The 144179-nt window shown below is 31.6% G+C and overlaps 3 protein-coding genes across 13 annotated transcripts; 1 reads left to right on the top strand and 2 right to left on the bottom strand.

Moving 5' to 3' along the window:
- Positions 1-1934: 1934 nt before the first annotated feature.
- Positions 1935-14827, bottom strand: LOC134692433 (uncharacterized). Its single transcript, XM_063552885.1, has 3 exons — positions 14779-14827; positions 2448-3726; positions 1935-2115 (listed from the first exon to the last, which is right to left on the bottom strand). The coding sequence occupies exons 1-3, from the start codon at positions 14825-14827 to the stop codon at positions 2109-2111; spliced, it is 1335 nt and encodes a 444-aa protein (XP_063408955.1). The 3' UTR covers positions 1935-2108.
- Positions 14828-31541: 16714 nt separating this feature from the next.
- On the top strand, positions 31542-93539 carry LOC134692032 (uncharacterized). Of its 11 annotated transcripts, none has more exons than XM_063552379.1 (6): positions 31542-31625; positions 70431-70544; positions 86864-86951; positions 89627-89820; positions 91458-91568; positions 92462-93539. In XM_063552379.1, the coding sequence occupies exons 3-6, from the start codon at positions 86885-86887 to the stop codon at positions 93110-93112; spliced, it is 1023 nt and encodes a 340-aa protein (XP_063408449.1). In that variant the 5' UTR covers positions 31542-31625; positions 70431-70544; positions 86864-86884; the 3' UTR covers positions 93113-93539. The 11 variants fall into 11 exon arrangements, with proteins under 11 accessions (XP_063408449.1, XP_063408456.1, XP_063408448.1 ...); XM_063552378.1 differs by lacking the exon at positions 31542-31625 and adding an exon at positions 47392-47501; XM_063552380.1 differs by lacking the exon at positions 31542-31625 and adding an exon at positions 57957-58080.
- Positions 62647-64183, bottom strand: LOC134693324 (uncharacterized). The gene has a single exon (XM_063554077.1). It carries the CDS (start codon positions 64109-64111, stop codon positions 62960-62962), a length of 1152 nt encoding a protein of 383 aa, XP_063410147.1. The 5' UTR covers positions 64112-64183; the 3' UTR covers positions 62647-62959.
- Positions 93540-144179: the final 50640 nt, after the last annotated feature.

Here is a 144179-nt window from a genome sequence, read left to right as displayed (position 1 = left end):
TTTATATTTCTTAACTAGGCCAAATCACTACTTACATGTAACATAAAGATTCAGCTTCCAAATTCTTTTAACATGTAATTTCATCTTCTTACTTAATATGTCATGCAATAAATGAAAAAAAAATTGGGAAAGTGTATGAAAAAAATGTACAAGTTATACACAGTTTACACTAGGAACTTTATTCAGAAAACTTAAACAAAGGACAATAACTACATGTCGTTGGACCTACTCACTGGTGGATCATAGATATTTCACTGACAATCAAACAACAAATATATAGTCATCTATAAATCGCATCACTTCAGTACTGACTCAAGAGAGATAATTCGGATGTTATCACTGTAATATTTACAAATAAATGTATTTGAGTTTGTGATTTTTTCCTGGACTAAAACACACTAATAAAGCAAAAAACAAAGAATCATCTAACTGATTCTCTGTCCTTAATCTGTTACCGATATATTGCAAGGGAGAGAATCTGCCTATTTGTCTCATGTAGAGATTGAACTAGACTTGCTACATGTCCCTTCCTAATTAGGTTTTTTCTTCTTTTTTTCAATTTTGCCCCTTTAATAGTTTTACTGCTATAACTAGGAGATTACAATTATACTGACATCTGCAGGAGGAAGCCTTTCTCCAAGGGCAATCAGTAGGCTGGCACTTATCAGTAAACATATAAATCAGTAAGAGAAAAATAATAGAAAGGAAATTGTAGCAAGTCTAAGGTTGAACCGTTCGATCCTTAGAATATACATATTTCATTTGTTAACATCTCATATGAAACTTCATGAACTTTACTGACTATTAAGTTATATTGGTTTCTTTTTATCTCACCTGACCCAAAGGGCCAAGTGACCTTTTCTCATCACTTGGTGTCAAGCGTCCGTCGTCCGTCGTCGTTAACTTTTACAAAAATCTTCTTCTCTTAAACTATTGGGCCAAATTTAACCAAACTTGGCCACAATCATCACTAGGGTATCTAGTTTTATAAATGTGTCCGGTGACCCGGTCAACCAGCCAAAAAGATGGCCTCCGTGGCTAAAAATTGGACATAGGAGTAAAATGTAGATTTTGGCTTATATCTCTGAAACTTAACCATTTAGAGCAAATCTGACATGACATAAAATTGTTTATCAGGTCAAGATCCATCTGCCCTCAAATTTTCAGACAAATCATACAACCAGTTGTTGGGTTGCTGCCCCTGAATTGGTAATTTTAAGAAAATTTTGCAGCTTTTGGTTATTATCGTGATTATTATTATAGTTAGAGATAAACTGTAAACAACAATAATGTAGAGCAAAGTAAGAACTACAGATAAGATATGACCAAAATGGTTTATTGACCCCTTAAGAAGTTATTGCCCTTTATAGTCAATTTTTGTTAGTTTTGTAAATTATTTTCAACTGTCACTTCTGGGCCAAATTAATCAGAAATAGAGATAATTGTTAGCAGCAAGAATGTCCAGTGAAGTAGGATCTTGAAACACATTACCAACACCAAAACACAATTTTGTCATGAATCCATCTGAGACCTTTGTTTAATATGCACAAAGACAAAGGTGAGCGACACAAGCTCTTTATAGCCTCTAGTTTAAAAAGCGTGTAACGTTACAACTGCATCGAATGATTTTGTTGAAAGAAACATTCGGTGTGTTTAGTGCAATAATAGAAGACAAATTCATTGTATTTAACAATAAAAGACAAATTAAGCGTTTTCAGTGTAATAATAAAAGGCAAATTTAATTTAAGAGTTATTAGTGCAATATTTCAGATACTAGAAACGTGCACTACAGATATTTCATATGAGTTGGATATGAATTAAACAGTCATCCAAAGACAACGAAACAGATCAACTTCTTAAGCACAAAAAGAACATGTTGTGAAATGAATAGAACAAGCTGTACACAATTGCAAACCATAAAAACAAAAACAAAAGAACATTAAATATATTTAATTTAAGATCTAACAGTGTGTAGCTGTTTCTGTAATGAGTACCGCAGCTAGCTGGAGTCCATGCGGTTCATTTGGTCCCATTACAAACCAACGTCTTAATAAAGATAACAATTATAAATCGTAACACAATACCTTTGTCGGTCTACCACTATTTCTTCAATACCTACAAAATAAAATAAACTTAAATAAAAATATCTCATATTGTCAGACCTCAAAAATATTTCATTTCCTGTTAGTATTTAAACCTTACAAAATAGGACGGATCTGTAACATGATTTAGCTCTGTAATCAATCTATATAATATATACTTTTCGAAGTTAAATTAACACATTCAAATAACAATACATTCACTTTAATTCCATTTTCAAGAATAAAGAAAAAAACATTCCTCTTAAAATGTGTACGTAGGAGATAGAGGTCTACAGTGAACTTAATTTTTCGTGAGTAAAATGCCCTCACCTTTATTAGATCTACTATTAATAACATATAACTTACCCTCCTTTTCCGCCAGAATTTGTTATCATGTAAACAGGACTGCTGTAACTAGCACTTCCTTTACCACCAGAAGATTCTTGGTATCCATAGCCATAGTTCTGTTGACTACCGCCACCAATGAATCCTCCTTTTCCTCTGCCTCCTCCGGCTGCTCTTCTTTTAGAATCCTCGTAACTAATTCCACTGTTACCACCGTAACCATTGTTGTTACCACCGCCAATGAAGACAACACTGTTTCCGGCATTTCCACTATTACCGCCACCATAACCATAGCTCTCGCCACCATAGTTATTGCCATCGTTCCCATAGCTATCTCCACCATAACCTCTGCTGACAGAAACACCACCACCATAGCCCATGCTAACTCCGCCGTTACTATAACCACCATAACCATAACTGTCTCCGCCATTACTGTATCCGCCATTACTTCCTTTACCTCCAATATTACCACCAGTATACCCCATGCCCATTCCAACTCCGCCGTTATCATAACCCCCATTGTTGTTACCACCGCCAATGACAACAAACCTGCTGCCGGAATTACTTCCTTTACCTCCAATGTTACCACCACCATATCCCATGCTAACTCCGCCGTTATTATAACCACCATAGCCATAACTATCTCCGCCATTATTCCCTTTACCGCCAGAATTACCACTACCATAACTAACGCTAACACCGCCGTTATTATAACCACCATGGCCATAACTATCTCCGCCATTACTTCCTTTACCGCCAGAATTACCACCACCATAACTAACGCTTACTCCGTCATAACTGTCTGTGTTGCCATAACTATCACCACCATATCCACCATTTCCACCTGTATATCCGTATCCGTCACTAGCATAACCGTTTCCAACGCCATTCTTTCCCTGGCCATATCCACCACTGTTTCCGTTATTCAAATAGCTATAAGTAGAACTGTCGCTGTATCCGGAACCGCCGCCATTCCCTGATCCATATGATCCATAACCGTAACCGGAACCGCCACCATTTCCTGATCCGTAGCCGTAGCTGGAACTGCCACCACTGTTACCATAACCACCATAGCCGTCTCCATTGTTACTCCCATAAACTTCGTCAAAACTTAGTCGTCGATAGTTTTTTCGTGCTGTAAATGGAAAGACCATCTTTGTATCATATCCAGAAACACGTGTTAGTGCTCCTGGTCCAAATAGACTGGGACAACAAAGTATTCCACCGCCATTCTTTTTGCTACAATGCGCTACTTTTTGTTCATCATGTTTACAACTATTTCTGCACTGGCAAGGTCTACCTAAAAATAATGAAATAACATATTAAAGCACTGGATAGTTTTTGCATTTTAAAACTCCTTAAATATGGTTTTGTGCTACCATTAAAACATACATGTAAGTTACACAAACGATAATTTCATATCTTTGACTTCATCAGTCCATTCTTAACAGTCCCACACTTTCTAAATGATATAAAGTGTGCCACATCAACAGCTTTCATTGGTGGCAAGTACATTAACAGTTATTACTAAACGTATAATAAAACTAAAAATACGGATTCAACAACCACAAAAACAAAGTTAAGAGTACAACATCTCATGACTTTTTTCCCCCTTTTAAATTAAGGTATTTTAGATGGAAACCAATATTACTGTACATCAAGTACATTAAAAGTATTACTAGTATTTCATTTCAATATTCTGATTGATGATCAGTTCATATTAGCACCAAATATTTTTTTTGCCAGTATATACATGTATTATATAAGCAAGATAATAGTGAATTATAAATAAATATTTGTTGAATGACCAATGACAATCATTGAGTCGTCCTAGTCTGAACATGCATAAAATATTTGTCACTGGGCGTTAAGCAACCATCAATCAATCAATTATTGAGATATATATAATAAAAAGACGATGTGGCATGATTGCCAATGAGACAACTATCCACAAAAGACCAAAAATGACACAAACATAAACAACTATAGGTTACCGTACGGCCTTCAACAATGAGCAAAGCCCATACCGCATAGTCAGCTATAAAAGGCCCCGAAATATGCATACTGAAAAATAGGTTTTTAAGCTTTCTTGGAAAAACATTACTAGAGGAAAGCATTTATTTGACATACTAGAAGAAAGCATTTATTTGACAAACTAGAAGACTGTTTTCTACAGAAAAATGAAATGTAACACAAAATGCCCATTGCACCAGCGCTAGCGCAAACTGCGCCTGTCTAATTATGTTTTAATGTCACGTACGTGCATTATGTGCACTACCAAGACAAAATTAAAAAAAATATCAATTAGATATATGCAGATGTGGTATGAGTCCCGATGAGTCAACTCTCCACCCAAGTCATAATTTGTAAAAGTAAACCATTATAGTCCAAAGTACGGTCTTCAACACGGAACCTTGGTTGACACCAAACAACAAGCTAGGGCTCCAAAAAATGACTAAATAACTATACATACTTGCGTTTACAACAACGACCCCTATGATAAGAACGGACAGTAAACGTATCAAGCAAGCCATGGTGATTGGTGGTGTGCACATATTTGACATTGCATTCTTTATATATGTTTTTAAAATGACCCAATATATTCGGTAATGACAGTCCGTAAAAGATGTATGTGTAATATATGAACTATATCAAAATGATTTAACACTGATTGTGCAGATCAATAATATAGACATACAAGTTAACGTATACTTCAAACGCAGACGACGTGATGATATATTTATTGTAATTAATAATCGTTTCATGCTATTTTCAACTTATGTTTTGATCTTATTAATTGAAGTATAATTTACTAATGGAAAAATAAGAAAAGTACGAAAAAAAGTTCATATCAAATATAATTCATCGAGATATAATGCCTACGTATAAAGATATATAGTCGTAAAGAGTGACTTGAACTTTTTTAAACCGAGTCTGTGTGTATTGATGTGTGTTTTTTTCCATGGCTAGAACCAAAGGGAGAGAGTTGGGATCTCACAAAACATGCTTAAGCACGCCGCATTTTTGTGTCCTAAGTCAGGAGCCTCTGGCCTTGTTAGTCTTGAATATATATTTTTTAATTTTAGTTCATTTATATGTTTCGGTGTTTAGTGTGACGTCAATTTTCACTGAATTAGTTCGCAATTTTATTTAGTGGCCAGATAAGGACACTCATACTCCGGCTGCAAGATTAAAATATTTTTTTGCAGCTTTGAAGACCTATAATTGATGACCTTCGGTTGATATCTGATCTTTGGTCGGGTTGTTGCCTCTTAGACATACATATTCCCCATTTCCATTCTCAATTGTATGATGGTTACATAGATTTGTTCGTATGCCAGGTACTATGTGTTTTCATGAACTCCAGATTTAAAGGCTTGTTTTTAGTTGACCAAGCAGTCTCGAGTCGCCTTAATATTTCTTTTTAGTCAAATGTATAAATGGTTTCATATATTTTATCACCTTCACACAAACAAATTGTTTTCTTCGATTGTCCCTCATGTCCAAATATTAGTCTTCAATGGAGTTGTGAATTTAAGACAATAAAACTATAATTGTTCGATTGCTGTTCGAGATAATGCATTATTTGTAGTTTTATTCGAAGTCACATTTATTCTAACACCCGTTCATGACATTATACGGGTTATGTTCTTCCCGTACAATTTAAGATGGCATCCAGACGGAGGGATTGTGATTGGTTTTTGATATGATAAAGACATAATCATCCGATCAATTTAGTTGAGGTCTGGAGATTGCATGTCAGTAACTGCTAGTAGTCCTTTGTTAACTTATAATTGTCATTTTACTTAGTTTTTTTCTGTTACCTTTTCTAACTAAACACCAGACTCGGACTACTGTAAAACTGAGCTTTTACTGTGCGTATTGATGTGTGTTTGTTTATGTTACATTTAATACAGTTATAGAGGAGGGTTGAGATCTCACAAAACATGTTTCACCCCATCGCATTTATGAGTACTAGTATGTCAGGAACCTCAAGTCTATGTTAGTCTCCTGTGTTAGTATATGTCCCTGAGCTAACTGTGGCATCCATTCCGCTAACTATTTTACATTATTGCTTAGAATCCAGTTGGAGTCCGCAAGCGGCATCCAGGTGTAGAATGTTCTCGATGCGTTAATAAATTGAAGACCTATTGTTGTCTTGTGCTGTTTTCCATTCAAAATTCCAAATCAGTGTTATGGTTTTATAAGAAGTTTGATCGACTTAAATTTAAGTTATGCTCTTGCAACATGATATTCGCCAGTACATAAAAATTTAGTAAATGGAAAAAAAAAAAACCAAAAAAACCCCACTCTCATAAATTCAACTGGAAATGTCTGACCTTATTCTATAAAAAGCTTTAACATTTTATCAAATAACGTAGTGGTTTAACACAATTAATACACATAAAAATAAATGTGTAGTGATTAGATTATTTTTTAGTTTAAAAACATTGAACATTATGATAACGTTTTAAACATTGAGTGCATCCGTATCATGTGTCTGGTTAACCTGCGCCGGGAACGCTCGTACCTAAAAACTAGAGACTCACCTGACTCTATTTGGGTTTTTGAATTCATATAAAAAAAGATAAAATTTGGCTACAAAGTAATAACACTTGGTCAGCACCAGATAAGAAGCATTCATGCTATGTTTGGTTTCATTCCATTCAGTGGTTCTCTAAAAGAAGTCATTTGTATGTATTTCCCATAGGGTTCTATGTTAAACTGAGTCCCCCGCTGGCGGCCATCTTGGAAAATGGATCGGCTACAAAGTAATAACACTTGGTCAGCACCTCATAAGAAACTTTCGTGCCATGTTTGGTTTCATTCCATTCAGTGGTTCTCTAAAAGAAGTCATTTGTATGCATTTCCCATAGGGTCCTATGTTAAACTAAGTCACCTGCTGGCGTCCATCTTAGATGATGGATCGGCTATAAAGTAACAACACTTGGTCAGCACCTCATAAGGAACATTCCTGTCATGTTTGGTTTCATTCCATTCAGTGGTTCTCTAAAAGAAGTCATTTGTATGCATTTCCCATAGGGTCCTATGTTAAACTAAGTCCCCCGCTGGCGGCCATCTTGGATGATGGATCGGCTACAAAGTAACAACACTTAGTCAGCACCTCATAAGGAACATTCATGCCATGTTTGGTTTCATTCCATTCAGTGGTTCTCTAGATGAAGTTCAAAATGTAAAATGTTAACGACGTCGACGACGACGGACGACGACGACGACGGACGACGGACGCCAAGTGATGAGAAAAGCTCACTTGGCTCTTCGGTCCAGGTGAGCTAAAAATGAATACCAAGGATGTTATATTATTCAAATGTTTAAAGCGCCTTTAATTTGACGACAAGGGTTCCACCTTATATGTGGTAGATCATGTTATGATCCTTTCGCAGGTTCACCTACGAAAACCTTGTTACGACTTTTACTTTCTCTAGGCGTTCAAGTTTGCGAGTCATCTAAATAAGTCTTTATCAACGGTTTATTTCAAAACAGTTTTATGTGTGCATCGAAGAACTGAATGCTGAGCAGATTAAACTCTCGGGAACAAGTAGTCCATCAATACGCGGTCAAGTAGCAGCAACTAAAGGATAAAACATTTTTGCATTTACTGTTTTCTAATTATTTCGCCGTGTAAAAACTACCAACATCTCACCAAATTGCCCCTTTTGACTCGTAAGCTTTATAATAATTTATTTATTGACTTGTATACTGTCATAAATCTACAATAACTGTTTGTAATAGCTTCTTTAAATGTTACAGATTGGTGAAAACGAAAACAGAAGCCCTTTTATTTTTCAATGCCAAAAAAAACGGAAATGTGATTACATGTAGCGAACACACTTCTTGTATGACAATCTATGTATTAGTTTTGAAGATTCAACTAATTTGAGACAATTTGATAAACATTATTCGTCGATTAAATGTGCTACTTGTATCTATAGAACTATGAATAATGGACGTACTTCAGTGCAGTTAGTTATTTACATATGTCACTGCATCTATTGTGAACGACTCATTGCAAGACATTTTTACAAGTTAAAAGTTTACATTTTGTATTTTCGATTTGTAGTTGAATTTTATGGAAAGCCAACGAGGTCAAAATTCTTAATTCGTAACTTGTCAATTCGTAACTTGTAACTGTGTAATTTCTAAATTGTTAATTCGTAAATTGTTAATTTGTAATTTGTTACTGTGAAATTCATAATGCTTAATTCGTAAATTGTCAATTTGTAAATTGCAACTTTGTAGTTTCAACATTCTCAATCGGTAAATTGTCAGTTTGTTACTTGTAACTGTGCAATTTCACAATCATGCTTCATTCGTAAATTGTCGATTTGTAACTTGTATCTTTGTATCAACATTCAACATTCTTCATTTGTTAATTGTCAATTTGTAACTAAGTCTTGTAGATTCAAAATTCTTATTTGGTAAATTGTATATTGATGTTTTGTAACTTGTAACATGTGACTTGTCGATTCGTGAATTGTCGATGTGTGAAATGTCGAAGTGTTAAATGTCGTCGTTGTATTATATATGCTAACGATCATTATGACGACAGATGGCGCTCGGGTTCTTCTTCGGTGTATATTAAGGCCGTGTCTGTTTTTTTCTTTGTTTTGCGTCAACTGATTCTGAGAAAACCTACCAGACAGCAAGGAAAAAAATCACACACAAAGAAAATAACACAAGAGTCTGCTTAAGTTCTGGACTGATTAACAGTGACTTTAGATCAATACTGTCATATATCTAAGTGAAATAGCAAACATGACAAACAGGAAATTTAGCAATGTACAAACTTGATATGACTATATTCTGAGAAATCATAAATGGCCTTGGTATTTCAAACATTTCCCATTTATACTGAAGCCTTTGAGAAGAGACATGTTTTGATCTGAGATGTGTCATGTTGTATTAAAACCTATGTATAATCAATAATTCCCTGTATCAAATCAATAATGCTTTAAGCATGAATTATCTCCCATTTGCAGAGTTATCTTCCTATAATTTAAATACTTTATGTAAACTTTTTGGCAATATATTAATATTTTGTTCTGCATACTTTTTTTTCAGAAAATAAACTAATGAAATTATGTTTTATATCTTAATATCTTGTGGAATTAAAAATTTTTCATTTAAAAAAGTATAAAAATTTATTTCAATTATAAAATAAGATAACTTTGCAAATGGGAGGTAACTCTTTCTTCAAGCAAGTAAGGAACGCCTACTGTAAGACCTGTACCAAGGAAGAACCATTACAGTGAAATTGGTTGATCTTTTCAATATCAAATTTAGTGAATCTTAATATTAAATAAAAGCTCTGATACATTCAAATGTTTTATTAATTGAAAACAATTCTTAAAACAAAATTTAAAACAAATAAATCAAAACTTAACATGAGAACTAAAGTATAAAGGTGTTTTTGAAGACATAAGCACATCAAAGGCACTCTTTTGTTGATTTGAATTAGTTTTTTCACAAAATTTGTCAGTCAGCTCAAAGCTTACATATGCACCAAACATTTTAACAGCATCTATAGCCTTGAGAGATGTATTCATTTCAATTTTGTCCCCGTTAGAGCTACAAAATGTAGATGAAACATAACATTTTATCAGAGTTTTATCCCCTATGGTGATAGGTTCATTGAATCTTATTTAACGTGTCTCTTATGCTGGCTACGTAAAGGCTCTCTAGGATCTGAGAAAAAGTTTCTGTGCCGGCGAGCGGAAAGGCATATGGAGCCAGAACGATCCTTTTATCTTTGGAAAGTGAAACACAAACGATCTCGCTCGCCGGCACATTTATACTGGCCATTTCTGCTGTCACATGGCAGTGAGACTTCTTTGTAAAAAAGCCTCAAAAGCTATATTTTGTATTAGAAAACTGTTATTTTCTGAAAATATCAATGTATTACCTCACTTAAAGCTTTTTGATGCTTGTGTTAAACCTATACTTCTTTATTGTAGCGAAGTTTGGTCTCTGTATATGATAAAAGATATTACAAATCTAGAATCAAAATATTGGTCATTGGCTACCATCAAAGTCCAAATTAAATTTGCAAAAACTTTAATTGGAGTAAATAAATCAGCTGTCAATTTAGCAGTACTAGCTGAACTTGGTATGTATCCAGTTTTTATAGAAGCTTTAAAACTGTCAATTGGCTTCTGGTTGCATGTCATAAAATCTGATAACAATTGTTTACTAAAAGATGTATATTGTTCCAACCTGCAATTAACCAATGGATTTGCTAAAAAGATTGAACAGTTACTTGCTACATTAAATTTTTCACATGTTTGGAAAAATCATGATACTATTTCAAAAAAGCGTTAATTGTATGCAATTCATACCAAACTTAATGATAGATATCTTAATTATTGGAAAGAAAATATATTTTGTGATAATAAATCAGTACATGGTAATAAGCTGAGAACATATAGACAGCTTAAAGAAAATTATAAATTGGAAACCTATTTATTGTTAAATATAGACAGAAAAGTAATAGGGAATTTTGCTAAAATTCGTATTAGTAATAGTGTTCTTAGAATTGAATAAGGGCGTCACACTAAAACCCCTGTAGAAGAAAGAATTTGTCCTTTGTGTCTCTTAGAAGTAGAAGATGAATTTCATTTCACTTTAAAATGTACAAAATTAAATATAATTAGAGACCAACTGTTTTCCAGAATTAGGGAAATAGTTCCCTCTTTTTTCAATATGACTAATGAAGCAAGATTTAAATTTTTGTATACGTGTGTTGAGACTGATATAATTAGAATTATTGTTAAATTTATAAGCGACATGTACATTTCTAGAAATGCTCTATTAAACACTAAATAACTTTGTGGTACCACCTCCTCATATAATGTTTATAAATTTGGTATGATATATATATATGTTTGTATGTTTGTGTATAACAAATTTGTATTGTCTTGGTATCAATCCTGTAATTTTGGATTTTAAACCAATAAAAATTACTTACTTACTTACTTACTTACTTACTTACTTACATGTATCGAAGTCAAGATCGCTTAAACGCTTTAAATAAGGAGCGTACTTGTTATTTAAAGCGCAAAATAGATTTGAGTATAAGAATACACAAAAACACGGCTGGAAAAAACCGGAAAATACGGATTTTCTACTGACGAACAAAAAAAAGTTTGTGTTTGTTTTTGACACAAATTGGCCGAAAACCTACCCGCACGCGGACGCAAAACAAATAAAAAAACAACTATGGCCTAAGCCTCCTGTAAGTAAGACCACCGCCATATGGAATATATACCAAAGGAGTTTCAATCACTTATGTACATGATGTACAGCGCATACATATAAAAGATAACAAATAAATTAATACATTGTTTGTTTTATATGGCATGTATAAAAGGGACTCGGTTTCATATTAAGGTAACCTCGTATAAACATGTTTGATTACTGTACTGGTCACCAAACCTGCCATGAGGTGTGTCACTTCCTTTATTAAGGTATATAGATGTGTCGCTGGAACGGGCTTCCTTATCAACTTCGCAAATATATTAAACATATAAAACTTCAGACATTTCTACATCTTTTGGTATCTTAGTCTATATTATAAAAATCGGTCGTACAGTTACATGGTAATATTTTTTTTGAAAAATATCGATTTTAGTTGAAATAATAGGACATTTTTTGAGTGAGAACTCTCTTTTGTCCAATGACTACTTTGCAAAACAAACTGAATAAAAAATATTTTAAATGAGTAACTTAGTTAATGTATACTATTATATATCAAAACTGTGTTGAATATGCACTATTTTGTAATAAAATCTTAAGGAACCAGAAAACTAATCTAGGCCCTAAAATTTATAATTAGATACTGTCAACCGGAATTGAAAAAAACGCATATATTTTAATGGGCAGGTCAATAATGGGATATCAACAATCATCAATAAGCCTGAAAGAATACAGCGACTACCTGGTAGATTTATAACAGGAAAGTACAAATCCAGACGGAAGTTGGTTGCGTCTCAAACACATTCACCAAACTGAAACTACAAGACATACAGACAAACACACAACAAAATTTCTTGATAATAAGGACATACTAAGTAGATTTGTATATCGACAAGACATTACAATTCAATTTTTTCTAGAAGTTACGCCCCTTTGAACTGATGTGCTTCGATATACCTTTGCAACAAATTATCGTCACAACTTCTCTGAAACCACACCACAGAATTTCATGAAACCTTGTAGATAATAAGGACATACTATGTAGATGTACAGATCGACAGGAAATTAGTATTCATTTTTTTCTTCAATTTTTTTTCTTTCTTACAGTTATTTTATTTCTCCAGTGACAATATGGGGACGTGGGGCATGTGAGCGCGCTCATTTGGGTTCTTTAATTTTATTTCTCCACGAAAGTATTTGCACATCATTTGGGGTTTGGCCAAAGGAGTATGTATTAGGTCATTTTTAGAGTAAAATGATAGCCTGGGATCCTGGCTGATTGCTCGACAGAAGATCCAGGCGGAATATAACCTGGTTTGTCAATAGGATATTTGGATTATATTGTTACGAATTCATTGCAAATTATTTTTTTATTTTATATTTGACATGCAAATTTAAATTAAAAATAAATTAGGTATATTGATTAACATCGTCAATCATTTCAGTTAATTAACGATTGAAAACAGGTTTGTATAGTAAGGTTGCCGGGCTATAAGAAGGTATGGCACCAGATGGGGTTCATATCGGGAGTACGGGGCATTCAGCATCTTTTGAGATCGAGGGACTCGTGAATATTTTGGTCTTTTTGGTTGTACATTTTTATTGTAGGAAATATGGTAGCGGCAATGTTTAAGCTTCTTGACCAGAAAAAAATCAATAGGCATTTATATTGATACATATATTTGAGAATGGAAATGGGGAATGAGTCAAAGAGACAACAACCCGACCATATAACCAACAACAGCAGAATATAATACATTTCTATATGTCAGCCCTTTCCTGTCAGAATAAAATGGTCCGATAATAGCATTTTATGATTAATAGAAATCGTCTATTGCTAGTACCTGAGGTTTTCAGTAATGATGTAGCCTTTTAAAGCCGGCTCATATGGATCTATGTTTTTAGTGTCATTGATGAAGGCCGTAGTATAGGTTGCCTATTATAAATAGATGCTTACATCGACTTTATTTGTACTTCGCGTTGGTGGATATTTGTCTCATTGGCAATCATACGGTTTATAACCACTGATCTCCTTATTGACCAACGACTATTTCATTAACCCCGTAATAAGAAGAGATCAATTACGTTGAGGGACTGAACTAGTCGGGATGGCTTTTTTTTTATATATGAGTTTCCGTTCTCGAACGAAAGTCCACGTCAGTTAACAAAATAAAACTGGGATCCTGTAAACATGCAATTTTTGTTTTGCTTTTTTTAGACGAATTTGCTGTAATTAATGGATTCAAATTACTTAGGTATATATTCCACATGGAGGTACTCCGACTTAAAGGAAGATTATACACCGAAGAAGAACCCGAGCGCCATCTGTCGTCATAATGATCGTTAGCATAATACAACGATGACATTTAACACTTCGACATTTCACACATCGACGGATTACGAATCGACATGTTACAAGTTACAAAACATCAATATACAAAAAGACAATTTACCAATAAAGAATTTGAAATCTACAAGTTACAAATTGACAATTAACAAATGAAGAATGTTGAATTTTGATACAAAGATACAAGTTACAAATCGACAATTTACGAATGAAGCATTATGAAATTGCACAGTTACAAGAAACAAACTGACAATTTACCGATTAAGAATGTTGAAACTACAAAGGTGCAAGTTACAAAATGACAATTTACGAATTATGCATTATAAATTTCACAGTAACAAGTTACAAATCGACAATTTACGAATTAACAATTTAGAAATTACACAGTTGCAAGTTACGAGTTGACAAGTTACGAATTAAGAATTTTGACCCCGTTGGCTTTCCATAAAATTTAGGGAAAACGGTACTATTTATTCTGCCATAGGCGACAATACTAACATTTTCTAAATTTACTAGTTTTTATAATAAAAACCTGGATAAAACAGTTATGTGCGGTGTTAGTACTTTATTGCTGTATTCTAAAAATTGAAGCCAAATAGTATTATGACCAATTTCCAACGGAGCTTGTTTATGTTATCCATGCTCACCGTCATTTTGCACCAAATTTATGAAATTTTGGATGCCTTTTCGAATAGTTCCCTAGAAAATATTTCAATAGGTTTTTAAATAATATTGTAAATTTACACACTGCAAGTATTCATAGATAAATATAAATACATATTGTACTCTTACATCCAATCACAGCGCTACTAAGTTTACTTCCTTCAAAGGCCAACCTCATGCTGGGAAAATGTAATACTATGTGACTTTAACGGAAACTTTTTCTAGATGCAGAGTGCCGAGAGTATTGATGCAATACGGAACGGTTAACTTATTTGACATAGATTGCTTTATCGTTTTCCGGCAATTCTTCTGCTAATTGTTAACCTTTAAAAATGTATTACTTTACTTTTAAATATCCGGCTGTTTCTTGAATATTTAAGCATCTGCACGATTTATCTATTATATACATGTATGTTCTTATGCATAAAAGATTGAGTTTGTCACTTTATTTTATTCTTGGTTTATATTTGCAATAAATACTTATTCATGATGCAAACCGTATCCCCATGAAATTTTCGTAGAAATCTATCCTATAGAAACTTAGGATGATGCGTAATAAAACAGAAATTGTACAACTATTAATTCGTGTTAAAATGGTCGTCAAAAACACTGCTCGGGCAAAATGGAAAAAGGTTATCATCTGAATGAGAATTCGAATAGAATTAGGCGAAAAAGAACATTACATTGAACAATCAGACTTTGAAACTCATAAAGAAAAGAGTTTGTTAGTATGGAATGTAAAAAAGTGGTTTAACTTTGTTATTTTGCCAAAAAACATCCCCTGTGTTCCAATAATAAACTCTGAAATTCATTGGTCTGTAGAGAGTGAATCCGATATAGTTTCTGAAACATTTATAAAATAAAGTGCTAGCTTTGTAATCTTGTAGACCAAATCTACACGGGACAGACAGCGAATTCTGAATGAGGTCTGAGAAAGTTAACGTAGACTGAGAAATACATGAGAACTTGATTTGGTAAAAATAAAATTAAAAACAATTCAGGTCCAGTTACAGTCTGATTAAAGACAGCCCCATGTATCCACTTGCGTTTATAAACGCAAGTTGATAGTCAGGACTGGCTCTTGTCAAACTGGTTCCGTTACAATTTTTTTCTCTCGAAACTTACAAGCAAACAACTGACTAACTTTTTATTCAAACGACAGAAAGAGACTTGTTTCGTAGTGAGAACAATTACATAATTTTTATAATTTTTTTTTTATTCTACGAATTACACCACAAGGGTGACTAGGGAAAAGAAATTATCACTTGGTCTTCTTTCGACCGGCAGTAAAATGCTTCGAAAGTGAGAAGTCTATCTGACTGTGCGAGATGTATCAAGTTCGCAGCCACATCCGGTCAGAATGGGGACATTAAATCCGATGTCTTGAATAAAGAAAGTGCTATGCTCTTTGAAAATCAAACACCTTTGCAACAACTCTTTGAGGGGTCCGTAGGTGGCCTGTTGCAAGATAAAATTTCTGTCCCTATCCAATATACCCTCATTTTCCAGTGTCATTCCAAATTTACTCGACCATAATCCCGGCACGCCTCTATTTCATAACCTACCAATTGTATTTATTGTTAACTTGTTCTCGCCCTTAACATGCATGATCTATTTGCCACTGGACGTAAAGCAAACATCAACTAATCCGACAATTTACAACCGTCACTTAAAACTTAAGTTGTTAAAATTCAAATCATTGCCTCTAATATTTCTAAGAAATCGACAAAGTTTACGAACATTTACGCAAAAAGAAATATCTACGTTACCGCTTGCTCATTATAGAAGTGGGGTAACATGAGACTAGTAAAAGTACAAGTAAAAATAGCGCAAACAATTATATGGATCATTTTATTTGTACAACAGTTGGCTGTTATAATGATAAATGGAGATATGGGATATGCAATTTATAAGAAAGCAACATCTGGAGCAAAGGCTCTGTGTTGAAGGCCGTACATTGACCTACAATGGTTTACTTTTTTAAATTGTAATTTGGATGGAGAGTTGTCTCATTGGCACTCACACCACATCTTCCTATATCTACCTAACGACATCAAAACCAAAGAAATTAAGCAAATTGTGACTGAAGCTAATTAGACGAGTATCTTTTTATTTCTAATTTGTAGTTTTAGTAAATGTTGGTCCCCTAGATTGGAAAGTTTTGATAAGTATAATTATCACAGTAACATTTCAAAAATACGTTTTGTCACCAAAATCCTAAAAGGCACGTATCATCATATTGTGTCACTTGTGTCCGTTCAACCGTCAATCCCGCACTTGCTATTTAGGGTGTATACGGCTAAATATTTAGCACTACAGTCTGTTTACTTCAAATTATGTACATGGTGTTTAAACTTATATTAAAGCTGCACATATCATCTGGATTTTCTTTAGTTTTTGTTCATGACAGGTTGCTAGATTAGGCATTTTGATAAAAAAAAAAAATGCACGCAGAGTACAGACTCCGGCTTACATCTCCTACATGTGGAATTTCAAGCTGGATCCTTTATACTTCGCAGTTTATTTTACTGATAAAGAATGCATACCTGATCTCAAGATTTTGTTTTGTAAATAATTTTCCACAAATAAGAGACTGTTGAATTTTGTGAAAGCTTGCGTACAGTTCGCAATGTTTGTCCGACTTGCTTAGCAACCAACTAACACATTTACACCACGCAGAGTACGCTATACTTATGTATGTAGCAAATCAAGAATGTGAGTTTTGAAATTTCCTTTGAGTTTTGTTATTTTATTTTTTAGAATGTGTATTTTATCAGGACAATTACTTTCACTCATAATTTTCACAACTAACAGAATGATCAACTTTTTTGACTGGTGCGTTAAATGTGTCTTTTATAAACCGCTGTTTTCATTATTTTATTGTATCATCCCGAACATGCATGAACTCTTTGCCACTGAACGTCAAACGACCACCAAAAACTTTGGCCGAGCAATCATAAAACTGTTAACTGGATTAAAGTACTCAATTTCTGCATAGATGAAGCGATGATACCATCTTTGTCTTAAAGGATGGAGATAAAAACTCAGTTATTCAAATCACACTTTAATTTTTTCATGTTATTTCCACGTGAACTTTATAAAAATTTGAAGATATTTTTCATGATTTTAATTAAATTTTAGAATTAAGATCTTTTATCTTTCCGGTGATTTATTCATTAACTATTATCATAAGATTCACTTTGAACCAACCAATTCAAGCAAATTTCAAGTATATATATAAAAAAAGAAGATGTGGTATGACTGCCAATGAGACAACACTCCACAAGAGACCTAAATGACACAGAAATTAACAACTATAGGTCACCATACGGCCTTTAATAAAAAGAAAAATATATACCGCATACTCAGCTATAACAGGCCCCGAAATGACAATGTAAAACAATTTTTAAAAACGAGAAAACTAACGGCCTTATTTATACAAAACAATGAACGAAAAACAAATATGTAACACATAGAATCATATTCAAAACAGTGTGGTCCTGGCCATTGACTGACGACCTAAATTATCCAATTGACTGGGACAGATTAGATGAACGTTTGTCGGTAACAATTACTTCTCACTATGTACTTGTCAAAAACACTGAATCTGTGGGGTCACCAAAGGTTTTCAACACCTAAATAAAGCAATTCGAAAAACGAATCCGGAATAATACGATGTTTTGATTTATATCAATAATGTAATTCAAAACATAAAGGTTATTCCTGAATAATTTTTCGAGTTATTTTATATTAAAGGCGTTAAGAACCTTTGGTTACCCCACAGTTTAAATTCTATAATAAGTAAGAAGTGAGCAATGGTCGTTACAACCGACCGTGCAAGGGCTGTATATCCAGTCAAGGTCGTTAAAAACTTCCATTTGTTGTTGGTCGTTACAGACAAACGTTCACCTAATCTTTCCCAGTCAATGGGATAATTTAGGTCGTCAATCAATGGCCAGGACCACACTGTTTTGAATATGATTCTAAACAAACAACAACCACTGAATTACAATATGCTCGTTTGGTGTGAAAATTAGACAAAATTAATGTTAATTCATTTGAGTGAAATTTCCATGTGCAGGACGAAATATTTCATATTGCATTACTAAGAAATTTACGACACCCGACAGAAGAAATGAAAAAAAATAAACACCATTCAGATTCCGACACATATTTTGTTTTCCATTTCTCTGAGTAGGAATAACGTTACATTCTGTAGTCAATAACGTCACACGTTTTCGGCCAAATTCGATGGGTATCAATACTTTGAAGCCATTTATCTCAAAAACAAGGATGGTGACATATCAGTTTTTATACGTGTATGGATTTAGAATGCAATCCTGGATATTATGTTAGTTTTTTGTTTTTCTCCGTATATGATAACATAGCCGTCCATTGGAAAATCTAAAAAGGCAAGCCGAAAAATAGGCATTTCCCCTATATACCCAAGTAAATATGTCGCCAAAATTGACGTTTTCTTATGAAAATACCAAGAAAACAAAAATGGTGACCCCCATTTTTTACTACATATTCCGATGTAACTTGATTCAAAGAACACGTGTGCCAAAAAGTTTGGAAATCGGGAGATATGCCATTCGGTATCGTGTTACCTCAGTCTGCAGTTGTATTAAAACACCTCTGACAAGACCTTCAACTGTTACAGTAACTTAACCCGAATTTCGGAAATCAAACGTCACTGTATGAAAAACATCTTTAAACAAATCTATCAAGTCTGACATACTTTAACTTGACCTTATTTTTCGAAATCAGACGTCGCGTGGTCTTTTATGTTATAGATACATATGTAATGATATATTTCAGTTAAATCACAATTTGTGTACTATCTGATCCTTATATGCGTAGTAAATAACATACATTTTATGTACTACATTTCAAGGTATACTATAATTTATGTTCTCCCTCGCTTTGCTCGTCCAAACATAAATTATTGCTGGTCTATTTAAAGAAACAACAAAGAATGATATGGGAGAAGAAAAACACCAAACAGTTTTAACTGGTAGAGTCAAATAACAAATCATGCAACAAGGAAACAAAAAGTGTCGATACATCAAATTTTACATGATCACTGCGCATTCAACGATCTACAAAAGAAAATGTGAAGAATTATAAATTATACAAGAAATTATATTCTATTATATTTGAAACAAAGTTGTTCAAGATTATGGTCAGTTGTGGTAAATCAAGATGAAATGAAAAGGGCGCGTAAAATAATTATAATTCTGAAAACCGATTTACTCATTTTAAAAATGTAAGAAATCTTAAATACATGTATAAACGTCCATGATCTGTAACATAAATGGGCGATGACATAAACTTAAATGTGTTTTTCATAAATTGACTGATATGTCATTCAAATAGTGGCGCTTTCCTGTGGCGCTTTCAATGACGAAATGTCTTTTTATCATAGTTTTTGAAATTGATTCTTGACTTCGTTTGCTTAAAGTTTTTGGAGCCATTTTTAATTCAAGTCTAGGTTTATAAATTTGATCTGTGTTAAACTTTATAAAGTCAAAACAACGTTTTCCCTATTTCGTCTTTTGACCTAATGTGTTGATACATTGTATGTACATGTAGATGTGTGTCACTATGCATTTTGCATTTTATTCAAATGTATTAGCAATATTATACTCATTGATTTAATTGGTTACGATACAAAGGAGACATAGCCAGACTGTGCAATATAACTTCTGAGCACTGTCTGATCTTAGCTCCTGCCATTTTTAGCTCACCTGGGGCCAAGTGAGTTTTTCCCATAACTTTGCGTTCGTCGTCCGTCGTCGTTAACTTTTACAAAAATCTTCTCTGAAACTACTGGGCCAAATTGAACCAAACTTGGCCACAATCATCATTGGGGTATCTAGTTTAAAAAAATGTGTCCGATGACCCGGCTAACCAACCAAAATGGCCGCCATGGCTAAAAATAGAACATAGGGATAAAATGCAATTTTTGGCTTATAACTCAAAATCCAAAGCATTGAGAGCAAATCTGACAAAGGTAAAGGGGTATAATCTATCTGCCCTGAAATTTTCAGATGAATCGGACAACCCGTTGTTGGGTTGCTGCCCCTGATTTGGTAATTTTAAGGAAATTTTGCTGTTCTTGGTTATTATCTTGAATATTATTATAGATAGAGATAAACTGTAAACAGCAATAATGTTCAACAAAGTAAAATTTACAAATAAGTCAACATGACCGAAATGGTCAGTTGACCCCTTTAGGAGTTATTGCCATTTATAGTCAATTTTTAACCATTTTTCGTAAATCTTAGTAATCTTTTACAAAAATATTATCCTCTGAAACTACTGGGCCAAATTAAACCAAACTTGGCCACAATCATCATTGGGGTATATAGTTAAAAAAAATGTGTGACGTGACCCGGCCAACCAACCAAGACGGCCGCCACAGCTAAAAATAGAACGTAAGGGTAAACTGCAGTTTTTGGCTTATAACTCAAAAACCAAAGCATTAAGTGCTAATCTAACATGAAAATTAAATTGTTTATCAGCTCTAGATCTATTTGCCCTGAAATTTTCAGATGAATCGGACAACCAGTTGTTGGGTTTCTGCCCCTGAATTGGTAATTTTAAAGAAATTTTGCTGTTTTTGGTTATTATCTTGAATATTATTATAGATAGAGATAAACTGAAAACAGCAGTAATGTTCAGCTATGTAAAATTTACAAATAAGTCAATATGATCTGAATTGGTCAGTTGACCCCTTTAGGAGTTATTGTCCTTTATATAGATATAGGAAGATGTGGTGTGAGTGCCAATGAGACAACTCTCCATCCAAATAACAATTTAAAAATTAAACCATTATAGGTTAAAGTACGGCCTTCAACACGGAGCCTTGGCTCACACCGAACAACAAGCTATAAAGGGCCCCAAAATTACTAGTGTAAAACCATTCAAACGGGAAAACCAACGGTCTAATCTATATAAACAAAACGAGAAACGAGAAACACGTATATATTACATAAACAAACGACAACTACTGTACATCAGATTCCTGACTTAGGACAGGTGCAAACATTTGCAGCGGGATTAAACGTTTTAATGGGCCCAAACCTTCTCCCTTTTTCTGAAACAATAGCATAACATCACAACATATAAAAACATACGATAAAATATCAATTAGCAGACTTAACTCAATCAAAAAACGTATGATTACACAAAGAACGAATAAATTTGATCTGCGATATCTGAATACAAATGCACAGTTAATTAAATATTAGAGACAAACAGTCATGACCAAAAGGCTATCAAATAAATTCAAGCACACTGAGAAATATTTAACCAATCAATGTTCACTTTAGAAAAAAACCGGTTTTTTATAATCTTGAAGTTTATACAAATGTTGTAAGAATAAGTGAAAAATTGAAGATATTACAAATAATCAAAGCTGGTATACAGCCAAGATCCATATAAATAAAAAATGACAAAAAAGCATTATAAACAGTATCAACAGGTCGAATTAACAAGAAAATACGATTTGAGAGTACTCGCAGTTACTGACAGCTAGTTAAAAGCCAAAACCAATTAATAGTAAAAAATCATGCATCAGAGACTAAAATCGACTAAAACACATCACAGGGATTTAGTATTTTAACGTCATTAATAGTCAAAGAAGACATGACTTGTGCAATGCCAAAAATAAATGTATCGACAGGTAGTAGTATAGTGAAGAGCGACTTCTATAGAAATAAAAGTTAACGTGGCTGTGTCCCCTATACATCTCGCCTCAAAAGATAATGAAATTTAGTTATGTTTTAATTTGCTAATGACAAAATCAATATTAGTGCCAATGTGAACTATATTCAGAGATCTAATTACAATATTGGTACGATAACCCTTACTTATAAGTTTGTTCAAAGGTTTGATGAGTTTACAAGGATCACATAGTGATTTCCTCGCTTTAAGTACAATATTACCATAAAATTTAGGATGAGAAATACCATTTTTAATAAGCTTTCTACAGGTATAGCCAAATTTACTAATCAAATCTTTGTATCTATGAAAGAATTTAGTAAAAGTTTTAAGTAATTTATGGTATCGAATTTTATCAATTTTTAAACAATTTTCGTAAATTTTAGTATTTTTTTACAAAAATCTTCTCCCCTGAAACTACGGGGCCAAATTAAACCAAACTTGGCCAAAATCATCATTTGGGTATCTGGTTTAAAAAATGTGTGGAGTGACCCATCCAACCAACCAAGATGGCCGCCACGGCTTAAAATAGAACATAGGGGTAAAATTCAGTTTTTGGCTTATAACTCAAAAACCAAAGCATTTAAAGCAAATCTGACCTTAGGTAAATTGTTTATCCGGTCAGGATCTATCTGCCTTGAAATTTACAGATGAGTCGGACAACCCATTTTATTTAGTTGACCCCTTTGGGAGTTATTGCCCTTTATAGTAAATTTTTAACCATTTTTCGTAAATGTTAGTAATCTTTTACAAATATCTTCTCTGAAATGTCTGAAACTACTAAGCAAAGTTCATTATAGTAAAGATAATTATAAGCAGCAAGAATGTTCAGGAAAGTAAGATGTACAAACACATCACCATCACCAAAACACAATTTTCTCATGAATCCATCTGCGTCCTTTTGTTTAATATTCACATAGACCAAGGTGAGCGACACTGGTTCTTTATAGCCTTTAGTTTGTTTTTCCTATGATAACAGTTAAAGACAAGATTGGAAAACGCAATAACTAAAAAAGAATTCAGTTAAGTTAACTGCACTTCTCTAAAAAAAAAATGGAAGATCAAAGGAAAAATTACATCAAACACTGTTGTATAAATAATATTTTATAATAAAAATCAATTCAATGAAAAATACGTAGCATGGTTTTGTAGTGGTAATCTTGTTACACACGGAGAAAGTAGGAATGCATCAAATATAATGTCACAGTACTAATCATGGCAAGTTACACGTGCGCCTCAGAAAAATGTGTTAAGCTAGCAACTTTCAGTATCATAGAAAGATTCAGGCGTAATTCCTACTGACATGTAAATTGTAGCAATAAAAAAAGTAGGAATTGTACATGATACATTTGTACATTGAAATACGCACAAAAAGTAAAACGCTTGAAGAAGTGGCATGATGGCTATAAAATTTTGAATTTCTATTTGTCTGGAAATTTTATGTTTACGAGGAGCATTTTCTAATTCAATTATTAACGGAACATTAGTGGAAAATCGATTAGATAACCTGGAAAAGAGGATTTATGTTTTTGAAAAAGAAATGGAAAATATGACTGATATTTTCACTAACTTTTTTTTACGTAAGTTAATATGCATGTAGCATATTTTTTTTCATTTTTACATCGAGATGACCGTGAGGTCCTTCCGATGTATTGCTATTGCCTAAATTTCCATTATGTAAATTAGTTTTGGGTTTTCAGCCGATCTATAAAAATTAAAGATCCGCGGACAGTATCTAGTGCAAAATAGCATTACTTATCGCTAGCCTTGTTTAAAAAAAAAAATCAATGGATACTCCTATAAACATTTTTGTTTAAACACAAATTAAATATATGAAAATGTTTTGTCGTTAGATATAATTATATCTAAACTGTAGTCGCCCTAAATATGTCCCCCTTGGGACGAAGTGGATTAAGTCAAGTAAGTCATAAAAAAGTGAAAAATCATTGATAATATCTATACCGAAAAATTGTGTGAAAGCTTGCGGAAGAATATCTCAAATTACAATAACGTTTTACGACACTCCCGGGAAGGACCGGTTACTCTGTAATTGTTTTTGCGGGAAAATATGAATGGCTTCTCATATCCAATCTTTTAGAAAAAAATCGTTTTTTTATGATATCCATGTTATCAATGATATAAGGATGAGGCCTGGAAACGGGGAAATGCGAGGTTACGCCGAGCTATTTCCCCGTTTCGGGCCGAATCCTTATATCGTTGATATGTCAAGTCAATGCACTATTATTGTCTTTATACTGCAATCTAAAAAGAAACATTTTTAACTATAATTGTTTAATGTGTTAATGTTGTTCATTTGATTTAAATAGTGGGAAAATCCCCCCTTTATAAGGCCTTATATCATACAAGCGGAGAAATATACAACACGATGAAAGGAGTAGGTCCAGTAAGAGCCATTTTTGGCCCCAAAATATAGCAGTTTTACAAAATTGATAAAATGTAAACTTTTATTTATTTTTTAAACAATAGAGTGCTTCTGCTACATAAATATGGGCTATTTTTGACTATACAATGAACATTTATCGGGTACTGGCACCTTAAAGTCATGTTAAATTACGGAATTCTTCACAATTCTAGCATTTTAGTTAAATTTTAGACGGTTTTCGTGTAAAACGAAAGTGGCCGCATTCGTGTTCATCCTTAATATTGAAATCGAAGTTGTATTTTATGATAATACATAACATATATAAAGGTTTAGGATGAACACGGATGCGGCCACTTTCATTTATGACAAAAAACACACAAAAAGTGACATTTTTCGGCATATTTGGTTGATTTTTCATATTTGAGCTTGAATCGGATCATTTTTTATGACTTAATCAGTTCAAATCTTTCACATAAACTCATTGATTCAAATGAAATAGACACTTAAGTGTTTAAAAAGTGGTCAAAATCTTTTGTCAGATGAACCTGAAATTTGGGGCCAAAATCGGTCCTTACCGGACCTACTCCTTTACATTAATTACCTGTTGAAACTCGCAATCGATGGTGAACGAATTCGTTTGAATATGGAATAAAAAATCAGCAATAAGCATAAATCAGAATGATTTATACAGGTCGAGAACTCTAGATTTTCTGACGTCAGAATATATTTGCATTGTAATTTCCAAAACACAAGGCCAATATGGCCTTGTAAAACTGACCAATCGATTCAATAAACTACAATGCATTGTCGGCTACTTCGAGTAAACTACTACTTAAAACACGTGGAATTAGTGGGGATAAAATGAGCAACATTAGTTGTGTTGCTCATTTTATCACAAAATATACTTCAGAGGTTGTTATCGTTCGGCTGCTGTCCTGTTGACATATGTAAAATATTTCCAAATGTTAAAAGTCTCTGGATCATAGTGGGTACCATATTACCTATTTTTTTTCTTTCTAAAACGTGCTTTGTATATAGAAATAAGAAGATGAGGTATGAGTGCCAAATGAGACATCTTTCCAACAAAGACATAATTTAGTAAAGTAAGCTATTAATGACCCAAACAATTACTTGTGTAAAACAATCCAAACAACAACAAAAAACAACAAAAAACGGCCAAATTAAATATATGAAAGGACAAGAAATTTATTCTATCAAAACAAATTATATTGTATAGGAGCCTGTATTTCATTGGTTGTCGTTTGTTTAAGTGTTAAATATTTGTTTTTCGTTCATTTTTTTTTATATAATTAAGGCCGTTAGTTTTCTCGTTTGAATTATTTTACATTGTCATATCGGGATCTTTTATAGCTGACTAGCCGGTTTGGGCTTTGCTCATTGTTGAAGGCCGTACGGTGGTCTATAAATGTTATTTTCTGTGTCATTTTGGTCTGTTGTAGACAGCTGTTTCATAGGCAATCATACCACATCTTCTTGTTTTATTATAGATCCAACGCTGCAATTTTCAAAAAAAACATATCAAATTTTCCATCTTGTCGCACACACATATGGATAAAATCATTACAGCTTATTTCCTAATGCATGTAGAGCAAAACTTGTGTTAGCTTGCTTACTTTGTTTGTATATTGTACAAAATATAAATCATACAAGTTAAACTATGCCTATATATATATTGTTTAAAGATGTTAATGTTATTTTGAAAGCTTATATAAACAACCATACAAACAAAGCAAGCAAGCCAATCAAAGTTTTACTTTGCAGGTATAAGAAATCAGCTGAAATGGTTTTATTCAGTTCGGCAAATGTCCGAGCCTGTTAAAAACGAACAAACTGAAACTACAGTTGCTGACTTCACTACCTTCAAAACAAAAGGAAGTTTGATAGTCCCATATACTGAAATGTTAAACACAAAAAAATACTTATAGATTTTGTTAACACTGCCATGTATGTAAATCTTTCTTCGCCTTTTTTACGAACACAAAATTCAAGGATCTTACATTTGCCTTTATTTATCTAATCGAACATTGCTGTACTCGTGAATAGCAGCACCGGTAGACTTGCTACATGTCCCTTCCTAATTATGTTTTTCTTTTTTTTTCTTTTCATTTTTGCCCCTTTAATAGTCTTACTGCTATAATTAGGAGATTACAATTATACTGACATGTGCAAGAGGAAGGGACTTGTAAAGTTTCTCCAAGGACAATCAATAGGCTGGCACTTATCAGTAAACGTGTAAATTAGTAAGAGAAAAATAATAGAAAGGGAATTGTAGCAAGTCTACAACAACAGCTGTTATCGACGGCTAACTTTATACTAGTAAGTTTGTCTCATGGGTAATTGTGTGTTTTCGCTGTTGTTTCGTTGCTGTCTGGTGGACAAATACATAAAATCTCTGTGCCATCATCAAACATGTTAATGACTATATATCGGGTAATTCAAACTCTTTTTTCTTCGCATAGACACAACTCTTCGTTAATCTGAGCATGGAAGTAATACTTTATATTACGAACTATAAATGAGGATACACAAAATGAAAAACTAAGCGAAATTGTGAATCCCGCACTGCACGAAAAAATGTGTTGTAATTCAGTAAATAACACGTGTTCTTGGTTGATTGTAAACACGTAGTAGTCCATCATGCATTGTGACTCATTTAGCGGATTGGTAAAAAACCTAGGTAAAAATAAATTGCGTCACATGTAAATAAACAATTACATGTGCGAGAACATAAGTATGCTAGTTTATGCATTTCCATTTAAGGTAGTGGTCCCGACCTGTTATAGGTTGAAAACAAAAAATATTAACAAGTTAAATATGTTTTTTCTAAAAATTGTAAAACAAACAAGTTTGAGTCGTTCCACGCGTCGTTGTATACATTAGAAACAAGAAAAGGTTGAAGAGGTAGTATGAATAATTAAATATATTTTTGGTTACTTCTATTTGAATATTCATGAGGAAAAGTGATATCGGGTCAGTGACTGTATATGACATAGAAATATACAGTCAACGCATTTTGACTGCTCAAATAGAACGAGTGCAGTATAAATTCGTATAATAGTCCAAGGTATACTGATTTGTATCACTATACAATAATAGTTATTACGGTGCGGTTGAATTTCCTGTAATCTATTCATCATCAACGCACACAGAGGCGTATTTAGGGGGGGGGGGGGCAGAGGACCAGGCCCTACCCTTTTTGGAAAAATGTGTGTGATTATATAGGGAATCACTTAAGTAGGCCCGGAACGAACCCCCTTTAGGCAGTCAATGGCCCCAAATTTATGAAAATTTCTGCATCCGCCACTGACACGAACTTGATTCAGAAAAAATATTTCTCTGTACATTAACCCCAGTTTCAGGTATAGAGATGTGATAATTTTCTGTGACATGTGCTTTTGACCATTCACAAGAACTTGCGGTCATCCGATGTTCAGTACTTTAGTACTTTGATTTATATATGTTGGGCTGTTCAGAATAGGCAGGAGAACTAAAAAAGGGCAATCAAATTTCGAATAAATTTAAGAAAAAATAACAACGACAAATCCGTGCTAAGGAAGGAAAGCACCATAAAAACAAACAATATAATTGCAACATACACAGTCAGTCATACTTTTACCACCCGATTTTTTTTATATTAATAAAAGGAAAACAGTATTAATGCTAAATCTCGTTTTTTGTGTGTGTCCTATTATAGAATGCAGTTATCTTTTCCTTCAAGATCCAGATCCGCACAGTCAACGTCTACTGTTCTATGTCGAGTTAACAGGAGATGTTACATTAAATAAAAATTCAATCGTCAAGTTCAATGTCAAACATGTTGATGTTGGAGACAATTTCAATACAGGCGACGGTACTTTCATTGCACCTCGGTCTGGAATATACATGTTTTCTTGGACTGTTAACTCGTACAATAGCAAAAATACTCACACAGAGCTAAGGGTAGATAATGTGATTAAGGGCAGACAACTTATGGCTTTAGGATCACCAGATATTAGTACTCTGGCAATAACAAGAAATGTATTAACACATGTTAATGGCGGCGATCATGTCTGGATCCAAACCGGCTCTCGCTATACTGACAACTATGTTGATCAAACTCAGAATGTTGTTTCCTCCTTCATGTGAATCTTTCTTTCTGAAAATTGAGGAAAGTAGATCTGTGTATTATAAATAGATAAACGAGTGCTGTCACCTTGTTTGATACCAACATGTACGCTCTGTATCGACCCGAGTTGAGACATATTTATCAGTCTATAGTATACATTATTGAAAAGATCAAATTATTAGGAATTGAAACTAAAATTGCTTGTTGTGCTTATGCAGATTTATATACATATATACTGTTTATGCTTGTATAGATTTATAAACGTGTTTATTATAACGAAAACAAAACTGATATTCTTTTGTTTCGCTAGCCTATGTCGTAAAAAAGGACAATAAGGGAACAACCATTTGACTTAAAAGGCTGGGAAATAGAATTGCTCGCGGTAAAATTTTACCTCCCAGATTTCGATATCATGTATTAAATATTTGCCAATAGACGTAGAACAGACAACAATATATTTATTAAGATGATCAGGTTGTTATGAATATTTGAAATACCATTAAATGAACTGTACACATTTTTTTGTATTTGTTATGATGTTGCTGATTGAACTTCTCTTTTATTCCCTTAAAAATCACCTTCTGATAGAATATATTTGATTTGTTAACTGAATCTTGTTTGAAACGACCTTCATGCTACTTTACGGTATCCTTTTAAATGACCTTGGACTTCATGCTTCTTTACGGCATCCTGTCAACAAGGAAGTGGGACATTTGATCATTACTAAAAAAATAGCAATTGCCGGAGAAAGAGATTTGCATGTTGTGTTTTGCATGGTTTGAGTCAAAGTCATTTAAGTACAAAATTAAATATTACGTCTAAACTAGGATATTAATAGCAAAATACTTCACAAATGTAACTTAAAACCAGGCATTCAGTATAAGAAATAAATGCTTTCAACTTCAACTTCATTAATCGTCAAAATCCATATTGGATATCTACTAACTAAAGGAGGACTTGTATGCATGTAAGTAGTGAGATATGCACACGCAATCCAATTATGTTTTCAATTGTAGCTCTGGTGATACATATAAGATCAACATGTTTCTATTTTTTAAACGTGATAAATTCCTGAGTTAGAAATTTAGCACCACGGAAATGAAAAATTACTACAAAGATAATTGCATTCGCTTGATTGGGACGACCAATAACGAAAGAGACCTGCATTTACTTGAAATATCAATATATGTAATTGCATACAACAAAATCCTCTGTCCTAAGTTATGGAAGAGTCGAGCGCTTGCAGGCATGTTTAACCCGGCTATGTGTGGGTCTGTCTTAAGTTTGGAGCCTATCTTCTGTTGCCAGGAATGGAAGTGTTCTTGACTGCTACATTTTTTACTTGTTGTTTGTCGCGTCGATCAATTAAGTCAAGCTCTTTTGAACTGATTTTTCTTCACATTTCGTAATTATAAATTGATAATACCCTATTCCTACATATCTACGGGAAGTATTAGTGACCATAACTATGTTTGACCAAACCACGTCATTACTGTGCTTGTCCATACCTCGAAGATTAATTCTGCGGTTGTCGTCGGTGGATGTCTTTCATTTTTTCTTTCCGTTTATTGTTTTGTACATAAATATCGGCTAACATGTATCTACTTTGAAGTAATTTATATGTTGTTATGAAGTGTGGGTAGCCTTAAATAGCTTACTATACAGTATAGTTCTGGCTCATTGTAGAAGATCGTATGTGACCTATAATTTTTTACAACTACGTTGTGTGGCGTCTGGTGAATACCGTTAGTTCACTAATTTGCGCTCACACCTCATTTTATCTTTATAATTTGGTTAAACGTCTTTAGGTAAAGTTTGCCATAGACTGTTGTTACATGTAGCTGTTCATATTTTGTTTATAACCATTTCCATAATTTAAATAATTATTATTTTGCACAAACACTTCGATCGAGGAGATGTGTAACAAATATTTTCAATTTTTATCAATTGCCTATGAATATATGTTAAGTAACTGCAAGCAAATTCCTTATGTTTCTTGACACTCATTATTTAAGTATGGAGCTCCATCCTTCATGGCTAACACAAAACGAAGTTTTTCTTTACGATTGTTTTGTGCATTCGTTACAGTTTTGAAAGCATGCGCATAAGTTTAAAGTCAAAAATGTCTCTTTTTAAGTCATTCACTATACAATTGAAATGTCAGGCGCACCCCCTTGAAAGTCGTGCGATGAGCTTCAATATCGTGTCCACGTTTTTTAAAGCTGGTTGGCATTAGTTTAAAAGGTGGATCAACTTTTTATGGCACTGAAAGGGCTCCTAACATTTTCCTGACTACCACGTCGGAATTCTACGCTGCAAAAGTGAAAGGCATGGTGAAAGGCAGTTTATATTAACTAAACTGGTTTACATTAGTTTGACATCTACCGCAAGCAAAATATATTTCCAAAGGCACTAAAGGGGCTCCGTAAATTTTACCTACTATCACATCGGATTTTTTATTAGTACACTGCATAAGTGAAAAGTATGGTCCAATGCGTGATGAAAAGCAGTATATAATAATTTGAAATCAACATGCCTATATCGCCATGAAATGTTATTAATCAATTTGGTAGCCTGACAAATGGCTATCCATTAAAGTAAAGAAATATAATTGTTATCTGTGTATTGACTTACACATTTGATTTGATGAGACCCCTTTATCAGTTCGACTAGGGTAACGGACTTAATTTTAAAGTGCGTTTTGACAACAATTCAATTTTATTTTCCCTTCAGGATTTGGTAAATTATATATTGAATATCGAATATGAATTTTTTTAAGGCTTTTTGTCTAGTACATTTTGTCGTATAAATATTATGGAAGGACTAATATTATTTACAAAATACAAAGTTTTTTAACGTTTTTGTAAAATCCGTAAAATTAATGTGGTAGCAGGTATCGAAACATCAGCGTATTATTACCGATCTAGATAAAAACAATTATACAAAATGTATAGCCATGTGTTTATATAACATATATTAATTTCAATATATGTTTGTGTTTATTCATTGCTATTTCTGGAAGTTTTGTTTTCTGTTGTTAAGATTTTTTTGTTTGTTTTTTGTTTTGATTATCTTATTTGCTTTATTTTGTTTAATGATAATTCCATCCGAGTGTAAAATAGTCTAAATAAGCTTGTCCGCTTTCAGCAGAAATTATCACATTGAAACAATAATTTTCTTCATTGCTAAAGCTAGAAATAGATAAGAAAAACATAGTCCTGAGTACCTGAAATCAACACCAGTTTTTGGAAGTTTCGTTCTGTCTTTTTTGTAGTATTTTGTGAACTTGTTAACTTGCACGGCATTTGGTCGCTGATGGAGAGTTGTTTCATTGACAATCATACAATCTTTCTTATTTTTATATTGGTTTAATTTTCGTTGACTTCTTCGGGGCTATGGCGATGTCGGTTTATTCAAACTTACGAGTTTGACTACCTAACGATGTTTGTGTCCGCTCTCTTACACAAGTCTGAATAAGAAATAAAAGAAGAAGAACATGTGTTTTCCTAATTACGAGTTACAAATGTAATTTCTACGCATAATTTTGCCAACAACTTTCAGATTTGCTCACTTGTGCATTTGCTCACGTGTCAGAACTGTCTATGTATACCATTTTCCTTGACTTAATGTGATACGGAAAGCTTTGTTGATAAAGTCTATAGTCTATTATGATATCAAACCGTCTATAGATATAATACGTTTTTCTCGAACAATTGCATCTTTATCCATGTTGTCAAAAAAAAATACGCATGTACTATACAAAGACATAGGTATACAATATTGCAACGAAGAATAATTACATTAGATGTATGTTTCATTATAATACGTTATTCTGATTGGCTACAGTTGTAACTGCACATCACATGTTATTCCGTAAGCAATTGCATTAGACAATAAAATGTATCATTCATGATGACAAGAAGTCCCACAATAAAGTGCACAGGTGAATTAAATAAAACTTGATAAAAATCGTGTTTTCATGATCCTAGCTAAAAAATGTAATTATAAGTATTGAATGCTTCTTTTTGTAACTTTATAGGGATGTAAAAGCGTTGACCGTGCGTACATTTTTAGAATGAAGCGCTTCCGCGTTTCATACAAAATGTACTTCGGTCAACGCTTTTACACCACAATTAATTTACAAAATGAAGCATTCAATTCTTAAAATGAACGATATTTTTATCAGTAAGAGTCGTAAATTACATTAACCCGCGAACTTTCTTACCGGTTAAAACAATTCAATCACAGAAACGGAATACTAAAACTCTCAACTGTATTAACAAGGTCCGGTTATTACAACCTAAAACCTTAACTGACAAACAATAATTCAAAAGTATACGAAACAGCGTATAGAGAAAAAGATCCAAAGTTACCAACAGATCAACTCGTAATCTTCAAGACGGTTTCAAAACGACCAACATACATGTTAACAACACAATTAATTAATCACACATAAATGTAAAAGGTGGGATAGACAACTCTAAAAATTGTAACTAAAGTATAAACAACTAAAATGTACTGTCTGACTTTGATGTAATATAATTCAATGTTGTCCACATCTTCCGGGTTACACATTATATAAACGGGAGTTTTTCTAGCTATAGGAACTCAAAGACGGAATGCCAATAGATTTCAACTTAAGTAGCAAAGTCCTGACAGTACCAGATTTAAAACATATACTAAATACCGTTTAGAAGTATATAAAAAAGTATTTATAGAAAAATATTTTTGCCAAACGAATTAATATGTAATTGTCAAGTTGGTTCAATTACGACAAACATACATAGAAACGTAATAGATTACACAGACGGGTTTAAAAATTGTCACTATAGCACATACACTATATTGTCTATATTATATAAATACTAGTAGCTAAAGTTGATTTATATCTCTTTCCAAAGCTGTCCATTTTCTGGGTTAAATAAAACCGGTAGTTTTTCCAGATAGAATATCGCAAAGAATACCAATTACTTTAAACTTGAATAGAAAAGTCCTGCCAGTAACAGTTTTAAAACATAAACTGCCTACTAAATAACATTCATAAGTACATAAGAAAAGGAAAAAGAATCTATCTCCAACAGATTAACGTATTATCGTCTATGTTGTTTCCAATACGACACACATTCTATGATGAGAAAGATTAGATAGCCGGGTTTACAAATTGTCACTTTAGAACATAAACTATATTGTCTTTAGCATGTTAAGTTGATTTATATTTTTTCAAAGCTGTCCATCTTCTGGGTTATATAAAAACGGTAGTTTTTCTAGATAGAATATCTCATCGAAAACCAATTACTTTAAACTTGAATAGAAAGGTCATTGCAGTAACAGTTTTAAAACATAAACTGCCTACTAAACAAGATTCTCACGTATATTAACACAGTATCTGTAGAAAAGGATTTATGTCCGACGGATTAACTTGAATGTTATCATTTAGGTGGTTTTCTATAATACAACCATGCATTCTACATGTAGCAATAAAATTAAATAATCACACAGAAATACAAAAGGTTACATAGACGGATTGACAAATGGTTTTTATAGCTTTTAAAATTTATTGTCGTAGTGCTTTATTCATAGTCCAAATCTTCCGGGTCATAAAAAAACGATATGATTGGTGTATTGATCTGACATCGTCCTTTTCGTATTTTTTTTCGTTACGACGAATATGAGCAAAGTCCTAACCCAAAAAGACATCTTGACTCCGATTATATTTGCACATAATTCATATGTTTTGGTTCAGCTTCTTTCTCATATCTGAACTGAAATAATTTCGAAAGTGAAGCAATTCGACGGTACAGAATCGAATGCTTACGGATGGGTAATACATGTACATTTATATAGTTATACTAGTATCAAACAGTTAATAATACATACATGTGTTTTTTTTTATATACTTAGTATTAATGTTTTGAAGTAATACCACCATTGATTTTCCCCTATTAGTCTTTGTTAGATATGCACTTTTCAAAATATTGTGCAGAATTTATCTGTGTTTCAAATAAAGAAATACTTGGCATGAGTAAAGTTTTATTCTGTCCAGTACTATAGAAAACATTTCACATAACATTTCATTGTATATATAAGAAATTAACCATCACTGGAAGTTAACCAATCAAATTACATCCCTTATTTAACCTGTGTACAGCTTAGTAACCATGTAACCTCAAGTTTATATAGTATTCTATAGAAACCCCAAATAAAATTTAAAAAAATATGGTGCTTTGAAATACTTAAAACATATGTTAATGAAACAGACATGTTTTACTGCAATAAAATGTAGGATTAAATACCTTCAACTGTCAAATTCAAGGGAGTATTTTTTTCGACCTATTTTCGCAAACAACCGGATGTGACTTACCATGATTCGGGGGTATTGCACCTTTTAAAAATGAAATCAAACCTTAAAAAATACTTAAAATTCCCTTATCTGCAGTCATTATCCTCTTATACCTATCAAAATTTGGTGACATATGCAAGCAAGGAGGTGCTGTATAAGTACAGCGAAAACCACACCCTGACTTACTCCCCTTAAATACTGTACACAATTCTATGCATTGTGACCTTATCAACAAATAAGAAATATACATATTCCCGTGTAAAAATACATGTTTCTTGAATAACCACTATCAAGATTACTTTATTGATTTTACATAACGATTCCCTAGAATGATAAAAAAAAGGAATTACCAAAACAAGTAAAAAACTAATCACTTAAAGATAAACCTTGCTTTTGTATTGAAAAGACTTTGTTTTTACCAATTTTATATTTCATAAACTGATACCAAAGCTTTCGACTGGCCTCTACGCATGCAATGCCCTATGTACTGCTACTAGTTTACATATGAAATCGATAAAGCTAAAATATATTAACAGTTTGTGTGTTTATATTAAACTTTCTAAAATCAGTTAATAATGAACACCGCGATTAAACGTATCAACACTATACAAACAAGATCTGTTATATGAATTCACAAAAAAAAAAACCAGATATGTTAACGGGTAAATTAAAATTTTGTGCTCGTTAAGCACATTTTTATTGTTATGTCGAGGCCTTTTTAAACTAACTATACAGTTTTTTTTTTATAAAGCTTATTGTATAAAGTGACATACAAGAAGTTATTGACAATCATGCCACATCTCTTTACTTTTTACATACTGTGTTTTTTTTAAGTGCAATTGAGTTAAGATTAAATTAATCATATCACTTACTGCTTTATAAAAAGGTTTTAACAGTTGAACCCGTATGTTTGCGACCTTATTATATAATAAGTTTGACCCTTAGCTCGCAATGGGTTAGGCTTATGTTTTGTGTGTTCATTTAAGCAAATAAAAAGAATGACAACATTGAAGTTTAAACAGACTAGACACTGGGACGTGCTATTAGGTTTAAGAAATCTGTAAAAAAAAAACATGTTATGTATGTGAAACAATGATTATTTTTTTCTTAATATATGACATGAAATCAAATATACCTAAAAAAAACGTTTTACTTCTCTCAAAATTTAAATTTGTATATATATTCATATTCATAGCTTCAATGTATAGGAAGATGTGGTACGAGTGCAGCAAATGAGATAACTCTTCATCCAAGTCATAATTTATAAAAGGAAACCATTAGAGGTCAAAGTACGGTCTTGAACATGGAGCCTTGGCTCACTTCGAACAGCAAGCTATAAAGGGCCACTAAAAATCAAATGTAAAACCATTCAAAGTTAACAATAAGTCATATGGCAATCGGGATTTTTCGGACATCATCTCAATGTTGAATAGACGGCGTATAGTCAAACAAATGCTCGAAACGCGGATACATTTAAACGATTAATAACTAGTTCATGCATTGCTAATTGATTCTGTTAGACATTTTGATTAGTAATTAATATAAACGTTATAGTATGTTATAAATCAAGTAGGAGAGTTAAGTCAAACTTGTAAACATATCGAGTTGACAGCTAATATCCCTTTAACTGTTTAATATACTTGAAATTATGATGGAGTATATAATGCCTTTTCGGAAGTAAAGTAGGCCAAAATTTAATTACTAGGTTGAAATTTATATACAATATGATTATCTTACAGCATAATCTGGAATAAGGTATAATAGATGGATCAAAGTACTATCAAGTAAAACGTTTGAATTTATTTAGAATTCCCTGACCAGTGCATCAACAAACGTTACATTTTTGAAAAAACAAGCAAGTTTTGTTGACATTTTCCTCTTTATGATAACCTCATGTTGTACTTATAAAGTAAGTATAAGAACACAGTTTTTGACTTGTATTCAATAAAAGAGGGACGAAAGATACCAAAGGGACAGTCCAACTCATAAATCGAAAACAGACTGACAACGCCATGGCTAAAAATGAAAAAGACAAACAGAAAAACAATAGTACACACGAAACAACATAGAAAACTAAAGAATAAACAACAGGAACCCCACCAAAAACTAGGGTGATCTCAAGTGCTCCGGAAGGGTAAGCAGATCCTGCTCCACATGTGGCACCCATCGTGTTGCTTATGTAATTACAAATCCGGTAAATAGTCTAATTCGGTAGGTCACATTCATGAAAGGGGATTGTAGTTACGACGTAAGGAACATATCCGATATCATTTGTGAAACGGTTAGTCCATAACGGTCAACCAACTCGTGATGGCGTCCGTAAAATTTACGAAGGGATGATTTCAACTTCACCATTTGGAACTCTTGGTTTAATAGCTTCCTTGTGAGCAGTAACCCTCTATCAAGAAAATCATGATAGGAAATGCCAGCACGGGAATATCGTATCAATTGGGAGCTATATACCCCGTATGCAGGTGCTGCTGGAATGTTGCTACTTAAAAATGGAAAGTTCACAATTGGAAAGCTGAAATTATCTCTTTTGTCGTAAAGTTTTGTCTTCAACCGACCCTCATTGTCAATTTCTAGATGTAAGTCAAGATATGAAGCCGACTTAACTGTATCTGTAGTATCGTTTATCTCCAATTCGATGGGTACCAAATTTTGAATTGTTTAGTGAAAGAACGTCATCTATATAGCGGAAAGTAGAGTTAAAGGATATTGCTAACTTCTTATCCTTCTTCCAAAGAAGTTCCTGCATGAAGTCAGCCTCATAATAATAAAGACACAAGTCGGCAAGTAGAGGGCCAAAGTTTGTTCCCATTGGGATGCCGACAGTCTGTTGAAAAAACACGTCCTCCAATTAACTTTCACTTGCGATGCAAACTTTAAAGTAAGGTAAGGGCATTATGACTACTATTTCATCAAATGTACGTACATTTGTACCAGAACATATATGAAATGATTTTCTCGTCACGTCCTTTTTTTGTCCGCCTTTTTGACACTGTTCGTACTTAGCTATAGTTACTAATATTTAGCAATTATACTTAGTTTCTTTAATTCTTACATCTCTTATGCAATTGTTGACCAAAGATGAGTTTTTAAAGAATATTTTCTTTTATAAAATACATAACATTAAGTAAATCAAATAAATAACGAACTCCAAGGAAAATTCAAAATGGAAAGTCCATAACCAAATAAATGGCAAAATCAAAATCTCAAACACATCAAACTAATAGAATGGATAATAACTGACATATTCCTCACTTTCTACATACATTTTCCTGGGTTTAAGGCTAACTGTTTCTTCAATATTTCAGACAGACATTAATGCACGTGAACATATATGACACACTATCGTGTCATGTTTTCGTAAGCAATATATAACTTATGCATTTGCGTAACAAAAATGTCTTGTTATAACTCTCGCAGACCTATACAAGTATTGTTTGGTGTTGTTGGCGCGCTTGTCTAAATCGTGTCAAACCATATCTTCCATTTATTTAGCCAAATAATATCAACGAAACTAAACCATCAACATACATTTTTAAAAAGGTCAACATAACGTAGTTTATCAAATTATAAGTGTCTCTATCAACCTATTAATCGACCACAGGATTGACAAGTGCATTAATTCTTAAAATTTCGTTTTATCTGGTTCATATTTTGTGTCTCATAGCAAATCAATATTGAATTCAAAAGTAGTTAACATAACACAACAAATTCTTTTTCTTGGCAGGCCGATGAACAAAACGTACCAATTGTTTGAATCTTTAAATTGCTTGTGCTTTTTTACAGGTTTTGAGTATATTTATGGTTTTCGTTGTAAATTCATCCGTACTCAGTCGAATAAACGGGAAATTACTTATCTCTCCGTTTTGAAGTAAGCATTGGTTCATTTTTTAAACATTTGATATAGAACTATTCACTATCACATTGCGTTAGGATATTACATTTGTCAGCCGTTCTTTCAACACATCTGATTGTTTTTGCCTGATTAGAATTTCAGTATATATAATATATTAATATAGCAAATGCGCGCTAGATATGACAAATTTTCGTTAGTGCAAATAGACTCTTCTCCATATTTGAAATATTGTCTAATTTTCTTATCGCAAGGAGAAATCAAAACCCAACCAAACATTACGAGTTATACCGTTTTGTATCATTGCATCTCTTTGCGAGTTATTTGTCGCCTAAACATCTTGATACTCTTCGACATCATTAGCCATTTTAGCTGTCACAAAATGTAAGAAAATTCGAAAACAAACAAATCTTATTTGAAGTCTTTGAAAACATACGTACAGTCGTTTTTCTAAAAAAGATTAAGACATCTCATTGTTTACAATAAAATATTGTTAAGTTTACCAATTCACTTGACCTTTTGAAAGATCCCTCAAGTTGAATTCTTGGGAATCTAGGAGAAAACTTCGTACGTTCGTTTTATCTAAGGACTATACATTGATTTTTAGATATAGAAATCAAATGTCATATTCGTCCTGATTTCGAAATACTTTTTCTGTATTAAGATAGTAAGTATGCCAAACACATCACATCTTCGTTTTATATATACATGTAAAGAATGAACATAATATATATTTGTAAGCTAAAGTAGCATTTAGAGCTATTTTGTAGGTAGATTAGGCGTCTTACAGTATAAAACACGTACGTTCTCGAATGCAGTTCACGGCCAAAAGTATTTGTCACATACATTTATTTCCTATAAATGCCATAAAAACACATTTTTTTCATTACATTAGTGTGTGGTAACTTCTAACACTACAAACTTCTCAGAGTCTGAATTGACCAGTTTTTGTGCTCGACCAGTAAAATCGAGCACACATTTTACTCGACTAGTCTCGACATTGTCTCGACTGGACTTAACTGTACTTAAGTGTACTCGACTAGGTCTCGACTTTACTTAATAAGTCTGAAATGGTCTTACCAAGGCTCGACCTGTCTCGACCTGTCTTGACTAGTCTCGACTCAGTCTGAACCAGTCTCGACCTGTCTCGACTAGTCTTGACCTTCAAATTTAGTTTTGACTGGTATAAAGAAGCCCATCTAACTAAATTAAATATTAATCTTACAAAATTCAAGCTAATTAGGTAGTTTGATTACTGGCTGTGAAATAAAAAAAAAAATTTTTTACAATAGGTAAAAATAAAAATTATTATATAAATTCAGATAGGCATCTTTAAATTTTCTAATAACTTTTTCAAATCAACTTGGATTTTCATCAAACTATGCACTTATCTAAGATATATATCAAGCTTACTGAATCCCATTTCATTTACTTTTTTGTTGTTTAGCTATGAAATTTAAGAATTAAAGTCATCTTGGTAAAAAAAGCTAGGATTTGCAATTTCGGACAAAATAGAGATAGGCATCTTTAATTTTTTTAATAACTTTTTCAAAATCACTTGGATTTTCATCAAACTATGCAGCTATCTTAAATATAAATCAAGCTTACTGAATCTCATTTCATTTCCTTTTTTGTTGTATTGCTGTAAAATTTAAGAATTAAAGTCATCTCGGTAAAAAAAAGCTAGGATGTGCAATTCAGACAAAATAGAGATAGGCATCTTTAATTTTTTTTATAACTTTTCCAAATCAACTTGGATTTTCATCAAACTATGCAGCTATCTTAGATATATATCAAGCTTACTGAATCCCATTTCATTTATTTTTTTGTTGTATAGCTATGAAATTTAAGAATTAAAGTCATCTCGGTAAAAAAAAGCTAGGATTTGCAATTCAGACAAAATAGAGATAGGCATCTTTAATTTTTTTAATAACTTTTTCAAATCAACTTGGATTTTCATCAAACTATGCAGCTATCTTAGATATATATCAAGCTTACTGAATCCCATTTCATTTACTTTTTTATTGTATTGCTGTAAAATTTAAGAATTAAAATAAAGTTGGTATAAAAGCTAGGATTTGCAATTTCGGACAAAATAGAGGTTCACTTTAAATTTTCTTATAACTTTTTCAAAATCACTTGGATTTTCATCAACCTATGCAGCTATCTTAGATATATATCAAGCTTACTGAATCTTATTTCATTTACTTTTTTATGGTATTGCTGTAAAATTTAAGAATTAAAGAAATGTTGGTAAAAAAAGCTAGGATTTGCAATTCGGACAAAATAGAGATAGTACACTTTAAATTTTCTAATAACTTTTTCAAATCAACTTGGATTTTCATCAAACTAAGCAGCTCTCTTAGATATATATCAAGCTTACTGAATCTCAGGTTATTTTGTTTTTTGTTGAATTGCTGTCAAATTTAAGAATTTAATTAATCTAGGTCAAGAAAGCTAGAATTTGCAGTTCAAACAAAATAAAGATATATAGTACACTTTAATTTTATTTAATATTTTTTTCAAGTCAACTTGGATTTATTCAAACTATATAGCTACCTTGGTGATGTATCAGTCTTACTGAAACGTAGGTTGTTATTTAGTTTGGTGTATATCTGTCAAATTTAAGAATTTAATTAGTCTACATGTAGGTCAAAAAGCTACAATATTAGATATATATCTTTCCTCATAATTTTGGGAAAAGTATATATAAATAAGTTATATAATTCCTTTAATGTTTTATTTTGATGTATATATCCTATAAATTAAATCAAAAAGCAAAGAAAAATTAAATAAATTATTCAAATAGTTCTTCTGATTTGTGGTGATTTATAAGGCAATACCTTCTGCTTGGGGCAAACTTATTAAAAAGATCACATCTACCAGAGAGTTTTAAATTCTAAATAACATTTATTCAAAGTTACAACATCCTGTTAAATCTAAATCGCAAGGCTTTTTTAATTCTCTTGATAAGTAATACACGAGTTTAAGAAAAGTAGGGCTTTCTTTTTACCTGTAAAACTCAGGTGTACTGATGTAATTAAATCATGTATAGTGTCATGTCATTAAATTTGACAAAAACTTTTTTAAGATTTGATTAAAATAAATTTTTACTGTAACTTTGGAACACATTTCTTTTTTTAAACGGTTTTCAAGGATTGTTATGAAAGTTCATGATATTAATTTTTTGTTTTACTACAAAAAAGGGGTTTATTTTGTTTAAGCTGATTTGAAAAAGATATGAAATCTTAAAAAAGACACCTTTTCTTGGTTAAAACAAATATTTAATATTTTTATTTAAAGAAAGATATATTTCTAATATCAAAGCTTTTTGACCAACATGTAGATTAATTAAATTCTTAAATTTGACAGAAATACACCTAACTAAAAAGCAACTTATGGTTTAGTAAGATATTTAGCAAGAATATTGCAAAGATAGTTATAAAGTTTGATGAAAATCTAAGTTGATTTCAAAAAGTTATGAACAAATTAAAGTGTACTATCTGTATTTTGTCAAAAACTGCAAATCCTAGCTTTTTTACCTAGAATCAGTGATTCTTAAATTTTACAGCAATACAACTAAAATCTAAATAAACCTGGATTCAAGAAGCTTGATATGTATCTAAAATAGCTGCCTAGTTTGTTCAAAATCCAAGTTGATTTGAAAAAGTTACTAAAAAAATTAAAGTGTACTATCTCTATTTTGTCCGAATTGCAAATTCTAGCTTTTTTTACCAACATTACTTTAATTCTTAAATTTTACAACAGTACAACAAAAAAGTAAATGAAATGGGATTCAGTAAGCTTGATATACATCTAAGATAGCTGCATAGTTTGATGACAATCCAAGTTGATTTGAAAAAGTTATTAAAAAAATTAAAGATGCCTATCTCTATTTTGTCTAAATCGCAAATCCTAGCTTTTTTTTACCGAGATGATATTAATTCTAAAATTTTACAGCAATACAACAAAAAGTAAATGAAATAGGATTCAGTAAGCTTGATATATATCTAAGATAGCTGCATAGTTTGATGAAAATCCAAGTTGATTTGAAAAAGAAGTTAATAAAATTAAAGATGCCTATCTCTTTTATGACTGAATTGCAAATCCTAGCTTTTTTTACTGAGATGACTTTAATTCTTAAATTTTACAGCAATACAACAAAAAAGTAAATGAAATGGGATTCAGTAAGCTTGATATATATTTAAGATAGCTGCATAGTTTGATGAAAATCCAAGTGATTTTGAAAAAGTTATTAAAAAAATTAAAGATGCCTATCGCTATTTTGTCCGAAATTGCAAATCCTAGCTTTTTTTACCAAGATGACTTTAATTCTTAAATTTCATAGCTATACAACAAAAAAGTAAATGAAATGGGATTCAGTAAGCTTGATATATATCTTAGATAAGTGCATAGTTTGATGAAAATCCAAGTTGATTTGAAAAAGTTATTAGAAAATTTAAAGATGCCTATCTGAATTTATATAATAATTTTTATTTTTACCTATTGTAAAAAATATTTTTTTTATTTCACAGCCAGTAATCAAACTACCTAATTAGCTTGAATTTTGTAAGATTAATATTTAATTTAGTTAGATGGGCTTCTTTATACCAGTCAAAACTAAATTTGAAGGTCAAGACTAGTCGAGACAGGTCGAGACTGGTTCAGACTGAGTCGAGACTAGTCGAGACAGGTCGAGACAGGTCGAGACTGGTTCAGACTGAGTCGAGACTAGTCAAGACAGGTCGAGACAGGTCGAGCCTTGGTCAAGACCATTTCATACTAATTAAGTAAAGTCGAGACCTTGTCGAGTACACTTAAGTACAGTTAAGTCCAGTCGAGACAATGTCGAGACTAGTCGAGTAAAATGTGTGCTCGATTTTACTGGTCGAGCACAAAAACTGGTCAATTCAGACTCTGAGCAGTTTGTAGTGTAATGGGCCAATAAAGATAGCATTTTAACAATTTTTGTTTGTGTATATTTAACAGGGTCGGGGTAGTTATGACGCGTTTGTATTTTGAGTTGATATAAACGGAAGTTTCATTTTTGATCAGTAATCTGATTTATATTTTAACAAAATTTAATTGTAGAATATTAAATTATTATACATGTTCACGTCAGAGGGAAAAAAATCAACCGACAAAACATACATGTCTTGAAAAAGCACATGTACTTCAAACAATTCTGCGTCGTGCAATACTTTTTTTTTTAATCCAACCAATCAAGCCTAACAAACAATTCATTGTAAAACGTAGATTTATTTTTGCGTATTGCAGTGCGTTTGTTTATTTACATTGGCAAGATGTATGTATAAAGTGAGTGTTGAGATCCCTCAAAACAAGTTTAACCTTTTAAAATGTTTGTACCTTTCACAAGTTTGGAGACTCTTGCCTTTGTTAGTGCGTATGTTTTTAAAATTTTGCTTCGTTTATATATTTTTCTTATATAGTGTAATGTCCATTGTTGCTGAACTAGTACACAGTTTTGTTAATGGGCCAACTGAAGATGGACTCCAGGAATTTCTAGCTATATTGAAGACCCCTTTATGATATTGGACCGTTTTTGTTGGGTTTTTTTGTCGCGTATTGTTGCTTTGACACATTGCCTATTTACTTTTCAATCTTCTCAACGCTATGCATGTTACCTTTATTTGAATATTCCTAAAAGGGTGTGTTTATACTTTGTTTATTTATATGACCAGGGATACATACATTAATCTACGATTATAGTTAATTTTGTCTCCTTTAAAGTTGGCCTTTGAAACTTTCACGAGGACAACATAATCCAAAGTGACGATACAAAAATAGTGTTGTTTGAGAAATATATTGAGTTATACCTTGAAAAATTTGTTTTTTGTTTTTTTGTTGTTGTTTTTTTTAAGTGAAACGCTTTTTAATAGGATTGACACTGCAATAGCTAAACGGTCAATTTGGTCTCGTTTTCTCGTCTTTCATAAACATGCAATGTTGTCTCATTGGCATTCATACCACATCTTCTTATATTTATTATTTATTAAGTGCAACGCTCTAAGTATTTATTTTTTTACACTGAAAGTGTACACATATAAAGTGATTGATTAGGTATGGTGCTTTGTAAATAAATCGATATATAATGTAAAGGTCAAATCATCGAACACTCAAAAACACAAGTTAGTAGAAACCATACCTCCTACTAAGTAAATATATGTTTAACATCTTAGCGTATCACTCTACAAAAATATCGGAAGTTTTTCTAAGAAAATGAACTATGTCAGAATTGGTAACAGCTTGTTTTTAATTTCTAAATTTACTTTTTGAAAGTATTTATTGGTTGGAAAGTGGTATAGTTTTCAAGTTTTGTTTCTGGTTTTGCCTTTTTTTTTGGTATTGTTTTTACAGAAGCATCTAAATAGTTCTATATGTAAAACCAATATGAGTTCCAATTACAGCGGGAAATCCCATTTTTATCAATTCATTTCAATTATTCAACCTAGACTAGTCCCCCTTGTTTGATACATACATGTACGATCGACCAGATGTGAGGCATAATTATCAGTTTATTATTTGACCCATGTGTTTACATCCGTTGTAACTTTTAAAGGGTATATGTACAATAAATTATTCTAAATGAATATATAAATGCTTTAACACGATTATATACAAAATGTATATAACACCGTCAGAAACATACACCTAAATCTTATACATGTTATATCCTGATGTTTATATGTTTAAAAGGTGGGAATTATACAATTTTAAGTGTATTTTTGTACTTTAATTATATAGCGTTTAATTATCACCTTCGTTTATCTGATGATATTTCGAAATGTTTAAATAAAAACTCATGACTATATAAGAGGGTCTAGATTAGGGGCTCCTTATTTTGTTACTTTTATAATTTGGAAGACCATTCTTTATTAAGATTTATAACGACCCTTTATACTCTCTAATTTCTATATTACAGAACCTTTTATTATTTTTGTTCTTTTTTCTATACCAAATACCAAACAAGGACTCTTCTACATGTTCTGCAAATTCTTATAAAACTTCCAAAGATATAGGCGTAAATATTGGGTAAATAAGATAAAACTAAGCCAGTCATATTATGTAAATTGCAGGATTCATATTTAGAATATTATAAAAAAATATGTAATTGCTATTAATTTTTTTTTGTCTACCACAAAGAGTTTTGTTTATTTTAAACAATATTATTTTCTTTAACTGCTAGTACTGTTTGCATGTACGCATAATTCATCTCTTAGATGCATGGTAAACCTTTTATTAAATATGCAAATAAGAATTTAAAATTTAGGTGCTTTCCTTAGCAGTAGTACTATATTCTTTAGTTTGGAGTTTTAATATCTAAACAGGAAAAATATATTTCTGCTCTGGTAATCTTCAAGGATAATGCTAACCGTGCATACAATTTATGGTGATCAGATTGGTCAAATGTGGCTAGATTTTTATAAGAGAAAAACAAATTCGTTGATCATGCAGTATACGCTGTGAATTCTAAATTGTGAGTAAGATCCATGTACCTTTAACAAAATCTCAACCATCTCTAACCACAGCTTTACCCGATTATACAATCATGATACAAATTCGTGTTTTGCATACATCTAAAACATATGCACTTCAATTTAAGCTAATGGGATCACCATTTTATGGTAAACTATACACCTCAAACCCAAATTTTCACCAAATATATAGAATAAAGATGGGCACACAGACCGGAAATATAATATTCCCTTCTATGGTAGGCGAGACATACGTGTAACATGGAAAAAATCAAATGTGTTCTGAACTTCAACTTTTGATAAGATGCCACATCAAGTTTTATGAAAGTCCTTATTTTGATAAGGAGCTCCATTCTTCATTTCTAACAGAAAACGAATATTTTCCTTTGCGATAATTTTGTGCATTTATGTGCGCCTGTTTTAAAAACCTGCGTACAAGTTATAAAGTTGTATCTGTCTCTTTTTGAGTCATGCGCTTTAATTTCCAAATGTCATCCACCCCCTTTGAAAGTCGTGCTGTAAGCGTTTCAATATAACGTCCGCATTTTTTTAAATGTTTGCCATCAATTTAAATGATCCGCCATTTTTCATGGCCCTGAAGGAGCTCCGTACATTTTCTCTACTACCACATCGGAACTTTAGTCATTACGCTGAATAAGTAAAAAGTATGGTGAAAGGCAGTATATGATAATTTCACATCAGCATGCCTGTATCACCATGAAATGTTATTAATCAATTTGGTAGCCTGACATTATGGCTATCTATTAAAGTAAATAAATAAATATATAATTGTTATCTGTGTATTGACTTACATATTTGATTTGATGAGACCCCTTTATCAGTTCGGCTAGGGTATCGGACTTAATTTTAAAGTACGTTTTGACAACAATTTGATTTCATTTTCCCTTTAGGATTTGGTAAGTTATATATTGAATATACTGAATTATTAATTTTAAGGCTATTTGTCTATTACTTTTTGTCGTATAAATATAATGAGAGAACTAACATTAATTCTCAAGTATATAGTTTTTTAACGTTTTTATAAAATCTATGAAATTAATGTGGTAGCAGATATCAATACATCTGCGTATTATTAACGGGACAAAAACAATACACAAAATGTATTTACATGTGTATAAAAAACATATTAATTTCAATATATGTTTGTATTTATTCATTGCTATTTCTGGAAGTTTTGTTTTCTATTTTGTTTTGTTAAGTTTAATTTTGTTTCGTTTTGTGTTGATTACATGTATCTTATTTGTGTTCTTTTGTTTAATGATAACCATCCGAGTTTTAGATAGTAGAATTAAGCTTGACCGCTTTCATCAGAAATGATCACATTGAAACAATGATTTTCTTCACTGCTAAAGCTGGAAATAAATAAGAGAAACATAGGAGTACCTGAAATCAACACTAAAGTTTTGGAAGTTTTGATCTGTCTTTTGTGTAGTATTTTGTGAACTTGTTAACTTGTACGGCATTTGGTTGCTGATGGAGAGTTGTTCCATTGACAAACACACCTTTTTTCTTATTTTTCTATTGGTTGTATTTTCGTTGACTTCTTCGGGGCTATGGCGATGTCAGTTTATTCAGACTTACGAGTTTGACTACCTAACGATGTATGTGAAAGAGAAGGAACATGTGTTTTCCTAGTTAAGAGTAAAACATGTAATATCTACGCATATTTTTGCCAACAACTTTCTGATTTGCTCATTTTCGTGTCTAAACTGACTGTGTATACCATTTCCCTTGAATTAGTGTGATACGGAAATTTGGTGATGAAGTCTATAGTCTGTTATGATATCAAACCGTTTATAGATATAATACGTTTTTTTTTCTCGAAAACATTGCATCTTTATTCATGTTATTAAAAAAATACGCATGTACTATACATAGAAATCAGTTTACAATATTGCAACGAAGAATTAACGATTTTTTTTATCACTAACAGTCGTAAATCACATTAAAAAATGTTAAAATAATCTGACGGAACAAGCCCCTCCTCCCGCCCCCTTTGTTTTGGAAGTTAAATGGTTGCTCTCCTCAGAATGATTTATCTGTAGGGTAATTCTATTTTTTATTTCGACTCCTTCACGTTCTTCCTCGTTATCAATAACTAACTCAACCATGTTACATGATGTGATACAACTCTTACAGGCACATATTGACAAGTATTGTTCAGTGTTGTCAAATTGCTGTATCAATCGTATTAACCAATATCGTTTATTATATCAACAAAACTAATCCACCAACAGACATTAAAAGGTCAACATAAGATAGTTTATCAATTGAAAAGTGACGTATATCAATCTCTTAATCGACCGCAGTATTGACAAGTGTTTAATATATTCTTTTTAATCTGGTTCATGTTTTGTGTCTTATACAATGTTATAGCAATTTACTATTAAAAGTACTTATTAATAATATTGCATCACTTACAAGACGATGATTATTTTCCTCGGCAGGCTAAAGACCAAAACGTATTTTTTTGGGATTCAAGGAAACTTTTATGAGTTTATTTACTACCACTGGGTCGATGCCACTGCTGGTGGTGATTTATTTCCCCCAGGGTATCACAAGCCCAGTAGTCAGCACTTATGTGCTGACATGAATTATCATTGATATGGTTAAATTTATAAATTACCTGCTTACAAAGTTTAGATTTTTTTAAATACTAGTACTAAGGCTTTTCTACCTCAGGCATATATCATCTTAGCTGTATTTAACAAAAACTTTTAGGATATTTGGTCCTCAATGCTCTTCAACTTCGTATTATATTTGGCGTTTTAAACATTTTTGGATTAGAGCGTCACTGATTAGTCTTTGTTAGACGAAACGCTCGACTGGCGTATATACTAAATTAAGTTCTTGTTTCTATGATGAGTTTATTTGCATGCAAGCATGCACATTGACTGTTTTCTATATTTGAGATATAGTCTTATGTTCAGGTCACTTTGAGAAACCAAGACTCTACCAAGACAAACAAATCGTGTTCAATGGACATGGTAAAGTATCCTTATTTTCAATTTTATTACGTCATGTGTTGCCTCCTAAACATATTATTACTTTTTGACATCATTAGCTAATATATTAGCTGTTACAAAGTGTAGGAAAATTCGAAAACAAATAAATTCAAATAGAAGTTTTTGAAAACTAACCGGTCGTTTATCTAAAATGATTAAGAAATCTCATTGTTTATAATAAAAGATTGTTAAGTTTACCAGTTCTCTTGACCTTTTATAAGACCAGTCAATGTTGAATTCTTGGGAATCTAGGAGAAAACTGTGTACATTCGTTTTATCTATACACCGTACATTGATTTTAAAATATAGAAATCAAATGTAAAATTCGCCATAATTTCGAAATACTTTTCTGTATTAGGGCATGATATAGTAAGTAGGCCAATTACACCTCATCTCCTTTTCATATATATTATGTATATATATGAACTGAAGATGCGTTTAAAGCTTTTTAAACTGGATTGACTTTTGACACTGAAATAGGTAATAGGTCAATTTGGTCTTGTTTTTTTTTCCTTCTAGTATATATAGTCATTAACATATATATGATATGATTTATCTTAATTGAACAACAGTTTGCTTCGAAATTATCATAACAGATTGTAAGATTGATTGTGTAGTACATTATTTTGTCATGTCTAAAGATAAATATTTAAAAGTGCAACCTACAACAATATTGACTTTTGACACTAAAAGTGTATACAGTAATGATATATTGATTGATCATGTATGATTATGTGATAAAAAATCAATTGGTAAAACACTCAAAAACAAGTATTAAACTTAAAAAAAACATAACTGAACCCCTCATTGAAATTAAATGGTGGTTCTCTAAGGAGTTGTACTAAACAATGTACACTGTCATAATGAAAGTTAGTCCTAAATTTTTATTTTTTTGAAATGTATATATTGGATTGATAGTGATGTACTTTTCCCTTTTTTATTGTTCTGTAGAAACATCTTAATATTGTCATTTATACAACCAATAGGAGTTCCAACTACCGCAGGAAACTCCACTCTTATTACCTCATTTCACTTATTTAACATAGATTGCTGTCCCCCCTGGCTTGATACTAACGAGACATAGTTATCTTATCATTATTTAACTCGTGTGTTAAAAGCCGTTGTAACTTTTAAAAGGGTACAATAAATACTTCTAAATAAATGCATGTTCATAAATATCTTTACATGAGTAAATAGGTATAATAACACCGTCAGAAAAAAAACCACCTAAATCTTATATCCTGTTGTTTATATGATTAAAAGGTGGGATTTATACAACTTTACGTTTATTATGTGTACTTAAATAAATAGTGTATTTATCAGTTTGATTTATCAGGAATGATATTGCGAAAGGTTTATCCAAACACCATTCCTTAAAGGGGCATCAACTGTCAAATTTATGTTCACCGATTTGACTCAAATATTCATATTTAAATTATAAAATACTAAAACGTGTATCCAAATTATAAAAAGACTAAAATAAACAGTAATAAGCATTGGCTTGACTATACATATCAGCTAATTATATATCGAGTTGAACCCCGAACACTACAGACGTTCATGATTCAGGATAAATGTACATGACACAATTTTCACAAGAGAAACATTACAAACAAGAGGGAAATGTGTTAAGGAAGTGTTTGTAAAGAAATACGACTTCAACAGTAGCTTGAAATATGACCAAATATTCAAACCGTACTTCGTGAAAGTGTTATAATTCTTTAAAAGGACAGCAGTAAGAGATAAGAGCAAAGACTGGAAGACTTGCAGTCTGAAAAATGTGTCCAGTTTATGTGAAATGTCTTCCCGTGCACCTAGAACTCATAAATGAAATATCAAGTCAATCTTCATTTTCGTAAAGTTTGAACTGAAACAAAGGTTAAACAAAATGGAAGTTAAATTTAAGAAAAGAAAGATTAAAGTACAACCTAGTTATTTTTCTTTAACAAGTTATAATACATGCAATGATAATTAAGCTCCTAAGGATACTGGCGTAGATATTGAGTAAATAAGACACATCCAAACCAGTCATTTTATGTAAAGTGCAGGTTTGATATTTAGAACATTATAAAAAATATTTAATTGCTATTAATTTAAATATCTTTGGTTTACCACAGAGTGTTTTGTTTATTTTAAATAATATTGTTTCCTTTAACTACTCGTGCTGTTTGCATGCACGCATAATGCATATCTCAGTTGCATGGTAAACCTTTTATTAGATATGCAAATAAGTGAATTAAATTGAAGTGATTTCATTAGCAGTAGTCATGTGTTCTTCGAATTGAAGTTTAAATATTTAAACATGAAGAATATTTCTGCTCTGGTAATCTTCAAAATTATGCTTACCGTGCATCAGATAGGTCAAATGTGGTTAATTTTTTTTAACATAAATACAAAGTCGTCACTCATGCAGTATATGCAACGAATCATAAATTCTAATTAAGATACTTGTACCTTTAACAAAAAATCAAACAGCTTAAGCTGATTACGCAATCACGAAATATGTATACAAATATGTATATGGCATACATTTAAGTCATATTAACTACAATTTAAGTTAATGTGATCATTGCGTCACGGTAAACTATTCACATAAAAATCAAACTGTCACCTTTAGAATGAGAAAAGACGGACACACGGACCGGACACATGATATTTCCTACTATCGAGACATACGTTTACCATGGGAAAAATCAGTTGCATGTGTTATGACCTACCACACAACTTTTGATAAACTACCACTTTAAGATTCATGACACTCGTTATTTTAATATGGAGCTCCATTCTTCAGTGCTCAAACAAAACGAATGTTTTCCTTTGCAATAGTTTTGTGCATTCATGTGCGCCTGTTTTTAAAATGTTTCATAAAAGTCATACTTTTGAAAGGTCATACGCACCAGTTTGAGTGTCGTTTGAAATAAACTCATCATAGATACCAGGACTAAATTTAGTAAATACGCCAGACGCGCGTTTCGTCTACATAAGACTCATCAGTGACGCTCGAATCCAAAAACCTTAAAAAGCCAAATAAATTACGAAGTTGAAGAGCATTGAGGACCAAAATTCCTAAAAGTTTTGCCAAATACAGCTAAGATAATCTATGCCTGATGTAGAAAAGCCTTAGTATTTCAAAAAATTCAAAAAATTGTAAACAGTAAATTTGTAATATAACCATATCAATGACAATTCATTGAAGTCGTTCCTGTCTTTTCTTTTAAGTCAGGTGCTATAATTTGAAAGGTCATGCACACCCGTTTGCGAAGAGTTTCAACATCGCGTCGACGTCTTTTAAGCTGGTTGGCATCAGTTAAAATGATAATCTAATTAGTAGCAGTTCTATGATCAGCTTTCATATAATTCAAAGCAGATTGTTCCAAACCTTTTGACACTTCGACTTGTTGAAGGCAACATTGAAATCATTGGTTAGATATTTACTGAATGGACCTTATATTGCAGAAAATCTGTCATGGATTTGGAAACTAGTAAATCCGCCAAGGATTAGAAAACTTAAAATACCATAGACTTAAATAGATATACCATTTCAACAACATTTTACCTACATGTAACCTTAATTATATTTTAAGTAAATGAAATATACATAGACTCAAACATTCCAGCAGTCAATGTATATTGTCATGTAAGGGGGTGCTCTTTTTTGTTTTGTTCTAAAACCTTGATGCAACAGTGGTGAACATTCTGGTGATAATGCTAGAACTAGTATACCGGTATATCATTCATGCCATTTGGTTCTTTATTTGAAATTATGTCGTGTACAATCAGATCATTAACTTACTTGATAGTATGCAAGCATTGTAGTATCAAACCGAAAAAACAACTAATACATTTTGTATTTAATTTCTTTCAGCATGCACTATTTTTTTAAATTTTACATAAACAACCTTCACTAACTAGTGAAATATTTAGTCATTCCTAAACATGCAATGTTATCTCATTTGGCACTCATACCACACCTTTTTATACAATGTATCTATTGATGTGAAGTGCAACGTTCTGAGTATTTACTTTTTAACACTGGATGTGTGCACGTTAATGATAAAGCGAATGATTAGGTATGGTGTTTGGTAAATAAATCAAGATATAATGTAAAGGTCAAATCGTAGAACAAAAACACAAGTCAGTAGAAACAAGACCTCCTCCTTAGTAAAAATATGTTTAACATCTAAGCGAATTACTTTACTAAAAACATAAGTAGTTGTTCTAACAAAATGAACTATGTCAGAATGGGTAACAGTTTGTTTTTAATTTTTTAAATTTAGTTTTTTGAAAGTATTTATTCGAAAAAAAAAGTTGTATCATTTTCAAGTTTGTTTTTGTTTTTGTTTTTGCTTTTTTTTGGGATTGTTTTTACAGAAGCATCTTAATAATTTGATATGAACAACCAATAGAAGTTCCAATTACCGCGGGAAATCCCATTCTTATCAATTCATTTCAATTATTCAACCTAGAGTGGATAGTGTTGTCTCCTTGCTTGATACATACGATCGACAGTCTATTATTTGACCCATGGGTTTACATCCGTTTTAACTTTTAAAGGGTATATGTACAATAAATAATTCTAAACGAATACATAAATGCTTTCACGCGATTATATAATATAACACCGACACAAAAAAAAAACCTAAATCTTATATCCTGATGTTTATATGTTTAAAAGGTGGCAATTATACAAATTTACGTTTATTATTTGTACTTAAGTTTGATAGTGTATACATATCACCTTCGTTTATTGAGATATTTATCAAAAAAATTATAACCTCAAATAATGATTAGCAAATGAGGGTTTGAATAAGGGGCCTTTCATTTCGTTACTTTTTTATTGTGTAGACGATTCTTTTTTTAGATTTATAACGACCTTTACTATGTATTCCACATATTTCAGAACCTATAAATTAATGTTTATTCTCCGTCTTTGCCTTTCATTGTCTAGTCTGAATACCCCACCAAAATCTCATATATGTTAAAAATGTAGGGAGAAAAGGGAAAGCAATCTAAGCCCAATTAAGACAAAAAGACCACGACATTAATTGCCGATATATTTTGTAAAAAGATGCATATTCATTTGCATATTTTGCTCTCTCTCTGGAAATATGCATTTGCAATGGTAATAAGAATAAAAAAAAGAGAAAAATTTTGAAATTAAAAGGACACCGGTGTTTTCGAAATGTTTGTTAGTTAATACGACTTAAACAGTAGCTTGAAATTTGCTTAGATATTATAATCATACTTAGTGCAAGGATTGTAATTCATTTGATCGGTAATTTGTGCATTTTTCCTTTGATGTGAACTCACTGTTATTGTCAGTATCTGTTGACTGGCCGTGATAGTAAAATTATTGGATCAGTTCGCAATTGACAAGCGCGAATGTACCACGTTAAGATCTACTTTCCCTTTCATACACAAAATCACACGTGATTTGTTTTTTTGCAATAACGCACGATTGTTTGGTGGATTAAAACCACTTGTTATTCTTTGAAACTTTCAACAAAAGTTTGTTTAGCCTTTTTAAACGATTGCATAAAAACTTCAACAGAAAATGTACGAAAAACCAAATAAACTTAATAATTGCGTTATCTGCGAAATTATTTACTTTTTACAAGGAGGTCGTACTAACTATTGTCCATGCTATGACAATCCGAGATTTTATTTATTCATTGTCGGTTGCTATTCCTGTTTGTTTTTTTTTTCTTCTGTTCCTTGAAAAGTATTTGTGTAACCTGTTCAGCCACTATAAAGCGTTATAATTCTGACATATTTAAACGCAACACATAAATAGTGACTAAAAAGGTTTCGCTATCGCACTAGGACCGTTAAAAATGGAGAAAAAACATTTCCGACAATTTTTTGAGACTATCTGACAAATGTTAAGAAGATGAGTGTGGTTTCCTTGTCAATTTATATACACCTCGAAATATATACATCTACAAAACGTTTGGAGTGGAACAGATACAGATAAAAAGTATATATTAACCATAAATATAGTCTTGGTAGCAGTTGAAATAATTTTAAGTCGACTGAAAATGAGCTTGATCAGATTCGTTGCCTCCTGCTAGTCCAAAGAATTATGAAGTCTATCAAGGCTGTTATAATTGATCGACGTCGTAGGATGGCGTCCCAGAATAAAAGCCTTGCCAGACGTCATAATTATTTGAGCTAGTATAATTTGTAAATAAATATCCGCTTACACGATGCTTTCCAAATATTATTTGAAATCAATGTGATCATTGTCAGGATGAACGCTGAGCGTATAATGTCAGACAAGATAAATTTTATCAATAAGCCAAAGATTTAATATTAACTTGAACTTCTAAATCAATAACAAATCTGCTGTTTCATATCGTATCATTCTGTGGTTTGTGAAAACTAAAACTAAAATGGCTTACTGATTTTTTTCGGAATTTTTAAAGTGTCCAAAGCAAAATTAATGACACGCGTGCAATATTTCATTTTCAATATTTTGTGCAAGAAAACACCAGGTTTACTGCACTGTGACACAATTTCAAATGACGTTATGCAGCGTGTGACGTCAAGTGTGATTCCCCGTGATTCGACGCGATAAAATAGTTCGTTTCGGGCTAACATTTCACAGTGACAAAATCAGTATCAAAACACAAAGTCCTTTAATCTATAAATACAGAGAAAGTTAAACTGAAACATAATTTGGAACCTCTCATAGGATAGCAGTATATCAGTGATGATATACACATGATACAGAAAAAGTTAAAAACAAAACAAAAAACGATAGGCAGTTTAAAAATTTAATTAATCATAAAACATAATAAATTGGAAAAACTGTTAAATTATTAAATGAAACAAAAATCATATTCAAAGCAAATATAATGATTTAAAATGTCTGACTAAATTGGAAACTGAAAAAAAACACTGTGTTAGTGAAAACAGGTCAAATTCATTTTGTGGAAAACTATGACAAAAGTCAGCACTTGATTTCTAAGATGAGAATTAAGTAATCAAATTCAAATTTTTGAGCAGACCGTGTTTAGGTTTAGAGTTTTATTTTCTAATATCAAGTTTGTTTGGTTTTTTGTTTGTTATTTTTTTTTTTGGGGGGGGGAAGAAAGTACGATTTTTGAAGTAACAAAAATTCCCAAATTTCTTTTCGTGTCAATGTCTTAAATCAAATATTTTGAGGATAAGTAAAACAAAATCACTTTGTGAATATATGACCAATTGGACAATTATAAGAATTGATACAGTGTCTCTAATTCAATTGTCCAACGAATAACACATTTTCTAAAGGCTTTGTATATACATGTTTCAACGACAGTAAGGGAACTGGTAAAAAACATTGCTAATAAAAAACATTCCACAGTACTTCTTTTAGTAGAGGGGAATATACAAGAACAACGGCACCAGGATTTTAAAGTCAGACTGAGTATTGATCTTCGTAAAGTATTTAATCAAACAAAAATTTAAAAATCGAAGTTAAGTTTGAGTAACAAAAATGTGTTCGTCAATCCATTACGTTGAAAGCAAGATTATAGTAGAACCTACAAACTGTGTCCTTAACAAGTTAAAATAATACATGCATATGATAATATAGCGACCAAGGATACAAGCGAAGATATTGAGTAAACAAAATATAACCAAGCTAATCATATTATGTAAAGTGCAGGGTTTCCTATTTAGAACACTATAAAAACTATTTTATTGCTTTTAATTTAAATATATTTGGTTTACCACAGAGTGTTTTGTTTGTTTAAAACATATTATTTCCTTTAACTTCTAGTACTGTTTGCATGCAAGCAATATTCATCTCTTAGTTGCATGGTAAACTTTTTATTAAATAATAATATGCAAATAAGTATGTAAAATTGAAGTGCTTTCATTGGCAGTAGTCATATATTCTTTAGTTTGAAGTTTTGATATTTTAACAGGATGAATGTTTCTGCTCTTATAATTGTCAATGATATGCTTTTCATGAATAACATAGTGATCAGTTGGGTTAATTGTGGTTTGAATTCATAAGTTAAATACAAATCCGTCGCTCATGTAGAATAAGCAATGAATCATAAATTGTTAGTAAGATCCATGTACCTTTAACGGAAATTCAACAATCTCAAACCACAGCTTAAACCCTACAACCACGAAAGTTGGCAGTGCTGGGGCTCCGTACATTTTTCATACTACCACTTCGGAATTGAGTAATTACGCTGCATAAGTGAAAAGGGTGGTCCAAGGCAGGGTAAAAGGAAGTATGTAATAAATTGAAATCAACATGCCTGTATCGCCATGAAATGTTATTAATCAATTTGGTAGCCTGACATTATGGCTATCTATTAAATGTAAATAAATATAATTGTTATCTGTGTATTGACTTACATATTTGATTTGATGAATCCCTTTTATCAGCTTGTCTAGGGTAACGGACTTACTTATTTACGGTAAAGTACGTTTTGACAACAATTTGATTTTATTTTCCCTTCAGGATTTGGTAAGTCATATATTGAATATCGATATAATTTGTAATACTATTTGCCAAGTATTTTTCTGGTAAAATTAATTAAAGAATCAAGTTTAAGGCAAAGCATAACAAACAAACAATTTATGTGGAATTAATGGCCACAGTTCACTTTGAATGACGAGGTCTGACATGATAACAGAATGACGACATGATTGTTTTAACTGACAAATCTGTGCACCATTGGTAGCAATGGATGCTCAAGTTCCTCCAGGTTAAATTCTAAAGAGAACGAGGGCCATGATCCCCAAATACGTCGGGTCTTATTCGCATCACCCCCTGGTTTCAGGGGAGTAAAGATTAACAATTTAACAATTTCTAGATCATAACACAGTTAAGCTCGAACTGGTACCAATTCAGAACCGGCCACTCATGGTATACATGAGATGGTCTCAACAGAACTTCCTGCGGTAGCGCAGGAAAGTAAAAAACTAATATGATCCGACGTACAATACAGGAACGGATCATGACCCCTTAATCTTGCCAGACCCCGCCAAACAACCTTATACTGTGACAAAACATTTTATTACCATATAATGAACAATTATACTATTATTTGAGATATAAACTCTGAAAGTTCATAACAAAATTTAAAGTTCTATGTGTGTTCCAGGTGGATAAACTAAAATCATACTGATTGTTCCAATCTCATTGCTGGTGGCTGTTTGTCCTGGTAAAACTGTATAACACTCACTCGAATTTAGAATACGAAGTTCTCAAAAGTTTGTTCGGCAAGCAGTTCCATCGGCTTAGTTTAGTCATCTTTATTTCGTCCAACAACGTAGTATGTGTTCAAACTGCTCTCTGAACAGCCTGAAAAATTAATAAAACAGCAGCAGACACAAGTAATTGTTGGTAGATTGTGAGGGGAGGTGGGTGGGTTTTGAAACTTTCACTTTCCTAGAGCGGCTAGTTCAATTGTGTGGCTGAGTCACGTGATGTTTATAAGCCGCAAGCAAAATGCGGATCGGAATGATACAAATGTCATTTACGGAAAATACATATATTAATCAAATCTCTTTCATTAAATTGGTTTATCTTAAAAGTGATAAACCTTATTAATTAAAGAATCAAGTTTAAGGCAAAGCATAACAAACAAACAATTTATGTGGAATTAATGGCCACAGTTCACTTTGAATGACGAGGTCTGACATGATAACAGAATGACGACATGATTGTTTTAACTGACAAATCTGTGCACCATTGGTAGCAATGGATGCTCAAGTTCCTCCAGGTTAAATTCTAAAGAGAACGAGGGCCATGATCCCCAAATACGTCGGGTCTTATTCGCATCACCCCCTGGTTTCAGGGGAGTAAAGATTAACAATTTAACAATTTCTAGATCATAACACAGTTAAGCTCGAACTGGTACCAATTCAGAACCGGCCACTCATGGTATACATGAGATGGTCTCAACAGAACTTCCCTCCCCCCCTTTTATTTCCTCTTAATCCCTTAAAAACCATAAGAAATGCTATTCCAAATTAGACCTCCGGGAAACGGCGAATTTTTGGAGATGACAGGAAAGTTTCAATACCCCCCTGTATGTTGTTCAAGTATATATTATAACCAATATCGGATAAGTGAGTTCCGTCATATCTATACAAGTTCAACTCTTGAGCTCGGATATTGGGATGCTGAATAACACAGTGCCCATCATTCAAGACATAATTGTTAATGGCCGAGTTTACTCGTTTGCGAGATCTTTCAATAGCTTTTCCATCTGTAGCACCGTGCCAATATCTTCGCATTAGCATTTCGCTCCATACGATGCGAGTGTTAGGTAGAAGTAAATGTAGACGCAAAATATCCCTTTCAATATTTTGGATAAGTTCCAAGGTTTTAACTTTTACCAGATCATTGGAACCAAGCTGAATGACTATCATGGCGGGAGGAGAAAATTTTTCAACTGCGTGTAATACTTTGGCATTAAAATCATTCCACAACATACCCCTTTTTCCAAACCAGCGTATGTACACCCCTCTGCTTTGAAGACCAATGTTTGGGCCCCCGTGTCTCGTTTTTGCATTTGTCTGTGCCCAATATACAATTGAAGATCCGACGAACCAAATAGCTTTTGAACCTAAAAGGATGTATATAATATGTATTATAATATTAAAACACTTCGTGAGCTGTAATGAAATTTAAAGACTCAGATACGAATATAGCGTAAATATGCAACGGAAGACCATCGGCCGCACTGCTTTATAATGTCGTCTTTAACACCATTTTTTGCCATATCAGTTGCTCGTCCTATCCGAAAAGAATGAGAACGAATGTGAAACGGTAGTTCACAGAAACCCTAACATTTTTGAAGCAGAGAACAAAATTGGTATTAAGTTAAGGCCAAACCATTAAAATGTGTATATAATTTATTTGACCCATTAACACCGGAGAAGCGAACCTGCAAGTAAGATTGTAATAGCCTAATAGGACAGATATTCGAATCGGCATGGCTCTGAATGATCAGAGTTATGGAATGTGCTTTTGATCGGTTTTTGAGCTGCATAATTTTACATGTAATTCGGTTTGGCCATTACTCTTATCAAAAGTGATATCATCACATTTTAAAGCATGTCCGCTTTCGTCAGTACGACTGTTTATAGCCAACTCACTTACTCGAAGCATGGCAAAATACGCAAGAGAAAAAGCGGAAGAAAACAATAAAGTTTCATATTGAGAATTGCAAACGCTGCGTAAACTGTGAATTAAACGTTTTAACAAGTCGAACGATATCGGTGTTCGAACATCTAGTTTTTGCGGATTTTTCCTACGCAATCCTTCAATCATTTTGCTGATGATGAATGATTTCGTGTTGTCTGTTAAATTGTTAATCTTGTGTGTGTGGGCCAATCCGGAGATGTAAGTAGAAACAGTAGACGCAGAGAAACCTTTGTACGACAGGTATGCTATGAATTGAGCTATTTCGTCGATAGGTACCGGCCAGATATCACGATAGTTATAAAAAAAGCGAAACTTTTTAAAACATTCTACAGCTGTTTTATAAGTTTTCCAGGAGTTCGAAGCCATTGAACATTTAAGTAATAGGTCTGCCTCGTCTTTTAAACTTTCCATAGATGGGCCGGAATCGTGTGTGGGTTTGCATCTGCTGTGGGGCATAGTTTCCGGAACTTCTGAAAATCACAACGAGAGAGGGAGTCAGCAAGAGAATTCAAATGACCTGGGATATGTTCGGCTTTAATCAATATGTTGCATTCCAGGCAGGCCAATACAAGTTTTCTGATTAGGGACATAACGCTTGTCGACTTTGAAGACTTTTTATTGATTATAGAGACTACACTCTGGTTATCTATGTGAAATAAAATTTTCTTGTTTTTTAACATGCCTCCCCAAATGTTCAAAGCAACTACTACTGGGAACAATTCTAGAAAGGTGATATCGGTTAAAATTCCAGAAATTATCCAATCGTGGGGCCAACTCGCCTGGGCCCATTTCCCTTCAAAATAAATACCAAAACCTTTTCCGACCCCACCTGCACTGTCAGTGAACAATTCGAGATCTGAGTTAGATGACCAGAATTTATCCAGAATTACGGTAGTACCGTTATAGTTGGATAGAAATAGTAACCAAATATTAAGGTCTTCTTTCATAGCCTTAGTTATTCTAGTTCTGTGATGGGGCCTACGCAAATTGCAAGTGGCGTCAATCAAACGACGACAGAACGCTCGACCCGGAACAATTACCTGACATGCAAAATTTAGTATACCAATCAAAGATTGTAAATCCCGAAGGGTGATTTTGGATCTACCTAAACAACAAGAAATTCTGGCTTTTAACTCAATAAGTTTGTCTTCGGGTAGACGCATTACCATGTTGATGGTGTCAAATTCTATACCAAGGAATATCAACACTTCCGTTGGCTCGACCGTTTTTTCCTCTGCTAACGGAACCCCCCAGATTTTACAAGAATCTTGAAAACACTTTAGAGTGTCGTGGCATTGTGAAGTTTGTGCCTCGCCTCCAAACAGAAAATCGTCCAAATAATGTAATATATTGTCGTTTTTTGACTGTTGCTGTACAACCCAATGCAAGGCGGTGGAAAAAGATTCAAATAGCGCCGAGCTAATACTGGCCCCCATTGGGAGGCATTTATCAAAGAAATACTGATTCTCAAATTTGAACCCCATCAGATCAAAATCACCCGGAGAGAGTCTTAGCAAACGAAAAGCCGATTTTACGTCGCACTTGGCCAAGAGTGTGTTCTTTTTCAATCTGTGAATCATATTGACAGCGTCGTCTATACTTGAGTATTTTACAGAACAGTACTGCTTGTCAATAAAGTCATTAACGGAGTGATTTATAGGAAAGGACAAATTGTGAATTAACCTGAATTCTGAACTAGATTTTTTAGGGATAACCGAGATCGGAGAAACCCGAAAGGTGGGGAATGGAGGATCTGAAAAAGGACCAGCTACCCTACCCAGGTTAATTTCTTTAAAAATTTTGTCCCTAGCTATGGTGGCTTTCTCCCCAGTCAGCTCTTTAGAATCAATATCCATAGGAAGTCTCGGACCGGAATATTTTAATTTAAACCCAGTTTCGAGACCTTGGATCAGGTCTCGCGCAACCTCTTGATACGGGTAGTTTTTGAGAGCTTTCTTTACTTCATCGACGTTTATTGGCGAATTACCTAGAGAATACAAATGTGTGTAACCTGCAAATTAAAACAAAAACAAACACAAATTAATTAACATGATAAACTATAGTAAATACAGTACAAGGAGAGATAACTCGCCCATTTCTAAAAAAACAAGTTCAGTTGTACTGAAAGAAATCTACATATAATTTCTTGGAAAAATAATATTTACAAAACAAGGTAAACAAAGCGGAATTAATTCCTGCAATCTAAATAGGGATGACTACCATTACATTTCGAGCATTTGTGCGTAAATTTGCAATTCTTGCCAAATCTACAAGTACCCTTGTTATTGAAATATCTGCATGTAAACACGCGGCGTTGTCCTACATTTTGACTCGACACCCCACTTGTTGATGAATTCCCACTATGTAATTGAAGGTTGTTGCCATTTGAAAGTCCTGTATTAAAAGAAGGACTAACGTTCGGAATAGATACACATAGCAACCACAATTCCATATCGACAACTCCCCATGAAGAAAAGGGGGAAAAAACTTTACGTAATCTAAACTGCTCATCGTAATGAACCCAGCCTCCAGTGTAACCTCTCGAGGCTGCCATTCTGACTGTTTGCATGTATTTGAAAAACTCCAGACCTTTGTTGGGCCATTTTTCGAGCAATACACTTCCATAAATCATGAAAGCGGAAGTCCAGACATGAATACTTGTTATGGGACTTTTCTTTTGGTTAACTAATGATAAAACCCCCCCTTTTAATACCAGATCACCCTCTAAATTTTGCTCGTTTACAAGGTCCCGAGTGGATCTAAGAAGAATGTTCAGGTCAATGAACTCACCGTTCCATATTTTTTCCTTAATTTTGACCGGAATGTGAGATGAAATGGGATCAAAAACACTTGAAATGTATGAAGGGGATTGGTCCACTTGTACATGTTGTAAACTAGTATCTAAAGACCCAGAACCCGACCCGTGAGTTACAAAATGATTTGAGACAGATAACATACCAAGGTTGTTGTTTGCTGGACTCATCCCGCTGGGGCCAGGTAGTGGATTGGGAGGTATCCAAGCTCCCCTTGGTCTGTCCAGTGCGTCTCCCGCGTTACCATTTGGACTTTCTGTATCCATTTCATCTTGAATCCTGAAAGGAACGAATGGGGGTTCCTGATGTGCGTCTGATACAATGCTGATAACTGGACCACTAGCAATTGCCAAATTAGAAGAATCGGTCGCTGTACTAGAAACTTGTACGGTTCTTGTCGTGTTCTGTGATTTTGAAAGTGCTCCTCGTGTGGACGGCACTTTGCCTTTTCTATATTTCTTTGCTGGACCTGCAGGCTGCTGTGAAACCTTTTTGGGAACATTACGAGGCCTCTTTGGTGGTTTCATAACTGATTTGAAATCTATAAGTTGCGGATGTCGAAGATTTCTTGACGATTGTCTTTTGAAACTTTCACTTTCCTAGAGCGGCTAGTTCAATTCACTTTCCTAGAGCGGCTAGTTCAATTGTGTGGCTGAGTCACGTGATGTTTATAAGCCGCAAGCAAAATGCGGATCGGAATGATACAAATGTCATTTACGGAAAATACATATATTAATCAAATCTCTTTCATTAAATTGGTTTATCTTAAAAGTGATAAACCTTAATATATGGATGCAAAACAAACAACAATTAAAAAAAATGTTTTAACGTTTTTATAAAATGCATGAAATAAATAAGGTTGCAGATATCCATGCATCTGGGTGTTGACACCAAGATACATCAAATTTATTTTTGTTTTTATTTGTTACTTGCTAATTCTGGAAGTTTCGTTTTCTGTTCTGCTGTGTTTTGTTTTTATTCGTTTTGTGTTGTTGTAATTATCTATTTTGTTTTGCTATGGTTAATGATAATTTACCTATTGTAAAATAGTTAAAATGAGTTTTAACCGTTTTCAGCAGAACATTTTAATGATTGCATTGAAACAGTGATTTTTGTCACTGCTATAGATAGAAATAAGAGTAAAGTAGGAGTCCTAAAATTAACTTGGTTTTTGATTAGTTGGTACAGTCTTTTTTGTAGTATTTTGTGAAATTGTGTATGTCTACATAATTTGGTCGCTGATGGAGAGTTTTTGCATTGACAGTCATACCAATTTTCATATTTTCAAATATTTATATTGGTTTTGTTTTCGACAACTCTTGCTATGGCGTTGTCGGTTTATCTAAACGTATGAGTTTGAATACCCAACGATATATGTGTCCGATCTCTTGCTAAAGTCTAGAACAGAAATAAAAGAGAAGGACCGTTTGAGTTAAAACCTACGCGTAATTTTGCCAACAACATTCAAATTGGCTCATTTTTTTGTTGTCTTTGTATACCATTTCCCTTGCATTCGTATGATACGGAAAGCTTTGTTGATGAAGTTATAATCTATTTTGATATCAAATCGTCCAAAGATAGTTTACCTATCTTTCTCGAACAGTTGCACCTATAACCCATTTATCAAAACAAAAATACGCATGTTATATACATAGAAGTTGAAGGTATTTTTTAATATACAATATTGCAACGAAGAATAAACGATTGTTTTGTTTGTTTGTCGCATAGAATCGTTAATCACATATAACCGCAAACTTGCTTACCGGCTTCAACAATTCATCTCAGAAACGGAATACTAAAACTCTTAACTTTATAAGCATGGTCCGGTTAGTTCAAAACCTAAAACCTTAAAGTCATAAGAAACCTCAAATCAAAAAAAAATTATTGCATATGATTTTTATAACTCAATGGATAGTTTTCATTATAAAACTTATGTACATATACTTTTTTCTGAAGAAAATTCTGAAATTTATTCATATTTAGAAGAAGTTTACTTTATTTGAATAGCTTCCTTCCAGCAAGCAATTCCCCCGACATATTTTCCGTATGCAAGGTGACTTCACGGTGACCACAATACGCATGGATGTCCTTAAAATAAACTATTATCTGAATTTACATGTTAAACACGTGCTCAATTTCCATGCTGTTTTGTTTATTTTTCGTCAATTGTTGACAAACAGGTGACAATCGTTAAACGTCGGCTTCAAAACACGAACTTTAATTACCTGCCATATTTTCACAACAACACTGACCGATTGAAAAAAAATTGACAATTATACAAAATTTACACGAAAAAAATGATAAATTCGAGCACAGAAGACTAACTTTATGATGTTTATATGCATTGGTTCAAGAATTGGAAGAATATTATTTTTCACCGGTCACTTGTTTCTTATGACTTTAACTGACAAAACATATTTCAAAAGTATACGAAACAGCGTATAGAGAAAAAGACCCGCCGTGCCCAACAGATCAACTCGTAATCTTCAAGACGGTGTCAAAATGACCAACATACATTTTAAGAACACAATCCATTAATCACACAGAAATGAAAAAGGTTAGATAGACATCTCTACAAATTGTCACTTTAAAGCAATTAGAACATGTAGAATATACTGTCAGAAGTTGATTTAATTCAATTCAATGTTGTCCACATCTTCCGGGTTACATAATTATGATATAAACGGGAGTTTTTCTAGCTATAGTAACTCAAAGATGGAATGCCAATACATTTAAACTTAAGTAACAAGGTCCCGACAGTACCTTATCTAAACATAAAGTAAATAACGTTTTAAAGTATACAAAAATGTATCTATAGAAAAGTTTTTTTTCCAAACGGATTAACATGTAATTGTCAAACTAGTTTTCAATACGACAAACATACATAGAAATGTAAAAGATTACACAGACGGGTTTAAAAACTGTCACTATAGCACATACACCTTATTACCTATATCTATGTACTAGTAGTTAAAGTTGATTTTTATTTATTTTAAAGCTGTCCATCTTCTGGCTTACATAAAAAAAAATGGAGTTTTTCCAGATAAAATATCTCAAAGATTACCAATTACTTTAAACTTAAATAGCGAGGTCCTGGCAGAAACAGTTTTAAAACATAAATTGCCTACTAAATAACATTCAAATGTCTATAAAACAGAATTAATTGAAATGGATAAGTATCCGACGGATTAACTTGTTATCGTCAATGTGGTTTCCAATACGACAAACGTACATAGACATGTAAAAGATTATATAGACGGGTTTTCAAATTGTCATTATAGCATATAAACTATATTGTCTTTAGCATGTTAAGTTGATTTATATTTTTTTTCAAAGCTGTCCATCTTGTGGTTTATATAAAACCGGTAGTTTTTCTAGATAGAATATCTCATTGAAAACCAATTACTTTTAGCATTAGTAGCAAGGTGCTGGCAGTAACAGACTTTAAACATAAACTGCCTACTAAATAAGATTCTTAAGTATATAAAAACAGTATCTATATAAAAAGGTTTTTTGTCAAACGAATAAACTTGTTATCGGTATTAAAGGTGGTTTCCAATACGACAAACATGCATTATACATGTAGCAATAAAATAATATAATCACATTGAAACACAGAAGGTGATACAGACGGATTGGAAAAATGTTTTAATAGCTCTTAACATCTGCATCTAACGTACCTTGTGACAGTCAGTGTCATCCTGAGTAAATGTGCAAAATAGGACTCATATAGACAATTAAGTTGATACTTAATTTTAATTGATAAAATAAAATTAAGAATGGAAATGGGGAATGTGCCAAAGAGACAACAACCTGACCATAGAGCAGACAAAAGCAGAAGGTCACCAACAGGTCTTCAATGCAACGAGAAATTCCGGCACCCGAATACTTCAGCTGGGCCTTAAATGTTCACTTATTGACTTTATTCATCTCATTGTAATGGAATTAATTAATAGTCAATAACAGATTTGTTCGCCTGAAATTAACCCATACTGATTCAAATACATTTATGATCCAGCTCGGAATAGACCGTACGAGAACACTCATACGGTCCACCGTACGCGTATGTTCTGACCGTACGAGAATAATCATATGGTCAAGAACATATATATATCCCCGTGCAAAAAATACGTTTTTCTTGGATAACCACTATCAAGATTACTTGAGATCAAATGTATGGAAGATAAATTGTATAGGAAGACAAAATTGCATAAAATTAATATAGAATAACAACAAATTGATCTACTCAAACAAGACATGTAGAAAAGGAGTAATCAAAATACAAATTTTGCGTTAGTATTGAGTAGACTTCGTTTTCCCAATTTTATACTGATACCAAAACTCTGGTTTCTGATCATGTTATACCCGAGTACTGATACTAGTTCACATATGTAATCAAAAAAGCTAAAATACGTAAACCGTCTGTGTTCAAACTATACTTTGAACATCACTTTATAATGAACGCCCCGCTTAAATGTATCGATACTATACAAACAAGATATCTTTTATGAACACACAAAAAAAACCTGTTATGTTAACAGGAACATTTAAATGGTCTGCTGGATAAGCTTAACTATTCTCATGTCGAAGCCTTTCAAACCTGACTATACTATATTGATAAAGTTTATTGTATAATGTGACCAAAGAAAGTTATTTTATTGACAATCATACCACATCTTCTAGTTTTTATATACTGAGTCTTTAATATGTTTTCTATATTCCAAGTGCAATTGAGTTAGGATCAAATTTATAATACCATTGACCAGTTTACAAATAGTTTGAATTAATATTAATGCGACCTCTAGCTTGACTTTACTTAGAGATTGCTTACGCATGTGTTTTGCATGAAACAATGATAAGCATATGTTCATAATTTATGACATGAAATCAAAAACGTGTTTGCTTGTCTGTGTGCATATATATTTTGGATTATGGACTTTCCGAATTGATTTTCCTCTGAGTTCAGTATTTTTGTGATTTTACTTTTTTCTATGCATGTTTACATTAAGTCATATGGCCATCGGGATTTTTCGGAGGTCATCTCGATGTTAATGTCAAAAACATAATAGAAACTTAGATACATTATAACGATATATAACAAGTCCATGCAATCATATTTGTTTTTTTCCCTACATTTTAATTAGTAATTTAGAAATACGTTTTAGTATGTTATTTTTAAAATGGGAGAATTTAAGTCAAACATGTGAAGATGTCGAATTGACAGCTAATGTCCCTTTCACTGTGTTATGCACTTGAAATTATGACGGAGTACATAATGCCTTTTCGGAAGTAAAGTAGATCATGAATCAATAATTATATTACTAGGTTGAAATTTAAATGCAATATATAAGAACACAATCTAGAATAAGGTCTAAAAGATGGGTCAAGGTACTATTAAGTTAGACGGTTTGAATTGAGTAAGCCTTTGACGTAGTATATGTGTAGGACTAAAATTTATGGTGTGTTCCAGATTTATGGCAAATATCTAATTGACATTAAATAATGTCATGGAAAAACTAATTTTATGTCCACGCTGCCACTAACGATGACAGTTTTATTAAATAGCAAAGCAGGTAGAGGCCATTTTCAAGGACTTCAGTATTCCAATATGCGGAAACATAAACCCCTGCAAATGAGAACTCATCTGATTCAGATGATGTAAGAATACTTTTGAAACAACCCATAGTCATTCGTTGCAGTAAAAACGCTAGTGATGCAAATGTATGAAAGTGGATATGTTTTTGTGTTTTCGGTGTTAATGTTTCGTTTATGCTCGCTCCTTGTTTTCTTATTATCAATATCCTGTAATTACCTTGTCTTTTGACTTTTCCTTCAATTTTTTACTGTGCATATTGATTCGTGTTTTGCCTTTTATTAATAATTTGTCGTTATACTATTCAGCTTTCTTGTTATTTATTTTTATCCCTACGATAATAGTACTCTTTTCTTTTACATAACCAATCGCTTCTTGTCAGCTACTAGTATATTACTGCGACTACCTGTACTACATGTACTGTAACAAGTAATTGTTACCAAAGATATGGAAACAAAAACGAATGTGCAATGGATTTCTTATAACTAATTACATTTTTTTCGACAGATTTTTGTCTCATATCTAAACTTGTCAGTGTTGGGGAAAAAAAGGATTTTTAAGGAAAACACTTGTTTGAGGCAGGTCCTTGTCGATTAACGGACTTTCAATTTGATTTTTATCGTCATCATTTAAATATGTTTCAAAGATTTATTAACGCTCAAATGAATAGTAGGTCAAACGTCAAACTGCTATTTGGGATGTTAAGGGAGTTGATTAATTAAAGGGATTACATACTGGTATCTGTGATGATTTTTTTTTATCCAGTAGCTCTCATCTGTTGAAAATCTCAAAGTTTGCTTTGGGAAACCATAAACCATGCACATCATAGGAAATGCTTATTCTTCCGGTGCACATCCTTTTACCCCTAAAGCCTGTGGTTTTTTTTCACAAAACATATGGTTTTGTATACGATTTCTATAGTCTTTGTTCTTATATGTTTTCTCATACTTTTGTCATTTCGACTTGGTGAAATCATTGGTTTTATATTTACTGACTAGACCTCTTTTACAGAAAATATGTCATAGATTTAGAAACTAAAACTCTGCCATAGATTCGAAAACTTTATATTCAAAATGTTTCACAATCATACCTTAAAATTCCTAAGCTTATTATAATAAAGACATTGTATAGTCAAACTCAGAAGACAACGAATAAAATCTGTATATAATTCTTTCAACATGCACGATTTTTTTAATTTTCCATTTGTTTAAACATTTACCTATTTACATGTACACTTAATAATAATTTTACAGTTTGGTTACCCCTGACCGATGCATGTGCATTGACAAACGGTACATTTTTTGAAAAACCAAGCAGGAGTTGTTGACATTTTCCTCTTAATGATAACCTCATGTTACACTTATAAAGTAAGTATAAGAACACTGTTTTGACTTGTATTCAATAAACAAGCACAGGCGAAGCAAACTTTAACGTAAGGTAAGGGCATAATGACTACTATTTTACTAAATGTACTAATACATGTATGAAATGAGTTTCTCGTCACGTTCGTTTAATTTGCTTGTCTTGACACTGATCGTATATACGCTAGTTACAAACATTTAGCAATTATTTAATATTGAAAATAACGCGTCTTCTGATTGATTGCCAATGTTTTGTCCTATCAGCTTATAGACCTTGATGTATCCTGTGAATGTGACGTCATCAACGTTTTTTCACGATTTACGCCGGTTTGAAATAGAATCTCAAATTAAATGATAAGGATTGATTGTAATGTCTATTCTCCCTATTCGAAATAACATAAAAAATGTGGTGCACATTTTAAATAACCGGTTAAGCGTGTTACTTTTTTACAGGGTTCAACATATTTTTAATATTATTTATTCATAGACAGGAAAATATTAAAGTTATTTCTTTGATACTCTCTTCAATTCTCACATCTTCATGTCGAATTTTAGCAATATGAATATTAAAAGAAATATTTCATATTTTTTAAGTACTCATATCAATGGATATTACACGTGTGTAATCTGTAGGATAACTTGATACATTATTGCATATGGGGAAAAAATCATAATCACTTTTCCAAGTTTCCTCAATATTGCAGACAGACTATTATATTATTGTCAACAGTTTTAGGTCAAAAACTGGCGTGCCTCCAACCTATATTAAGCCCGCCAAATTGTGTATATACGTGACTGTCGCAAGTCGTGCAATTCAGTGGAAGCAGTTTGTTGTTGTATATATTTATTAAAGTTATTTGATTAAGTTCATTATTTTGTACATAAATCTGGCCGATATCTTTCTCGTTTGAATTGTTTAACATTTGTTATTTCGGTGCCTTTTATGATTGACTTTGTGGTTTTTGGTTTTACCCATTGTAGAAGGCCGTATCCCATAAGGTATTGTTGATAATTCCTATGCCACATGATCTCATGTGGAGAGTTGTTTCATTGGCAATCACACCGTATATTCTTTTTTTTTTTATATAACTTTAGCAGAACATTCAAGTATTGTTTTGTGTTATAGAATTACTGTCTCAATTGCGTTAAACTATATCTCCCGTCAACTAGACTTAATCACAAACATACATTTAAAGGTCAACATAAGATAGTTTATCATTTGAAAAGTGTCTTATATCAATCTCCAAAATCGATCACAATATTGATAAGTGTTTATTTTCTTTCTTCTTATGCAATTCATTTTGTGTGTGTCTCATGGAAAATTATAATTTAATCAAAAAGTAGTTAAATTGCATCGCTATGTACAAAAAAAATCTTCTTTGTCTTTGCAGGCTGATAATCGTAACGTGTATCTTTGGATTTCAAAGAAACTTTTACAGTTAATCTTCACTCTTTCATAATGCCGCTATTAATCTTTAACTTGCTTTACATTTGTTGCATGTTTTGAATATATTTGTATCATGTTTTTCGTTGACGGATCCTCGATACTCGAATGTACTGGCAATATAAAATCTCTCCGTATTGGGGTTCAAAACTTCCCGGCAACGTTTGCTCAACATTTATAACAAATCAAAATTTGATAAAAAAAAATCGACTTTACTCATTGCGTTAGGACATTATACATTACAAACCGTTCATACAACAGCTTCTGTGAGTGTTTTTAATTGATTAGAATTCAAATATGTAATATAACGAATGCAACCTAGATATGAAATTTTCTCGTCTATTCAATTGGGCTATATTTTCAATATTTTCTAATCGCTAGGAGAAACCAAAATCCATATAAAACTCCATCAAACAACGACTTAAATGTTATTGATAAGTTGTGCCCTTATGTATATCTACATTATGTCATGCGTTGCCTCCTAAAAGTATTTTTACTTTTTGACATTAGCCATTTTAGCTGTCACAAAATGTATGAAATTTTGAAAACAAACAAACTTAAATAGAAGTGTTTGAAAACAAGTCGGTCGTTTATCTAAAACGATAAAGAAATCTCATTGTTTATAATAAAATAATGTTAAGTAATAGTATACCAATTCACTTGACCTCTTGAAAGACCATTCAAGGTTGAATTCTTGGTTATACTTGTTTTGAATATATTTGTATCATGTTTTTCGTTGACGGTTCACCGGTACTCGAATAAAATGGCAATACATAATCTCTCCGTATTTGAGTTCAAAACTTTCCGGCAACGTTTGCTCAACGTTTATAACATATCAAAATTTGATAAAAAAAAATAATATCAGCTTTACTCATTGCGTTAGGACATTATACATTACAAACCGTTCTTACAACAGCTTCTGTGAGTTTTTTTAATTGATTGGAATTCAAATATGTAAGATAACGAATGCAAGCTAGATATGAAATTTTCTCTTCTATTTAAATGAGCTATATTTTCAATATTTTCTAACCGCTAGGAGAAACCAAAATCCAACCCAAACTCCTTCAAAAACGACTGGCTTAAATGTTATTAATAAGTTGTACTGTATAATTACATCATGTCATGCGTTGCCTCCTAAAAGTCTTTTTACTTTTTGACTCCATTAGCCATTTTAGCTGTCACAAAATGTTTGAAAATTCGAAAACAAACAAACTTAAATAGAAGTGTTTGAAAACTTGTCGGTCGTTTATCTAAAACGATTAAGAAATCTCATTGTTTATAATAAAATAATGTTAAGTATACCAATTCACTTGACCCTTTAAAAACCAGTCTAGGCTGAATTCTTGGGAATCTAGGAGAAGTTTTGTACGTTCTTTTTAATCTTATAAAACCATACATTGATTTTGCAATATAGAAATCAAATGTCAAATTCGCCCTGATTTCGAAATCCTTTTCTGCATTAGAAAATATGATAGTAAGTAGACCAATCATACCACATCTTCTGTATATGTATATTTAGTGTACACATGAACTGGCGTTAATGGCAATCTCGCAAGTAGGCTGAGCATATATTGTAATACCTAACTCGTACGATCTTCAATACAGTGAACTGCCAAACGTTTTCTCACTTATTTTTCTTGGCTATATAAATAAATTTTTCATAAAATTATTGTGTGGTAATTTCTAGTTGATTTTATGATTTTACAACTTATTGCCAATAGGAATAGCCTTTTCACACTTTCAATACATGTTATTGTATTTATCTTTCCAATCAAGTCTACAATATATTGTATTACAAAACTTGTTATATGCGTATTGATGTGCGTTTATGCATTGTTCATTCGCTAGAGATATTGGGGGAGTGTTTCAGATCACATAAACCATCTTAAAATTCGCCGCATTGTTGTCCCTGTTGCAAATCATCTTGCTTCTAAAATCACCTAATGTGTTTTTAATTTTTCTGTAACGTCTATTTATGGTAACTAGTACATATCTTTGTTGAGGGTTCAGCTGAAGCCCGAATCAATGTGCAGGATTTTTAAACTATATTGAAGACTTAATCATGGCATTAGGCATTTTTGTGCATTTTGGTTGCGTTATTATTGCTTTGACACATTATCCGTATCCATTCTCAATTTTTTAACATTATAACAAACAATTGAGAGTGACGAATACTTTTGGCCACACACTGTACGTACTCTTTTTAGTTGGTGCTTAATTTTTCACGCGAACGACGTCATCGAAACTATCAAATCAATATATTGTTGTTCGAAAAACACATTGACGGATTAAGTCATTTCTGAATAATTATATTTTTTTTAAAGTGCAACGCTCTTAATAGGATTGACTTTTGCCACTTAAATAGGTAAAAGGTCAAGTTGGTCGCGTTTTCTTTACAAGTTTTTAATATATCACACATTATCTCTTAATTTGACAACAGTCATCATCGAAACTATCAAAACAAATTGTTAGATTACTTTTCGATTAAACTTTTTAGTCATTTCTAAACATAGATATAGGAAGATGTGGTGTGAGTGCCAATGAGACAACTCTCCATCCAAATAACAATTTAAAAATTAAACCATTATAGGTTAAAGTACGGTCTTCAACACGGAGCCTTGGCTCACACCGAACAACAAGCTATAAAGGGCCCCAAAATTACTAGTGTAAAACCATTCAAACGGGAAAACCAACGGTCTAATCTATATAAACAAAACGAGAAACGAGAAACACGTATATATTACATAAACAAACGACAACTACTGTACATCAGATTCCTGACTTAGGACAGGTGCAAACATTTGCAGCGGGATTAAACGTTTTAATGGGCCCAAACCTTCTCCCTTTTTCTGAAACAATAGCATAACATCACAACATATAAAAACATACGATAAAATATCAATTAGCAGACTTAACTCAATCAAAAAACGTATGATTACACAAAGAATGCAAGAATGCATTTATTACGATACAACGCTCTTATTATTGACTCTAGACACTAAAAGTGTACACATTTATGATAAAATGATTGATTTTGTATGGTAATTTGCTAATAAGTCTTTATATAATATAGATGTCAATAGATATAACACTCAAAAACACTAGTTAGTAATAAGACCTCCTACTAAGTAAATAATATCATAATGTACTATATGTCAGAATGGATAAAAGTTAGTTTTTTTCTTTTTTAATTTTTTTGGAATTATTTATTGGACTGATAGAGGTATTTTTTTTAACCCATGCGTTTACATTTGACCATATAAGTCTATATATATATTCTTTTATATGTTATCTTATCCAAAATTTAGAAGTTTATGCATTTTAATGCATTTTTTATTTTTATGTATATTATTTTTTATCTTCTCTGTAACCTTTGTAATTGCATGGTTTTATGAGAATAAACAATCTATCTTTACATTCGTTGTAACTTTTAAAGGGTATAATAAATACATCTAAAAATGCATAAATATTTTTACACGATAAGATAATGTAACACCGTCAGAAAAAACTCACCTAAATCTTATATCCTGATGTTTATGTGCTTAAAAGGTGGGAATTAAACAACTTTACGTGTATTGTTTGTACTTTAATCAGATAGTGTGTATTTATCACCTCCGTTTAACTTGTATGATATATCGAGATATTTATCAAAAAACAATAACCTCTAATAATGATTTATATATATAAGGGGCCTTTTATTCCGTTAATTTTAACCTTGTATACCTTTTTTTAAAGATTTATTACGACCCATACTCTTTATATTTCAGAACCCATAATTTTTTTATTTTTTTATTTATTTTTTTTTTAAATATTTTTCTTAATTGAATACCCTACCAAGGCCCTCCTACATGTCCTATCTGTTCAAAATATATGCAAAAGAGAAACGCAATCTTTAATCATAGTTAAGACAAAGGGTCTTTGGCCTAAATTGCCTGAGAAATATATTAAAAACAAGAGAAGACGATGTTCTCGAATTTTCGTAAAGTAATACGAGTTCAAAAGTAGCTTGAATTGGCTCTGCTATTTGAATCATGCGTAGTGCAAGGGTTGTATAATTCATTATAGAGGAAAGTTAAAATGAAATTTATCTAGAGTGAAAGCATAATTTGGAACTTCTTACAATATTGCAGTATAGTAAAGATTATATCTCCTGCAGAAAATGAGTAGTAAAACTTTAATTTATATTTTATCTTTTCTAGGGATAAAATGTATACTTCCTTAACATAGTTTTCAGAATAAAAAATAATATCAGTAATAAATTAAAGGTAATAGATGTAGCAACTTAATATATAGTTTCTCAAAAAGCGCATGACAATGTGTTAGAGTATTTAGTTCCTTTATAAGATTAGTTCAAAATGGAACAAATATTATGATATAGTGTTTGCGAACTGAAAGAAATAAGTACTTGATGGGTTTAACGGAATCAAAGGAACTGATATAATAGCATTGTTAATAAAAATGTTAATCGTTATTTTGTGCAGTTTGCCTTTGATCTTTTTTTGTTATTTTTTTTTCATTTCATTCTAATCGCTTGAGATGGAAAATTATCGCTAGAAACTAAGGAGGCACGTGACGTTGTTAATTAAATTGAAATAAAATTGACAACGTCGACATAGGTAAAATCGCAATAAACAGACTAGTATTGGTCATCTCAACTCGATTGCTTTTCTGCCGTACAAAACAAAAAACAATCTCGTTGAGATGATTCACGATAATCTATAATTCCACGGAAACTTCTGTAAGGAGCGGGAAATATACAAGGACAATGCACCGCAGTTACAAAAATGAAATATAAAGGCAGTCTTCATTTTCGTAAAGTTTATAATCAAACAAAGATTAAATAAAATCTAAGTGAGGTTTTAGTAAAAAAAAAAACATGTTCGTCATTCCATTTCTCAGAAAGCAAGATCATAGTAGAACCTAAACTAGTTATCAAAGTTACCAGGATTATAATTTAGAACGCCAGACGAGCGTTTCGTCTACATAAGACTCATCAGTGACGCTCATATCAAAATATTTATAAAGCCAAAAAAGTACAAAGTTGAAGAGCTAAAAAATATTTTTTGTCATTAACTCGTTATAATGATGCATGCAAATGAAAATAAACCTTCCAAGGATACCAGCGTACATATTGAGTAAATATAATATAACCAAGCCAGTCATATTTAGTAAAGTGCAGGTTTCCTATTTAGAACATTCTAAAAAATATTTTATTGCTATTAATTTAAATATTTTTGGTTTACCACAGAGTGTTTTGTTTATTTTAAATAAAATTGTTTCCTTTAACTTCTAGTACTGTTTGCATGCACGCATTATGCATATCTTAGTTGCATGGTTAACTTTATGCAAATTAGTGTTTTAAAATTTTAAGTGCTTTCTTTAGCAGTAGTCCTATGTTCTCCAGTTTAGAGTTTTAATATTGAAACAGGAAGATGATTTCTGCTCTGGTAATCTTCAAGGATACTGCTTACCATGAATATAACATGATAGTGATCTGTTGGGTCAAATGTAGTTTGAATTTAAGAGTATAACAAAGTCGTCGCTTGTGTAGAATATGCAATGAATCATAAATTCGAAATAAGATACTTGTACCTTTAACAAAAAATTACCCATATTTAACCACAGCTTAAACCCGATTATGTAACCACGATATATGTATACAAATGTGTATTTAATTTAAAACATGTTCACTTAGATTCAAGTTCGTATGATTACTTCGTAACTTCGTGGTCACCTATACACATCGAAACCTTCACCTTATGATTAGAATAGATGGACACATATAATTTAAACATAAAATTGCCTTCTATCCTAGGCGAGATATCTATAAGAAAAATTAATTGCATGGGTCCTGACCTACCACAAAACATAATACATAACTGTTACAGTTTATTCTTAAGAATTGGAAGAAATTCCTTTAACACCATGGACGTTTTAAGAACAAAAATAATCCCCTAACGATCCACTTTATCTTTTTCGAAGCGCTATTAAACGACAAACACTAACTGCAGTCTTCAGAGTTTGGACAGGATACTTACAAACATTTTTGAATTAAACATGTTATTATTTTTTGATAACCCTCTCTCTCTTACCTAGGACAGTTATGTATTAGCAAAACATAAGTATATATATTATATACATGTACATGTATATATAACTCGTCTAAACATCAACCCAACAATGTTAGATCTGTAAATTTGCTTTCGCAAGTTTTTGGTTCTTCCCTCTACGGCATTAGAACCAATGTTTCTGTGATATCGTGACACCAAATCGCCTGCACTGCAGCCGTCCCGCTAAACCACACGACCACCTGGGCTCTACAATAATAGAGCTTTCGCTGGCCATGTGTTACCTTTCCACGTCAGTTTTAATCTAGCGGCGTACTACAGTACATAATATATAAGTAGTGTTGTCAACGGTTAACCGGTTAACCGGTTACTCGGTCGAACGACCGAATACCGAATACCAAAAACGCTAACCGGTTAACCGGTCTTTTTTTCAATTTCGATAGATTTTATAAAATTTGTGTTAAAAATCAAATCATTAAATAGTTATGTTTCATTTAAAAATTGCCTTTGTGGTAATTAGCTTGATAGATCAATTGTCCACTATATTGATTGCTATTGTTAATCCTAAAAACATAAAATTAATTAGAGTTCGGGGCAGGATCTTTAAGAAACATAATTAGTAAACATGTTGTTTTAACAGTAACTTTAAATCAGTAATGAGATTTAATTTAACTAATTACTTTATTATTTCGCTTTCGATCGTATATTGTGTAAACCTACATTTAAATGTGCAACCTCCGTAGTGTAAGGGTTACATGTAGTCTTACTTTAAATTCCAAAATTGTGAAATGCAAACCAATGTGAATGTACTCAATGTATACGTGAAAGTACGAGTAACATGTTTAAACAAAAAAAACGCAGTGAAGAAACAGGTCGTACAGCATGTACAATGGCCTATAGTTGTTAATTTCTGTGTCATTGTGGTCTCTTGTGAAGAATTGTCTCAATGGCAATCATACCACATCTTCTTTTTATAATTAATCATTTCACATTGAAACACACCCTATTATTTTCCGAGACAACAAGAGCAAAGGAAAGAATAATAGAATAATTGGTTTCAGACATATGACATATTCAATTCTACGAGATTAAGATATATTTATTTTTGATTTTTTAATCTGAAGTTGGTACAAATGCTTTAGTTGATACGGTATTTTTGATTATTAAGTCAAACTTCGCCAAGAATCCTCACATACAAGCCTTATAATGCTAAAGGAAAAACTTCAATACTCAAAGCTCATTTATGACTTGGATGAAAGGTTGTCAAATTGACACTCATACCACAACTTATATCTATGTGTAGGGTTCTATTGATAAGGCTTTCAAACACCAACTCAAATTACCGGTTAACCGGTTAATCGGTCGAACGATTATCCGAGTAACCGGTTAGGCAAATGTGTATGATTTGACAACACTATATATAAGGCATGAAGATGATATTGTTACAGATCATCTAATTTATCTATAGTATAGGATCCTACAAATTAATGTAATATATACATAATTCGTCTAAACATTAGCCCGACCATAATAGATCTGTAATTTTGCTCTTCCCTCGTCGGGTTTCGAACTCATTCTACTAAGATGCCGTGGCACCTAATCGCTTGCACTGTGCCCGACGCGCTAGAACCACTTAGCCATCTAGGCTCTTAAAACAAGGCCGGGTAACATCCGCCCAACAATATATATGTATTCTACTGTCGCATTTCGTTTGTTGGTTAGTTAAAACAATCATTGCATAAAGTTTAACGTATACATATGGCCATTATAGCGACTATGACTTTAAATTAAACATTTGAGACCCAGCAATCACAGTATGTAAGACATGATGACATTATTACTATTTACCCAAATACTGGCTCAGTGACGAACAATCCTCAGGGAATAAAAAAGAATAGACAAAAATAGGTACAATGTATCATATAAGGTACATTTGTTTAATGAGAAAGAGAAGTCTACACAATACAAACGTGGGGTAAAATATACCCAACCTGGCATAGAAAGTATACATACATACATTGACATTGGACGTTCCACCTAATAACTTTAATAGTTTTTTCGAATTGAAGTGGTTGTCACACAAATGTGAGGTTTTGAAAGTGTATGTTCCGAATCGGGACTGTTTCATTGATTAAAGGAGGTCTTTAATTTATCACACGACTTTATCTGACAAATCTTCTTAATATTCAAGACAAAACCCATAAATATTTATTCTTAATAGTATATATTATGCTTTCAAATGCTTTTCATAGTAACAGTGGCAATCAGTCTGAAATTATGCATGATTTATAATCACTTTTATTGTTAATTTCTGGTGAAAGTGGTGAATAGTCAATGTGAAAAGGCATACAGGTTATATCCAAAAATAGAGACCGTTGGCTTTCTCGTTTGAATTTTCATGCATTTGTCACTTCAAGACCTCGCAAAGCTTAATTACTATGCAGTAAAGGTTTGGCTCATTATCTAAGGCCGTGCGGTGATATATTGATGTTAACTTCTATGTTTTGGGTGGAAAGTTGTTTCGCTAACTATCATAACACGTCTGCCTCTTTTAATTTTTTTCAATACACATGTGTTTGTAAATTTATAGATGAATCTTTTAAAATAAATTGATTAGTAGGTAGGACAGTCTTGTTGACATTTAAACTTATACATTCCAATGTGACTAGAGGTGAGGGTGGATTTTTAAATAATCAAATACCCTAATCATAAAGTACATATTTAATTAAGAAACCGCACCATTTTTTAATATACACTATGTACATTCTATTTATATATTCAAGCGAACGTGTGGTGTATGTATATTCGTCCTAGTTATTATTCAAACCTTCTTATGTTTATTAGGACTGAAAGGCGCCGACGAGAAGAATCTTACGATAATAACATTACTTTCAAATTATTGTACATGTTGTAACAATCGTAGAATTTTTAAACAATGATATTCTTTAGACACGTGTCTTTGTGACAGCAATCCAGCATCTAAATCAAATCATACATGTATGCCAAAGTCTTCATATTTGAACTACTCTTTATAAAGAGGTAAAACTTGCGTCTGGTTAATGTGTTTTCCAGAGGCAGATTAAGGGGGTTAGGCTCCCCCCTTTTCTGGGAAAAATTTGGTTGATTATATATGGAATCACTGAAGCATGACTGGAGCTCCCAACTTATGAATATTTCTTGATCCGCCACAGCACTCTATTTGGAAAAAAAAGCATTCACTTTAATGTTCAGACTAGATAGTATTTTGGGCGTTACTGTTAGTTTATGTAATTATTATAGTATTTTGATAATAAAAATTCATGTACTTACGAAGAGTAAAGAAAAGTATCCTGTTAGATGATATAATTAAATGCATGAACAGAACAGAACAGAACATATTTTATTTCCAATTAAGGGCCCACAAGGGGCATACAGAGCATACATGAATAAGGAAAAAGAATATTGCATGTGATTACTAATGATATTTAACTGTAGGTCCTTTAGTATTAATGTTATGAGTTCAAGTAAATACTAATGATTTCAATCATAAACGAGAATTCCATGACTTCAAATATAGTGATACTTTAAGTAATAATAAAAGACTATACAAGGAAATAGAAACGGATGACCATACTTGAATGACCTCCAACCTCAATAGTCGAAAAATAAAATACGAAAATGCACCAGAAGGGGAGACAGACCCTGCTTACAAAACACATTGTATCGTGATGGTTAACTTAAAAGTATTTTGGGCGATTAAGTCATATTCTATAGTTACATTACTTTAATTTATTTATAATATTTGATTTAAATGCATTTTCATGTAGAAAGTGTAAATAAAAGTATCTTGTATGACTTAACAATATCCTGTTAGATTAACAAATTAAATGCAATGTAATGCACTATAATGATATTTCTAGTTACATTCATGTTTATAGGTACTGATATTACCATATAGTACAAGTAAATATCTTACTATTTCATTCATAAACGTTGAACAAGTTCCTTCCTTCTAATCATTGTTCCAAGGAGGTTATACATGTATCTTATATAACCTCCTTGATTGAACTAATATATTAACAATATATCTTAAGAAATAGCATTTTTTTTTATAAAAATATACATTTTTATAGGTACTGATATTACTATAGTACAAATAAATATTTACTATTTCATTCATAAACGTTGAAGAAGTTCCTTCCTCCTATTTATTGTACTAGTATAATATAATAACAATATAAGTATTACTATTACAAATTTCATGTTACATTAACCCCTAGGCGTCATGTTAACGCGACATCATAAAACATTTAACACTTATTGACAAATAATTCGCTGATTTGTGGTATGTATTTCCGATTTGTGTGGGACATTTTACGGAAACGATCGGAAAAATAAAATAAGTCGGCATTTTTCATTTACTCTAATTACTACCTGAATCGCAGTGTCTCCTTGAACAATATATACGGAAGGTACTCAAAGCATCTAGTAAACAATGACAAAACACGAAGCTTAATAGTGTTCTCTGCTTTATTATTGGATTTTGTACAAAATTGACATTTCACGGCCTACTGATTTCATATTCAATATAAAACCGCTATAAAATATAAAAGATATCTCTTTTTCAATTATCATTTTATTGGATGTACATGTAAGTTATTACTTCTATTGGTTGTTTATTTATTAACTTATCTAAACAGTTTTCTTTGAAAATAATTATGTAAGTTATTACTTCTATTGGTTGTTTATTTATTAACTTATCTAACCAGTTTTCTTTGAAAATAATTAGATTTGCAAAAATATTTCTTAATAGCATTACGGGAATGTACGAAATGATATTAGCGCCAGAAATTTTTTTTGTTATGATTTCCTTCCTTTTTTGGCGTTCTATAAGATAAATTTATAATAAGTCATATTTTGATAATGAATAAGTAATACTTTTAAGAAGAAATTGAAGTATTGAGGAAGTCGTAATGTTTGGATTTATACACACAAAAACATGAAGCGGACAACACTTAAACCATGCATGGGTCTGATAATATAAGTACAGAGAATTACAAGGCTAATGTTGTGAGTTTAGAATTTAAAAAGAAATTTCAAATCAAAACCATACAGTCATGTAATCTGATTTAATAGCTGCATGTTTAAAAACTAATTAGATATTTTAGTGTTTGAGTTTAATGCCAATTTTGACTTGGTTGGAGGAAGCCGTGGTGCCTGGAGAGAACCGCCTAGGCATGTTTATGAACAATTCAATACAACACTGAATTCGTATTTGATTGCCGTAAAAAAGAAAAAACTCCGAATAAATTCACACACACACACAAACTTTTTATCAAGTGCATTCAAATAATAAAAGTAAAACAGTTTTTCAGTATTTACTTTAACTTTATATTTTTTTTTTAATTTTTAATAAGATTTTAATTATAATATCTTTTTTTTTATATGAGATTGAGATTCCTATGTTATTATGGTTGTTTAATTTCCGATGAACAAATTTACCGAGATCTAAAAGAGGGGCAAAAGATGGACAGTCACACTCATAGATCGAAAATAAATTGTCAACGCCATGGCTAAATCATCGGGTTTCTGTTTTTGTTGATATTCTTAAAAAAAATGATATAGAAAACCAAAAGATGCCAGACGGACAGTCATACTCATAGATCGAAAATAAATTGTCAACGCCATGGCTAAATCATCGGGTTTCTGTTTTTGGTGTTATTCTTAAAAAAAATGATATAGAAAACTATATGTCCTACATTTCGGAAACAAACATATATGTTAAATATACTGTTCCTAGATCAAGGACACAATGAAGAAAGGTACCATGTCGGAGTATCGTATGATCTATACTGATACTGCGATATATTATAATCAAATTTACTTAAAATATAATCTTCCTAAATTAAGTAAAATAACTTAGGAAATGCGTAGATGTAAATGAATGAAATTATCATACACAAACATACGTAGGACAAACTTGAAAGTTTAGTTTGCCGACTCATCCCCCGTTTCTTAATATATATTAAACGTCTATCGTAACTTGATATAAAAGCATTTAAAGGTTCGATACATGTACATGTACAGAGTGCTGTATGTTCCGGGTTGTTACGGGTTGTTTCCGGTAGTTTCTAATTTATATAATTGACAAGAGTATAACACCCGGAGGACACGTCTGAACTGTGTATGATTCAGTCTTGGTTCTTAACATTTCCTACCTCGTGCTAAACATCTCCATAGAAATTAAAACTTATAGAATATACTAAAGGCAAATGATAGACAAAAAAGAAAATATAATTATAACTGCATCTGGAATCTTATAATTATCGTTTTGAGGAATATAAGAATTTATAGAAAACAGAATTGGTAAGTTATCTTGTAATATCTTTTTTACCTGTCTTATCTTAGTTCGTATCAAAACTCAAAATGTGTTAGTTAAAACAATATGTATTTAAAGAAATAATCATATAACAATACAATACACATTTAAGAAATATAAGTTTAAGAAGTTCATCAACAAGCATGGTTAAATTTAAATGATCTTGAATTATGATGATAAGATGAAATGTGTGTAAAAATCTCGATTTTGTTTTTTTGGGGTATACTTTGCATTTTTGTAATAAAACTCACATAAGTCTTCTTTAATCGCATAGTTTGTTCATTGTATATAAATGTAAATAACTTCTACCTGTTCCTTTAGAGGACTCGTATTAAAAATAAATGTCTCTCTTTTTTTTCATTATTATGGATACTAGTACATATGTTTGCCTATATTTTTCGCTGAAGATTAAAACAATTAAATGTTGCCACTTAAAATGCATGTTTCTGGTTCAACACTTGATTATGTTTATTTCGATCTAGTGGGGAAAAAAACGAGAACAAAATCTCTGGTAAAATTTTGACAATTCTCTATGCTTTTTAATAACTCTGGGATGTGTGAGTGTTGATTGTGTATCTCACGACAGACAGAAAAGGAGTGTTCGCACTTTTATCCGGTCTCACCCCAACTCATTGTCTCCCCGCACCAATATTAACCACGTGATGTTCATGCAATGCTGTTTGTACGTCCATTTTGTCTACGAGGTCGATTGTCTGTCTATTTGTTTCGTCTGTTGTGATAGTTAATTATTACATATAAAAAAAAAGATATGGTATGATTGCCAATGAGACAACTATCACCAAAATACCAAAATGACACAGACAATAACAACTACAGGTCACATGCATGTTTCAAGATTTTAATTGTCAAGAAGTCCGATGTTAAACCTAACCATAAACTATTTCCGATGTATAGATTACGAAAAATATGTACATTGTACATGTCGAAGGCCATACAGTTCCTCGTAGCATAAACATCCTTTTATTTTAGTCGCCGTAGGATATATGTCTTATTTGCAATCATACCACGTTTCCTTACTTTTATTTATCAACATTGCGATTGATATATTGCGCGCAAAAAAGTTATATAGCGTCGATTCTTTTTTTGCTGCTTGTATTTAAGACTAAATTGAAACTATCATATAAAAAAGAAGATGTGGTATGCATACTTGAAAATGCAAATTGTGAAAACTACACAAAGTGTTGCTGGTTAAAAGGTTCCAGTGTTGATGAATGTGCATTATTTTAAAAATTACAATCAGGTTTTTTTTGTGGTTTGAAACAACATTATTTGTTCTTAATAATGCATTAAAACCTTTGCTAATATGGGGTGTCAGTGTGACCTTGCGGGAGGTATAAATACATAGCAACGTCCTGTCGGAATTGGGACGTTAAGTATAATGCCTGCTTTACAGTGTTACACCCTCTTCGTACGGCAAACGCTCTTATCAACAACATCTTTAGGGTCCTACTATAGCTAAAATGCCCATATATCACACCGAGTTACAGTTCAATCTTGCCTGTCTTCATTCTAGGACAAGAGGCGGATTTAGGGGGGGGCGGGCCCCCCCCCCTTTTTTGGAAAAAAAATTGGTTGCTTATATAGGGAACCACTGAAGCGTGACTGGAGCGCGCCCCCTCTTATGGCAGTCAGTGGGCCCCCACTTATGAAAATTCCTGGATCCGCCACTGAGGACCTCTCTATTGTATATTGATTTTTATGAGACAGTCCCAGTAATTGGATGTTTATTAGGTAGAACAAGAATGCACCAAGTCAAGCTATAAAACAATACCCTTTTTGAGGCACTTCTGGTACTAAGTAATTGGTAGTCCAAAAGGTAAAGCAGGGAATGTACCCTGTCTAGCTAGCAATAAGTTACCTTTTACATGTATGAGGTACTCCCAGTAATTGGAAATCCTAAAGGTAGAACAGGGAATGTACCCAGTGTCGTTGATGACTGCTTTTAAAATTAAAAAAAGCTTTTTCTAAGTCATAACCTGATTGAACTTAAGTACATATATTATAAATTACAATTAAATCTTGAGCATTCTACCATACCTATTTTTAACAATATTTATAGACTCACATTGACCTATAATGAATTTATAACTTAGATATCACGTGTCTAGTCGACAACTAGCTATTTAAATGCCAACGTTTATTTCCTGATTTGTCTTTTAATCAGTGAAAAGACTCATTAACTCGTGTTAAAATGTTTGATCTTCGTATAAATTTTATGTCCGTTGACTTTCCAGCAGTAAACTTCACGTGTCTGTTAAATGCATTGTGATATAAATATACATTCATTGTGATATAAATATATACTTGGCAAGTCTGTGCTTACACAAGATGACTAAATTAGAGCAACTGTTCTATTTAGATAAGCATCATTGTTCAAAAATATATAAAATCAACTGTATAACATACATGTATAATTTATATAATCTTTTTTCAGACTGTGTAAACTGTAATAGAAATGGTCCGAACAACTTATTCCTGCTGTCTTTATTTAATAATCCTGTTGGTATCTCTTTGCTACTGTGGTAAGTTCTAATATTTGACGTAAAACATAGATATATACATTATAAATGTAGCAGTATTTGAGCTAATGTTAATAATTCTACATTTTTATACCAAACGTGATATTTTTTTAATTTATTTTCGAGCTAGCATTTCCAACTTCGTTTTTCTAATTTGTCTATGTTTAATCCGGAAACAGTATATCTAAATATAGTCAATATACAAATGTATATGTTCCATGTTTAATCTATATGTAAAATGAAAATGTTAAAGATAATTAAAAGTAAATAATTCATAACAAGATAGAGAGAGAGAGAGAATGGATCGAATTGCGTAGAAGAAGACTAATATGGTTTCAATAACCAGGGGTTGAGATGTTTCATACAAATATAATGTGTTTACTATAGAGATTTGTATAAGACTGGTCCTGATTGGGCTAGAATATGAATAATGTTTCTTCTGGGTTTAAACTTTTTCGTCAAAAGATATGCATCATCGTCATGTTACTCTTCAAAATGAATATAACACTTTCTAAAAGTCGTTTTTCCTTAAATTTCTAACTTCCAGAGTAAAAAATTAATGGAAATTTGAAAACATTTAAATTGTGCAGATGGATTATTTCGTGCCTAATAATAGCGATAAAATGTAAAGAAATGATACAGTTTCATGATTTTCGTAGTATATGAATAGCCAGGTGTATAATATTTATAATAAAACTATAAAACTCAAACATGCATTTGAACTGGTAGAATAAAATGCAAACATACATGTACTTTTCTTCCTTCATTGAGAACCCGGATGTAATCGGCGATTAATTATACATGTATTTTAATAATTTGATGTTTGACGGGTAAACATGTAGTACATTGACAGTTATTGAATAAAACTTTCCCTTTCTTAAAGAAAATCTATAGAATATATATCTGTGATAATATTACAAAATAATGTAAAGAAACAAATATGACATGCAGAATATTTAGTATAAAAAGAAAACATAGTATATGTCGATATTTTAACGGTCTTCCTGTACATGTATACATAAAAAGTAATGTTACGGATCCAGAAATTTTCGATAAAGGTGGAAACGGGTTGGGGTTGTTCTGAATACTCTAAGAGGGGACTCCAGTCATGCTGCAGTGATTCCATATATAATCAATTTAACCAATGTTTTCCTCATAAGGGGAGGGGCGCTTACTCTGGGATCCGCAACATATGTTTTTTCCTTAGGTCTTGTTCGTTCTCGACACAGGACTCGAGTAATACGATATTTACATAGAACCAAACGAGACATTAAAAGCTGGCTGAAATTGAACTTTCGTTGCGCATCAACACAATTTTGTAGAAATATTTGATACTATTATATATAAAAAATATTATTGCACACATTTTGCAGAACATCGCCCCACACATTAAGTAATATTGAACTTGCGCGTTCATGCATAACCTATACTGCTCTGGGCAACATTCCTCCATATACAATGGCAGTGTAGTAAAAGACTTTAAAAAAAATATATGAATGTTTGGTTGATTGATTGATATGTGTGTTCCTTACGTTTGAAAACTCAATATACTTTGACAAACAATATCGCAACGAGAGCTTCTCTAAAATCGAGAAAGGAAATGGGAAATGTGTCAAAGAGACAACAACCCGACCATAAAAAAAACCAACAACAGAAGGTCACCAACAGGTCTTTAATGTAGCTAGAAATTCCCGCACCCGGAGACGTCCTTCAGCTGGCCCCTAAGTACAAATATATACTAGTTTAGTGATAATGAACGCCATTCTAAACTCCAAATTGTACACAAGAAACTAAAATTAAAATAATACAAGACTAACAAAGGCCAGAGGCTCCTGACTTGGAACAGGCGCAAAAATGCGACGTGGTTAATCATGTTTATACATTTGCATATTTTTTCAAAAAGAAGTTTACACAAAACGATAATTTTTAATATCTTGGTATACAAATGCCTTTGTATGTCTTGGTTCTGTTATCATTCTGAAAAACACATTAAGATATGAAGTTACAAAAGGACCTCACTAGAAATAAGTTCCAATAACTTTTGTGGTTCATCCAAAGGTAAAAGACTAGTGAAAATCTAGTCTATCTAAATTTCATTCATTTTTTTATTATTTAATCTTGTGTTTTCGTATAATAAAAGTTTCATGATAATTTTTATAATGTATTTTTTTAAATTATAATTTTTAGTAAACATGTAAATCATTTCAGTGTCTATAAACTTTGTCTAGTGCTATATCTGTATCGTTGTAAATTATTGAATCTGTCTAATTCATGCCTTTTGTCTTAGATATTTATATAAGTGAATCAAATCAGTAAGAATGAGCAAGTGATCGGATGGATGTGTAATCAAATTACATTCGTATGTCTTGTCCTGTACACATTGTCTTGTCTTGTGTTTTGCATATTTGTAAACTTAAAAAAAAAAAAAAGCTTTGTTAATTATGAATCTGTTTATATCTATATTGAGGAGAGTCTGACTAACACATATGAGCGTCACTGATGAGTCTTAAGTAGACGAAACGCGCGTCTGGCATACTAAATTATAATCCTGGTACCTTTGACAACTATATATAGCCTCTGGCTGTTGACAATCCTCTTTAAATAAATATAAAATTGAATTAAAAAATCTCAAAAAACTACCAAAAAAATATCCATAGTGTTACGTTATACCTTTTCAGACCACACGCTCCACAAACCTGACTATCCATTTGACCTCGACAATGCAGGAAATGCAATAGAAGGCTATGTTGATTCTGAAATAAAAGAGGGATCTAAAGTTCTTGTTAAACCTGTCGAAGGTCACCAGTTCTTAGAGGACGGAAAGGTTGTAAAATACCTACAAGTAATAGTTCGATCAGGAAATTTTACAGGGGTAAGTTTTATGTTTAAATAAGATGTTAAATTGAGAATTAAATAGGGAATGTACCAAAGAGACAACAACCCGACCAAAGAGCAGACAGCAACCGAAGGGAACCGAGGGTCTTCAACGCAGCGAGAAATTCCGTACACGGAGATGGTTCTGTTGGCCCCTAAATAAAATTGTGTACTAGTTCAAACAAAATGGACGTCACACTAAACTCCAAATCATATGATAAATGAACTAAAATTAAAAGAAAACATATAAAATTAAGAAAGACCAGAGGCTCCTGACTTGGGACAGGCGTAAAACTGTGGCGGGGTTTTACATGTTTAGTGAGATCTCAACCCTAATTCAATGCATCTAGCCAAAATGTTTATGTCTATCAATTTATTTTAGTCCTTTTTTTAACATAACTTTTTTAAAATTCAATAAGTAGAAGTTCGATCCCGAAATTTTAGAGGGGTAGGTTAACTTTTATTTTATAAATTTATAAAATTAACTTATCAATATTTGGTAATAGGACATTATTTTGTCATTAGTTTTTGAAAGACGGAGAGATTGTGAGATACAATCATTCGATCAGGATACTATACAGGGCATGTATTTTTCTTATGCTATTTTTTTTTATCAATTTATTTTAGTCCTTTGTTTCATTAACATGTTTTTTTAAAATTCAAATTAAAAAAAATAAAGTAATGGAAGATTAATATCAGTGAAAATATTGATACAAGACGGCTTGGTTACAAATCTAGGGCAATCTTACTAATTATTTTAGCAAAACTCACATACACAAATTTAGGCATAAGTCGGGTTTTAGAAAATATTTGGCAAATAAATTCACATACACCTTGACAAAATCAAAATTCACATACACACTTGACAATATCAAAATTTTCCGCTCTTTACTTAGCTGCTGATGTACCTGGACAACGTTGCTGCGGCTCAATGCTGTTTGCTTGGCCTAGCTTTTTTCCTGTTCCTACTTTTGGTGGCTTCGTGTTTATTTATATTTTTTATTTTATGTTTTATATAATATAAAATCATGTTTATATTGTTTTGTTTTCTTTATTTATTAACTTATTCATCAATTTATTTATTCATTTAATTATTCAAGTGTTTACTCTATTTTTTATATTTTTTTATTAACTGAAGTAACACGAACACCACCAAGATCTGGGCTTCATAATTCTATTATAGCCTGAATGGTCACACTAACGCTAGTTATTAAATCAACATTGGAAAGTTTATATACATGTACAGTTCCATATCAACACTGACAAACATAAAGGACAAGTTACCACTTATATCCCTAAATATTTAAATATAACTTTAAAAGAGTGTACTAAACGGTATATACACACCATTTTTGTACACAAGTAAATGGAAAAACAAGTCTCTATAAAAGAAGACTTTTGAAAATGAGGCTTTGGTAGCTTTGATATTATTAATAAAAGAAATAGAATTATCGAATAAGAAATAAGATCATTGATTTCTTGAATAAAGCAAAAGCTAGAAATTTATTTTATGTTATATTCTAACAAGTGTGGACACAGATCAGTGTGGATAGTATGTTAAGTTGTTTGACAAGGTTTTTTTGACAAAAAGGAATCTGGTTGTAAATTTAAATAAAATTTAAATTACACTTACAGGATGAAGAATACGTAGCAGAAAATACAGATGCCTTCCGGGTAGATGAAAATGGTTTCATCATTGTGAATAACACAGAAACATTTGATCACAAGCAGGTTTATGAGTTTTATGTAAGTGTTGTAAAAGTAACTAAGATAAAAAAAAAAGAAAGACAAAAAATGTTTCTTGATGAGGGAAAAGGAGATGTTATTAATAAGGTTAACATCTTTATATATTTATACAATGAAAAAAGTTGCCGAAAAACCGGTGTGTGGGTAACTAAATCAAATTCAAACAATTGTTAGTACTATTAATTTTTGATCCACAATAAGGGCCCGCCCATTTAACTTTAAGTGTGTGTGGGGGGCTAGGGGGCTAGGGGGCATGGAGTTAAAAAAAAATTCCTAAAAAATAATTCTGATCCCCAATTTGATGAACAAAATATTCTGGTCAAGCAGATGAAAAAACAAGATATGAAGAATCCGGATTTTCGACACACCTAGCTTATAGGGTAACATTTTGAAAAATACAATCTATTCGGAAGCGTAGAATAAATGAAAAAAAATGTTCGCGTTCAGCTCGAAAACAATTTCTGTTTAGTAAAAAAAATCCCTTGAAACTATTTATATTGTCGATATTTATTTAAGTATACAAAATAAGGAGATGTCGACTGATTGCAAATGAGACAGCGGCCTTTAAAAATAAGCAAAACTTATACTGTAAAAAATGAAAACAATTCCAACGAGAAAACAAACGGACTGATTTTTTAACACAATAAACGAAAAACAAAATATGATATACAGCAACGATCAACAACCACCGAGTTACAGGCTCCTGGTTTGGGACAGACACCTGCAGATTGTTGCAGGGTTAAACATCTTTGCGGGCACCTAAGTTAATCCTCCTTTAACCTGTGACATTTGTTTATTAATCTTTTTTATACTACATTAAAAGTATATATAAAAATAATTGTGAATTAGCTGATAAAAAATTAATAATTATCTAACTTTGTATTTTTATTTAGGTTGTAATGTTCAGACTTGATGATTTAGTTTCGGATCCAGTACCCTTTATTGTTCTTGCTGCAAAACACAAGCCCGAGGAGAATTATGGCTATAATACAACAGCAGCCGTATTTGCTGGAGTTTTAATCTGTCTTATTGTAGTGTTTGCTTTATTGATCCCTTTTGTTGTTCGGGCTAAGCGACGTGTAAAACAAGGCAAACCTGTTTGGAAGTTCGGAAGCCACCCTTCCGCTCTAGACCGGGAAATAGCAAGAGAAAAGGGAAGTCAATCAAATCTAACAGTGCACATGGTTGAAAGCCAGACTTCCACGGTTCCTGGGCTGAAAAACCGAGCAATGACCGAAGGTGATTTTTATGACAATTATGGTTATCGTCTTGAACAAGAAGTTGAGCGAGAAAAAAACGAATTGTCAAATGATTTAATGGCAATTGCAAGTCATGTGGAACAATTAGATGACGCGGATAATATGCTTCAATTAAGTAAGAAACATCATAGCGACGATTCTGACTCAGGACTATCAAGTGATGGTAGAGGGAAAGGAATTCTGAAGAATGGACATAATGAAAAGGTTTACTCTATAGAAATGAAAAGGAAAACAATTGATACTGATCAAAAACCTAAACACATTGAAGAATCAGCTCATTTGTGATAAATGCAAATTAAGTGTTTTGCAATTAGTCCCTTATTTTAAATGTAATGATGAAACTTTGCTTTAATGATAAACGATGCATTGAGACAGATTTCACAAATATTTGGCATGTTTTGTTTATATTGTATGTATACATCTATATATATATCTAATATATAGGCATTCGCATGTTTTCGCACTGTAGTACTGATGTTGATTTTTTAACGACCTTGACTGGCTATAAAGCTCTCGCAAGGTCTGTTCGCACTGTAGTACTGATATTGATCTCTTATAACACATGTTAATAGCATGCACTATCCATTAGTTCTGATTATACAACATGTACAGTATACGTATATTCAGGAATATATAGTTTTTACGTGATATTTTGTAATTTATCATATTGTTGTTGTTAGTAAAATTTTAATGAATAAAGAATTCTATGGTATTGTGTGTTTAACTTAAATACTTAGACAGGTGCCATGTGTGTAGCAGGATCTCCTTACCCTTCCGCAGCACCTGAGATCATCCCCAGATTTTTGTGACGATCGTGTTGCCAAGTCTATGTTTCTATGTTGTATTTTTTTGTACTAAGTCTTTTATTTGTCTGACCTTTTCTTTTGTAGCCATGGCTTTGTCTGATTATTTCTATCTATAAGTTTGAATGATCTTCTGGTATCTTTGGCTCTTGTTTTACTTAGAATATTTAGACAGCATACAAACAATCTAAACACGAACTGAAAACACTCTGAGACTTCGTTCGAGGCATCAATTGTTTGAATGTTTACTCTCTAATTCTCAACCGATAAATATTTAAAGGCATTCTGCATATATGGCACTGGCGTTTAAAAACAGGTCGTACAACGTAGCTAGGGAATTGTTTTCACTACAAACTCAAATACCTCCTTAGAAAAAAATATACGTCATGTACTCAAAAGTATGTGAATAATAACAATTGTTCGTACCTGATCAGCTGTTCAATTTTCTTTTTAGAAACTGCTAGCTTAATTCAAACTGGAAGTCGTATGATGGTTCACATTTCATACACAAACAAAAATGAATACTTAGGGTAATACTTGAATGACGAAGTTTTTACTAATAAATACTTGTATATAATCTCCATTTATATTTTTTTCTTAAAAAAAACCCCTAAATTTTGAAAAAGTCACAGTCAAGACAATTGTGTGACTTTTAGATGTTTAAAAACTTGCATTCGAAGTTATCACTGTATGGTTTGTTATTTATATAGTTTATTTTTACAAAAATATAAAAATGTGGTATGATTGGTACAGTTTTTTGCATGTTTTTTTCTATATTAACCGAACTATGCGCATGCGTTTCGACTATTCAAAACCTATTGATATGGAAGAAATATGTATGCCACTACTGCAAGACAAGTTCCGATGCTAATGTAAGCGACTAATGATATTTTGCAAGGAAAATTCGGAACACATATATATTTTGAAAGTTGTAGTCAGTGATTTTGACATCAGTGTCGCTTCGGATTCATAATACAACTATAGCACTCTCAACGAACCTCTTCAGGAAGCTACCATTTGGAAGGGTCTAGGATGAACGATTTTGTCCTGCAACCACTGTCCTGTCTTTTTATTTATCTCTTTAATCGGTCATACCTTTTTTTAGTCAAGTTGCTCATCCTGCCATTTTTCAATTTCCTTCTAGCTCACACGCCCCCTCCCCTTTCCCCCTTAAAAACCAAATGGTAGCTCCCTTAAATATGATGACGTAGACCACAAATGGAATGTACTTTAAACCTTGAAATGCTTTGGGTGATCGACTGTTGTTTGCCTTTAGGTCCAGTGATAAATAGTACATGAGTATTCAGTACAATGACGTGATTTTGGGATTACATTGTTGATGAAAATAACAAAAATATATTATCTCTACACTTTTGAATGAAAGTTCATGGACAATTTTATTTTACGTTTTAGTAGTTTTTCTTCGTCTTCTGATTCTTTTTCTAGAACCTTGTCCGACCGATGACTTTTTTATTATTTTACATTGACTTACATGTATGATATTTGGCATGATATTTGCCACAAGGGAACATATGCATCTTGATCTGTCATATGCACCACTGTAAATCTTAACCTGTGATTTTCAAGGTCAAATATTTTTTAAAAAAAATGTTTATTTTTAAATCATGCTAGTTTGGTAAGAAGGTTCCAATTTTTTAAAGTTTTGCCGCTGGCATTCAAGTTTCAAGTTTCAAGTTTCAAGTTTTTATTTCTCAAGACCCTTAACCAGGGTATGTGAACAAATACAATTGAATACAATTTAACACAATATAACAAAATAGGTTGATTAAATGAACAAGTTAACATATATACATGATATACATTTCCAAATATATGGAAGACGAACATATTATATAAACAGTAACTTCAATCATTTTACTAAAGAAAGTATGATTTTACAAAATTTTGCAGCTTTGAATATTACATTATAATTGTCTGAGTTAAACAAAGCATGAAATTTATCAACATTTGGATTTGTAGTGAATTCTTTTGGCAATAACATTTTCCTCTCGTTTTTGAAATAAGAACATTGGAATAAATAATGAAATTCATCACCTAATGAGTTACAGTCACAAATATCACAAATTCTATCATCTCTTGCTATTCCCCAAAACCTGCCCTTTTCAACTGGCAGTTTATTATTAACACATCTAAAATTACATAAAGATTTCCTTAAATCTGTAGGAAGTTCTATTAAATATTTTTCAAAACAATGCTTTCTTTTAAAAATTCTATAATTGAAACATTTAGGTGATTCATACACAGTAGCACACCATTTCTGCTTGAATTGGTCACATAACCTTTGCTTTACAATCTTAGCTAGGTTGACAGATTTAGACACATTTTGAGTTAACCAATATTCAGAACAACCACATTCATTTAGAGTATTTTCAACACAACGTACCCATTCTGAATGGTACATATTTCTGTTATGCATGGTGTATAACAATTTATACAAAATAGATGAAATCTTATCTTGCTTACTACACATGAATCTTTTCCATAGACCAATCATCCTACTTTTAATAAATACATCAATAGGATATCTACCTAGTTCTCCATATATAATACAATTTGGAGTTGACTTCTTAACATTCTTAGCATGGAGTTTTAGTACCTAATTAATGTTGTAAATCTTAACTTTATATAATTTATTTTCTTTATTTAACAGTTTTATCCATTGAAGTCATGTCACACTCCTGCATATCATAAATTGATAAAAATATTACTGAAACCAGCTGAGATTCCCTTCCATTAACCTTGATGTTAATGACAATACTTTTTGGTAGGTATTTTTTTTTTTGTCTTTAAGTCAGTCGAGTCCACTGTGACAGTTCGTCCCGGTTATACAGTTATAATGCAAATTACTATGTTTGCCAGACTCTTTTATTTTAGTCCAATGCAAGTATTCTTAATATTGAATATTTCTATAGGTTCTGTAGATGTTCATTTAGGAAGCTACCATTTGATTTTATGGGTGATGGGGTCGGAATAAAAAAAAATGTCCAGGATTAGTTGTAATATCTGTCCTGCATTTTTATTTTCAACTATATATCAGTCATGACTTTTTCATTTGTTTATATTGACTATTTTCACATTCTGCATTTGTTTTTAATAGTGGCAAAGCAAAGGCTTACATAGGAATCGCAAAGTGATATTTCACTTATATTGGTAAATATTTTCCAGGTCATAATTTATTATGCACTGCTCGAGATCAAGAAATTAAAATTGATACTATAAGTCGAAAGAACATTAGCTAAGGAACAAAATAAGCTAAAAATATTGATAAGGCATTGAGCTCCTTATTGAAATATTTGAGGTATTGAAGTCATTCATGAAGAGAAAATGGAGTGTATTGTGGCAAAATATTTTACATGAGATTACTCCTAGTTGTTGATGGGGTTCGTGTTGCTGAGTCTATTTGTCTGTTTGTCTTTTTCTGATTTAGCCATGGTAATGTCAGTTTATTTTTAGATCTATGAGTTTGATTGTTCCTTTGGTATCTTTCGCCTCTTTTTTTTTGGACACATTTGATATTCCTGCATATATATATGCTTAAAGAGGGACGAAAGATCCCAGAGGGACGAAAGATCCCAGAGGGACAGTCGAACTTATAATCGAAAATAAACTGACAACGCCATGACTAAAAATATAAAAGACTAACAGATAAACAATAGTACATGTACCCATGACACAACATAGAAAACTTTAGAATAAACAACACGAACCCCACCGATTACAAGAGGTGATCTCAGTTGCTCCTTAAGTACATTGTTATAAATAATCACCGTTTCAGTCATGTTTGACTCACTGGGATTGATAATCCGAGATCACATGTTCATGAAACACACGACTAATATATTTGTGATCTTTCGAAATTCTAAGTTGACTAATGGTTTACTTTTATAAATTGTTATTTGGATGGAGTGGTGTCTCATATGCACTCATACCACATCTTCCTATATCTATAGATCTATAGAAGAGTTCACTTCACATTGATTCTATGGCTATTTACATATCATATATACCTTATGGATTAAACAAATCCTCCCATAGCATTTCCAACATTTAAAATCATCTGAGCACACAGATTTGATTTTAACGATATTTCTGAAGAGTCTTACTAAATACTTCTAATTTTTAATACCTTGTTATACAGTCACGTTAAAAAAAGTACAAATGATGAACCTTTTCAGATTAATTTTAGAAATTGACAGTCATTAAGTATAAGATTACACTTAATGTTGTGTTTAGCATTGTTCATAACAAAGAATGTTCGGTGCAAAAATGTAAATATTACTGACATTGATGTGATGCCCAAAGATAGACAACTCGTCTTGGTAATGAATACAATTTATTTTTGTAACAGAGAAGTAAATCATTATAGTGTCAGTTTTTATTTGTGCGGTTATTTTATATTTAAGCCCTTTCTTTTTTCATTTAATCAGTTGATTAACGATTTCACTGACGGTTTTTTTTGTTTTGTAAGGAATCATCCCTCGCAGCTTTAAAACAGTTACTAATTCTGCTAATTTTTTATTTTAGTTAGCAAAGGAGTTCCCCACACTGCACTCTTGCACATGTAAAAGTTCAATGTCAGACAAAAATGTTTGTAATAAACTGACATAAAATTGAATTGAGAAAAAAAATAGCCTAAAATCTATCGATTCCTACTGCAAAACCTTGTTTTGTTAACGGCATGCCCGAAAACACAAATACATCTATACAGGACATGCTGATTTGTAAATAAAAATAAGGAGTAGAAAAAAAACAACAAGTCGGTCAGTAATGTTCCATAATTAGAAACCACTGGAATACTGACTGATGTAAGTGGAAGGGGGAGGGAGAGCTTGGCTGAACTTTAAAAAATAGGCATAACAGAAGTTTTGAATTAAAAAAAAAAGAGCAGGATGACATTTTATGTTAAAAAACCAGGATTAACTTATAACAAAAGGCAGGACAGAACAGAGTGAAAAATAAAAGGACTGTACAACATTTTTCATCCTAGCCCCCATACAAATTAAACAGTGGCTCCCTCTTCAACCTTCGGTGTACTTGTTTTTGGACAGTATTGTTCTTCACAAAGTAAGATAGTTACATGTTTGTAATGTTTGTAGAGATACAGCTATGAAACACGGTTGTATTCGAAGATTTCACAGTTACTGTTAGATCATTCGAATGATTAAGTATCATATCTTAAATACACCGCATGATACTTAAATACACCGCTTGTTCAATATATCTCTTTATATTGTTTTACAACCAGACATGCAAATTTAACATAATTATTCACAATAATTGCATAAACATAAATTGTCTTAAGAAAGATATATAAATCAGTTGAACTATCATCATAATAGATTGTTTTAATCTATATTTGTTTCTTCTTCCTAAAGTTTATGATAAAATGTGAAAGCATAGCTGTTCTGTGAGAACGGATTCCAGAACGTCTAATTAAGACTTAGCGCTAAGTTTAAAGTATGTATATAGAATCGTATCTTTATAGATCATGTTACCAGGAACTTTTCAATGACAAACTATCATGATACAATTTCCTAATTATGAAAATAATTGTAGGTCACTTAGTTTATCTCGGTCAGTTGGCAGTATTCAGTATGGTATATTTCCCCCTAAAATGAAGGAATATATATGCAAAATGAAAGTGCATTTTTTACTTATAACACCGACTATTTTTTTCAAATGAGACATACATGTACAATCGTAGAATCTCATGAATTTAATTTCCGTTATTGTGCTATGAATGATAACTGGTCGAGATTAGAGATTTATATTTATCAAAGTTGTACATATACAGTCTGAAATCAGGTTGAAATAGAACAAAAGAATTGAAGCTGTTTGTTAGAGAAGGCGATAAATGTGTACTGTACTGTACTGTTTACCTTAGTGACAAATTTTTTAAAAGTTAATAGAAACAAACAAAATTGCAATTTTCTTCTCAATTACGAGATGTTTTATTTTAAAAACACCATTTGCATAAGTTTTCAATTTATCTAGTACATAGTTAAGCAGACCAATTAGATATCAAGTCGACGACATGGATATCTTTCAAGTTGGATGAAGAAAATGCATAACCTCCGATTTAAAAAAAAAAAATATCACGGACGGAAAACATATCAATCTGTTAGGTCAATAATCTTCGTGTCTGCCCTTCCATTATGTGACTGAAGAAAAAATTCCCCAAAACGGGTAACAATTGTATCGAAAAGAGAAAATCGAGTGCACTTATTTATGTTAGGGCGTGTTTGAGTTGAGTATTTTGTCTTGATATCGTACAAAGTAAGAATATTTCATACATCGTCTCGCTTCAGATTCTATCATTTTCATATATTTAAGCTACAGGTTGACTTTATAACACAAACAAATCACAGTACTAAAAAATGAAATATATGGGTCAAGTGAAAAACCTATCTAATGAGTCACAAAAACAGAGAAGGTGTGTTAGAAAAGCTATTTTTTTTACTGAAAGTACTTGACGACAGTCTTTCTAGTTGGATGATGAAAATGCATATCTTCTAAAAATTCCAACTTTTTGTGCGTGATAACTAGAGTTTAAAGTCTTCATACACTAAATAAAATCTAGTCCCAATTCCACAAAATATTTAATTAGATTTTTATTAAATGTTTATGAATTTTCGAAAATTCCACCTGAAAACCGATCAGACAGTAGTTTTAAGTTGGATCAATGCAGACAGATTATTAACTGATGCTCATTAACTAGTTGCTTCATTTGTCTTTAAAAATACCACTGACATATAAGGATCCTTATGGTGCAATGTGAATAAATTATCAGTTTCCAAGAGCAAAATTGGTAGCGCGTCATCCCTACAATGGCTTCCGTTTCTACGATTGTGAAAATGAAATGGCGTCATGGGGAGATAATTTTGACGAAGTAGAATCCTGACTGTAAATTGATGCTAGTTTATTAACATGTGTTAATGCTATTAAAAGAAAGGTCTGTTTGATTGGATATATAAAGTACGCGGGAAGAATTTCATGCACGGGTGGTTTGATAGTAGTTAAAGTCATTCGAATCATTGCAGTCAAGTGCTCTAGATGCTTTTTCCAGTTGAAAAGTATTTTTGTGATTTTACTTTTTAATAACAAGAGGCCTTTGTCAAATAATTGTAGACGACAAGGCACAACTTTAAACATTCGTTGTTTCGTAAACAAAAATATATCTGACTCTTAATTCTGCTCTTGTACATTTCTTGATAATGAGGTCAGGGTCAATTGAACGGTTTAGTTTATGACCTTATACTAGTTCATTTTAAAATCATTAGTCATTTGCATTAGATATAAACATAATTTATTTATGGCCTTTGAAAGACCCAACCGGAAGCCTTCAAGGGAAACTGTTTAGACCGAAAGCAGCCATTTTTACACTCATTTAATGAAAAAGGTGATGTGAATAAACGTTTAGATTTAAAATACTTTTTTCATTTACACTCAATGTTATTTCACTTGATGATATTAACGGGAAACAACAAAGTGTTCAAATAATTATATTGGTTTTCAGTTACGCAACCTCAGCTACATACTTAGTTTGAACTAAATCTTGAAAACCTAAAAATGTTTTCTAAACAATGCCATCAACTGTCGTCTGCACTTTCAGATAAATATTGAGATCACAAATGTACTTTCTATTCTTTGTAACCATTTAAATCCAAAGAGGTAGGATAATTCTTTCATCATGAAAATACGTATCATTGAGAAGATATACTACCATAACAACGGACCATTCCATTTGATATCTGAAAGGGGAGGTTGATAATTTTGTCTACGCAGTATCAACTGTCATTTCATAAGGGTACTGATTGGATCATATTAATACATCCGAGAATTGTAACCATGATTGTTTTGTTTCTCCTTTTCTTATTATGTAACAATGGGGGTTGGTGGACATGGGATATGGGGTGGGAGACATGGGGTGGTGGGATGGATTGAATACACGACTTGGCTTCTGCGGAGTTTAAGCCAATTATCTAATGGATATGATACTTATATGCATTTGACTGACCCTTTTGTATCTTTCCCCCCTATTTTAGCACATTGGATATTCCTGCATATATGCTAAGTTGTCCTTCAATAAAAAATAAAATTGAGAATGGAAATGGGGACAACAGACAGCAGACAACAGCCAAAGGCCACCAATGGGTCGTCAATGAAGCGAGAAACTCCCGCATCCGGAGGCGTCTTTCAATTGGCCCCTCAACACATATGTATACTAGAACATCGTTATAAATAATCACCGTGTCAGTCAGGTTTGACTGACTGGGATTGATAATTGAGGATCACAAGTTCATGAAAAACAAGACTAATATACTTGTGATCTTTTGTCAATTTTATGGCTATTTACATGTCATATATACCTTATGGATTAAATAAATAATGCCATAATATTAACTTTTAAATCGTCTGAGCACACAGATTTAGATTCAAAGATATTGCGCCTGTCCCAAGTCAGGAGCCTCTGACCTTGTTAGTTTTGTATGAATTTTTATTTTAGTTTCTTGTGTTTAATTCGGAGTTTAGTATGACGTCCATTATCACTGTACATGCTGTACTAGTATACATATTTTTTAAGGGGCCAGTTGAAGGACGCTTACGGGTGCGGGAGCTTCCCGTTATATTGAAGACCCATTGGTGGCCTTCGACTGTTGTCTGCACTATGGTCGTGTTGTTGTCGCTTTGACAAATTCCCGATTTCCTTTCTCAATTATATTCTGAAGAGTTTTGTCAAATACTTCTATTTTTTTATATATTTCGATGCATGTTATACACGTTAAAACAGTACACATGATGAACATTTTCAGATTAATTTTAGAAATTTACAGTCAGTTAGTATAAAAATACACTTTATGTTGTGTTTACCATTGTCCATAGCAAAAGTAGATTCGGTGCAAAGCGAGTCAAGTTAAAAAAAAACGAATTTTTATACTTACCAACGGTAAATAATACTGTTAATGTTGCGATGCCCAATGATAGACAACTCGTGCTGGTATTGAATACGATTTTTGTAAAAGAGAAGTTAACTATTATTCATTTTTTTTATTTAATGGCTTTTTGTTATAGACATTTTATATTCATTTAATCAGTTGTTAAACAATTTCACTGATGGTTTGTATGTTTTGTAAGGAATCAACCCTTGCAGCTTTAAAACAATTACAAAGTGTGCTAAGATTTATCACAAGGGTTTCCTGCAACGTGTTTGATACTTTTGCAAATATAATCATTCAATTTCGGACATACATGCTGGTAATAATTTGACATAAAAATTAATTGAAAAAAAGGAAATAAATTAAATTGTACCGATCCCTACAGCTTATCCACGTTTTGTAATCGATATAGCTTTATTGCACCAACACACGGATTTACATGTATATAGGACATGCCGCTTTGTGAATAAACAAAACATACTGAATAATATGAGAATATTCCATATGAATTCTGCCTCAAAGGAGTACATCAAGTCGGTAAGTAGCCTTTAGAATAACGACTGCTGAAATAACAAATCTATGAATGATAGATGGCCAGGAAGTCCAGCATTATGATATCACATTCAGTGTATTTGTTGTCTGAATCTAGGGACTGAATTTTCGATTCTCGCTTGACAACATTTACGAGTAAGGTCTTGAAAACGACATTAGTCCGTCGGAAAAGTGGGGCGTGTTTTAAAGAGAGCCACATCTCTTGCACGTAAAAGATACCCTTGTACTTTTCGAAAAGGAGCATGCTATATATATAGGTAATACCGCCACAAGACAACATTGACACCCGCGAGGTAGAAAGGGATTAATATAGGTCGCAATAACTTGTTTCCCAATCTAATATAAATGAATATGTTTAAACTTATTAGTTGTCTGAATCAGTACGGTTCTTCACACAGTTAGATTTTCTCATTACAAGTAGTTTTTTATATTTTGTATAGTACAAGCTTTGAAAAACGATTGTAATCGAAGGTTTCGGTGTTACTGTGGATCCTTCAAATGTTTAAGGATACATATCTTAAACACACCGCTTGTTCAATATACCTCTTTGTATTTTTTTAAACCAAGACATGCAAATGAGTAGGTCCGGTAAGGACCCATTTTGGCCTAAAATTTCAGGTTCATATGTCAGAAGATTTTGACCACTTTTTAATCACTTAAGTGTCTATTTCATTTGAATCAATGAGTTTATGTGAAAGATTTTAAGTGATTTAGTTATTAAAAACGATCCGATTCAAACTCAATTATAAAAAATCTACCAAATATGCGGCAAAACTTCACTTTTCAGATGGTTTTTGTCAAAAATGAAAGTGGCCGCATCCGTGTTCATCCACACCCTGTATATATATTATGTATTATCATCAAATACAACTTATATTTTAATATTAAGGATGAACACGAATGCGGCCACTTTCGTTTTACACGCAAACCGTCTACAATTTAACTAAAATGCTAGAATTGTGAAGATTTCAGTAATTTAGAATGACTTAATGGTGCTAGTACCTGATATATGTGCATTATGTTGTAAAAAAACAGCTCATATTTATGTAGCAGAAGCATTTTACTGTCCAATAAATAACTAAAAGTTTACATTTTAATAATTTTGTTAAACTGCTATAAATTTGGGGACAAAACGGGATCTTACTGGACGTACTCTTTTCACATAATTATTCATGATAATCGCATAAACACAAATTGTACTAAGAACGATATTTAACTCAGATGAACTATAATTATAGATTGTTTTAATCTATAATGTTTTCTACATTTGAAAATGCCTGTACTAAGTCAGGAATATGACAGTTCTTGTTCTGTTGTTTTTGATGCGTTTTGTTATTTGGTTCTGCCATGTGACTATGGAATTTCCGAATTGATTTTCCTCTAAGTTCAGTATTTTTGTGATTTTACTTTTTTCTTTTTCTTCCTAAAATGTATGATGAAATGTGATACATTGTATCATACATTTTTTGTATATGTTCTGTGAGAACGGATTCCAAAACGTCTAATGCAGACTTTGTCTAAAGCTGTCGCACTAAGTTTAAAGCATGTGTAGGGAATCGTATCGCTATAGATCAAGTTACAAGGAGTTTTCTAAGACAAATTATGATTCATTTTGCTGATTGTGAAAATAATTATAGGTCATTTAGTTTATCTCGGTCAGTTCGACAGCAATAATTCATTATGATACACGATCTTATAATTGAAAGAAAACATGCAGAAATCGAGATTCATTTTTGGTTATAATCGACAAATAATTTTACAAATTAGAAATAAAATCGCAGAATCTCTTATATTAAATGTCGGTTATTGCGCTTTAAATGATAACCGGTCGAGATTAAAGACTCTATAGACCAGACATAAGACAATGTCTGTTCTAAGTCAGGAATATGACAGTTGTTATCCATTCGTTTTAATGTTTTTGAGGTGTTGATTTTGCCATTTGAGTAGGTACTTTTCTTTTTGAATTTTCCTCGGAGTTCAATAATTTTGTGATTTTACTTTTACTATATAAAACTGCATATAAAACTTAGTAATAATTAAAAAAAAAATCGGATATCGAATAATGATATATTGGAAATTTACGTTTCCAAAATGGCCACTAAATACTTCAATAGTCCTCAGTTGACATTCTTTGTTATAATAAATACGAAAGTTTATCATTATTGTCGAAGTAATATATTTTTAATACTTTTCTAATAATTTTATCAATTTTTGGACATAATTTAAAAATGGCCGCCCAGAGCAGCCGTTTTATTTTTCTGAATTTGGTCTATAGCTATAAAATTAATGTTAATTATGACCTCAACTAACACTCTGCAACGTTTGAGGATTTAACATAATCCGAACAATTGTTTCATCAATCGATTGGACTACTACAACTATATATTATTAAGAAGTAAATAGAGACAGTAGTTGTTTACTGATATTGAAATCTCGATTATTAACAAAGAAGATACAAACCACGACAACTTTAAGAACAAACTCAGTCAGACAAATGACACAAGCAGCAAGACCGGGTACTTTGTCATGCATCTTCTGTTTTGCCTGCATTATCCGCCTTGTGATTTGCAGTCAGTCAAATTCCGCTTTGTCCATGCCCTATAAATTGTGAGTGTTCCTTTGGTATCATCACTCTATATAGCTATGTATTCAGAATCATGAATGTAGTCTCTCCTTTTCGTCCAAAGACCTTTTTATTTGTTATAAATCTCTTGCATTATATATAAACATATGACTGTTGAAAGGTTCAAGGGAAACTCTTTATACCGAAAGTAGCCATTTTCCCACTCATTTCAGGAAAAGTGGATTAACGTTCAAAATTTAAAAAAAAATGTATTTATTTACACTCCATGTTATCTCACTTGATAACCACATTGTCAGATGTGTCCATGATGAAATTAATGAGAAACAACAAATTGTTGAAATAATTATATTGTTTTTTTTATTACGCAACCTCAGCTGCATAGTTTGATACACTTACAGGGTAGCTTTGAATTTTATCTTATCACGTAAATCTTGAAAACCTAAAACTGAGTTCTATAAATTGTCGTCTGCACTTTCAGAAAAATATTGAGATTACAAATTTTATGTACTTTCTATTCTGTGAAGCCATTTAAATCCAACAAATTAGGATCATTCTTCACCATGAAAATACGTATCATCGCGAAGATCTACTACCATAACAACGGACCATTTTATTTGATAGCTGAAAGGGTGATCGAGTGGATATTTTTTTCTAAGCAGTATCAAAAGTAATTCTATAAGGGTACCAATTGGATCATAACATATCCGAGTAGTATGATTGTTTTTTTTCACTAATTATGTAACAATGAGGGTGGTTGGACATTTTGGTATGAAGTGGGGAACATGGGGTGTGGAATGAGTTTAAGACTAGATGTGGCATATGCAGGGTTTAAGCCAATCATCTAATGGATAGAATTTTGTCCGAAAAATGTCTTAAGGGGATGTACGACGAGTCATCCATCTACCTATACTGTTTAGAAATTAAGTGGAATGACTCTATAGCCATATACGACTTTCAAAATAGACAGAAACACTACAAATAGATAATAAGGTTCTGAAATGCCAGACAATTGCAATGATAAATTATGATTTTTATTTATTTAGTCTTATTGTAGTGGTATTAATGTATTGAGCTTATTTAACATTTACCTAAGACTAAAGCGTATACAGTCACTGTGCACCACTTATTGCGGACCTGTTTTTTTTTATTGCTATGAGTTACAATTTATGACAAAAATCAGAAAACACCCATCGACACAACATCTGATAAACAAATTTAATAATACTTTCAGATATCTGGATGACATTTTGGCTCTCAATAATGACGACTTCAGTATGTATACTAAAGAAATTTATCCTGTTGAACTTACTTTAAATAAAGCTAATATTAACAATGACCACTTCCCTTTCCTCGATCTTGATATCTATATCACTAACGGAAAGCTTAATACTAAAATTTATGATACAAGAGAAGATTTTTCATTTCCTATTGTCAATTATCCATTTTTAGATGGTGACGTTCCCTTGTCACCATCTTCGGTTTTTATATATCTCAACTTGTACGATTCGCTCGTGTTTGTAAGAATATTTTAGATTTTAAAGAGAGAAATTTATGTATTACTGAAAAATTATTACACCAGGGTTTTCGATATCACAAACTAGTCAAAACATTTACTAAATTTTATCATCGGTATAAGGACATCATTCGTAAATATAGTTCAACATGCAGACTTCTTATACGTTTAGGTATTTCACATCCAATTTTTTTATGGAAATATTCTTTATAAAGCACAAAAAAGTCAGTATTCACCGCAGAAACTAACAAAACCTTTTAAAAGACTTATCAAAAAAGGGAAATAGTTACGATACTGTTGTCAGGTTATTAAAGATTGCATATTTTGGCGTTAATATTGATTCACTTGTAAGGTCTTTACATCGGAACTAAACACATTTATTATAAAACCAGTTGTTGGCATGACACGGGTTATGTTCTTATAATATTGTTATGATGGTATGATACTAAACCCCTTATGGGAAGGATTGTGCCTGATATTCATATGATCAAACCATCTTTCAATCAGCTAAATTGCAGTCTGGGGCTGACATGTCAGTTAACTGCTAGTAGTATGTTGTTATTTATGTATTATTGTCACTTTGTTTATTTTCTTTGGTTACATCTTCTGACATCAGACTCAGACTTCTCTTGAATTGAATTTTAAATGAACGTATTGTTATGCGTTTACTTTTCTACATTGGCTAGAGGTACAGTACTTGCAACCTTAGGCGTTACTGTTTGACGTGAACTTGACTGATCGGTGACTGATCGGTGACGGATGTTTGACTGATCGATGACTGATCGGTGATCAGTGACCGATAGGATTCGTCAGATAAGTCAAATAACCTATGTGAGAGTTACCGTGACAACGTTAATTTGGTTGCATTAAAAAAGTAAAAATAGTATAACAATTATATTAGATTCTTAATTAAAGCGTTAAATTGTTTGTGTTGATTAATAGTTTTGTATTAGAAATTGTAAACATTAGAAACATATATAATACATAATAGTATTATATGTCTCGGTTAACATGAACTTCTACCTACGAAAATGCCGATAATCCGCCATTGGAGTTTTGAACTTTTTATAGTTTAGAAAAGGTCGTTTTTCATAAAATTAAAAGAATGTCAGATAAATCATATTTAAATTTTATTCGCGTTGTTTAAAACTACCAAAAAAATCTTTTTTATTTTAAAAATGACAGTTTTATTTGAAATCAGTTATTTCCAACAACTCGAGATAAATATTTTCATTAGAATTGAGATATAATAAGTCTTAGAATTAAAATACTTAAACTTTTATTTTGTGGAAAAAGAATGCAGTTATTGAATATTTTGATAAATATTATCAACCACCATATGATTTCAGTACTTTTTGTTCATCAGGATTGGTTGTTCTTCATAAAATATGTTTACTTTAGTGATAAAGCTATTAAACTTTTGTACACGTTGCGTAAAATGCAAATTTTTCTTCTCATATTTGAAAATATTGTAACTTCAATTGCAATCAGTTGCTATAAATTCCTTTTATTGACAAATTTTGTATAAAATTTGAATATTTGCAGAAGAAGTATCTACTTACTTTTAGTTTTGTTGAACCAGAATGCAATCATTTCTTCATTTGAAAGGAAATTGTTAACCACAATTTGATTTGTTCACTGTATATAGTTTAAAATTAATGGTTTGATTATAAAATTTAAAGAATGTCAGAGAAATCATACAAAATTTATTCGCATTATTTAAAATATCCAAAATTGTTCTTCATTTTATTGAAAATGATACTCTTTTATTTGAAATCAGTTATTTTTAACATCTCAAGACAAGTCTTTTAATTAGAATTTAGATACAATAAGATTTAGAATACTTCAAGTTTTATTTTTGTGAAGTAGGAATGCAGATATTACTTTATTTTATTACAAATCATTAACCGCCATATTTTTTAAGTACTTTTTGTACATCATGATTGTCTGTTCTTCATAAAAAATGTTTTTTTAGGAAAAACATACTAAATTTTTGTATGCATTGCGTAAAATGCAAATTTTTCTTCTCATATTTGAAAATATTGTAACTTCAATTGCAATCAGTTGCTATAAATTCCTTTTAGGACAAATTTTGTATAAAATTTGAATATTTGAAGAATAAGTATCTGTTTACTTTTAATTTTGTTGAACCAAAATGCAATCATTTCTTCATTTGAATGAAAATTATTGACCGAAATTTGATTTTTTTACTGTATATAGGTTAAAATTAATGGTTTGTTCATAAAATTTAAAGAATGTCAGAGAAATCATACAAAATTTATTCGCATTATTTAAAATATCCAAAATCTTTTAATTGGAATTTAGAAACAATAAGATTTAGAATCTGTAACTTTTATTTTTGTAAATAGGAATGCAGATATTACTTTATTTTAATACAAATTATTAATCGCCATATTTTTCAGTACTTTTTGTACATCAACATTGGCTGTTCTTCATAAAATATGCTTACTGTAAGGAAAAACATATCAAATTTTTGTATGCGAGCTTTGCCTAAAATGCAAATATTTCTTAATTTTACTAAAATTTATTGACCACCATTGGATTTTTGTACTTTTTAGATTTAAGAATAGGTTTTTTTTCATGATATTAAAATAGAGTCAGAGAAATCATACTAAACTTTTATTTGCATTGTTTAAAATATCCAAAATAAGTCTTCTTTTTATGAAAAATGATGGTATTTTATTTGAAATCAGTCATTTTTACCATCTTGAGACAAGTCATCTAATCAGAATTGAGATATACTGAGAATTTAAATACTTAAACATTTATTTTTGTGGAATTAGAATGCAGTTGTTGATTTATTTTGATACAAATTATCAACAGTTATATGATTTCAGTACTTTTTGTACATCAGGATTGGCTGTTCTTCATAAAATATGCTAACTTTAAGAAAAAGGATTTAAAATTTTTGTACGCATTGCCTAAAATGCAAATATTTCTTCATTTAACTAAAAATTATTGACCGCCATTTGATTTTTGTACTTTTTAGAGTTTAAAATAGTGAGTTTTTTTTCATGAAATTAAAAGAGTGTCATAGAAATCATACTTAAATTTTATTTCCATTGTTTAAAATATCCAAAATAAGTCTTCTTTTTATGAAAATTGATGCTATTTTATTTAAAATTAGTTATTTTTACAATTTTGAGACAAGTCTTCTTATAAGAAATAAGATATAATGAGAAAAAAATACTTAAACTTAAATATTTGTTGAATAAGAATGCAGTTGTTGATTTATTTTGATACAAATTATCAACAGTTATATGATTTCAGTACTTTTTGTTCATCAGGATTGGCTGTTCTTCATAAAATATGCTAACTATAAGGAAAACGATTTTAAATTTTTGTACGCATTGCCTAAAATGCAAATATTTCTTCATTTGACTAAAAATTATTGACCGCCATTTGATTTTTGTACTTTTTAGAGTTTAAAATAGTGGTTTTTTTCTTGAAATTAAAAGAGTGTCATCATGGTCATAGAAATCATACTTAAATTTTATTTCCATTGTTTAAAATAACTAAAATTAGTATTCTTTTTATTAAAAATGATGCTATTTTATTTAAAATTAGTTATTTTTACAAATTTGAGACAGGTCTTCTTATAAGAAATAAGATATAATGAGAAAAAAAATACTTAACCTTAAATTTTTGTTGAATAAGAATGCAGTTGTTGATTTATTTTGATACAAATTATATTAACCGTCATATGATTTCAGTACTTTTTGTACATCAAGAATGGCTGTTCTTCATAAAATATGCTTGCTTTAAGGAAAAAGATATTAAATTTTTGTACGCGTTGCCTAAAATACAAATATTTCTTCACTTTACTATAAATTATTGACCGCCATTGGATTTTTGTATTTTTTTAGAGTTTTGAATAGTTTTATTTCATGAAACTTAAAGAGTGTCAGAGAAATCATACTAAAATGTTATTCACGTTGTTTAAAATAACCAAAATTAGTCTTCTTTTTATTAAATGAAGCTATTTTATTAAAATCAGTTATTTTTACCATTTTGAGACAAGTTTTCTAATCAGAATTGAGATATAATGAGAATTAGAATACTTTAACTTTTATTTTTGTGGAATAAGAATGCAGTTATTGATTTATTTTGATACACATTATTAACCGTCATATGATTTCAGTACTTTTTGTACATCAGGATTGGCTGTTCTTCATAAAATATGCCTACTTTAAGGAAAAAGATATTCATTCCTGCCAACTGTCACTATTTGCTGGGGATTTCCCCCATGGAGGCTCCCAAATTGAAATTTTGAAAGAGCAATTCTGTCCATAACTTAAACAAAACAATTAATTTTACAATGACATTAGGCTTATATAAGTATGAAAAAGCCAAAAAACAACATTTAAAATGTATTTGCAGGCCCCCTTGAAGTTCTTTTTTTAAGACTATGACAGCCATCTGGCATGCAAAACCTCCATGGGCATTTTGAGAAATTGGCAGGTATTGATATTAAATTTTTGTACGCGTTGCATAAAATGCAAATATTTCTTCATTTTACTAAAAACTATTGACTGCCATTGGAATTTTGTACCTTTTATAGATATGAATAGGTTTTTTTTATGAAATTAAAAGAGTGTCAGAGAAAATCATACTAAAATTTTATTCGCGTGGTTTAAAATAACCAAAATTAGTCTTCTTTTTATTAAAAATAAAGCTATTTTATTTAAAATCAGTTATTTTTACCATCTTGAGACAAGTCTTCTGATCAGAATTGAGTTATAATGAGAATTAAGATACTTAAACTTTTATTTCTGTTGAATAAGAATGCAGTTATTGATTAATTTTGATACAAATTATTAACCGTCATATGATTTCAGTTCTTTTTGTACATCAAGATTGGCTGTTCTTCATAAAATATGATCACTTTAAGGAAAAGATATAAATTTTTTGTATGGGTTGCCTGCAAATATTTCTTCATTTGACTAAAAATTATTGACCAGCATTGAATTTTTGTACTTTTCATAGTTTAGAATAGGTTTTTTTTCATGAAATTAAGAGTGTCAGATAAATATTACATAAATTTTATTCGCGTTGTTTAAAATATACAAATTTAGTCTTCTTTTTATTAAAATTTTATAGGCTTCGATTGTGACAGGAATATAAAAAGTCCTTGATTATGATAAGTTTTTTATAAAGAATTTTATCATGATAAGGATACAAAAATTTAAATTATAGACTACATCTTTCATTAACTGATCCTTTTTTGCTTTTCCCGAGTATGTTTGGAAAATAATAAAATCAAAATCGCGATGTAGACACCGGTTTAGAACCCGACGGGTTTGAAAATATATAACCTAAATAAAACAAAAAGACCATTCTTTAATAATAATATTTATGTTAGGTTTTATCTGTACATTTCTTTTCAATAAAACTTTGCTAAATTATTATTATTAAAGCAAAATGTAAACTCGTGATAATTGAACGTTCGATTTTCACTAGTCGCCATTTTAATAAAACTAAACGAAAAAGATTCCGTAATTTGTATTAGTTTATCATGTGACGTATTACAGGTCAATCCGTCATCAAGGTCATTCGATTCTATCCGTCCGATCAGTCCGATCAGTCAATTACTTTTACTATAAGTCTGACGGATTGCTGACGTGAGTTTGACGCGAATTTGACTGATCTGTGACTGATCGATGACCGCTGATTGATCGCTGAAATAGTAACGCCTAAGGTTGCAAGTACTGTATAGGGGGAGGGTTGAGATCTCATAAACATGTTTAACCCCACCGCATTTTTGCGCCTGTCCCAAGTCAGGAGTCTCTGGTCTTTGCTAGTCTTGTATTATTTTAATTTTAGTTTCTTGTGTACAATTTGGAAATTAGTATGGCGTTCATTATCACTGAACTAGTATATATTTGTTAAGGGGCCAGTTGAAGGACACCTCCAGGTGCGGGAATTTCTCGTTACATTGAAGACCTGTTGGTGACCTTCCGCTCTTGTTTTTTCTATGGTCGGGTTGTTGTCTCTTTGATACATTCTCCATTTCCATTCTCAATTTTATGGTAAAATAAATATACATATTCCGACTTTTATAACCATTATCATTGGAAATATTCAAAAATGAAATAAAAAAAATGACTTCAAATTAAGTTTATTTAGTAAAATAATCTACGATAATAACACAAGGAACTCCAGGAACTTTACAAAGAAAGTAACATAAGACAAGAGCCGCTCTATTTTTTTCAAAGACAGTCTGTTCCTAGTGTCCCTTATTTACTGATACACAAAAACCGTTTCACTTACAATATTTATCAATATTCAACCATTGCAACATGTATTCCTTGCTTTAAAAAAATACTCTTGCCCTGCAATTACTGTTGATTTTAATATACACAACTTGAACATCGCATTATGATGATGTGAAATGGTCTTAAATTAACAGAGAGCAACAGCACATCAATTGAAATCACAATTTTTAAATAAATCAAGAAAGGAATGGTTAAATGAGACAATCTGTCAACATGGATCAAAGCAAGAAGGACTTTCAAACATCATCGAATCAGCAATCGACATAAGTCCGTATCCAGAGGCAAAAAAGATGTAAAATGAATATCTTCTTTTCAAGAATAATTGTTAATTCTTCCTGCGGACAAATCATCACACAAAAAAAAACCAGTATTACTAAGAGTGTTTTAATACCATACCACTAACAACAACATGAATTGTTATCAGTACAATATTTTGGCAAATCACAAGGTCATTATAGATTCATTTCATTGAACAAATCTGAGGATTTTGCTTGGTTGTAATGGATACCTAAAGTTCCTAAACCTCCTCACAGTTACAAGCAAATTGCCGACTCACTTACATTTACTTCCATAAAATAGTCCTTACAAATTACTTACAAAGCGTTTGCAGCGAAGGAACTATTCATGTCAGAATTGCTATGACACTGGTTTCTTCAATAGTGACATTAACCAAATAGCGATTCTTTATGACCATGATTCATTAGCACCTATGCCACATCTTTTTGTTTTTATTTACATTCAACTATCATACAAGTTGGAACTGAGACAATCTGCAACAACATATTAAACCCATCGTAAACTTAAGAAAATGTCGTATCGAATCAAGAATAGGATATGTTTTTTTCAATTGTTTCGTTGGTTGATTTATTGGAACGTAATTCGTTTCACAAATCTTCTCTTTTTTAATTTACCTCGACTTTTTTATTGTATTTTCTTTTCTGGGATTTTATTTGTCTTCTCGAAAAGTCTGGACAAACATCTTGTTATCATTTTTTACTGAACAACTATCAGACTGATATGGATGTTAGACTTTGTCTATTGGATCTTAAGTTAGCAAAAGTAGAACATATGATGTCAAGACGTACTAACTCTATAATCATATAAAATGTGAATGACAAAGTATAAATTGGTTCCATCTATGTACGGAGACTGTTAAACCCTAAATAGGTTCCATCTTGAAACTGTGATAGAATCACTACTTTCTTTTGTTTGATTCTTAAAGAATAACACTATTCTGTCTTTCAAGGTGTTTACAGTATGTAGCTTTAAGTAATTGTATACAAACAAGCGTTTCTGAAAATGAGTAGGAAAGAACAGAATTAGCTTACCAGTTCAATGATACTACTTTTTGTTAAATTAATAACCCTAATTACACGTGATTGTACGAGTTTATTGTGTTATATATTAGTGGTGATTTCGGCATTACTAAAATATACGACCTACATTGGCTTAAGGTTAAGAACTTGTGAATTGTAAACAACTTGTTGTGATATTTCAACACTAGCTATTAAAATGTAATAATTCTAATTGGGAATAAAGACGTCAAAGTTTGTTTTATGTAAAATTGAATGGACATTCTTACGTTAAAACGAGAAGATCTTTTTTCTTGAACTTTCATAGAAGAACATGAATAGCTGATAAAAACATACTCCTAATCGAATGTCTAAAGTTTGTCTACTTCTTAGCTCTTATCGAAACCTTTGGTTTGTAGGTTTGCAGGTTTGTGACTTTTGGTTGAATGTTACTTTAGTACCATATCGGAAGAGGGTGTATTTAAAACATGTTTTGTGAAGATTGTTTTTGTTTGTCTCAATCATGTACCCTTATGATGTTACACATGTAGTATGCATGTTTAGACAATTTTAACCGTCGGGTTCACATTAATGTCACATTAACCATTACTGTCTCTTCCGGTTGCTCAAATGATTTTTATTGATATAACAGAACTATATGCAAGTGTCATATAGTTGGATGTTAAACAAGCTATATTTTCTATAAATTGTTATTTGGATGGAAAGTTGCAAGAATAGCTCTTTATCGGCATAGTGTATAAATCTAATTATTATCGGATTTGGTAGTTGTTTCTCTCCTGAATTCTGCCTAGCTCGTATTCTATGAGCATTTGCAAATGGGAAGCTTTCTGCTTTAGCTTTTTCAATTTTTAAATAATTAATCATTAGGTCATCAATGACTTTCCAGATGTTTTCATCCCTCTTTTCAGGCATGCCATACACTAAAATATTATATTTGCGGTCGTGTTTTTCAAGGAGTAGCTGCTTCTCTTTTAGATTTTGAGGTCAGTCTCAAAACTCTGCCTCACTGACTCTAACTTCTCTACCTCTAGAGATTGCACATTGAGTTCCATAGCCTCAACCACTCTTTGTAACTCATCGTGATCGTGCCTCAATTCTTTTAATGCTTAACCTGTTTTTGATACCTCTAACTTTACTTTCTTTACATCCTGTTTTACCTCCTGAACTAGATTTGAAAATTTATTTTCAATTGTATCTAATTTCTCATTAAATTTTTCTACTGCCAACATAAGGGTTTTCAGATCTCCATAGTTGTATTTGAAGGGCTTGCCATGATGATACCAGTATATAGTGTGTCAATTTCAATGTTACCTTTCTGATTGACATGCACATGTATGACGTAACATGTAAATAAAAATATCAACGATGAAGCGATGAAACTATGTCACAATACTACGATTGAGAATTGCGTAATAAATGTCTTTGTACTAATTAAAACCTATAGACGATGTTTTGTTTATAATATTTGCAATCTTTTAAGTATTTCTATTACATATTCATTGATTATTTTGTTGTTTTCCCCGGACTTCAAAAAATTACATGGTGGCTGCCATCACAGGGGAGGTAAACACACATAGTTTTTTTGTTTATTGCTACTAAAAAATGACCTGAAGAGTTTGAACATATATATTCACATTCTGACTTTTTAAATGTCCATTTAGTTACGTGTGTAAATTTTTTCCTAATGAGAATGTTAGGCAATGTGGTATATACGGTAGAAAAATCAAAACTTTTAAAAGATTCAAAATCACCAATATAAGCATGCAATTTCTCAAGTACTTCCAACGAGTTTTTGACATTCCAAAAGTAATTAATTCCACTATTTTGGTTCTGCTTGTAAAGCGGTAGCTAAAAGTCTATGTTTGTTACAGATGTCGTTTTCTGAAAATGGAGTCGGTTGGAATGTTGGTGAATTGGTGATTTTGTTTTGTAGAAAAAGCTTTGAAAAACGATTGTAATCGAAGATTTCGGTGTAACTGTAGATCCTTCAAATGTTCAAGGATATATATCTTAAACACACCGCTTGTTCAATATACCTCTTTTTATTTTTTAAACCCAGACATGCAAATTTCACATAATTATTCATTATAATCGCATAAACACAAATTGTATTTAGAAAGATATTTAACTCAGATGCACTATTATAATAGATTGTTTTAATCTATAATATTTTCTTATTCTACCTAAAATTTATGATGAAATGTGATATCATACATTTTTTGTTTATGTTCTGTGAGAACGGATTCCAAAACGTCTAATGAAGACTTTGTCTAAAGCTGTAGCACTAAGTTTAAAGCATGCATAGGGAATCGTATCTCTATTGATCACGTTATCAGGAACTTTTCTATAACAAACTATGATTCATTTTCCTTATTGTGAAAATAATTATAGGTCATTTAGTTTATCTCGGTCAGTTCGACAGCATTAATTCATTATGATACACGATCTTATAAATGAAAGAAAATATGCAGAAATCGAGATTCTTTTTTGGTTATAATCGACAAATAATTTTACAAATTAGAAATAAAATCGCAGAATCTCTTATATTAAATGTCGGTTATTGCGCTTTTAATGATAACCGGTCGAGATTAAAGACTCTATAGACCAGACATAAGACAATGTCTGTTCTAAGTCAGGAATATGACAGTTGTTATCCATTCGTTTTAATGTTTTTGAGGTGTTGATTTTGCCATTTGAGTAGGTACTTTTCTTTTTGAATTTTCCTCGGAGTTCAATAATTTTGTGATTTTACTTTTACTATATAAAACTGCATATAAAACTTAGTAATAATTAAAAAAAAAATCGGATATCGAATAATGATATATTGGAAATTTACGTTTCCAAAATGGCCACTAAATACTTCAATAGTCCTCAGTTGACATTCTTTGTTATAATAAATACGAAAGTTTATCATTATTGTCGAAGTAATATATTTTTAATACTTTTCTAATAATTTTATCAATTTTTGGACATAATTTAAAAATGGCCGCCCAGAGCAGCCGTTTTATTTTTCTGAATTTGGTCTATAGCTATAAAATTAATGTTAATTATGACCTCAACTAACACTCTGCAAAGTTTGAGGATTTAACATAATCCGAACAATTGTTTCATCAATCGATTGGACTACTACAACTATATATTATTAAGAAGTAAATACAGACAGTAGTTGTTTACTGATATTGAAATCTCGATTATTAACAAAGAAGATACAAACCACGACAACTTTAAGAACAAACTCAGTCAGACAAATGACACAAGCAGCAAGACCGGGTACTTTGTCATGCATCTTCTGTTTTGCCTGCATTATCCGCCTTGTGATTTGCAGTCAGTCAAATTCCGCTTTGTCCATGCCCTATAAATTGTGAGTGTTCCTTTGGTATCATCACTCTATGTATTCAGAATCATGAATGTAGTCTCTCCTTTTCGTCCAAAGACCTTTTTATTTGTTATAAATCTCTTGCATTATATATAAACATATGACTGTTGAAAGGTTCAAGGGAAACTCTTTATACCGAAAGTAGCCATTTTCCCACTCATTTCAGGAAAAGTGGATTAACGTTCAAAATTTAAAAAAAAATGTATTTATTTACACTCCATGTTATCTCACTTGATAACCACATTGTCAGATGTGTCCATGATGAAATTAATGAGAAACAACAAATTGTTGAAATAATTATATTGTTTTTTTTATTACGCAACCTCAGCTGCATAGTTTGATACACTTACAGGGTAGCTTTGAATTTTATCTTATCACGTAAATCTTGAAAACCTAAAACTGAGTTCTATAAATTGTCGTCTGCACTTTTAGAAAAATATTGAGATTACAAACTTTATGTACTTTCTATTCTGTGTAGCCATTTAAATCCAACAAATTAGGATCATTCTTCACCATGAAAATACGTATCATCGCGAAGATCTACTACCATAACAACGGACCATTTTATTTGATAGCTGAAAGGGTGATCGAGTGGATATTTTTTTCTAAGCAGTATCAAAAGTAATTCTATAAGGGTACCAATTGGATCATAACATATCCGAGTAGTTACTATGATTGTTTTTTTCACTAATTATGTAACAATGAGGGTGGTTGGACATTTTGGTATGAAGTGGGGAACATGGAGTGTGGAATGAGTTTAAGACTAGATGTGGCATATGCAGGGTTTAAGCCAATCATCTAATGGATAGAATTTTGTCCGAAAAATGTCTTAAGTGGAATGACTCTATAGCCATATACGACTTTCAAAATAGACAGAAACACTACAAATAGATAATAAGGTTCTGAAATGCCAGACAATTGCAATGATAAATTATGATTTTTATTTATTTAGTCTTATTGTAGTGATATTAATGTATTGAGCTTATTTAACATTTACCTAAGACTAAAGCGTATACAGTCACTGTGCACCACTTATTGCGGACCTGTTTTTTTTATTGCTATGAGTTACAATTTATGACAAAAATCAGAAAACACCCATCGAAACAACATCTGATAAACAAATTTAATAATACTTTCAGATATCTGGATGACATTTTGGCTCTCAATAATGACGACTTCAGTATGTATACTAAAGAAATTTATCCTGTTGAACTTACTTTAAATAAAGCTAATATTAACAATGACCACTACCCTTTCCTCGATCTTGATATCTATATCACTAACGGAAAGCTTAATACTAAAATTTATGATACAAGAGAAGATTTTTCATTTCCTATTGTCAATTATCCATTTTTAGATGGTCACCATCTTCGGTTTTTATATATCTCAACTTGTACGATTCGCTCGTGTTTGTAAGAATGTTTTAGATTTTAAAGAGAGAAATTTATGTATTACTGAAAAATTATTACACCAGGGTTTTCGATATCACAAACTAGTCAAAACATTTACTAAATTTTATCATCGGTATAAGGACATCATTCGTAAATATAGTTCAACATGCAGACTTCTTATACGTTTAGGTATTTCACATCCAATTTTTTTATGGAAATATTCTTTATAAAGCACAAAAAAGTCAGTATTCACCGCAGAAACTAACAAAACCTTTTAAAAGACTTATCAAAAAAGGGAAATAGTTACGATACTGTTGTCAGGTTATTAAAGATTGCATATTTTGGCGTTAATATTGATTCACTTGTAAGGTCTTTACATCGGAACTAAACACATTTATTATAAAACCAGTTGTTGGCATGACACGGGTTATGTTCTTATAATATTGTTATGATGGTATGATACTAAACCCCTTATGGGAAGGATTGTGCCTGATATTCATATGATCAAACCATCTTTCAATCAGCTAAATTGCAGTCTGGGGCTGACATGTCAGTTAACTGCTAGTAGTATGTTGTTATTTATGTATTATTGTCACTTTGTTTATTTTCTTTGGTTACATCTTCTGACATCAGACTCAGACTTCTCTTGAATTGAATTTTAAATGAACGTATTGTTATGCGTTTACTTTTCTACATTGGCTAGAGGTACAGTACTTGCAACCTTAGGCGTTACTGTTTGACGTGAACTTGACTGATCGGTGACTGATCGGTGACGGATGTTTGACTGATCGATGACTGATCGGTGATCAGTGACCGATAGGATCCGTCAGATAAGTCAAATAACCTATGTGAGAGTTACCGTGACAACGTTAATTTGGTTGCATTAAAAAAGTAAAAATAGTATAACAATTATATTAGATTCTTAATTAAAGCGTTAAATTGTTTGTGTTGATTAATAGTTTTGTATTAGAAATTGTAAACATTAGAAACATATATAATACATAATAGTATTATATGTCTCGGTTAACATGAACTTCTACCTACGAAAATGCCGATAATCCGCCATTGGAGTTTTGAACTTTTTATAGTTTAGAAAAGGTCGTTTTTCATAAAATTAAAAGAATGTCAGATAAATCATATTTAAATTTTATTCGCGTTGTTTAAAACTACCAAAAAAATCTTTTTTATTTTAAAAATGACAGTTTTATTTGAAATCAGTTATTTCCAACAACTCGAGATAAATATTTTCATTAGAATTGAGATATAATAAGTCTTAGAATTAAAATACTTAAACTTTTATTTTGTGGAAAAAGAATGCAGTTATTGAATATTTTGATAAATATTATCAACCACCATATGATTTCAGTACTTTTTGTTCATCAGGATTGGTTGTTCTTCATAAAATATGTTTACTTCAGTGATAAAGCTATTAAACTTTTGTACACGTTGCGTAAAATGCAAATTTTTCTTCTCATATTTGAAAATATTGTAACTTCAATTGCAATCAGTTGCTATAAATTCCTTTTATTGACAAATTTTGTATAAAATTTGAATATTTGCAGAAGAAGTATCTACTTACTTTTAGTTTTGTTGAACCAGAATGCAATCATTTCTTCATTTGAAAGGAAATTGTTAACCACAATTTGATTTGTTCACTGTATATAGTTTAAAATTAATGGTTTGATTATAAAATTTAAAGAATGTCAGAGAAATCATACAAAATTTATTCGCATTATTTAAAATATCCAAAATTGTTCTTCATTTTATTGAAAATGATACTCTTTTATTTGAAATCAGTTATTTTTAACATCTCAAGACAAGTCTTTTAATTAGAATTTAGATACAATAAGATTTAGAATACTTCAAGTTTTATTTTTGTGAAGTAGGAATGCAGATATTACTTTATTTTATTACAAATCATTAACCGCCATATTTTTTAAGTACTTTTTGTACATCATGATTGTCTGTTCTTCATAAAAAATGTTTTTTTTTAGGAAAAACATACTAAATTTTTGTATGCATTGCGTAAAATGCAAATTTTTCTTCTCATATTTGAAAATATTGTAACTTCAATTGCAATCAGTTGCTATAAATTCCTTTTATTTGAAGAATAAGTATCTGTTTACTTTTAATTTTGTTGAACCAAAATGCAATCATTTCTTCATTTGAATGAAAATTATTGACCGAAATTTGATTTTTTTACTGTATATAGGTTAAAATTAATGGTTTGTTCATAAAATTTAAAGAATGTCAGAGAAATCATACAAAATTTATTCGCATTATTTAAAATATCCAAAATCTTTTAATTGGAATTTAGAAACAATAAGATTTAGAATCTGTAACTTTTATTTTTGTAAATAGGAATGCAGATATTACTTTATTTTAATACAAATTATTAATCGCCATATTTTTCAGTACTTTTTGTACATCAACATTGGCTGTTCTTCATAAAATATGCTTACTGTAAGGAAAAACATATCAAATTTTTGTATGAGAGCTTTGCCTAAAATGCAAATATTTCTTAATTTTACTAAAATTTATTGACCACCATTGGATTTTTGTACTTTTTAGATTTAAGAATAGGTTTTTTTTCATGATATTAAAATAGAGTCAGAGAAATCATACTAAACTTTTATTCGCATTGTTTAAAATATCCAAAATAAGTCTTCTTTTTATGAAAAATGATGGTATTTTATTTGAAATCAGTCATTTTTACCATCTTGAGACAAGTCATCTAATCAGAATTGAGATATACTGAGAATTTAAATACTTAAACATTTATTTTTGTGGAATTAGAATGCAGTTGTTGATTTATTTTGATACAAATTATCAACAGTTATATGATTTCAGTACTTTTTGTACATCAGGATTGGCTGTTCTTCATAAAATATGCTAACTTTAAGAAAAAGGATTTTAAATTTTTGTACGCATTGCCTAAAATGCAAATATTTCTTCATTTAACTAAAAATTATTGACCGCCATTTGATTTTTGTACTTTTTAGAGTTTAAAATAGTGAGTTTTTTTCATGAAATTAAAAGAGTGTCATAGAAATCATACTTAAATTTTATTTCCATTGTTTAAAATATCCAAAATAAGTCTTCTTTTTATGAAAATTGATGCTATTTTATTTAAAATTAGTTATTTTTACAATTTTGAGACAAGTCTTCTTATAAGAAATAAGATATAATGAGAAAAAAATACTTAAACTTAAATATTTGTTGAATAAGAATGCAGTTGTTGATTTATTTTGATACAAATTATCAACAGTTATATGATTTCAGTACTTTTTGTTCATCAGGATTGGCTGTTCTTCATAAAATATGCTAACTTTAAGGAAAACGATTTTAAAAATTTTTGTACGCATTGCCTAAAATGCAAATATTTCTTCATTTGACTAAAAATTATTGACCGCCATTTGATTTTTGTACTTTTTAGAGTTTAAAATAGTGTTTTTTTTCTTGAAATTAAAAGAGTGTCATCATGGTCATAGAAATCATACTTAAATTTTATTTCCATTGTTTAAAATAACTAAAATTAGTATTCTTTTTATTAAAAATGATGCTATTTTATTTAAAATTAGTTATTTTTACAAATTTGAGACAGGTCTTCTTATAAGAAATAAGATATCATGAGAAAAAAAATACTTAACCTTAAATTTTTGTTGAATAAGAATGCAGTTGTTGATTTATTTTGATACAAATTATATTAACCGTCATATGATTTCAGTACTTTTTGTACATCAAGAATGGCTGTTCTTCATAAAATATGCTTGCTTTAAGGAAAAAGATATTAAATTTTTGTACGCTTTGCCTAAAATACAAATATTTCTTCACTTTACTATAAATTATTGACCACCATTGGATTTTTGTATTTTTTTAGAGTTTTGAATAGTTTTATTTCATGAAACTTAAAGAGTGTCAGAGAAATCATACTAAAATGTTATTCGCGTTGTTTAAAATAACCAAAATTAGTCTTCTTTTTATTAAATGAAGCTATTTTATTAAAATCAGTTATTTTTACCATTTTGAGACAAGTTTTCTAATCAGAATTGAGATATAATGAGAATTAGAATACTTTAACTTTTATTTTTGTGGAATAAGAATGCAGTTATTGATTTATTTTGATACACATTATTAACCGTCATATGATTTCAGTACTTTTTGTACATCAGGATTGGCTGTTCTTCATAAAATATGCCTACTTTAAGGAAAAAGATATTCATTCCTGCCAACTGTCACTATTTGCTGGGGATTTCCCCCATGGAGGCTCCCAAATTGAAATTTTGAAAGAGCAATTCTGTCCATAACTTAAACAAAACAATTAATTTTACAATGACATTAGGCTTATATAAGTATGAAAAAGCCAAAAAACAACATTTAAAATGTATTTGCAGGCCCCCTTGAAGTTCTTTTTTTAAGACTATGACAGCCATCTGGCATGCAAAACCTCCATGGGCATTTTGAGAAATTGGCAGGTATGGATATTAATTTTTTGTACGCGTTGCATAAAATGCAAATATTTCTTCATTTTACTAAAAACTATTGACTGCCATTGGAATTTTGTACCTTTTATAGATTAGAATAGGTTTTTTTTATGAAATTAAAAGAGTGTCAGAGAAAATCATACTAAAATTTTATTCGCGTGGTTTAAAATAACCAAAATTAGTCTTCTTTTTATTAAAAATAAAGCTATTTTATTTAAAATCAGTTATTTTTACCATCTTGAGACAAGTCTTCTGATCAGAATTGAGTTATAATGAGAATTAAGATACTTAAACTTTTATTTCTGTTGAATAAGAATGCAGTTATTGATTAATTTTGATACAAATTATTAACCGTCATATGATTTCAGTTCTTTTTGTACATCAAGATTGGCTGTTCTTCATAAAATATGATCACTTTAAGGAAAAGATATAAATTTTTTGTATGGGGTTGCCTGCAAATATTTCTTCATTTGACTGAAAATTATTGACCAGCATTGAATTTTTGTACTTTTCATAGTTTAGAATAGGTTTTTTTTCATGAAATTAAGAGTGTCAGATAAATATTACATAAATTTTATTCGCGTTGTTTAAAATATACAAATTTAGTCTTCTTTTTATTAAAATTTTATAGGCTTCGATTGTGACAGGAATATAAAAAGTCCTTGATTATGATAAGTTTTTTATAAAGAATTTTATCATGATAAGGATACAAAAATTTAAATTATAGACTACATCTTTCATTAACTGATCCTTTTTTGCTTTTCCCGAGTATGTTTGGAAAATAATAAAATCAAAATCGCGATGTAGACACCGGTTTAGAACCCGACGGGTTTGAAAATATATAACCTAAATAAAACAAAAAGACCATTCTTTAATAATAATATTTATGTTAGGTTTTATCTGTACATTTCTTTTCAATAAAACTTTGCTAAATTATTATTATTAAAGCAAAATGTAAACTCGTGATAATTGAACGTTCGATTTTCACTAGTCGCCATTTTAATAAAACTAAACGAAAAAGATTCCGTAATTTGTATTAGTTTATCATGTGACGTATTACAGGTCAATCCGTTATCAAGGTCGATCGGTTCTATCCGTCCGATCAGTCCGATCAGTCAATTACTTTTACTATAAGTCTGACGGATTGCTGACGTGAGTTTGACGCGAATTTGACTGATCTGTGACTGATCGATGACCGCTGATTGATCGCTGAAATAGTAACGCCTAAGGTTGCAAGTACTGTATAGGGGGAGGGTTGAGATCTCATAAACATGTTTAACCCCACCGCAATTTTGCGCCTGTCCCAAGTCAGGAGTCTCTGGTCTTTGCTAGTCTTGTATTATTTTAATTTTAGTTTCTTGTGTACAATTTGGAAATTAGTATGGCGTTCATTATCACTGAACTAGTATATATTTGTTAAGGGGCCAGTTGAAGGACACCTCCAGGTGCGGGAATTTCTCGTTACATTGAAGACCTGTTGGTGACCTTCCGCTCTTGTTTTTTCTATGGTCGGGTTGTTGTCTCTTTGATACATTCTCCATTTCCATTCTCAATTTTATGGTAAAATAAATATACATATTCCGACTTTTATAACCATTATCATTGGAAATATTCAAAAATGAAATAAAAAAAATGACTTCAAATTAAGTTTATTTAGTAAAATAATCTACGATAATAACACAAGGAACTCCAGGAACTTTACAAAGAAAGTAACATAAGACAAGAGCCGCTCTATTTTTTTCAAAGACAGTCTGTTCCTAGTGTCCCTTATTTACTGATACACAAAAACCGTTTCACTTACAATATTTATCAATATTTAACCATTGCAACATGTATTCCTTGCTTTAAAAAAATACTCTTGCCCTGCAATTACTGTTGATTTTAATATACACAACTTGAACATCGCATTATGATGATGTGAAATGGTCTTAAATTAACAGAGAGCACCAACACATCAATTGAAATCACAATTTTTAAATAAATCAAGAAAGGAATGGTTAAATGAGACAATCTGTCAACATGGATCAAAGCAAGAAGGACTTTCAAACATCATCGAATCAGCAATCGACATAAGTCCGTATCCAGAGGCAAAAAAGATGTAAAATGAATATCTTCTTTTCAAGAATAATTGTTAATTCTTCCTGCGGACAAATCATCACACAAAAAAAAAACAGTATTACTAAGAGTGTTTTAATACCATACCACTAACAACAACATGAATTGTTATCAGTACAATATTTTGGCAAATCACAAGGTCATTATAGATTCATTTCATTGAACAAATCTGAGGATTTTGCTTGGTTGTAATGGATACCTAAAGTTCCTAAACCTCCTCACAGTTACAAGCAAATTGCCGACTCACTTACATTTACTTCCATAAAATAGTCCTTACAAATTACTTACAAAGCGTTTGCAGCGAAGGAACTATTCATGTCAGAATTGCTGTGACACTGGTTTCTTCAATAGTTACATTAACCAAATAGCGATTCTTTATGACCATGATTCATTAGCACCTATGCCACATCTTTTTATTTGTATTTACATTCAACTATCATACAAGTTGGAACTGAGACAATCTGCAACAACATATTTAACCCATCGTAAACTTAAGAAAATGTCGTATCAAATCAAGAATAGGATAATTTTTTTTTCAATTGTTTCGTTGGTTGATTTATTGGAACGTAATTCGTTTCACGAATCTTCTCTTTTTTAATTTACCTCGACTTTTTTATTGTATTTTCTTTTCGGGGATTTTATTTGTCTTCTCGAAAAGTCTGGACAAACATCTTGTTATCATTTTTTACTGAACAACTACCAGACTGATATGGATGTTAGACTTTGTCTATTGGATCTTAAGTTAGCAAAAGTAGAACATATGATGTCAAGGCTTACTAACTCTATAATCATATAAAATGTAAATGACAAAGTATAAATTGGTTCCATCTATATACGGAGACTGTTAAACCCTAAATAGGTTCCATCTTGAAACTGTGATAGAATCACTACTTTCCTTTGTTTGATTCTTAAAGAATAACACTATTCTGTCTTTCAAGGTGTTTACAGTATGTAGCTTTAAGTAATTGTATACAAACAAGCGTTTCTGAAAATGAGTAGGAAAGAACAGAATTAGCTTACCAGTTCAATGATACTACTTTTTGTTAAATTAATAACCCTAATTACACGTGATTGTACGAGTTTATTGTGTTATATATTAGTGGTGCTTTCGGCATTACTAAAATATACGACCTACATTGGCTTAAGGTTAAGAACTTGTGAATTGTAAACAACTTGTTGTGATATTTCAACACTAGCTATTAAAATGTAATAATTCTAATTGGGAATATAGACGTCAAAGTTTGTTTTATGTAAAATTGAATGGACATTCTTACGTTAAAACGAGAAGATCTTTTTTCTTGAACTTTCATAGAAGAACATGAATAGCTGATACAAAACATACTCCTAATCGAATGTCTAAAGTTTGTCTTCTTATTAGCTCTTATCGAAACCTTTGGTTTGTAGGTTTGCAGGTTTGTGACTTTTGGTTGAATGTTACTTTAGTACCATATCGGAAGAGGGTGTGTATTTAAAACATGTTTTGTGAAGATTGTTTTTGTTTGTCTTAATCATGTACCCTTATGATGTTACACATGTAGTATGCATGTTTAGACAATTTTAACGTAGGGTTCACATTAATGTCACGTTAACCAATACTGTCTCTTCAGGTTGCTCAAATGATTTTTATTGATATAACAGAACTATATGCAAGTGTCATATAGTTGGATGTTAAACAAGATATATTTTCTATAAATTGTTATTTGGATGGAAAGTTGCAAGAATAGCTCTTTATCGGCATAGTGTATAAATCTAATTATTATCGGATTTGGTAGTTTTTTCTCTCCTGAATTCTGCCTAGCTCGTATTCTATGAGCATTTGCAAATGGGAAGCTTTCTGCTTTAGCTTTTTCAATTTTTCAATAATTAATCATTAGGTCATCAATGACTTTTCAGATGTTTTCATCCCTCTTTTCAGGCATGCCATACACTAAAATATTATATTTGCGGTCGTGTTTTTCAAGGAGTAGCTGCTTCTCTTTTAAATTTTTGAGGTCAGTCTCAAAAATCTGCCTCACTGACTCTAACTTCTCTACCTCTAGACATTGCACATTGAGTTCCATAGCCTCAACCCCTCTTTGTAACTCATCGTGATCGTGCCTCAATTCTTTTAATGCTTGACCTGTTTCTGAGACCTCTAACTTTACTTTATTTACATCCTGTTTTACCTCCTGAACTAGATTTGAAAATTTATTTTCAATTGTATCTAATTTCTCATTAAATTTTTCTACTTTGGAGTCTACTGCCAACATAAGGGTTTTCAGATCTCCATAGTTGTATTTGAAGGGCTTGCCATGATGATACCAGTATATAGTGTGTCAATTTCAATATTACCTTTCTGATTGACATGCACATGTATGACGTAACATGTAAATAAAAATATCAACGATGAAGCGATGAAACTATGTCACAATACTACGATTGAGAATTGCGTAATAAATGTCTTTGTACTAATTAAAACCTCTAGACGATGTTTTGTTTATAATATTTGCAATCTTTTAAGTATTTCTATTACATGTTCATTAATTATTTTGTTGTTTTCCCCGGACTTCAAAAAATTACATGGTGGCTGCCATCACAGGGGAGGTAAACACACATAGTTTTTTTGTTTATTACTACTATAAAAATTACCTGAAGAGTTTGAACATATAATATATTCACATTCTGACTTTTTAAATGCCCATTTAGTTAGGTCTGTAAATTTTTTCCTAATGAGAATGTGAGGCAATGTGGTATATACGGTAGAAAAATCAAAACTTTTAAAAGATTCAAAATCACCAATATAAGCATGCAATTTCTCAAGTACTTCCAACGAGTTTTTGACATTCCAAAAGTAATTAATTCCACTATTTTGGTTCTGCTTGTAAAGCGGTAGCTAAAAGTGTATGTTTGTTACAGATGTCATTTTCTGAAAATGGAGTCGGTTGGAATGTTGGTGAATTGGTGATTTTGTTTTGTAGAAAAAGCTTTGAAAAACGATTGTAATCGAAGATTTCGGTGTAACTGTAGATCCTTCAAATGTTCAAGGATATATATCTTAAACACACCGCTTGTTCAATATACCTCTTTGTATTTTTTAAACCCAGACATGCAAATTTCGCATAATTATTCATTATAATCGCATAAACACAAATTGTATTTAGAAAGATATTTAACTCAGATGCACTATTATACTAGATTGTTTAAATCTATAATATTTTCTTATTCTTCCTAAAATTTATGATGAAATGTGATATCATACATTTTTTGTTTATGTTCTGTGAGAACGGATTCCAAAACGTCTTATGAAGACTTTGTCTAAAGCTGTAGCACTAAGTTTAAAGCATGCATAGGGAATCGTATCTCTATTGATCACGTTATCAGGAACTTTTCTATAACAAACTATGATTCATTTCCCTTATTGTGAAAATAATTATAGGTCATTTAGTTTATCTCGGTCAGTTCGACAGCATTAATTCATTATGATACACGATCTTCTAAATGAAAGAAAATATGCAGAAATCGAGATTCTTTTTTGGTTATAATCTTCAACTAATTTCACAAATCAGAAATAAAATCGCAGAATCTCTTATATTAAATTCCGGTTATTGCGCTTTAAATGATAACCGGTCGAGATTAGAGACTCTATAGACCGGACATAAGACAATGTCAGTCCCAAGTCAGGAATATGACAATTGTTATCCATTCGTTTAAATGTTTTTGAGGTTTTGATTTTGCCATTTGAGTAGGTACTTTCCTTTTTGGATTTTCCTCGGAGTTCAATAATTTTATGATTTTACTTTTACTATATAAAACTGCATATAAAACTTAGTATTAATTAAAAATAAATAATTAGGATATCGAATAATGATAAATTGGAAATGTATGTTTCCAAATTGGCCACCATTCAAGATGGCCACTAAATACTTTAAAAGTCCTCATCAGCTGTTGATATTCTTAGTTATAATAAATACGAGAGTTTATCATATTTGTCGAAGTAATATATTTTTCATACTTTTCTAATAACTTTTAATCGATTTTCTGGACATGATTTCAAAATGGCCGCGTAGAGCAGCCATTTTAATTTATTAAATTGGGTCTATAGCTATAAATGTTAGTTATGACCTCAACTTACACTCTGCAAAGTATGGTGCTTTTACCACAATCTGAACAATTATTTCATCAATCGACTGGACTACTACAACTATATATTATTAGAAGTAAATAGCGACAGTAGTTGTTTACTGATATTGAAATCTCGAATAATAACAAAGACGATACAAACCACGACAAGAACAAACTCAGTCTGAAAAATTACGAAACCAGCGAGACCGGGTGCTTTGTCATGCATCTTCTGCTTTTTCTGCATCTCTCCGTTGTTTCGTAAACCCAGATACATGTATATAGGACTTATGTTCTAATTCGCAAGACTTAAACGAACATAAATTATTTATCAATAAAACCCAACACGTGTATCAGAAATAAGCTTGTATTGTGAGGGTAGCATACATTTTTGTACTTTTTATTAACCTATGTATAATAAATCAAATTCAAACAGTTCGATTCAATGTTCATTAAAATAATAAGAAACCTCAAATCAAAAAACAATATGTTTTGTATAACTAAATGGATAGTTTTCATTATACAACTTATGTACATATACTTTTTTTCTGAGGAAAATTCTTTAATTTGTCCACATTTAGAAGAAGTTTACTTATTTTTGATTGCTGGCTTCCAGGAAGCAATTCGCCGACATATTTTCCGTACGCATAGTGACCCGAGCGTAACCCTCCTCGTAAAAATCCGGTGACCACAATACGCATGGATCTGTCATTGAAATAGACAAATGTCTGATTATACATGTTAAACACGTGCTAAATACCCATGCTTTTTGTGATTTGTTTACTACATGGTAACAATCGGTAAAACTCGGCTTCAAAACACGGCATTTAATGAGCAGCCATATTTGTAAAATCATAACAAACAGAGAGAGAAAAAAATTGACGTTTATATGATATATTTGCGAAAATAATGATTAAATCGTGCACAGAGGACTAAGTTTATGATGTATACATGCATTGGTTCAAGAATTGGACAAACTTTATTTTTCACCACTCACTCGTTTCATATGACTTTAAGCACACCTCAGCTTGTTTTCATTACTGAGACTCTAAAACAGTCAGCCATCCATTAATAACATGAAAACAATAGATGGTCTTCGATATAGTTGGGGGAGGGTGAGGAGGGAGGATAATACAGATTAGGCAGTAGTACGACAAGAGATAGAACTTCGAATAATAACATTATAAATTACATTTAGATTGCTTCCGTACTATTAATTCTCTAGTATATTTCTTGATAATGAGGTCAAGGTTACTCTGACGTGTTTATAGTTTATGACCTTATACTAGTTCATTTTAAAACCATAAGTCATTTGCATTAGATATAAACATATGACTTTTGAAAGGCCTTCCCCATGGCATGAAGCCTTCAAGGGAAATTGTTTAAACCGAAAGTAGCCATTTTTACACTCATTTAATAAAAATGGTAATGTGAATAAACGTTCAGAATTAGAATATTTATTTCATTTACACTCAATGCTATCTCACTTAATAACCACGATTGTCAGATGTGTCTATAATGACGTTAACGAGAAACAACAAATTGTTCAAATGATTATATTGGTTTTCTATTACGCAACCTCAGCTACACAGTTTGATACGCTTAGCTTTGAATTTTATCTCATCACGTAAATCTTGCAATTGAAAACCTAAAACTGCATTTAAAACAATTTCATCAATTGTCGTCTGCACTTTTAGATAAATATTGAGATTACAAACTTTTTGTACTATCTATTCTTTGTAACCATTTAAATCCAACGAACTAGGATCATTCTTTCACAATGAAAATACGTATCATCGTCAAGATCTACTAACATAAAACCGGACCATTTTATTTAATATCTGAAAGGAGAATCTAGTGGATAATGTTTTCTACGCAGTATCAAAAGTACTTCTATAAGGGTACCGATATGATCATAATATATCCGAGTAGTTACGGGAACTATTATTGTTTTTTCTCCTGTTCTAATTATGTAACAATGAGGTTGATTGGACATTGGGGTATGGGGTGGGGACATGGGGTTGGGATTGAGTTGAAGACTCGATTTGGCATCTGCAGGGTTTAAGCCAATCATCTAATGCATAGAATTTTGCCCCTTTGTCTTAAGGGGAAATATGACGAGACTCCATCTACCTCTACTGTTCAGAAATTAAATGAAATGACTCTATAGCCATATGCGACTTTCAAAACAGACAGAAACACTACAAATAGATAATAAGGTTCTGAAACGCCAGACAATTGCAATGATAAATTATGATTTTTTTATTTAGCCTTATTGCAGTCATATAAATGTATTGAACTTACCTAAGACAAAAGCGTATACAGTCATAGTAAAAAATATATACATATTCCGACTTTTATAACCATTATAATCGGAAATATTCCAAAATGAAATAAAATAAAGGGCTGTGCTTAGGCGCATGATACGCCCGTTGCTCTTTTAACTTGTCTTTTATGCTTTAAATGAGTTTATATGATCAACTAGAAATAGTGTGAGCCCTGTCAAATACCCCCCCCCCCAAAAAAAAAAAAAAAATAGTAAATAAAAATGCACAAAAAAATAAAATGGCACTATTAAGGCTACCTCAAATTTAACTAAGTTTGTTTTCTTAATTTTGTATCCATACATAAAATTTTGTGAAAGTGTTAGTTATTGTCCCAAAATTGGGAAAACCCCCCCCTTTTTTAAGCATAAAAATTCATAACACCGAAAATGTAAAATCTGAAATTTATCAAAATTGAAAGGGAGCTTACATTAATAGATATAAACAATTCACTTAAGTTTCATGAACATTGGTGAAAGCCTTTTTGAATTATTGTCCGAAGTGTTAAAAATCACCCTTTTTTTATGAATAAAGCCCCATAAATCCAATACTTAAAATCCGAAATTAAAAAAAAAACGAAAGGGAGCTTACGTCAATAGATATAAACCATTCACCAAAGTTTCATGAACATTGGTGAAAGCCTTTTTGAGTTTTTGTCCGAAGTGTTGAAAATTCCCCCTTTTTTTATGAATAAAGCCCCATAAATCCAAAACTTAAAATCTGAAATTTAAAAAAAAACGAAAGGGAGCTTACGTCAATAGATATAATCAATTCACTTAAGTTTCATGGAAATTAGTGAAGGTGTTTTTGAGTTATTGTACGAAGTGTGGACGACGGACGGACAGACGGACGGACAACGGTATACCAGAATACGTCCCGTCCCGGGCGTATAAAAATGACTTCAAATTAAGTTTATTTAGTAAAATAATCTACGATGATCAGCGAAGGAACTATTTATTTCAGAATTGCTGAGAAACTGGTTTCTTCAATAGTGATATTAACCAAATACCGATTCTTTTTGACTCTGATTCAGTACCACCTATGTCACATTTATTCATGTATACATTCAACTATGATACAAGTTGGAGGTGAGGCAATCTGCAACAACATGTTTAACCCATCGTAAACTAAGTAAATATCATATCAAATCAAGAATATGATATTTGTTTTTCAATCGTTTCGTTGGTTGATATATTCGAACGTAATCCTTTTCACGAACCTTCTCTTTTTTTAATTTACCTTGACTTCTTTATTGTATTTTCGTTTCGGGGATTTTATTTGTCTACTCAAAAAGTCTGGACAAACATCTTGTTATCATTTTTTACTGACCAACTATCAGAATGATATGGATGTTAGACTTTGTATATTGGATCTTAAGTTAGCAAAAATAGAACATATAATGTCAAGGCTTACTAACTTTATATATCATATAAAATGTAAATGACAAAGTCTAAACTGGTTCCATCTATGTACGGAGACTGTTAAACCCTAATAAGGTTCCGTCTTGAAACTCTGACAGAATCACTACATTCTTTTGTTTGATTCTCAAAGAATAACACTATTCTGTCTTTCTAGGTGTATACAGTATGTAGCTTTAAGTAATTGTATACAAACAAACGTTTCTGAAAATGAGTAGGAAAGAACAGAATTAGTTTACCAGTTCAATGATACTACTTTTTGTTAATTTAATAACCCTAATTACACTTGATTGTACGACTTTATTGTGTTATATATTAGAGGTGCTTTCGGCATTACTAAAATATACGATCTACATTGGCTTAAGGTTAAGAACTTGTGAATTGTAAACAACTTGTTGTGATATTTCAACACTAGCTATTAAGATGTATTAATTCTAATTAGAAATATAGACGACAAAGTTTGTTTTATGTAAAATTGAATGGACATTCTTTCGTTAAAACGAGAAGATCTTTTTTCTTGAACTTTCAAAGAAGAACATGAATAGCTGATAAAACATACTCCTAATCGAATGTCAAAAGTTTGTCTACTTCTTAGCTCTTATCAAACCCTTTGGTTTGTAGGTTTGCAGGTTTGTGTCTTTGGGTTTGAATGATACTTTAGCACCTTATCAGAATAGGGTGTGTATTCAAAACATTTTTGTGAAGAATGTTTTTGTTTGTCTTTATCATGTACCCTCATGATGTTACACATGTAGTATGCATGTTTAGACAATTTTAACCGTTGGTTTCACATAATTGTCATGTTAACTAATACTGTCTCCTCAGGTTGCTCAAATGATTTTTATTGATATAACAGAACTATATTCAAGTGTCATATAGTTTGATGTTAAACAAGCTGTAACTTTTACAAATTGTTATTTAGATTGAGAGTTGTCTCATTGGCACTTACCACATCCTCCTATATCTATGTAAAACCAGTTTCTTCCCATCACAATGTTAGGAACATGTCTGTATCTGGTCAATTCGTTTAGTTAGGACTATTACGGAAATACCCTTTTGAATTTCTCTTGGAGTTTGATATCTATGCTGCTGAGGAGCTTCAATTTTAATTTTATGAGGGTGGGGGGTGAAATCAAGGCAGGATAAGAGTTTTGAGTGAAAAAGGCAGGACGAGCAACTTGGCACAATACAGTGAGTAACAAAAAAGCAGGACAGAGATTACAACTAAAAAAAAACAGGACACAAGTTTTCATCCTTGCTCTCTCATAAAAGTCAAATGGTAGCTCCCTTTCATTGTTTTTTCTCCTCGAAATGAAAGACGATAAAGACTACAGGGACATTCCAACCCGCATGTCGAGATTGTAAAACCCATACATGTAGTGGTATCAGATTGATAAGAAATATGATCATTTGGATGACAGACGGTTTCCATTCTTGTTCATCATCAACACATACATCGTATCGTACGTTTGCATATACAAACATCAGGTTTGAAGTCTTACTAAATATATATCATGGCTGCCAAAGTTTTAATAGTTTGTGTCTATGGACTGAAAATGAAAAAAGTCTAAATTTGATTTACAAATAAAAATATCATCAAGTTATTTATAAAAAAAAACTTTCTAAAAGTTTTGATCAGGACAGCTTAAAAGTTCATTGACACTTCTTTCTATTACTTCACTATTCATAATTAAAAACGAGAATTTTTGACTTCATCAATGACATATATCTGAGGTGTTTGAAGCATTTCTTTTTATACATGATCTAAATTGGTTTGAGGTTACAAACTTGGGATTTATAAAGATCTACTGACGTATTTCTACACTGGTCATTAGTACAATAGAGAAAAATCGAATGCTTTTTATTGGATATTTAGATAAGAAGACGAAAAAGTAACGAAGACAAAGATTGTAACTGGTGAAATTGAAGATATGTTGCTAAATGTTATAAGAACGAATATTAACGTCAAAATTGAAAACTTTATCTCATACCTTAATTCTATGCCTCTCGTTCAAATGACAAAAAGTAACTGTCAAAAGTCTATATATTATTTTCAGATAACGATATCTTCAAGTTATTTATCAAATATGTTTCGAAGATGTTTCATCAGAACAGAATCAACTTGATAGTGCATTGACACTACTTTGTATTGCTTCACTATTCATAATTAAAAAAGTAAATTGACAAGTCCATCTATGAGATAAATTAGAAGTGCTTGAAGCATTTTTATTTATGCATGATCTAAATTGGATAGAGGTTAGAGGCGTGGGAATTATAAAGAACTACTGACGTATTTTTATACTGACCGTTAGTGCTACAAAGGAATGTATAATTGTGTATTTTTAATATGAAGACGGAAAGGTTACGAGGGTGAAGTTTTAAATCAGTGAAATTTAAGACATGTTGCCAAAAAAACAAACTATATATAGATATAATCACGTATACGTACTAGTTACTGGCGTTTCTATACACTCACGTTAAAATAGCAATAAAAGCAACAATAGTATACCGCTGTTCAAATGTCGATTTGAAGTAAACAAATCCGGGTTACAAACAAAAACCGAAGAAAAGAAAAGAGGAAAACGAAAAATACAAAAGAAAAAAAAACGACAAGCGACACACACAGAAACGAACTTAAAGATAACAACTGTTATTTTCTGACATGGTATAGGACATTTTAAGAATTTCAAACTATTTGTCATACCATAGCCATATGCCCCTTTAACAGTAACGATAAAATGACACATTACATGTAGTTTGTATTATGTTCCTAGCATAGTTAATATATACAATAATATTGTTAAAAGATTGAAATCATATCAAAATATAACAAAAACTCACAGTATTTGTAATCATGGATTTTTTATCATTCGTTTTAACGTTAGTTGAAATATTCGTTTGTGTTCGAGTTGTTTACTGTTCTTCTGATAAGGCATTCAAATGTCAGATATCTAACAACAGAAAACCATATCAGAAAAGAAAATCATATCAGTAAAAACACCCAAAGGTGCACGATGGCAAGCCATTTTTTTTAAATTTTGATAGGAAATGCACTTAAAAAATCGCAATTTTGGAATAAAAATGTTTTCAAGTGACAAAGTAAAACACAATTGGTACGAACATACAAATGAGAACATTTATGTCTTTTGTAGAAATGACAGATAAGATTTTAACCATCTTATTAAATATATAATAATAGTTTATCAGATTAAAGAAGTAGTTTAACTTATCTTTAAGCCTGTCCGTTTTAATTGAAAATATCATTGAATATTTTTTTTTTTGAAATCATGTATAGTATGATCTTATAAACATCTGTCATTTAAATGAACGGAACTTTGTTTATCTAATTGGAAGGCGGGTTTCTTAAACGAATATTCCGACCTTGTCAGAGCCGATAATTGATACATATTCCGAAGAAACAAAAACAGGAAACAATATCATATATAATATTTAGATACGTCCTTGAGTAACACAGCTACATACACAAATAAGCATGCATAGAAACAAATAAAGAAAAAAGTCATCAAAAAAAATAATATTCTATAAATTGTCAACAACCTTGGACAATTTTCGTCTTGACAATTTTACAGCATCACTTCCTTTTTTTTATTGCGCCTCCTTTATATAGATTTACAATCATTGTTTTTCAAGCTATATATAGGGTGAACATTAAAATTTGTCTTAAAAGTATGTCCAAGACAGAATTAGTTGAACAGTTAATTGATGCTACTTTTTATTGTAATACTATTAATAATTAGCACGTGCTTTTAAGGTGTGTTTTGTTATTTGTTAGACGTGCTTGAAGCATTACTAAAAGTACATGGCGTTTGATAAGAATTGGTTTAAGATTACACATTTCTTATCTACAAAGGTCTCCTGACGAATTTTTACTCCGGCTATTAAGATAACAGGGGAATGTCCAAATAATATTGATACCAGATGAGAATGAAAAGTCGAGTAGAGTAATATGAAGGGTCAAATTAAAAGAAAAATTATTATGATTCAATTACTTTAATGGGCAAGTTTTACTAATAAAATTGAGAATGGAAATGGGGAATGTGTCAAAGAGACAACAACCCGACCAAATAAAAAAAACAACAGCAGAAGGTCACCAACAGTCTTCAATGTAGCGAGAAATTCCCGCACCCGGAGGCGTCCTTCAGCTGGCCCCTAAACAAATATATACTTGTTCAGTGATAATGAACGCCATACTAATTTCCAAATTGTACACAAGAAACTAGAATTAAAATAATACAAGACTAACAAAGGCCAGAGGCTCCTGACTTGGGACAGGCGCAAAATTGCGGCGGGGTTAAACATGTTTATGAGATCTCAACCCTCCCCCTATCCCTCTAACCAATGTAGAAAAGTAAACGCATAACAATACGCACATTAAAATTCAGTTCAAGAGAAGTCCGAGTCTGATGTCAGAAGATGTAACCAAAGAAAATTAAAAAAAATGACAATAATACATAAATAACAACAGACTACTAGCAGTTAACTGACATGCCAGTTCCAGACTGCAATTAAACTGACTGAAAGATTTTGATTTCATCATATGAACATCAGGCACAATCCTTCCCGTTAGGGGTTTAGTATCATACCATCATAACATATATGAGAAGAATATAACCCGTGTCATGACAACAACTGTTTTTAGAATAAATGTGTTTAGTTCCGACGCAAAGACCTTATCAGTGACTCAATATTAACGCCAAAATATGCAATCGTTAATGACTTGACAACATTATCATAATTATATTCCTTCTTAGTAAGTCTATTCAAAGGTTTTGTAAGTTTCTGAGGTGAATACTGACACCTTTGTGCTTTATAAAGAATATTGCCATAAAAAATTGGATGTGAAATACCTGAACGTATAAGAAGTCTGCATGTTAAGCTATATTTACGAATGATGTCTTTATACCGATGATAAAATTTAGTAAATGTTTTGACTAGTTTGTGATATCGAAAACCCTGGTGGAATAATTTTTCAATAATACATAAATTTCTCTCGTTAAAATCTAAAACATTGTTACATACACGAGCGAATCGTACAAGTTGAGATATATAAACACCGTAAGATGGTGACAAGGGAACGTCACCATCTAAAACGGATAATTAACGATAGGAAATGAAAACTCATCCCTTTTATCATAACTTTTAGTATTCAGCTTTCCGTTAGTGATATAGATATCATGTGTATGTGAACTTTCTTGTATATAAACTTCTTTTATAGTATCAAAATCTGTATACATGTACTGTTGAGAACTCTTGTCTTCTCATACAATAATTCGCCGATATTTTCCCCGTATTTTACCTTAATTTCGACTTCTCTCTTTCGAACTTTGACCACCACATAGCGTAAAGGCAAGGATAAAGCCGTGAAGAAAAAGAGAATGGAAATGGGAACGTGTCAAAGATACAAAAACCCGACCAAGAAGTATACACATAGACGATATCTTTCAACAGGTCCTCAACATGGCGAGAAAATCCGTACTCGGAACCGGACTTTAGTTGGCTCTAGAACAAAAATTGTACTAGTTGAGTGAAAATGAACTTCATACTAAACTCCTCAACATACAAAAGAATGAAAAAAATCCACAAGACTAACAAAAACCAGATGCTCCTGTCCTCGGACAGGCGAAAATATTGCGACGGTGTAAAACATGTTTAGTAAAAAGTCTCAGTATCCAAGTAATTATCATTAATCAAATTGTAAAGGTTGATTACAAAACTAAGTCGGTGACTATATGATTATTTCATTTCATTAAAACGGAAATCTTAGTTCAAACAACATATAGTTTATTAAACTACTCTATGTATTAAAATGGAAGTTTGACAATTAAAAGATAAATTTAAAACCCGTTTTTAGACGTGCATTCTCTATTCAAATTTTCACATACTTTAAAAGAATAAAATAAGTTATATTTCAGAATAGAAAACAGATCACTGCATTTTTTCGATTCTCATTTATAATTCTACAAGGAAAAGTTGTTTGTCAATTGTAAATTTTGCTATATTCTGTAAAATAGACCATTTACTGCTCATTACCCTCAACAGAGATGACTTGAACAAGAGACATTAAATTGGTCTCTTTTTTTATATAAATACAGCACATGCAAACGATGTGCAACAGAAACGAGAGAATTACTTTTAATTTACCTTTAAGTTAATGTATTCTATGCATTTAAACAGTGTGGTGCAACATTATTTTAAAAAAGCAGATGGTGTATTATAAACGATACGAAAGCTTTTTATAATTTGACGACATGATGTTTTCATCGTGCGAACAATAGTTATCAAAAGTACCAGGATTATAATTGTATACGCCAGACGCGCGTTTCGTCGAACAAGTCATATTTCATCAAGAATAAATGATAATGGTTCAATTTCTTTGATATAGATATAGCTTCGGGGGGGCTATATTACCAATTAAATCAGTTAAATGTCGTCAAACACATTAATGTATTGTGAAATTATTTCTTTGATGAAACTGATATGATTATATACAACGGAAACAAAAATAGAATAATTTTCTTTAAATAATATTTCCAAAAAGATTGGAAATTAAACATATACGAAGCGAAGAAAACTTGTACAGATGGCTCATGATTCTATTATTTATCGAACGACTACAAATATCTACAGATGAAACAGAGGGTCAAAAAGTAAAATATATAGCATGGTGATGCAAATTGACGGTGTCGGTATTTAAGGTGCTACCAAACACTTTGACTTATATTAATTTGGCTCCTTTAATTTTCATAATAAAACTTTGAAAAAAATATTAAAATATCTTAAAACCTACACCAATAACTTTTTCAGAAAATTTTCATATGATATATAGCAGTTTCACAAACACGAATTTTGATCAGTGCGAAGCTTCAAGTTTCCATAATCATACAATGTGATTAAAACGTTTAGCAGATTTAACAGAGGTATGTTCCTATAGTATCATGTACCACATTAATGTGGCATCACTTTGAAGAAATTGAAAAAAACACGTTTAATAATTTACGGCGTTCGAAGCGCTTTCCTAGATCAACTTTCATCAGGGACGCTCACCTGGAAGATATGCAGGGTGATGCATAGTTACTATGAAGAACAACTGAAAGCTATTTAAACAACATATGAATATTGTTGTCATATATAAAACCGAGTCTGGATGAGGTTTTCCTTTGTTTCGAAATGAGTACAAATAAATATCATATATTCCGACAATGTACGTATATCGTTTTATCCTGAAATTTAAACCCAATACATGTACTTAAAATACGAAAATGTAGTTGTTATCATCTAAATAACTGTCTCTATTAGAATATTAGAATACACGCGGAACACGAAGAGAACCCCAAAATGAACTGTTACGCAGAAGAAATATTCACATTACCGTTTGCTCAAAAAGGAAGCGGAGTAACTGGATACTTTATTTGAACAAATAAAGAATAAAGATAGTTCCGTACCCGTAATTTATACAATAGTTGGCTGGTTGCATGATCAATACGTTTTAATTTAATTTAACGAATAATGTATGTGTCACCACTCAGTAGTGACAGATCTGCAGATAATTGCATGAATATAGTCGTTTGATATGTGATTTTCATGATTAATTTTATTCCCGATAATTGTTACGTTTTAGAGTATGCATAAGCATAGGGAGAAAAGTGGACTATGACGACGCATTTGGTTGCATTGTTTTTGAATAGCATACGCTACATAAATATTAAGATACTGGTTAGTGTTTTAATGTTTTGATAAATAAATTTCGTAATTAAAATCAAGCCACAAAAAAATATAAAAGTAATTGTATTGTTCAGAATAAAAATGGATTCATTCAATCGAAACTGCAAAAAATATTGAATATCAAGATGTCTTTATAAATATTTGATCTAGAGGTTGAAAATTTCTTTTCTAAAACATAAAGTGCAAACATTTACTTTTGTCCTAGTTGCGAAAAAAATGATGCCTGTTTGTAAGACAGTAATTTAATGAGATAAGAAGATTAACAAATCAAAAGTAATACATGTAATAAGCATGATAAGAACAAAAATTAATTTAGGGACATACTTAAAATAATGGCAACAAGATCATTACATACAGCATCAAGCATATCCATGTTTATATTTGACATATTTCTGCGAACCAAGTTATGTCAATACTACCTTTGAATTTACATTAAAACCACGAAAGTTAAACGGAAAGACCAACCAAAAGCTGTCGTTATTATACAAAACACATTATCAGATTACGACGACGATTATAACTGAATGTGTTATATGCAACTTTTCAACAAAAAAAGGCTACTACTATATGTAAAACACGCAATCGTCTAAAGACTTGAACGCGTATGGAGACCAGAAAACAGAGACAGCCATATATAATTCATACACATTATAAATGGCCGAATCTCACTGAAATAAATGGTAGAATCTTTTGAAGAGTTGCCTATCATTTCAATATGTGGAGCGGTTGTACGTACTCTTTTTCTATCTTACGTTTTTAATTCCCAATTTTTAACCCATTTCCCTGACGTCAGTCTGTTGTTCTACCAGTAGATTATTTTTCAAGATTCTACTGACAACCATGTTAACTTAAGATAACTTCTATCATAACTTTAAACTTTTAACTTACGATATGTTATCCTCTCATAAACCAGTGACTAATGCAAGGCTCGAACTCGCGTGTATTTTCGTCAATAAAGTCACTCTGTAGTCTATACGTGATACCACTAGGCCACGAGTGCTGATAAATATTGTTATTTAAATATAACTTTTATAGCGTATACCAGTGTGTTATTTAATAAAATATATAAACAGTAAAGAATCAAGGAATTGTAAATATTACTTATTAGTACAATTCCAGGAGAAAAACTAAATCCATGTACACATACACTTATTACTTTTAACGTACAAGGCCTTTCCCTTTTCATCATAACAAATGCTTACTTTTGGTTTCAGTATTATAATGACACCATACCATGATCACTTAGTTTTTCACTGTTTGATAATAAATGGTACAAATATACACCAACATTTAACTGACTCGAATGTGAATAAAGTGTGATTGGCTACGACAGTAAAACTACTTCTTTGACGGTATAATCAGAAATAAAATTGTCAACTTTATATGAAAAATGAAACATAGATACCTTTAAGATTAAAAACAATATTTAGGTAGAGGAAAACATTACAATAAAAAAAATATTCCGGGTACTAGGCTTGAACTTAGCACTGTTAATCACACATTTACTTCTTTCGATACCAACGAATAGACGATCACAGCTATGAACATCGTACATGTTTCATTGCAAAATTAACATAATAATATATATTGAACATGTGTAGCAAGACTAATTCTACTTCGGTTTTAGAATGCGAACCCCAAATAATGCTAGTATATTGATTAACTGATTGACAATGGATGCCAAATATAATAACGTTAAAATAATCAAAACATAATGAATAGGAACCGGTATACACAAACATTATATATAATTTTAGAACTATTAAAAATAACCATTGCATCTATTTTATTATCAACTGGTGTCTAGTGAAATCGTTTTACTAGAAATGAGTGAAGCTAGTTAATCGATAAGAAGAAGTGGATTCGAAAACGATAATCAACTCGCGAATAAAGTCGCGAGTTGATTATCTTTTACGAATCCACTACTTCTTATCAATTCTGAACTATCCATTCTGAATTCTATGTATAATGCAGACCGTCATGTCAAAAAGAAATTAACTTTGAAATGTATACAAGTAAATCTATTTCGAAACATGTACTTGAAGATCATTGAAGGGATTATTTTGAAAGCTCTTAATCTGCCGATGTAGGAATTCTGCGTTTTTTAAATCTTTTATAGACGGTTTTACTTCCTAGTGGAGTTCGCTCGCCCACATATATAACAGTGCAGAAGACAATGAAAATCAAAACCAAGGAGTAAACAAAGACTCGTAAAACCAAAAGACATTTACATTATAAGTTTTAAATAATAAATAAGAAACAACACGAACTTGATCTTGTTTCGTGCTTAGAGTTTTTGAAACAAAATAACAATGCACAATAACAGCAATTGAATACTTAACCATATACTTTACGCATGTATGTCAAATTTTAGTTCTCAATCAG

The sequence above is a fragment of the Mytilus trossulus genome, chromosome 12 (genome assembly GCF_036588685.1).
Source record: "Mytilus trossulus isolate FHL-02 chromosome 12, PNRI_Mtr1.1.1.hap1, whole genome shotgun sequence".
Taxonomy (NCBI): domain Eukaryota; kingdom Metazoa; phylum Mollusca; class Bivalvia; order Mytilida; family Mytilidae; genus Mytilus; species Mytilus trossulus.
The sequence above is the reverse complement of the archived record's forward strand: the minus strand, read 5'-3'. Positions and strand labels throughout refer to the sequence as shown.

What these genes read in the sequence shown, in the direction of transcription:
- LOC134692433 (XM_063552885.1), bottom strand. Translation starts at nt 14,827, where the DNA reads ATGAGGTTGGCCTTTGAAGGAAGTAAACTTAGTAGCGCTGTGATTGGA. An exon ending in TAGTAGCGCTGTGATTGGAT is followed by an intron (nt 3,727 to 14,778) that starts GTAAGAGTACAA and finishes CATTATTTTTAG; the next exon opens with GTAGACCTTGCCAGTGCAGA.
- LOC134693324 (XM_063554077.1), bottom strand. Translation starts at nt 64,111, where the DNA reads ATGAAACCACCAAAGAGGCCTCGTAATGTTCCCAAAAAGGTTTCACAG.
- LOC134692032 (XM_063552379.1), top strand. Translation starts at nt 86,885, where the DNA reads ATGGTCCGAACAACTTATTCCTGCTGTCTTTATTTAATAATCCTGTTG. An exon ending in GATCAGGAAATTTTACAGGG is followed by an intron (nt 89,821 to 91,457) that starts GTAAGTTTTATG and finishes TTACACTTACAG; the next exon opens with GATGAAGAATACGTAGCAGA. An exon ending in AGCAGGTTTATGAGTTTTAT is followed by an intron (nt 91,569 to 92,461) that starts GTAAGTGTTGTA and finishes ATTTTTATTTAG; the next exon opens with GTTGTAATGTTCAGACTTGA.